The sequence below is a fragment of the Oryzias latipes genome, chromosome 13, assembly GCF_053564925.1.
Source record: "Oryzias latipes strain Hd-rR chromosome 13, Olatipes_Hd-rR_3.1".
NCBI lineage: Eukaryota > Metazoa > Chordata > Actinopteri > Beloniformes > Adrianichthyidae > Oryzias > Oryzias latipes.
In genome coordinates this window covers 29,413,748-29,533,638 of record NC_136249.1, presented here as the reverse complement: position 1 = coordinate 29,533,638, position 119,891 = coordinate 29,413,748, and the positions used below count along the sequence as shown (strand labels likewise).

The window sequence follows — 119,891 nt, the reverse complement described above, 5'->3', positions numbered from 1 at the left end:
CCGCGGTTTCGGCCCTCGCAGGGTCAGCGTGAGCGACTCCTTAGTGCCGCTGTTTACTCATCTCAAAGAAACGCAACAGGAAAAGCTTCTTTGGGTTTATTTTAGGGTTTTTTAAATCTGACTCTAAACAAGAGCCACTGTTCACACGCAGTGACCAAGATAAGTGAAACTGCTGCCCTCGTTAATCCCGCCGGCCGGCTGCTGCATCAAACTGAGATGTTGTGATGGAGTTCACACATTTTTCCAGAAAGCCGTGACATCATTAGGAAAACCTGAAAAAGAAATTTACAAAAAAGAAAAAAAAGGCAAAATTCATCATTTCTTTCTAAATAAAATGTGGATTTGAGATACTGACAAATGACAAATCTTTGCTTGTTTCTGTCTGACAAAAATGAGAATGAAAGCCACAAGCAGCATTGTAAGGTCCACAGTCCCCTCATCATCCCCTTTTACCCCCCCACTGGTTGAGCTGCTGCTTCAGGCCCTTCACTCTCCCCATCTGCCCTTTGCCAGCCTGAGATCAGAGCTACATGACTCAAATTCATGGAAAAAAAAACACTTTTTTCAGAATGGCACATTTGCCATTGGTTCATCTCCATAGAATCCATTTTATGTTTTGGTTGCCAGGAGGTGATGAACAGGTCTATGTAATTGTCAGATGAATCAGCAAAAATAAACTTTTAGACGAGGCAGATGTCCCTCGGCGGGGACACAGCAGCTGATTGGTGCGGACCGGGAGAATCCGACTGTTCGATTAGAACAAAGCAAGGTGAGGACCCGCGACGGGTGCTGACCATGGTGCTGACCACGGTGCTGACGCCTAGTGCTCTATATGTCACAGTGAAGACATTCAATGAAGCTCAGGTTGTGTTCTTTCTGTGGTTTTAACGTAGTTCCTTCATGATACATCTGTGAAACTTTTCTCACTTTATCCACGTATATTCACGTATGACCATATGTGCAATATGCTCAAATTGTATTGACACAGCCTTTAGTGAGATTTAGAAAGGAAGGTTAACGAAATTACGGTTAATTGCAAAGCTTTGAAGGCTGAACGGGAAAGTGATTCACAGGTGACTGAAGTGTTGATCCTCCTGGAGTAAACGCTCCAGCAGTGCATGGATCCCGTTTGAGGGTATGTGATGGATTTCTTTGGTCTTATTCGTCAGTGCTGTGTGCTTTCCTTGTCGACAGGTGAGGTGTAGTGGATTTATGAGAAGTGGTTAATCCAGGTGCAACCACAGTCGTCGTAATCTGCTTTGCAAGTGATTTAAATGTGTGCCTAAAGGTCTTTTTGGTTCAAATGTTCAGGGCTTTTTTAGAGCACAAATTTGAATGACATGCATTTTTAAACCAGCCAGAGAATTATTATCAATAAGAAAAGATCTCAGGAATGTGAGTGAAGATGGATCAACCCCAGAGCCTAGATGCTGCATTGGGTGGAGAAAGCCATTCATGAATGTTTAGCCGAAGATATGATTGTGATTGGCTGAGAAGAAAAGGTGGTAATTTGGTTTAAACTGATGACAGCTTGATCGATTGCATCGATGTTCCTAATTGTAATTACGCCAAAGCTTCTCTTCGTTCTCATGAGCTTGAAAGATATTCAGCGGGCTCTGAAGATGGGTGGATGGACTTTACTTGGTTCGGGCTGATGACGGCGTACAGCAATGGACAGAGGATGGGGTCACATGTCGCCCAGTAGATGGGCTTATTTGAAGCTAGCTTTTTGGTCAGCGATAGTCACCTTCTTGGCCACATATTTCAGTTTCGTTGAGTCTTTCCCAAAAAGTCGTCTTGTTGTTGGGACACTCCCACTCAGGTAGTTGCAGAGCTGATGATTCATTGATCACCTATCAATCAAAGGCAGCACTAAGTATTGAGTACTAAGACCTACACCAATAAAAAGGGTTTTTTGTGTTTTTAACACGTTCTTGTATCAGTGTGACATAAATAAAGAAAAAATTCTTTATTCAAATCTTTGTGAACCAGGAGTAGATTAAAAAAATGCTGTTTAAGAAAGATTGCATTTATCACTGAAAGGGCCATAAGCTCTACACTACACTCTGCTCCAACTTTTTTCCTCGTCTGAGCTGGCATCTGGCTCTCAACTGCTCAGCTGGATAGCTCCGATATTACTCGCCAATTTTGTTTTACCAGGTAACGTTAGGTTGGTTACGCAGGTGACACCAGCCAAAGGGGAGAGAGTGAGTAAACAGAGAGCTCTCAGAAACCAGTCGCACAAGGTGGCCGGGTTTCTCCACGCCAACAGTCCCGCCCACAACTCAGAGGTGGATTTCTGATGAGCTCCTGTCACTCTGCAGAAGCGATTAGATGTTGGCTAAAAATATGCATGATTCTAATCAAAAGAACAATGGGACCACTTTTGCAATAAATCCAAAGATGTTCTAAATTCTGTTTTGACTTAAAATTAAATGAAATTAGTAAAAAAAATAAAATAAAATCCCCAGACTGAAATGACCCAAGTGCTGAAAATCCAACGACGTAGAAAAAAAACTAATTTGTTAAAAATTTGCATTGAAAATAACCCAAAAACCTAATTTTAGTAATTTTCTAATAATGCCATAAAATAAAAAATGTGAAAGTTGGGTAAATTATGATAAATTTGTAAAAAAACTTCATTTCAAAATTATTATTTAGGGTAGATTGGAAAATGGAAACTGAAGAAATTCAAATGTTAATTTTTAAATGAATAAATGGTTACAGTGTCTCTAAATAAAAAAAAAAAAACATTTTTAAACATTGCATTTAAACTAAATTACCTAGATTTGTGTAGAATATTAAAGATTTGTCAATTTCTGATGTAAAACCACAACATGAGTCATGAAAAAAGCACATTTACACAGAACACTGCTGTCAGAACCACAGACAAAAGTCAAATAAATAAAAAAAAGGCTTGAGAGTCCAACGTGAGGAATTATAAATCTTTTATTGTGCATGGATCCTTTGTAGATATCATGGCTATACAGATACACTTTAGATACATATCTATGATTATACATTTTCCCCATAACGAACATTGTAAAGTGATATGTCTGGAAGTATGTATAACAAATTTTTCTTTTTGGAATGTACGGTGTATGAGGTAACTGCAAACATTAAAATTACATAAAAATGGTCTTAATTTTTTGTGCATGTTTTTTGTAGCATTTCTGATAATCTCTGCAGCCTAAAGACTTTGGGTAAAGCCCGCGGTGAAGAGGCGTTAAAATGGCACACGTTTCGATCGCTATCAAAAATAGGAATTCGATTTTCTTTCAATGACCAGGGGACATTTGCAGAATGTCTGAGGGACCAAATCCATGTAATTCTTGCCGACGTTTTGCAGGGTACCGGCGCCTGGTTTGGACAGCTGGGAACCAAAAACAACACCAGACCTTACAGGCAGATCACCACCGAATGACTCGGTGTTTGCAATCTTTTACAAATACATAAACACACAGAAAAAGGCAAATTTCTTTTTGTTTCACAGGAAGTACTTGATAATACATTTTTGTATCTGCCATTTGCGTTCCACGATTACTCAGGATTTATTGTCTTCTCTGGAGAGTATTAACTTATATTACTTCAATATCATAAAAAAATATACTTCACACATGTATGACTTGACAGCGGAAACCAAAATAAATCTTAATATTTAGAACTACTTTCCATTTCTCTCATGATTACATAACACCAAATAAATGCTGCAAAAGAGGAAATAAAACACATTTTAGCGTTTTCTAAGCCTAAAAGAAAATACATCGGAACATAAATGGAAATAAAAAATAAAAAAAAGAAAATACTCCCAAGATTTTTTTTCGCTCTCCAATTAAGGCCTCTGAAACAACTGGAACTTATTTTTTTCTCCTCTTTTTTTTTTTTTTTTTTTTCTCGCTGTTTCAGTGACGTGTAATGTGATACTACAACTTTTAAAACACCCAAAACACAAGTAGGGCTTGCACAATCTCAAAGTGTGTTCTATAAAATGCATCACAAGACCAAAATGCAGTCAGTCAAAGTTTTCTTCCACTAAGGTGCAAAAAAAACCCCAACAAAATCAATTACTGGGGGAGGACAAAATTGAACAGAACGTACGAGAAAGGATACATTTTTTTGTGCTGAACAACAATATTTCAGAGTTAAGCAGCGGTATGATTGTAAAAACAAGCTACAGTAGAACTATGATAGTAAAAATAAGTAGAACTTGCTGTTTCTTTTGTTTTCTAACTTTATACTGAGCTTTTTTTTTTTTTTTTTCCCTCCTCAAACCCACAGATCCTCGTCTCCTCGCTGTACAAAAATATACTAACATTTCTCCAGTCATTTTTGCATCCTTAAACATTCTGAGCATCAAAAGAGGTCGGAAAGTGCGAAATGAACATTTGAAACCGTGAACGACTTCTCTCTCTCTCTCTCTCTGGACTCTGAAACTCTTCTTTGTTTTGTGGTGGTGGTGGGGGTGGGGGGTGGACAGGAAATATAGCCCCTTCAACTGGCCCTGACGCTTTCTGGCTGTGTGCCGCCATGGCAACAACAACAACATGCAGGTTTTTACAGATCTGGCCTCACCGTGGAAAAACACACTGGCCCGACAGGTCCCACGATCAAATACAGGCAAAACGACGCACCCACAGACGCTTTTTTTCTGGAACATCGATCAAAACGGTTCAGAACGAGACATGGAAATATAAATAACAATTTCTATACATTTGATATATGCACCGGTCTCCCCCCTCTGCCCCCTCGCCAGGGCCCTTTTATCATGATTATGCTATTTTTTTTTCCCTTTGCCAATATGTAGGAATTTGAACTGAACGGACGCCGCAGACGTGGGTGACGAAGGCCAGGAAGGTATACCAGGTGCAAACAGAGGTTGATGAGCGCTGTTCAGCGCTCACTCCACCCCCACGCCGCCACGTTCCTCCTGCTGCACCCCATAACAGCTAATGCAATTACTCTGTTGGAACCGGGAAACAGTCACAGTACGAAACAAAGAATACAAAACAACAGAGAGATGGGGGGAAGAATAAAGCTATAACCCTGCAGCTGGGCGGCGCGGCGCTGCTCATTTGATGACAAAGTACTGGATGACGAAAGCGATGAGGATGGCGATGACGGCGAAGACCATGAGGAGGAGGAAAGCACACTGCTCGTCTGTCAGACTCTGTCTGGTCCGGGCGGACTCCGCGCTGGTTCTGAGCCCTGAGCCCGCGGAGCTGCCGCCCGTGGCGGCGGCGTCGCTCCGCTGAAGGGAGAGGGTCACCGTGGGGCTGTAGGGGCCGCTCAGTTCCGTGGCGTCCTGGCACTGCCGGATCGCGCACACACGGAAACGGTGGTCGCTGCTGGTCTGCAGGTTCTGAGCATGGAAGGACGTGGCGGAGCCTTTGTAGATCTGTGGAGGGAAGACAAAGACCGACGGGTTAAAGCAGCTTGTTTAAAAAAAAAGAGATAAATAAAAGGGCCTTTCACTGAAAATTCAAGAGCCACTCCAAAAAATAAACTATGCGTTTTTGTCATTTTTACATGTTATTGGGGCCTTTTTCTAATGATGACAGACATACATAAAGAAAGCTCAAAATTGCATTTCTGAGTATTTCTTTATTAAAATCTTTGTGAATTAAGAGCAGATGAAAAAAGAGCCAATAAAAGATGATCAGAGTGGGGCTTTAAGATGTGAGGAATATATATGGGGAAAAAATAAATAAAATTGATATTGGCAGCATCTTCTTAACATTAGACAGTCGGCTACTGGATATTATTTTCTTTAAAGACCCACTCTGATGAAAAAGGTGTTTTTAGCATGTTCTTGTGGTATTTCTCTCATTATGGAAGACAGAAAATTCAGACTAAAAGTGGATTTCTGAGTATTGCTCTATTAAAATCCTGGTGAATCAGGACTTGTTGGATGCTCATCGTTCAGCAAATCAACCTTCACCGATTCATGGTTCGGCAGTGGTTTTTGCGTCCCTTTCCTGACACAACCCTGCATTTTATTCGGGCTAGGCAGGGAGACTCAGACTGGCGCCCCCTTGTGGCTTAATAGTTATGGTGAATTCACACCGGACGGCATTTGCGAGTGAAATTCACGTCCACCTCTCTTTTTTGACGCACACTGCTCGATACCCCGGTGGCGGAGAAAACGCCAATGTTTTTCTGGACTTCACTGGTTGCCACATCATGGAAAACATGGCTGATGTTGAGCGAGGAGCTTGGCTTCATACGTTCTGGAGAGTTCTACAGAGTTCACCAGATCATTCAGAGTCTCTCCTGGTGCTCTTCCTTCCATTGGCAGGAGTTGCGCCTTGGTTACGGCCGTTTTAAACGTTACTTCCGTCTGTCTGTGAGCCAGTTTGAGCATTAACCGGCTGGGGGAAACAAAAATAAAACTCGGGGGGTCTTTTTATTTTGATGAACATAAGATAAACATCATAACCCAATGGAGCTGAAGTCGGGCAGCCGACCGCCTACGAGCCAATATCGCTCGCTCGATCCCCCGGCCCCAGTGGGTAAAGAAAATAGATGAAAGTTCAGGACAAAAACCCTAGAACGGCCATATTGGATTTTATTTTCTAACCTTTGATCGAGTCACTTGCCAAAGCCGAGTCCTTGATTGGCTGGCACGTGTGTGAATGTGTGTGTGTGACTGGGTGAATGTGTGTGTGACTGTTAAGCCTTTTGGACCTTGTAGGTAGAAAAGCGCTATATAAGTATACGCCATTTCCGTGCCGCGCCCAATGCCCAAATCGTGCAGCAAGACCTATGATCGCATCTGTACATTGACTCGAAATTCCAACTTGGCATCCCTGATGCGCGATCGTGTCCGGTGTGAATTCGGCTTTAGGCAGACGCATTAAGGTCCCACAATGGGGAAAGAAAACAATTCCTGGTTTCCTGTGTAGCAGTCCTACACGCAGCCGACTGAGCCATCCAGCTCTGACCTAAGTTCTAACATAAATGTCTCTAATGCAAAATGGCTTTCACTTTTGATGTCAACTAACATCCTTTGCCTACAATAAACCCAGACGTTTGAATCGACTGAATCCGACAGGGGAGGACTGTCATGTGTTTCAGCGGCTTGATCCAATTGTCACATACGTGTTAGATTAGCATCAGCCTGCAGAGCTCATTATTCCATGTTAGCGTGGCTGCAGGCCATTACGCTGAGCGAATGTGCCGGCAGGGCTGTGACAGCGGCCATACCTTACTGATGGGGCGCTTTTGCATAAAGGCGAGCTTTTAAAGCCGCCGTGACTCAACTAAAGAACAAACAAACACCTCTGTGAAAACAATGAGGCCTTGAATCCACCTGTATCCTGGGTCGGCAGAACGAGGCTGCAGTGATGGATGATGGGTCGGCTGAAGGTCACCGGGCAGGACTTGAGTGCATGAGTAAAGATTGACCCCCAAGTGCAAGTACCTGTTTGAACTCGGAGTTTCCTATCATGCTCTGCAAGGTGTAGATAACAGGATCTCCCTTCATGGGGGGCAGAGCTTCCCATGTGACTTCACAGGAGTTGTCATCGAGACGCTCCACTTTAGGAGCTGTGGGGTAAAGACAGGAGAGATTCCTAATTAAAAAATGACGTTTTTGTCATGAAAAATCTCCAAATTTTAGCATTTTGTGTGTTTTCTGTTAAAAAAATGAGAATAAACATCTGCAAAAGCTGGTATTGTCTTTAACACTAAAGCTTTAGCTCCGGTGTCGACACTTTTTTAAATTACCGTAACTCTTCAACCATTCATGCAACAGATTTTAAAGAGGGGGAAAGGTGAGGGGACTTATTTACAGTTTAAGTGACAAAGTAGGACAACACTTATATGATTTCTGTTAGGAGGATTTACAGCCTTCCCCTGCTTATTCGCATTTCAATATGCGCGGTTTGCGGTCACGTGACTCCTCCAGTTCATCACAAAAACTCAGCTCAAGACGCTCGTATGAGGCTTTTGTGGCCAAAGGAGGAGGGGGAGTGGAGATGAAGAGCACGCCGGGCTGTCGGCTTCCATGCCGGCTGCTAAGGATTATTTCATAACGGTTTCAAACTTGACACGTGTCGAGAAAAGTTTGGATGTGGTGGGGAGAATCCAGCAGTTTTACAAAATAAAACTTCCTCCAGATTCTAAAAAAATAAATAAAAATAAATTATAGTTTGTATTTTTTCTTTGTGGTGCATTACCAACTGCCGGACAGTTAAAGGACTCCTGGATTTAAGGAGCTGCAGGACTGATAAAAGTCCTTATTACTGGCTTTAAAAAAAAAAGCTTTTCAAAGGCTGCAGCAGAGCAGACCTGCACATATGAACTAGTGAACAAGTGAAAAGGGCCGTTTCAAAGATAAAAGCTAAAATGTCGAGGCGAGAACGTACCTTTCACAGGAGCTGGAGGAGAGCGTGGGGTGGTGAATGTGTAAACATTGGAGAAGGGCCCTTCGCCCGCCTCATTAAAGGCCTGGATGCGGAACGTGTAAGAGGTAGACTCATTAAGCCTCTGGACTTTGTGTGTGTGGCATGGTCCTTTATACAGGGGTATAAATCTGCAATGACGGGAACATAGAGGCCCAGAGAGAAGCGGTTTAATGAGCGGCAAGTAAACATGACAAATGTTAGACCGTTTTTTTTTTTTTGTCCAGCCTGAACGCCGGGGCCACCGACCTGCCGTTTTTGTCCCCCATCTGCAGCTGATACTGGAGCGCCTCCGAGGAAGCGGCCTTGGTCGGGCCGTCGCCCCATTTGAGCCTGAGGGTCTGATGACTGAAGGCGGTGCACTCCAGCCGCGGCGGCTGCGGAGGCAGCGGCTTGGTCTTCAGCTTAAAGGTGTGACTGAAGGGCCCGGTTCCCAGGCTATTCTGGGCTTGAATTCGGATCCTGAGACAGAACCAGGAGAAGTGTCACCATCAAAGAGATACAGAGACGGTGCTTACCTGACAGGTGCAAAGACACATCAAAGAGGGATTAAAGACGTGTTTCTTCCACTGCTAAAAGGATTTTTTCCTTCACTGACTGCACAGTTGAAGATGGAGTACACAGCTCTACATCCTTTAACTTTTACCAAAAGTTCATTTTCATTTGGAGTTTTTTAATAATCTCAGTGAATATAAGTTGAAAATCATTTTTGTCCATAAATAATGGACTTTTAAATGAAATTGTATGTTTAATATTTCATTTTTGGCACATTTAAAGCACAAAAACAATTTACTTTAAAAGTTTTATCAATCTGGTTGATTTTCCTTCAGAGCCAATTGGTGCAGACATGTGAAATCAAGCCGTGATGTTTTATCAGGGACCTGTAGCTGGTGTCCGGCTGCAGATGCTGGATGACGTGTTTGTTGACGCGACCGACCACGACTGGCTGCTTCTCTCCGAGGTCGATCAGGTAAGAGGTGATCTCCGAACCGTGATCGCACGGAGAATCCCAGCCGATGCCGAGGCAGGTGGAGGGAGAGAAGACCGGCGAGGGGCGTGAGACGACGCCCTCTTCATCTTCCTCGTCTTTGTCGGCTGTGGTTTCATACTTCTGCAGTTCGGACTCTTTCAGCTGGTAGATGTTGCTGACGGCGGCGGGCACGGAGCAGGGCGTCTGACACAGCACCGCCTCGCTGAAGGGTCCCACGCCGGCCAGGTTTGCCGCCTGTACAACAGCAACAAGACAGCTCTGACCCGTGCGTGGACACATGTAATTCTCAGGTATGACCAGTAGGGGGAGATGTGAGGTAATCATTACAGACCAGCTCAACAGGTGTGCTGTTAGTATGAATCTTAGTAATAATGGAAGAGTTTAGTCAATATTAAGGTTCATTGGATCAAACATCATAATGAAGGAAACTGAACCAGTTCAAACTAACTTCCTGCTTTGTGTCATTTTAAAAGTCAAGAAAACAAGTGGTTACAGCTGGATGTGCAGCATTTTAGCTCCATGTTTGGAATCACGACTCACTAAACTGACTTGCTTTTAAAATAAAATTTCATTAAGCCGACATAATTTCTGCTGAGGCCTTATCAGAAAATGTCAGTAGTTCAGTTTCATGTTTCTTAAAGATAGAAAGAAAATCTGTTTCTGATTGCAATTATTCCTAATTAAAAACATCTCCCTTTTGAGTAGAAGCAAAAAAAACAAAAAACATGACAGCATCACAGAAAATGACTAAACGCAACAGTGTAGATTGATGAGAGAAATCTGTCTTTGATTTAAGAAATGTTAAGAACCAACAAGCAAAATCAACCGCTTATCTGAAATGTAAAATATAATAACAAAGGACATTTTTCAATGATTGTTTACTCTAAAAGAAGCATTGAGATCAATCCATGTTCTGTCCACTTTTTAACAGACAGAAATTAACGTAAAGAGTTTATTTCTCACGAGTGAATTCTTTGCATACATTTTTTCAAAATAAAGCAAACAGACACAACATTAGGCCAAATTAATCCAGAATATATTTTTACTTTACTTCTACAGCAGGTATTTCCATACTGGCTGGAGTAGTATTACAGGAATCTTCACCTTTATCTTTAATCCAAAATATGTTTTACCCAAAATATACGAGAATCCCATCAGTTTGGAACAACCTTGACCACACTGAAATTGAGTTAGAAGATTAGTCCTTGAAGGACGTTCCAGATTTTTTATTTGAAGTATTTATACACACTAGAATAAACGCAGAGGACCTTTGTGAATCAACACTAGAACTACAGAGGCGGCCATTTTGACTACTTTCAAAATTTGCAACACCGTAACTTTGTACAAATAACCTATGGACCAATAAGAGTCTGACTCTTCCTAAACATGTGTATATTTTATTCTATCATTGTGTTATAATTAAAATGTTGAAAAGCATGCTTTTCATGGAAGGGGGTCATATTTTACTATTTGCTACATTTTCCTGATCTTTCTATAGCTTTATTGCCTTTTTTTATGTAAAGCTAGAACTTAGTTATAGCTACATTCTAAACCAGAGAGAGAAAAAAAAGACCAGTAGTAAAAAAAAAAAGGCCTGATAAGATCAATAGTCCATTCAAATAAAGCTAATCAAGCTACAATGTTTTGATCACTGCGGAACACATAATTATAGTTTTCATTCAGTGTCCTAATGTGTTAATACCTATTCTCCCATATACTCTAAAACAGGCATGTTCAAAGTCCGGCCCGTGGGCCAACGTTCAAATTTCCCCCGTCATAAAGTCAATAATGTTCGTCCATTGGCTGTTTTATAATCAGTGTGTATAATTTCTTTATTGTGATAGGCTGAATCACATTTTACCTTCAAAGTTTTAAGGGCCAGATTGATTTGTCTCTGTGCTCAAAATGCCAATGATTTGTACTTCTGAATAAGACAAATAAATATAAATGTAAGTTTTACAGTGAGCATTTAATTGTTCATCTGTTAATCGAACATTTTTTATGAACCCAGATTCAATGTTGACAAAAGCTTTATTCCAGTCTAACACTCGATGTCTCAAAATAAAATGTCAAACAGGCGTCTCACCTGCACTCGGCAGAAGTAGTTGGTTGCAGGGAGCAGACCCCTCATTTCGTGGCTGAGCGCTGACCCGCTGTAGCACACTTGCATGGTGCCTTCAGCTGCACCCCACTCCAAACGAAACTCTGTCACTGGAGCTCCGTTACAGGGAGGGGCCTGCAAGTCAGGGACAAAGAGCAGCTCCCACAACAATGCAGTTTTAGGGAATTTTCAGGTATATCTGTAATAACGCACGGTGTCTTACCTCCCAGCTTACAACCACACAGGTAGGAGATTTGGATGTGGTTGAAGGAGCCTTACACTGTTCTGGGGCTCCAGGGGCAGTTGTGATTTCACATCGCTCCGATAGCGGTCCGAACTGTTTCCACAGAAGACAAACGCACGCAAATGTTTTTAAAGTAGATTGTTGAAGTTGAAGCAGCACAAAACACGCCCCATGCTCCTGTAACTGAAAGATGAGCTTCAGGAGTCGGCCTCACCCCAGCCTTGTTTGCCGCCTTGACCCGGAAGCTGTAGGTTTTGCCAGGCATTAAGGCCCCCACAGAGCAGTCCAGCTCTGGACCCTGGTAAACCTCCCGGCTCACCTCAGCCTGCTGCCCGCTCACTTCCACGCTGTAGCAGGACACTGGACTTCCTCCGTCTACCTGAGGTGGGACTGAAACGTTTCCAGAAGCCGGATTGTTAATCAGAAAAGGGTTACAGGGATGCGCATGCAAAAGTCAAATATGATGCTTAGTTAAAGTAAACAGATTTGATATAGGGCTGGGCGATTAGTTGTTCTAACCGATTCATTTGAATTAATCGGTTAATCGTTGTTTGGAGTAAAGTCAGTGGGCCAGTCTTTCGCAAAGTGCAGATGTAAAAATTGGCAACAAGCAAGGAGGAGCTACTTCCGTGAGGCTGGAAAAAAAAAAAAACTAGCGCAGCTGCCGGGAGAATGCCCACCCATCCACCTAACTTCTGCTAGTTGGCTCTGTGTAGCTTCAGTTTAAGGATCCAGTAAGAACTGGGGGATAAACCTGTTGGATTTACAGCAGCAAAAGAAAATTTTAATTTCAAATTTAAGTGTTGATTTGGAGACAGCTGTGTCATTACACACCGATGCTACGATGCCATATGCTTCGATGCGATCATGCTATGCTATCGAGCTGTTCCGTGTGTCGCTTACATGCGATCACCGACCACTTTTAAGTCAGACTATAATTTCATGGAGCGGACATTAAGATGTGGCGGATAAATACAACAAATTTTATGCATATAACATTTACGAAACTGTATTTTGTAAATATAATAAGAGAGCATTACAAAGCCGGCGTGGAGTAGAAGAAAACAAAATCAAAAGTCGAATTTGGACTGAAAAAATCTGCGATTTAACGCCCAGCTCTACTTTGATATGAAATGCTTGGAAAGCCATGCATCAGCCGTAGCAACAGATGCATCCCACGCAGACCTAACTTTCCGCAGAATGACTCACCCCAGCGCAGTTGGACCTCCCTGGATTTAGGTTTGCCCACCAATCGAGGGGGCTGGCAAGGCCCCGGGGGCACCGCTAGCGTCTGGACTTGCAGAGTCTCCGACATCTTTCAAAGAGGAAAAACAACACAGCAATTAAGCCCCAAAAGAAAATGACTTCACAATCGCACACCATCATCTCATTCTGCCTCGAAATCTGCTGGATGCAATTGTCATTTCCCTTCAGCTTATCAGGCTTGATCCAGGCTACGACAGAGCAGAGAGGAGGGCACTGTGAACGTACTGGGTAATTGTATTTAGGCAGACGGACAAATGTGCCATTTCCTACGCTGGAGTTAGATTAGCCCACGGGAGGAAAAACAGAGCGAAGTTCTGTGACGAAGTCAAACATGTGAGCCGTATGTCACATTGTTCTGCACCAAAAAAGCACAAACTCATCACTGTGACTCATGTGAGCCTCATCAGGAATAAATGCATGCACAAACAGCTGATATAGAAATGAATGAGCAGCGTCTGCAAACCGAGCTAATTGAGGAAAGCATCCTCTGACACATGCAGGGACGGTTAATTGATTAGAAAGTTTTGTTTCGTGTAGAAACAGCGGAAAGCAAACTCCATAACCATAAAAAACGACAATTTCCGACTCGTGTTTGTAAATCTATAATTGCAATTAAAGCCACAAGTGGTGTTGTATGTGAACTGCAGGCTAAACCTGCCCCCTTTTGACATGCCCTAATGACTGAGCGGCTGCTTCACAACCCTCGCTCTCTCCTAATGCTCCTCTGGTCATTTCTGGTCAAAGCTGCACACGACAAATTCATTCCAAAATGTATTATTTTTTTCCAACATAGTGGCATTTCTGTTGATTTGATCTCCATAGCAACCATTTTATGTTTTGGTCACCTGGGGGTGGCACGCAGGTCTATGTAACTTTTAGAAGAATCAGCAATAGCAAATTTTTTGATTTCCATAGCAGATAACAGAGGTTTTTTTTGTTAACCACCCCCACGTTCCAAATACAGTATGTCATTTCATGTTGTATCGTTAGGAATCATGTATTACATATTTTACAATATTTCTGTTAAAAAAATATGCAAGTAACACAGAAACCTCCCTTTTGCCAGCTTTACTTGCTGCAGCTTTTCAAAATCTACAATTTTTAAAACCAACATTTTTCCAAAATAGCTTCCCAACTTTGCTCGAGAAGGCGACGGACTGAAATCCCTGAAAGAGTTTAAATTTGTAGCTGGTACTAAAAGGGATTTCTTTTAGGAAGATTCAAGATGGCGACGTCTTGTTGAGGCCAAAGGTCAAGGAAACTTCAGTTGTAGATTTAACCTGGAGCTGTGTGTGAAATTTTGTGAAGATCGAACGATGAGCGAAAAGGTGAAACTCGACAAGTTTCACCACAAGCCTCTGGTCCTGTGGCCATCCCATAATAATTTTAATACTTCTTTTCGACATGCCCATTATTTGCTTTATGTTTGTTGCTCAACTTTAAACCTTTTCTCTTTTAAGCTCCATTAGAGATTTTTGCCCCACTCACTTTTTTGATGGTTTCCCCCGCTGTGATGTCATCACCCCCCCCCCCCCCCCACACACACACACATTTATTTTCATTTTCTAGGTGTGTGCTAATTTGGGTACATTTTAGAGTATGTGGCGGGGGCAAAAATGTTGCAGTAGGAAAAAAGAATAGCAAAAACTATTTGGTCCTTGCAGTCCAGGACTACCACAGACCATAATAATAACAAAAAAGGATCCGATCAGGGAGGAGCCAAGAAATGTTTCCATAATCTCAAATAGAAGGATAAAGACTCACAATATAAAGACGATACAGCGAAAAAATGAATGAATGTCAGAAGATGATTCAGTTTTCTAAAAATAAGACAACTTTTAACTTTTCTAAAAAGAAAAAGGTTTGGGTAAATAAATGTGAGTTATGGTCTAAAAATAATTAGCTTGGCATTTGGTGCTGCATTAATTACAGGTGATCAAACTTTCTGTCCTTTTGTTCAAAGAGCAAAGCTGGGTGCACATCCATATATGCATGTGTTCGGATGCTGCATGACTCACCGGGCTCTGCCCCCCCTCACTCATGCAGTAAACTCTTGTTTGGTAGGAGCAGCCAGGCTTCAGACCGTCACATACATGTTCCAGGGCTGGCCCGGAGTACACCAGCCCCCAAAATGAACCTAGAAAACCAAAACAACAAACATTTTTAATCAATCTATTACAATAAAGTGTTTTTCACAATTTCAAATGTTATTATTTATTTTTTAAACCTACCACTTAAACCCTCAGACAGCTCCACGACATATTTTGTGACTTCTGACCCACCGTCCTCTTTTGGTGGCTCTAATTCCACCCCCCAAAAAAATAAAAAAATTTAAGTTATTACAATAAAATGTGTGAATAAGCAATTATGGAAAAACTGTTTTTACAGTGATTGTTAGAAATGAATCCAGCTGTGATTCAACAGCATCTTCACTTTGCTGCAGTGAGAAAGCAGACAGCTTCACAGCAGAAACACAAAATAAAATAATCTGCTATCCATTGCTCAGACTACCTTGGACCTTAGACGTCACTGGTTTCATTTAGCGTCAAGGACAGCTCCATGACTAAACAAAATCGGCAAACTGGATTTCACAGGCTGTGAAATATGAGCAAGACTGAGCCGCTTTAGGATCCGGAAACTGGGAAGGGAGGCTCACCCCAGGCCATTTTGAAGCTGTTAGGCAAGACTCTTCCTTTGATGACAGGCCTGCAGGGACTGCTGGGTCTGTCTGGCTTCGTGATGAACTCAACCACCTGACTGGGATTACTCTTTCCTTCTGAATTGTATGCTGCCACCTGTTAAAAGTGGAAAGACAAAAGCAGTGTGCATTAAAATAACAGAAAATAGTAGATGTTGAAGGAGTACAAGAATATTAGATTTGGATGATTATATTTTAGAATTTATTTTCAAACTCAGTTGCTGTTTTGTTTTTTGTTTTTTTAAACTGGTCCCTTCTGACACTTTGGAGGTGAGATTCTATATTTCCTCTCTAAATCACTTGAATATATTTTGATGATGGATCTCCTCACTCAAAGACCCACTCCGATCATCTTTTGATCTATTGTAAAAGCATTTCTAGTGGTCTTTTAACTATGATTTTGCCGTATGTAGCAAAGAAAAAAAACCCTGTCATTTTCAGTTGTGGGCAGGACCGTAGGCGCACACCTTCCTCGTCGCTGAAAGATCTCAGTTTATAAGATCTATCGATAGTTTACCTGGAATAATCCAGCCGTACAGTTTTGAGCCAGATTCCAGCTTAGACGAGGAAAACAAAGACGTACGTGGATGTATTTGTCTGCAAGTAGATGCATCAGAATGGAGCTGAGGTTGTGTCCCGCCCTTTGCATACCCTACGACACATTTAAGCTCTTTTTTAAAACTCGATTTTTCATCTGCTTCTTATTTCCAACGATTTGAATAAATAATAAGTCGGAAATGCAATTTTGAGCTTAATATTTTTCATAAATGAAAAAAGACACAAGAACATGTTAAAAAAACAAACAATTTTCAGAGTGGGGCTTTAAAGTCGAGACGGATTTAAAGCTGTAGCAGAGCCGTACACAGAGACTTAAATGCGTTTTCCTGAATGTTACTAAAGCCAAACCCCTTTTTAAATATATACTCAATTCAATTAATGTTGATTTGCTTCAGTGCTCCAAACATTTTTTTTATCAGAGGTGAAACGCAGCATAAATATGTCAACACCAAAATGGAAATGTTTCTCCCTTTTTGGCAACTAAAAAGAGAACAAATATTATGAGTGCAAGCTCCCCAATTATCAGGCAATGAAGAAAATCACTTATGACTGTGGTTTATTTGGTTTTAATGGATTAGTAGGTGTAATTTCACTAAATAAAAGCGTAGCACATAAAGATGATTGCTCTGACAATAGAACAATGATAGAAGTAGCATTATGAGGTTTTGGGGAATTAAAAAAAATATGGTTTAAAATAAAGGAACATTGAATTTAATCCCACAAACAAGAGCTGAAAGACTGATGTTTAAGTCAAATGCAAAGTCTGATCACCTACAGGATTTTGCTTTAGGGCTTCTTATACTTTTGTTCAAAGGAATGTTTTCATTTTATTTGCAAATAAAAACAATATAATTATATGCAAACCAAAGTTTGACGTCTGTGACAAACAAAATGAATCAGAATCACAAACATGCAACATGTTTTTCTGAGTGTTTGTCTAATCACTTGACTTCCTAGCTTAAAACTTCTCAAAATAAAAGGAACTGAAGTCAAAGCAATTCATTATGCAGCCATTAGGGGGCTTGTTCTGCAAGAGAGCCACATTTTATTCTCTGTGAAATATATAGACACATTACAGAATGAAACCTTTTGACATTTGTGGCTATATGTAATAAACATGACGATAATGTTAAGATTGTTAAGGTTTCTGAGGGGTGTGTTCTTTTGATTGACGGGTACAGTAAAAACAGCTGTCCTTTCTTTTTGTGCTAACTCAGACATTGATTAACATTTTCATAACTATTCAAAATATCACGACGCTAAAGCTTAAAAAAAGGCTTTTAAAATGGATAGAGAAAAAAAGGGGTTTGCTGAAGTTATGATTCATTGACGGAAAACAATTTTTGGACTTTAAAAATGAAAAAACTTTCCTAGAATACAAAATAGAAAGAAATACTTTGAAATAACTGCATTTTTTTCCGTCTTCTAAACAGCTGTCTTCTCTTTCCTTTGCCAAAGGAAGTAAATCAGGGCAGGTGTAGAAGAGCGATAACATGCTTTAGTTAATATTTAAAACCTTTTTTACCAAAATCATGGGATTCCAGGAAAACTGCAATTATTTCACAAACCACCTCATCTCCAGTAGCATTTCAACGAGAAACATCTGCAACAACACAACATCCTTAAAAAGCCTGTGGAGCAGAGCTCATTCGTATACGCAACCAAGACAAAACGAACAGTCCTCTGCCTCCGCTCAGGCCATGCAGCTGGATAATTAGAATAAAAGAGAACGGAGGAGGGGGTTGGTGAAAGTGGGATTGCTTGATAAAGCATTTATCCATCAGGAACATTTTTTTTTTTGTAGTGATAAACCACAGGAACTTGTGGATAACTCAGCTTCTAGTCGATTCGAGAAAAGAAAAAGAAAAATCTCCCATTTCATGCAGACATTGGGAACAGGAAACCAGGAAACAACAGCTATTAGGCAGATAACCAATGCAAACACCTGTGATCCAGCTGCCAGCTCCGACTTATGTAATGGAGTGCCACTGCAAAAGCTGAACACATCCGTCTGTTTGAGGGCGGATCGGTTGGACGACAACAGTCATAAGGCAGGTCTTGTGCAATGAAATCAAACAAGTAGGTGTCAATTCATACCAACAATCGTCCAGACACTATGATTGTAAACTTATCCTTTCCATGGTTAACAATAAGTCAGAATGAAGACGAATCTTTGGTGATTTTTACCAATACAGACATAAAAACTACATCCAAACATTGAGATGTTAACAGCATAGCTTTTACTGCAGTGTTTTGATTCTTTAGACAACTAAAACCCTTGAACTGCTTACACAACTAACATATACTTTCAGCAGATTCTGTCGTTAGGCAACACTTGACTAGTTTAAAGTAATGTAAAGCGGTGCGTATTGGTCAAAAGCGGATATTAAAAAGCTGCTTTCCTCCACTACAAAATCTGCTGATTTGTGTTGATTGTGTAAACCACATGTGTCAAACTCAAGGCTCGGCGGCCAAATGTGGCCGCCGGGCCACCGAGGGACCAGTGTATATCCCTTTCAGGTCTTGATCTACAGTTTGCCATTTGATTCAGAAATGTGAGCCAATTGTTTCTGACTGCACAAAAAAGTCTAGACTTTCACTAAAAGAGAAGAGGAAAAAACAGGAAACATGAAAGGTTGAAAATAGCAAAGTGACTTGGGGGGCAGTCTGTCCCAACACCCTGTTAACATCAGTGCCAGCCAAAAGGCCACATACTGGCCAAACACTTTGCTCCCCGAGCTTCTGACTGAAGATCAAAACCAGAGTCCTGTTCATACTATCAGCTGCCCACCGCTCTGTTGGCAAAATCCTGTAAACCGATGAGTCACAAGGCCGGCGTTATCACAGCAGCCCTCCCCGACGTCGGCCCCCTCCACACGTAGACAATACTTTCTAAATTAAACCGCCAGATATCCCGTTTTGACCTCACTTACCCTAAACTTGTACTTGGTGCTCCTGTGGAGATTCCTGATGGTGTGGGAAAGCTCTTCACCGTCGTAGCTCCGCTGGAAGCCGTATCCCTGAGACAAAGATGGAAAAACTCAGGATGAACCATAACCAAGAATCCCTAAGGTCACCATGCAACAAAAACACACGAACCACATAAACTATTCAACACCGGTTATGTTTAGTTTACTACACCGTGAAAAGAAACAGATAAATATTTTAACTGGACATAATCCAACTTTGGCGTACCGAGCCTTCCTCCTCCATCTCCAAAATGTAGGAAATGTCATCCTCCTTTGGAGAACTGCTGGGCCTCTGCCACTTCACACACAACCAGGTCACTCCCGCCGTCTCCAGTTCTGGAGGGAAGGGTGGCAATGGCACACTGCATGAGGTGAACAGGTCCACCACTTCACTGAACTCACTGGGGAAGGGCAGAGAGAGACAGAGGATGGGAGAGAATGGGAGGAAGAGACAGCAAAGTGTGTCAGACGCACATGGACAGATGGGGACAGTGAGTGGAAGAGACAGTAACATAAAAATGGAGACCGGTGAGGGCACCACCCATGGAATAACTGCACTCATTAGAGCTCTTACCTTACACCCATGTCATTTTCTGCTGCGAGGCGAAACGAGTATCTTGTAGCTGGAGTAAGCTTGGTCACTCTGTACTGCTTCTGAGGTCCACTATAGCACTTTTCAAAAATGCCTGTGCCTTTCCCCTTTCCAAACAAAGAAAACATGTTTAGTTAAAGAAATACACCAATAAGATCGTCTTTACATATACAGTGGTCCCTCGTTGATCACAGCAGTTATGTTCTAAAAGTAACTTGCCAGAGGTGAAATCTGTAAGGTGGTTAACTTTATTTTTTTTCAGCTATTCTAGATTACTTAAAGACCCACTGTGATTTAAAAAATTAGTGTTTTTGATGTTTTTAACACGTTCTTGTGGCATTTTTTGATGATGGAGGACATCTATATACATATATACATGAACAAAAAATTAAGATCAAATTGCACTTCTTAATATTTCCTTATTCAAAGCGTTGTACATTAGGAGCAGATGAAAAAAATGCTGTTTAAAAAAAATTGTATTTTTATGTAGAAAATACGCTAGGAGTGCCACAAGCTCCGCTCCATTCTGATGCATCCACTTGTGGACGACTAGATCCACAGCTGGATAGCTCCAATACTGCTCGCCATTTTTGTTGCACCGGTAATGTTAGGTTGGGGGTGTGAGAGGCTGTGAGCTAGCGGGAGAGATTGTAAACAGACAGCTCTCAGGTAAGAACAAGGGAAGGGAGGCGGGGTTGCTCCATGCCAACAACTCAGTTGCTCTGCAGAAACTATGTCCAAGAAAAATAGATCAGAGGATGATCGGAGTGGGTCTTAAAGGCTGTAAACTTCTACCTACTCACTTTATAAAACAACAAAATGAACACATTGAAAATTAATTTAAATTATTAGGATGCAGAACACAAAAAATGACTCAAAATTTTTTACTAAAAGACTCGCAGAATAGCAAGACCCCAAAAGGATGAACCGTGATATAGCGAGGGACCACTGTAAAACAAAGAAATGTAAACTGTACAATCTGTTAAATAAAATGTTACCTCATCCCATTGAAGAATGTAGTTCAGAATTTTGGAGCCATTGTCACACGAAGCCTGATATGAAGCAGACCGATTAGTCAACGGTAACGAGAAAACTTGAATGTCTTTGCCTTTCATGATCAAATATGAATGCAGGATATGTTTGGTTCACAGATCCAGTACTAAACATTTTATCCAACTGACATGTTGCTTTTAGCTTCAAGTACCATCAGGTGGATACCTCTGAGCAACGGCCGCATAAAAGAGTTTGTTACTCAGGGTAGAAAAGTTGTGCTGCTGACTGTTTAGAAGATTTAAGCTCAAACAGGGATAACAAACAATCCAGGCAACAGTGAAACAGCTGAAGATGATGGATGCTTATTGTTCAACAGTCCACAGAGAGTGTGCTTCCTGCTGCCAGGAAAGAGCAATGTTTAAATTCTGAATCTCATTTGGACATGGCAGAAGTATGTTCATCCAAGCATGCCCTCAGAACAGGATTACCAATATGCTTAATGCAGTTAAAGCAAAAAATAAAATTGATTCTGGGTGTTGTGCTTAAATACTGCTGCGCCTAATGCCTTTTACAATGAGGTTGTATGTTTAACGGCTTCATTTCTGACACATAATTGTTGAACTGCTTGGAAAACAATGGTAGGAAATCCATTTTTATTGACCAAATGAAAGAATCATACAAGACAAAACTAAGCAGGATTACTTAAAAATACTGCCAACTTTTAAATGTAAATTTGTTCAAATGATTTATTGTTCCAGCTTTATCTAACAGCCATTTTTGATCTTTTATGTTTTGATTTAAGGTTGAATAAAAAATGCCTGCACAGCAGTGCCGCTTATGTTTGCGACCAAACCGCTCGGCATTAATGCTTGAAGCTCTTTTGAAGTATTTTCATTAAAATGCCCAAAGTCAGGAGCATTAAGATAAACAACAGGTGGTGCTGCTCTGCAGTCAGCAGTCATTAAGCAAATGCAGGAAAATGATGACATTTAAAGAGCGCAGCTGGAGTCGGTTACAGAAATTCAACATTGCCGTTTAATTCTGTGGATGAAAAAGACTGGGATTATTCTGCATTAATGGCATTAATGTCAAAGGACTGTGATAAGATGCTCATGTAAAATCATAAATGGGTTCACTGTCACTAACTTTTAGCTTTGTAAAGGGGTGGATCTGAACACGGAAGTGAGACTCATTGAGTTTTACTGACATTTGGTGAGCAGCATGGATGGTTGATCCTGAGGTATGCTGTGAAACTGGAAGGAAAGCTGCGCGGCTGGCGTCACGCTTTGTAATGAAACAAATCGAAGCCACTGCAGGAAATGTCCAAGACTTGGGGGGTTGAAAACAATGTGTCACGCCCTTAGAAAAAAATGTAATGTTGCTTTACTGAGTGGTCTACGACCTTAAAAAATGTGTGCGTGCCACCTGCGCACAGGTTTGCTAATTTTTTCCAAGCAGACTGCCCTTATCCACTTGTAAAGACAGTTGTTACTAAGGCATTAACTGTCAATCCTCCTGTAGATAGCATATATTCATTTAAAAACTATATTTTCCTTTTACCTTCCACTGGAGAACAAGGGCATTCTTGGTCCCACTGGCCTTCTTTGGAGGATTGGGGGGGTCTGGCTCACAGCTTAGAGTCGTAAAGCTCACAGGTTCTGATGGGCTTCCCACTATAGAGTTGGACATGGCCTGGACCCTAGAAAAAAATAACCGTTACATGGGGTCTGTCTGTGTGGACAGGATGTTAAGCTGGCAGTAGTTTATGCCAACCTGACGTGATGATCGGTCGCCGGTCGTAGACCTTTTAAAGTCGCACTTAGTTCCTCCCCACTGCATCAAAGAAAGTCACGGTTAGTTGGATGTGAGGGCTAAAACTTTGACAGCGGGGGGAAATGAGTCTTCATGTTTGGACTGACCAATACATAGTCTGGTATTTCCCATCTTTCCCCTCAACTGAGACAGAAATGTCATAGCTGAGGGGCTGTGGAGAGCTGGAGTCATCTTCCACGCTGCCATTCTCATTCTCAGGCCTGGCAGGGGCAACCCAGCTGACTTCAGCTCCTCTTGCTTGGATGTCTGACACCTAAAATGCAAAGGTTGGACAAATCACAACTGTAAAAACACAAAACAGTGCTTTTTAACAGTGTCCGCTAAATGTTTAACACACAAATTCAACAATTTGAGCTTTAAAATAAAAAAGTCTTTTCCCTTAGGTTTTAAAACACAGCACTTGACAAAAAGCGAGAGACTTGGATCAAGTCAATGCATCCATGGTACGCTTTTTTTTTTTTTTCCCCCAGCTGCAGGGATGTGCTGTACCATCCTGAGATTTCTCATTCTATTCAGAGGTTTAGAAATACTCCAAACTATACTGCAGGGGGGGAATTATATGTGGAAGAGTCCAATCAGGTCAAGTCCGTAACTCCAACACTCAACCCTGGAGCTTCACCCAAGGCTTTCACTTTCCACTTTTGGTTTCTGGCAGTTGATTCAAACATGAATAGTTTGTTGGAGTGCTAGAAAATAAGCACTTTCTTTTGTAGCTGCTCCTTTCCTGCCTGTATTCATTTTCAACAGCTCTGAACTGAATTACTTTTTGCAGCTTTACAGGAAGTTCCGACTTTCACACACTGTATGAGATAAATCCTCGTTTTCAGTCTGGGAAATTTGAAGGGAGTCTTTGTGGATTTTAAAACACAATTTTCAACAAGGGCCTAAAAATGAACACAGTATTTTAAAACGATAAAAACCAAGAGGAGGTGAATACTCACCACGGGTTTACTGATGGTACTCAGAAATGCGATCAGGGCCTGAGCCTCTTTGTCAAGCACTAAAAAAAACAACAGAACATTTTGTTATTTATTTTTTTCACAAAAACAAGGTTTTTAAGAATAAAGGCAGAAATTTTGTTTGTTTAAATGTTATCAGATTGGTTCGTCGCTACAACGTGCTTCATCTTTCTTTCGTAGAAAGTGTTGATTACAAAAACATGTAAAATTATACCAGGAACATCTTTTCAAATGCATATTTGCATGGTTTTTGCATAGTTTGTCAAATTTACACACATTTTTAATATTTAGTAGGTTTTTGGTTTCATTCCATAAAACTGGACTCTTTTCTACAGAAGTTTGAACTTTATTTTTAAATTGTTTGAAATGTAAGATAGTTGATGTTAAGGAAACTTTAGTTGGTTATTATGAAAAAGAATGGAAAATGAAACTGCTTCAAAAACCAAAATTACAGACTTATTTGCAAATTAAGGACACATTTTCTGCTGAGCCATATGTTATGTACAACTTGAAAAGAGGACAAAGATCCCTATGTGCTCAACCTAGAGCAGGAGTGCTCCCCCTACAGGTGGAAGCAGGGCGCTTTAAAGGTGTTCCTGAGGAGGAAAGACTCTGTGAGGTCTGTGAGCTGGAAGTGGTGGAAGATGAATTTCATTTTTTGTTTTATTGTCCTTTGTACCAAAAACAGAGAATTTGTATGTGTGAGGTAATAGAAAAGAAATTTCCTGATTTGTTTTGGTTATCTGAAAATAACATTTTACGTTGGCTTTTTGAAAATGACATTTTTTGTTTGGCAAATTTTGTGTCAAAGGCATGGACACTTTGTATTCCGTTAGACTCTGACTAGTGGGGGTTATTGGATTTTTGTGATGGGCATGTTTCTATACGTTTTATGTATTTTGTCTTTCAGTGTCATATAAGCCCATGTGGGCTGGGCACATTAGTGCATGACACTTAAATAAATAAAATCATCAAATCATATACTGCGTTTCTTTTATTTCATTTTACTGCAGTAATAGACTACCAAATGATTTCAAGAGCCTTTATGAAGTCACAAGATGTAATTAACTGTTGTGACCATAGGGCAACACGCCATCCCATCATTAAACTGTAAAACCTCTGGACTGCAGCCTTTTGTACCTCTTGACTCCCCGTTTTTTCCCTTGCTGATCTGCTTGTCTGGACAGGTCACCGGATGCCTGTGCTCTGCTTCCAGTCCTTTCCCACCAATGCCGTTGTGAATGTCCACTGCTGGGGGGCTGTTGCAGGACTTTTGCGGGGAGGATGGAGGACTGTCCTTCACCTGGCCTCCTCCTCCTCCTCCTCCACCACCACCACCTCCCTGACGCTCCTTGAGTTTCTTCTGGAGACGTTCGTGTGTTTTGGTAGTTCGGTCGTCTCTGTGGACAAACGTTGGGCGTCCGTGTTGGGGGTGAGAATCTGCAGAGACTGAAGAAACCAACATAGATGAAGTCACAACCTTAAATGCCAGTCGATGTGGTATTAATATGTTAAAAGACTATTTAAGGCTTTTGGCTAAGAGAATGGTCTGTTGTAGGTTTGAACTCACCCTGCTCTGAGAAAATATGGGCAGGATGATATTGGGAGATGTACTGGGAGCTCAAGTCACCCACACCTCCTGCCATGCTTGTGTACAGGTGAGGAGGAGGGGGCATCATGGCGGGGTGTGGGATGAAGGCAGGCATGTGTGCATGGGGAGGAGGTGGAGGATGATGCAGCGGGGAATGTCCCCCTGGGTGGAAATCTGGTTGCTGAGGTAAAACCAGAACCCGCCGCACTCCGTTCTCTTCTATGATCTAGAAAGAGAAAAACAGCCAGGCTTGCTTATAATCCATGAGACTATGATCACCTAACAGCTGAAAAGAATTAGAGTTGAAGAAATACCTGTGAAACGTATCCAGGAGGCACATAGATTGGAGGCACTGAACCATTTGGAGACATCATGGGAACCTGAGCAGGACCTGTGAGGAGACAGGAATCAATGACGCTCCCTTTATTTTAAAGGCGGACAACATTTTCTTTAATTCTTCGTAAAGTGCCTAATACAACACATTTCTCATCATTTTTAATAAAAAAAAGTATATTAAAATGATAAACACTTATTTTCAACCGGATTTCTTTAAAGTACACAATTTAAAAAAACTTTCACTGCTTGACTGTAAAAAAAAAAAATACTATGATTAAACATTCTGCAAAAACAGGCGGGAAGAAAAAGTGCATTTCTCAAATACTGGCAAATGCAAGCAGACCACTTTCCAAAAGTGCTGAGAAACAAAGTTTCTTGCTCTGTTGTTGAGGCCAGTTCAGCGGCTTAGCTCAGCTCAGAGAAGTGACAGCTCAGCAGAAACCCTTGGAGAGGGAAACACAGGCATCTCTCAGCCAAGCTGCACTTTTCTGTTCTTCTGGAACCATGAAACAAACAGTGGGCTAAAACTGCAGAAAACAAGCAGCACAGGACAGGGATTCAGTCTCCTACCAAGAAAATCCACTTTTTTTCTGTAGCTGTGGTTTCAACAGATGATGTCAAAAGCAACAAAACTAAAAAAAAGAAAAAACCTGAACAACTTTTCCTGCTGACATTCAGACAAAGCCAAGTTCATTTTTTCAAACTCTTTGAAGGGGGAGGGATTTTAATTTTTACAATATAGTTTGCTGTTTTGATCTCTACAAGCACCACACAGTCCAATGATGCTGAACATGTATATAAATTTGCAGGATTTAAAATGTTAACAGCACTAAAAACATACATGGAAGCAGAAATTCTTGGGAGGAGCTGCAGTAACTACCGAGTAAACACCTAAAAGAAAAATGACTCAAGTTCAGAGTTCACTGCTGTTCTCCACACAGCAAAGACTGTGAAACACTAAAGCAATAGAATATGACAAGTACTTTTGCAGTGCAAACTAAAGGCTAAACCAACAACAATCTAGGGGATTATAATAGGTGCTGCATATGAGAGTGCTGGTTTGGTGAGCAGCCGTATGTTCTCACTGATTTCATTCAAAGAAACTTTTATAGCTCAAAGCAGACATTTCATTCCATTCTACTGCAGCTCAAAGTCTCACAAAGTACGTCTGTTGATCTGCTAAGGCTAAATAAATAATTGAAATTGCATAGCCATCTATAGTAAAAAGATAAACAATGAAGGGACTTTACGAGACCTGCACAACAAATCTCAAATTTAACGTTATCGCAATATTAAGCTGTGCAATATGCAAATCGCAAAAGATGGCAAAAATTGCAATGAATGTTTACCTTGAATGTGTTAAAATAATCTTAAGGCAGCTTGACGTATTTAACAAATCAAATAAATCCATTTATGCATTTGACCAATCGGTTGGGCCCCGTCACGTTGTTGACCAATCAGACGGAGCTCTTTTATGTTAGGTGTTCGCCTCCTATGCAGACGAAGGTCATTTGGAGTATAATTGATGTTGACTCTTTTTTTAAACTGTTGGAGTGGAAATTATGTTTTTGGTTGTTTTGCTATTTGTTTATGTATCGCAAGTTATATCGTCATCGCAATACTGATCACTAATATCAGGGGTTTTCTAGAGTACACAGAGATTTTACTCAAACTTAACTGACTATGCAAGGTGACAGAGCATTACTCTTCCATTTATTAGGAAGATGTTGGTAAATACAAAAAAAAAAAATCAAGGCAGTAGCTCCTTAATGTGTGGGTCCGAGCTCAGTGTTGAATCATTGACACATCTGCTGTTATGATTTCATGTTGTCAAGCACCCAGGATGGTATACCATGTCATGATCTTATCGCACTGACCTGGTGGACCGTGCTATCTATCAGCCAGGCCATAACAAAACGCATCCACATCACAGAGAGCTATGACGACACTGTGTAGACCAATGATCCTGCAGGGCACATGCTACAGCTAATAAACCCTCTAACATAAAACCGATAACAGATAGGCAGGTCATATTAAAGTGGGACAACAAACACAAACAGAGCCATTTCTTTACCTGGAAGCACAGCATGCGGAACAAGACTAAATCTGAATGCAGTGAGGGGGCAGCTGCATCGGCTCATCCATTATTGATTTCATATTAGAATATAATTCGAGTGGGAGTTCAAAGTGTTTACTGTTAACTCCACTCGCTTTTAAGATAAATTAGGTGGACATTACGCCTCAAAGTACTCGGCTGTGTAGTTGCCTAATGACTGATAAAGGCAATTCTACTTAGTGCTGCTGATGCTGACGAGCAGCAGATGAGACGAATCGCATTAGTATCCTTTGTTGTCCATTTATTTGGTTTATTCCAGCTTTTACACTCTTGGGATAAGAGGGCTTGTAACACATGGAAGCTAGGATGAATGACACTAAAGCAACTGTTGCAGAGGGAGGGGGAAGGGAAAAAAAGGTGGGCGGGGGGAGACGGTTGGGGGCATCGCTTTTACATCAAACTGACGCACGACTACTAACAGCAGTTGGTAAAAAAAGAAAAAAGTAAATAAAAAAAGATAAATAAAACAAAAGGCCACATCGCCCTGCCCCCTCCCGAGTCAACGGGAGCGCCGGTTGTGCTGACGTGGCGGTGGAGTGCCAGCCTTCCAGAAGAAGCAGCCATGAGAAAAAACATCAGCCATCCTCCAGGGGAGGAAAAACAAACGCACACACAAGGGAGAAGGCCAGATACACGCTGAACACATTTATACAAAGATGTGCTAAGGTTGTGAGTCCACACTGAGAAATAATCCATCTCATAAAGTAAAAAAAAAAACAATACAGAAGACAAAAATAAGGGCTAGGAGTTCACACAGGTCTTATGAGGCACACTGCAGACGGAGGAAATTTAGCAGACTTAGTGTTAAAATATTGGCAGGAATCCAAGCACACTGTCAGGTTAATTCTGCTGTACAAATGACTCCTTGACTTTAGGTGGGGGACTGAAATAACAGATCAAAAATATGTTCTTTATAAGCTGCCTGGATTAACAGAAACAGGTAAAAAAATGGAGGAAAACACAGGATAAAACCATAATAATTCCAAAAAAAAAGACATATTTGTCATTTGAGCCCTCAAGTGATGTAAAACGGACCACAAAACTATGTAGGATGTTTGATTACTGATTAAAATTATTTCCCCCCAAAAAATATCAGAAAACGAGTGAAGTAAGGCAGAACATTAAACAATATAAATAAAAACCAAATACTGAACTATTGGTGACAGACAAAAGCAGCAGTTACAATAATTTAAGACCCACCCAGATCATCTTTTGACGTACTGTCAAACATCCCCATTGGTTCTTTAATTATTATTGTGCCCATTTTTAACCAAAATTGGAAAAACCTGTTGTTTTCTAAGACAGTTTCTGCACAACAGCAGTAGTTCATCAGAAATTTGTCTCTGAGTTTTGGGCGGGACTGTTGGCATTGCTGAGAGCTCTGCATTTACAAGCTCTTCCACTCGCTTACAGCCCCTCCCACTCCCAACCTAACATTATCAGTGCAAAAAAATGGCGAGCAATATTGCAGCTATCCAGCCGTAGAGGTTTGAGTATCAGTATCAGACGAGGAAAACAAAGGTGGATGTAGTTGTCAACAAGTGGATGCATCAGAATGGAGTAGAGCAGAGGGTTTGTGGCCCGCCCAGTGTATTTTCTACATCACTAAAACCCTGTTGCTCCTTGATTTACAACCATTGAATGAAGAAATACTCAAAAATGCAATTTTCTTTTTTATTTCCTTTATCATCAGAAAAATACCATAAGAAAATGTTAAAAACACAGTGTTCATCGAAGTGGGTCTTTAATGATGTTTTTTTTTGTTTGCTTTCCCTTTTTCTTTTTTTCTTTCTAGATGAAAATCTGGCGAACAGTTCTCTTTCAGCACGCCACCGTTTTCTTCCAGGGCAGGAAACGTCCATCAATTAGAGGAGCAATAATTTGCAGTAAGCTTAACATTCTATGGACAGATTAGGCAGCCATGCATGAGTACACTTGCCCTCGGCCAGGCTGCTTATCCAAAATATGCCAGTAAGCATCCAACAACTTGCCAATCCTCCCTACACTCAGATGGAGTCAGAAAAATAGGAAACACTTTTCATGTTGATCTGTTTAAACCAGAGCCCACAGGAGGAAGCAGAGCAGAAGCAAACAACGGAAGACTTTAATAAGAACAGCTATTTTTTCCCCAGATGTTAGTAAACTATGATTTCCCCGAGACGTCAAGTCAGTCAGCCGCATGGTTCCTACAATCCCACTGGAGTGACTGATGTTTACAGGAAGGAAGGGAATCAGTAACCTCATGCTTGTGCTTATTACAAAACATCACAGCCTGCTGCGGCTTCGGCTCTGAGCCAGACTCAACCAGAGCAAACAGAGGCCACAACTGCAGGGGCCTGATTTTTTTTTTCTTGTTTTCCCCAGATAATGAATTATTGGAGTCTGTTTAAGAAATAAAGAATGTACTTTAAAACCTCAGCTTCCTCCCAAGTTCCTGTCTGTAAAAAAACAAATCTTCCGAGCTCAGACATGGTAATTTGAATCCAGAAAAGCAAAAACAGTCGACCTGAAATAGAATCATCCTTTATGTGATTCTAAACAGAGAAAGCTTTATTAAAACATCTGTTTTGGTCTTTTCTCACCTTCTTTTAGCACACTTCTCACACTTTCTTACTCTTTAGTCTGGTTAAAAAAAGCAGCGGCACAAAGAGCCTCGAGCGCAGTCATTCTCAAAGCTTCTTACAGCAGAAGCTGTGAGTGAACAGTCTGCAAGCGCATGTTTGTGTGCATATCCTTGGAGTTAGGTGGGGGAGGTGAGTATAAAAGGAGAGTCTTAATGCGGCTGGTGTGTGCGGTCCAATTATGTGAAGCGTATGTAGCGAGCTTGATTTGTGAAAGGATGCTGTGGATGAGTAAATCATTTTCACAGTTGTGCATATGGGTCTTGTTATTGAATAATTTTCTAATGCAGGTGACGAAAAACCCTTTAGAACACAGTTTGGGTTACTATTTTTATGACTTTAGAGCAGATGTGTGCAGGGAAAAAAAGGAAATGTTAATGCCGTTTTAGTTGGGTGAAAATGTCCTTTCAACTTTTGTACCCATAATTGAGCAACGGAAGCACCGGCGTCTGAAACCTGCTGTGTATAGTTTCAGATTCTTGAGATTTTTTAAAAGTTTTATTTCAGTTATTTAGCGATAGGCAAAGATTCGTGCAGAAAATACAGTCTTACCAAAGAAAAGTCTTAAAGTTAGAGCATTTCTTGGTTGTAGCAGATGGACATCGCAAGGTCTGCAGAGCCGGTGGTGACAGAACAGACTTGAATGAGTATGAGTGCTTTTTCTTGTGTTTCGGTAAAATCATGTTATAAAATTAACATGTTTTTATGAACACATTTATCAGGAAAAGTCTCCAAAATGTGTGTTAGCTAGGTCTCAATCCCACGAGCCTGGAAGATATTGATGAGGTTGTGGGCGGGAAAAGGGTGCACTGTCCTTTCCTTTCCTAATGATGCATCATGCTCAGCTGGACCTGTTGACAGCTAAAAAAAATTAAACAACCTTTCATTTTCTATTTTAGAAACATAAGGTGAGTTGGCTGTATTAGGATTTATTGTCACTGAGAAACAAGCTGGATTATTTTTATTTTCCCATATTTTTTATATTAATTCTTAAATAACTGCTTTTTTTTCCCCCTTTCAGTTATTTGCTATTAAGGTGTCAAAAAAAGAGATGTTTATGTTCATTGATTTAGAAGACTTTTTATATTTGTACCAATTTGGAAAAAATGTAGATTTGTCTTTGCATGGCCAAGACAAGGAAAGTCTCACATTAAAACTACAGGAATATCTACTTTGTCCCAGCTTTTCTTGTCAACATGTAGGTCCTCTTAAGGAGAGCCTTCACTAGCTTGATCCTCCAAAATATTTTGGAATGCTAGATATTTGGTCTGAGGTGCCCGCTTGTCTGAGAGGCTCCTGAGTGAGTGTTGCAGTGACAATGGGTAGTAACACTTTGTCTTTATGAGAACCTGTACCATGTACCTCAGATAAGAAATATCTATGTTATGTACTTCAGATAAAAAACAGGCTTGAAATGGGTGTTAATATTTATGAAAAGTGATGTACCTTTTGGGCTAAAAAGATACATGATAGGAGTTTATGAGCCACGAAAACATCAAAAAAAGGTTACCCTAACACAAGGGTCGGCAACCGGCGGCTCCGGAGCCGCAGACAGCGAGCCGAGCCGCAAGCGGCTCCTATGATGTTCTAAGATTGTCTTTGTGCCTTTAACCCTTGTGCTATCTTAGATGACCCCACCCTTACATTGACGTGTTCTCCCTACCATGACAAAGGTGGATAAAGATGGAAAGATTTCATGTAATCCATGGACACCAGTGAAGATCACAAATCATTGAAGAAAAAAGGTTCATAGCACTGTCTAGTGGGTCTAGATGACCCAACTCCCAATGTTAAAGTGCCTAGGATAGCAAAAGGGTTAACACTGTCAGGTAGTTTGAGCGGGCGGAGGAAGAGAGCAGCATGAAACCGCGAAGGGGGCGTTTCTGCAGCTGGGAACGCCGACCAGAGTCTGTTATGGGATGGAAAGTTGTTCTAAAAAGACAGTAAGTGGCAATCTCGCAGGGACACATGAGCGACCAAAAAAAAGCTCTCCCCCCCCCACCCCCCCCCCCCACCCCTAGACTAAAACCACCCATTTCCACATAAAATTAATGAAATTTGTTGCTACGATGACCGTATGTTGCACTGTCTGTGTAGAACACGCTGGAAGGGGGGTGGGGGGGGGGGGGGGGTGTGTCCAGGGTATCTCCTGCCTTTGCCAATAAGTGGCCGGGATAGGCTCCAGCAGCCCCGTGACCCCCGAAAGGGATAGAACGGAAGAAGATGAATGAATGAACAAATAGAAACGAGTCTGCATCAAAGTGTATTTGTTTCCATCTTCTCACTTATCTTAACTCTGGGTGTTTGACAGACGGAAAAGTCTATTCAAGGTTGTGGAAAATGGACAAAAGATCAAAGGAAACATCCTTTTGAATCAATACTAGCATTGCCAAATGAACTATCGCGATATTTCGGCAAAAACATTTTTTTTCGAACACACCTAGTGTTGCGGCTCCCTGTGCTTTCATCTCAGTGGGAAACGGATCCAAATGGCTCTTTGAGAGGTACAGGTTACCGACCCCTGCCCTAACCAAATCAATATTTCAAATATTTTGAAATGTAAATATTTTGGTCAAAATACCACTAATTTACAAAATAAAATTAGAAAAAAACTTTAGGGGGAAAAAATAATTAGTCCAGTGCTTGCTGCAGAAAAATGGTTTCAGCGGCTGCTAGGTGTACCCTTGATGCATAGGAAGCACTACAACGCTTTGGAACAAAGGGTTATTGGCTTCAAGGTAGCAATGCAGCTCAAACAGATTATCACTAAGAGGGAAGGAAGCGCGACAATGGATTATATCACTATATTTAGTTCATAGGAACCCTCAAGTAAAAGAAAAGCAACAAAACAAAACATATGATAAAAATAGTGCAGTATAGAATCTCTCTGGAAGAAAATCTACTTACCACCAAACATACTTGTTTTTTTTTGTTTCTTTTAAGAATATGTGTTTTAAGAGGACATAAAAGAATGCCAAATAAAAAAGAAAAAAATGAAATTTTCAAGTTTTAAAGGTTTCTGAGGATGTAGCAAAGTCAGTTCACTCTGGGCTTGTTTTTTATTATCAACAAATGATACAAATCCCAATCTATCCTGATGTCAGAGGGCAAAGTACCTCACAAGGGTACCCTTTAAGATTTAAACTATGAACATTGGTGTTAGCGAAAACATACCAAAGAGGAAACATGTTCACTCTTCAAATAACTTTTGGTCAAAACGTCTGGCAAAAATGTTGCTACTTTAAGAAGCAAAGTCGAAATAGACAATGGTTTATACTCAGAAAATGAATCAGTCAGTGCGATGCTGAATCACAAAGAGGTTAACACTGGATCTAATCACTTCACTGGTCCTGATGAGGACTTACCTCATCAGTCACCTAACTTATCAGCTGGCATGGGATGCCAGAGATGCAGTCTTCATATCTGAATTCATGTGATAACTACTGAGAGAGACTCAGGCTGAAAACATAAGGGCATGTCCACTCATGTTCAAGTTCCCTGTAAGGCAAGGGCGACAATGACCAGAAGGACACTAAACTAATAATCTTATATCGCAAAAGCGACCAACTTTTAAAATACATATGGCAACGGAAAAAAAAGTAAAACGGTTAAACAAACAAACACTATTCCAATTAAAAACAAAAACATTTACAAGTATTATTTCTTCTAAAATAATAATTTGAAAAAAGTACCAAGTAGAAAAAGCCACATCTCCTTTACATGAAAACTACATCCATCAAGATTTCCATTCTGGTTATTTTGTCAGTGGAGAGTGGAGGAGCAGTCCTACAGATTGGGAACTTTTATGTATGCAAAAACTTGCAAATTAAAAAGGGATATTCTGCTCCTAAAACAAGCTAAAGAAAATAAAATAAAATCAACCAACCGCATACGCACATATGTGCTCACAAACAAACCCACACGCTCTTCTTCCTCCCTCCTTGCAAAGCAAGCGGTGAGTCATCCCTCTATTCACGTCACAGAGAGATGAGTGCAACCTGTGACAGGCCAGTTAGTAGCAGTCACCCTGATCTATGTGGCACCTTTTAGTTCCATGCATCTTCTCTGATGGAAAAACTATGTATTCCTTCTACCTATTAGGAAGTTTAGTTCATATGGAGGGTCGGTGTGAGCTAAGTCACTGTGAGCTGGCTGAAGTGTCCCCACAGTGAGCCAACTGTCAGAATGCTGGCTGTGCAGCATCACCTTCTACTTCTCCTTATACTACTTTGTCATCCAATGTTGGGTGCTGATTTTCCTTTCTGCTATAACTCGTAACAATAGATAATAAAAGCAGAAAAGGTAGGTCAATCTCTTATCAAGGGGATGCTAAAAACTAGTCTTTACAAACTGGCCTTTGATTTCACAGCAAGTTTCAAACTCACCCATAATGTAAGCATCTGTAATATTGACCTTTTATTCTTCTGTTGTATTAAATCGACAGTTTAGGTAGCAAAATGGGACTAAGCACAGAGCCATTTAAACATCGGGAACGGCTGTTTAAAAATGCACTCAGGTCATCTGTCTAGCCATTTTAAAAGCGTTCCCAGTGGTCATTATGCCGTTTTTAGCACAAATTTGAAAAACCTGTCTTTGTGGGACAAAGTTTCTGTTGTTGGTGTGGAGCAACCTCCCCCCATTGTTGAGAGCCCTCTTCCACCAGCTTGGGGCTTTAAGCAAACAACAAAAAACTTTGTGACAAAGTTTTCCCAACCAACGAAAATTCACCGTATTTTATCAAACATTTGCAGCTATGAGCTACAACTCACACAGTCTTCAATTCATGCTGTCAACAGTATAGATAGTTACGACTCATTGAGGCTTTTACAAAAGCCAACACAATGACAGAGAACTGTGGGAAAGAAAATAACCGCCATCGGGATAAATAAGAATGAGGACATCTAACTAAAAGAAAAAGGCTTTCTGGCCTCCTTCCACCACTACACACTGTAATTATGGCAAAGTTCACATTATAGTAGATAATCTGCGGACTCTCCATTTTGGTTGCTGTCAATTTAAGAAAATGAGCAGCCATGTTTGGTGAAGTCCAACTAGGCGGCAGCGATTCATCATCATAATCGATGTTCAAACAACGAAGGTGGAATTAAAGACTAGGGTGGAAGTAAAGTTCAGTATTGGTTCCTCTTTGTGAGTTTTTTTGGTCGCAAAATTAACTACCACTTACTAAATGGTTGATTAAGTGGCTCTTCAGAAATTTTTGGAAACAAGTTCGGTATGCCTGACTGTAAAAAGTTTAAATGTAAATGTCAATTTTCTATAATACCTATATTCTAGTGATTTGCACTCAGGGGAGGCAGTAATTCATAGAACATTTATAAAATTTGTATTTTATAGATATAATAAGAGACATTTTGTATGAACCTTTATTAGAAGTGTCTTTGTGACATTTCAGAGCTGGGGTTTAACTGAAAAAAGCCCCCCCGTCGTGAGTGTGCTGCATCTTTACTGTCAATGGCAAGAATCCAAAACGTCATCCTGTTTTTGTTATGATTTCATGTAAAAATCAATCAACTGGAGGCAGAATTAGGAAAAAAGTGGTTTTTTTTTTCAGTCAATCTACTCCCCTTTAGTAAATCTGTCCTCGTTTTCTCAGCAGGTTTGAATTTGACTTTACATTTGGTTCAGACTACAGGTGACTGACTGAAAGCCCTCTTCTCATGGGGGTGTTTTCCAGCAAGAAAACAGAAACAACTTATGAAAGTAAAATATTTCCTAGACGGCATGAAAACGCTAAAAGCAGAGAGCAAAGATTGATTAAAAATCAATTCAGGAGTTCCTTTAAAAAAACAGTTGTTTTTATCTGATGTTTTTATCATGTTGTGGCTTCTTCTCTGTTTGCATTTAACGTAATATTTTTAAAAAAATAACACCTAGAGTTCTTCTTTGCAAAATAATGGAATAAATTGGTTGGTAGATTTTTTTTATTTATTTACCAACTGGTGAGTCAAAAATGTGATTTTGGTCACTGGGGTTGTGACTTCAAACTCGGAGCATCAAACCAAACGCAGCAAAATCTGTTTCAAGTCTGTTGCTACCAAAATTGCTCTGCTGAGTGCGTTCCAGTATTTTATGTTATAAGATGCTCAAGCTAGCAGTAGCTCACAAAACTGCTTTTTTCTTGTTGTATTTAGTTGAACTTTGTGTTAGAGCCAATTTCAAAGGCGATGTTAAATATATTCAATCATTTGTCATTTTTGTTAAAGAAAGTAAAAGCATGGAGAATGGAATGACAAAAATCGCAGTTTCCATTTTTGACAATATCACCCAGCTCCATATTGTAGATTTCCAAAAAAAAAAAATACATCTCCTAAAATTAACTGCTAACTTGTCATTAAGGAAATTACAGACACAGACACCGTTTAATATTTACATTCATATTTTAAATAAATGCAGAACCCAAACAACAGATGTTGTCATTAGACAGAGATTAACGCCAGGAAAATTTCATGAAATCTAAAACCTTTATTTTGTCTTCCTTGTTCCTTTACCTAATTGCCAAAGCGAGCGCACACTATGTAAACAGCGGAATGTTGTCAGAACAACAGATGCTTCCACTTCCTACACACACACACACACACTCAAATCAGCCTTCTTACCTGTGATACATTGAAACTGACCATCCTCTCGTCGAATAGTGAAGGCCTCACCCGGGTTTACCTGAACCAGGATTACCTGGAATAAAACAAATGAAAAGAGATTTAATTATTTAAGTAAAATTGAACGCAATAAACTACAAACAAGCCACATCCCCCCCTAAAATATAAATACGTGTTAGGGATGACAGTTTTCAATTTAAAACTGACCCGTTCACCATGGAACCGAATCGTGGGGAAAGTGAATCGTTGCATCTCTACTGCATTACCAGTATGTTTACACTGAAAGTGTCAAACATTTGTTGTGCTCGATTTAAGGACTAATCATTTATCGCTTTACTACATTACACCAGGCTTAGTATGAGCTAACTGAAAGTTTTTTAGCAACTTAAAAAACAAAAAGATTATTCTGACAGTTCTGTTTTTTGTTTAGTAGTTCACAAATCATTTATTTAACACAAACTAAACTGTGATTCAAAAATATCTGTGTTTGAACTGAATCGTAGAGAAAGCGAATCACGGAACCCCTAATATATGTAAATAAAAGGAAGTGGTACAATTTGTCAGAGAAAAGATCAGAGAGTAAATGGATTTCTTCGAAAGCAAATGAAATCCGGTGCCTAGAAACAAGGCTGTAAATGCAGATCCATTGGCTATACTGGATTTTACTGCTCTTGACGATAGCTGTCCACGTGTTTTTAGACTGAGCTTATGTACTGTGTGTACATGAACAAATCACAAATCCAAAATAGCTCACCGATTGATCCAAACGTTACTTAAACTTATTTTCACAATGAATTTGAATTACTGATCTTCTAAGGTCCATGTCGTCAGCACACCTTAAGGAGAGAAGCTCCAACACTATTCCAGAGGATAGCCATGTTTAATAACACAACTTTTAATTGAATTACAAAATCAAACAAAGCCTCCTATTAGTTTGAAGACTATTGGAAGCATTTAAGTATTTAAAACAGGTGAACTAAAAAGAGATTTAAGAGAATGACAAAATCCACATTCTAAAAGGTTATTATATGCTGCCAATGCAAACAAATTATGGATGGAGACACACTGATGAAAATGGGAAGGTGTCAAGTAACATTTCCTAGTAAAATATGATAAATAATATTTCAAAGTATTTACAATAATTTCAAATAATTATGTAGTTTCAAAAAAGATCACAACAAATAAACCATATTTTGTTTAGCAAAAACCCTACTATGAACAGCTGGACTGAGGTCAGATTTCCTGTCACCCACAGGCTACAATGGACATAACAATGAGTCATAGCATTTTATAAAAGACTGAATAAATACAGACTAAAAAAAGAAATAAAAGTGCATTTTTGATCAATTTGTCAAAACAAAATATTTACCAAACTTTTTCAACAAATAAAAAAATATCAAATACAACAAAACAGAAATAAAGTTATCTTAAATTAACCAAACAATTAGTCTGACTTTGTCAATTTCAATAGAATCCTACATGATGTAAATCCTATTATGTGCAATCATGCCCTTAAGTCTTTTTTCCATCTTTACAGGCTAAAAAACAAGCTTGAATAGGTTTTTTGTTTCCTGGCACTATGTGTGGGCACTAGATACCTCGCTCTTGTGGAAGTCGCTGTCATAGAATCTACTCTCCTCTGGCAGAGGGCTTTGGCTATGGCTGTCCTCAAACACTGAAATCATCAGCACCTCCATCTCTCACAGTGCTCCCATTCATGTGCTCAGCAAAGACAGGAAGGAGCCCTTTGACTGCCACACACAGTCTCGCATGTTCCTACGAACCCATACAAGCTGCGTCAGCAGTGTGTGTAACGTGATGGCGGTGGTGGGAGGGGCAAAAGAGTCTAATTAAAGTTTGGACACTTTCTACTGTGCTTTTTGTTTTTTTTCTAACATTTTTTTTATCTATTAAGAAGAATTTCTGTCTATGTATATTTGACATTAAAAGGGCATGCAAAATTGAATTTAATATGTGTGGGGGACATTTTTTAGAAAAAGGGAAATTTTGCGGGGGGAAAAAAATAGCTACTTACTGTTGCCCGCATTGCTTTTTATCATTCAAGCGTCACTATTCACACAGTCACAGGCAGGAAAATGATGCTCCAGGGTCAGCCAGACCCTCCACCATTCCATTCAGCTCTCATAAGGAATCACATGACCTGCGATGCCAACACATCTTGGTAAGCTGGTCTGCAACACCTCCTGCTTCCATCAACTCCTGCATTAAAGTCCGAGTAAAGACTGACAACATGGACGGGGAAGAGCAACAAGGGGCTTGGTCTTTCCTGCACTGGATGGAGCCTCACGGAGAGCGTGGCATGAATCTCATGTTTGCTTAGCCTGCATTCAGCCGCATCTGCTCCAATAGCGGCGCACTCTGCAGCAGGCGGCTTGTTCACTCCTGCTTCTGGCTTCAGTGCAGCCTCCCTGCCGTTCGTATCCACAGCAACCCCTTCAACAAATAAGCAACAGCAATGTCCATGCCAAACCTTCACAGAAGGATCTGAAACCTAATCAGCAGTGGCCACTCTTCGGAAAAGGACCAGAGAAAACAGGACCAAAAATGACAAGAATTTTGGACGTTGCCTCAGTTTGCTATTCTGTATCCTTCTTGCCTTTGTTACTGACTTGTGTGCCAGCTCAGTTAACGCCTGCTGTGCTCCTTGATATGGCTCATTTCAATAGCATTCCATCAGGGTGTGATCATGGCTTTGCTGAGCCGACAAAGATGTAAGGGGTCCACAGCGTGGGGAATCCTTTGTCTGTCTTATTCACATTAACAACAATGGCGTGAGCAAGCTGAACGACCCACGCAGCTTCTGAGGCGCACATCTACGACTATGCTCGAGTCCCTCTGCCTCCCTCTCTCGCTGCTCACCCACCCCCTCATACTCTGCGTGGCTCTCTCTTCCATTCACAGAGCAACATGCCATACATCCTCCTAATACTCCGATCAATGAAAAGATGAGGTAGTGGGATTCCACTTGCTGAGCTCCAGTACTAATGGGCAACTGCAGCTTTGAGTTTTTGTAGGTCGCTTTTTTTTTTTTTTTTTAAGATAACAGAGCTGTAAACTCTCAATCACAACAAATACTTTATTTTTATAGTGACACCATAAACCTCCTGCTTGCAAGTGCATCACGCCAGCAACGTCTTTCCTCATTTTCTCTAAATGGGTCGCTCCTTAAAGTGACAGTGCTGTTTACCAGATCAGCCAGTGTCAAGTTAATGAATCCCCAGCATCATGCAAACTGCTGAGTCGATAGTACATCAGTATCCTCTATAAAAGATTGTTTTTGTTTTACACTGTAGAAAGTTCCCGAAAGAATAAAACAAGACCAAGTACAAAGCTGATAAACATTTGATTTGCACAGCACGGACACTTCTACGTCCATAAATATTGATGACTTTCCTAGGAGTGTAACAATATATTTTAACGATGCAATGAATATCATAGTCTGTTGTTAGGAAATTTTCCGATATTGATTCTAAACGATTTTAAATTCCATCCATTTTATATATACACATCTACATTACATCTGTTTATTAAGTCAAACTAAGTATCTTAAAAAATGTTAAACATAATATAATTTCTGTTTTTTATTCCTTTTTTGAATTCGCACGCACGCACACACACACACACACACACACCCCCGCACAACATTACAGATAAAAAATTTTTATGTCTCAAATTGTCTATTAAAAAGATGGACGTGTACAGCACTCAATAGTTGCTTGGGGCACCCTTTACATGAGTTCCTGAAAACATACAGGCGATAAGTCTGACTCTGTGGAGGTGTTATATATGCCTAAATTGAGCCTTTGCATCATCTGCAAACAGTGGAGATGTGATTTTAAAGTTTCTGTTACATGGCTGCACCAAGTATTTCTGTAAATGAAAGTCATGAACCAAAAAGGAGGGCAACACTGGCCAAATCCAACTCTTACTGAATGAGTCTCACTGTCAATGCTTGTTTTCAAGCATTATTCATGGATTTAGGCAAGTGGAAGAAGCTGAACTACCTTCCATCTTAGCTTTTCCCTGACTATTTCATCCTTATGAATGTAGATTGTTTTGTAGACGGTGTTTTGTAAGGTGGTTGTGATAAAAAGGGAAGAGGAGTCAACCTCTGATCAAAATTTTGGCTCTTGCTCTGCGCAACAATGTGTTTAAGTGTCACCAAACCCCACATTGCGCCTGTTGGTTAAAGGTTGGAGCCAGTATTGGACAGTGGAACCGCCATTAGTTTGAGAATGTGTATGTGCGTGGGTGAGTGGAACTGTGACTGCAAAGTGCTTTGGGCCTTCTGAGAAGATAGTAAAAGCTATGTAAGTATACACCACTTACCATTTACTAACACTTGGCTTAAAAATGTGTTTTTGTATCAGCTACTGTACCACTGAGTACTCTAAAAAGGAGGTTTAAGGAACATTTGCGTGGTAAAAGCTATACTGTTTTTAGCATAATTTGTTTTCCTTTTTATAGAAGATGTCATATGGCAAATATACATTGTGTACCGCAACAACGTAAAGAAAATAAGAAAAAAAAGATGGGGGATATTTGAATACTACCATTTTGCACAGCTTAGTTCAAAAAGAAATAAAACAAACCTTCACAAGTGTGTTGGAAAATTCCAGATTTGATAGTGGAGCCAAACAAAGTTATGTCAACTCTGTTGGGTACACAGACTGATGAGCGGAGCAGAAATAAGGACGTTGTGAAAGACTAATAACACAAAAAGAAATGACAAGTTCCTCCTTTGATAACTACATAGCAAAGCTGTCACTTTATACAGATTTATACCAAACTTAAAAGTCCATATAGCAAGATAGACGAGGCTAAGTTAACATAATAAATGTCTGTTTTGCCATTTAAGGACTTCTTTTACAAGGATGACTAATACTGACAAACCTGTCAAGATACAAAAAAAAGAGTACTCTTTCACACAGATGAATATTCACTGGAGTGTTCAGTGATTGCCAACTCACATTTAAAATGAATTTTTTTTATGGGATGAGGGTGGGGGGTGGGGGTCAGAGATGTAACAGAATATCTTGAAGTTATAAATGGTGCGCAAGGACAGTGACCATCAGCACACACAGGTGGCAACTTCCATGTTTTATTACCCAGTGAATGAGCCTGCTATGTGCTCCTGACGGTTAGTTCTGACGTATCTCTGCTACTGGTGACTCAGGGTTCGGGTTTTATTATTTTTTTCCTCTTAATTGTTTACTATTCGCTGATGCGACTGAGCAGCTGGGTGGACAGGAAGCAGGAGCCAAATGACACACGAAATCCTGCCAGGGTCAAAAACTAGCCAGGAACTATCGCAGTCTCCCTGCAGCTGACGAAACACACTTACGTGTGTAATGATGACTCAAAGTAATTTGATGATCCTTTTCACTTTGCAAGATCTCTTGGAAATATTATATTAGAGCAAAGTTGAAAGAGGAAAAAAATTGGAAAATATTGTAGAAATGTATAAAAGCAAAATAAACCTAGTATTAGTGTCTGTGTGGGGGGGGGGGGGGTCAAAATAAAAAATGCACATCCGAGACATCAAAAATATTGCAAACAGAGGAAATTTTATTCAAGTATTGTAATAAATGAAATGCTATTGGCATAACCCACTGAATTAAATTTCTAATATGCATCTTGAATATTTTTTACAGTGTTGCAAAGTAACTTTAAAATGCATCAATTGCAGTTTTTTTATTCCAATTTTAGATTTTTGTAACTGTCCAACTTGTCAATTCCAATCCTGCCCATCACTGGCAAGGATTCAGGGTACGTTATGGAGGTTCTTGAACAGGTATTGCTCAAGGTAAACGAAGGAAAAGCATTTTTTTTATGATTAGACGGTGAAAAAAAAATATTTTCATAGAAAATTAGATTTACTTTTTCTTAAAATGATAAACTGTTCAAATGCAATGCCTTATGGTCTATATTCATCAATCTAGCGAGCATCAATGCACACTAGTTTTTCACAGAGACTTTGGGGAAATTTCCAGGGCACTATAGATTTGGTCATCCAGACAAAATAGTGAACGCCCTACATAGTGTATTAGGTCATGAGTAGTGAGGGCATTCAAACATAACCTTTGTTTTTTTATGATAAACATAAAGAAAGCAAAATTATTCACACAAAAAATTTAAATTAATAGATAAATTGGACGCCAGAATTTCTTCCCAGCTATGAAAAAACATACACTTATATTAGTTTTTGCTTTCAAGTAGACGGTAAATTAAGGTAAGTTTGCAGCTGAAGTGGTTTGATGTGTATTTCCATCCATAGGCGTCAAGGGGTTAATCATTTTTCCTTTCAATGCTCATTTTATGCTTTCACCGGTCTCAGTAAAGATTGTAGCCACCCCCCAACTGTCATTAGGTGGGAAGTAAAGCTTGAACTGGCAACCGGTTTTGTTAAATCAATCATTGTCATGTTTAATCAGTGTAAATGAACATGAACTCTTTATACTGAAAACAATACAACAGTGGATGGGGTTAATTTAGTCTCCAGTCCTATTATGAGAAAGCTTCAATCTAATTTTGATAAGGAATTTACTTTAGATTTGCATAAATCTAGCTTTTAGAAAGTCTTTCTGCAACATTTTGAAAATTACCAGTATCCAGTTTCAGAGTAATGCAAAGAAATTACTTCATGCATTTGTTGCCTTACGATTAAACAAGTGTAATTCGTACGTTGCTGAAGGTTTAGACTACTTGGGTTGTTTTAGGACACACCAGGCTTTTTTCTAAACCCTCCTTACTCAACACTTTTACTCTGTCTGGTCTTCTAATAACCATTGCAATCATCACTCATCTTCCTCTGTTTTGCTATTAACCTGTCACCTTCCTGTTCCCTCATTTTTGCAGTTTCAAAAATATTTCTTTTGTCTTTTCACAGACAAGACAATGATTTTAGGTTTGTCCACCATCAACAGGTTTCCTTGTGGTAACCAAACTCGTTTTTCTGTCCTGCTACAGATGTTACAGTGATTTTGTGTTTGTCTGTCTGATTCCTGCTTTCATAGGTACTAACCAATGCAGTTTGTCCTTAAAGAGATATTTTAGGGGGTTTTGTGCATTTTCACTAAGACTCCAGCTGGTAACAGCCAACCCTCATTCTTATACAGTCTGGTTCTGCTGGAGGTTTCTTCCCATCTTCACGCTTAGGTGGATTTTTATCTCCTTACTGATGTTGACCGCTTTCAAAAAACCTTTTGAAGTAATTTGCTGGTCACTTATATGGGCCATAATTAATAAATTAAAACAATCCAATTTTATTCCCTCACATTGTTATGGTATGGAACATTTTGAATGAATTTGGTTAAAATAAAAGTAATAATTGAAGCCTACGGTATTTTGATGTTGATTTCCTTTTTATCTGGCACTTTCAGATAACTTCAGTTGCAAACTGGCACTTTATAGGTAAATGGATTTAAATGTGGTAAACTTTTGAGCACAAACATTTTAAAAGTGTTTGCAGCATAAAAATAAGTTATCCAAAATGCTGGGTAAGTCCTTGAAAATATTACATGAAGAATAAACACTTTTGAAGCCTTTAAGTTAATACAGGAATTTGGGTTTTGGGTTGAACAGTATTAAAACCGTTCTTGTTAGACCTGAACTGCATAGCTGCCCTAAATCTATTTTTAAAGCTTGCTCTAGTGTCTCTACAAGTTAAAAGTGAGACTTTTGAAACTTTTTAAGAACACTCCAAAAATTCTATAAATTTTTTACAAGCCATTTCATGGTCACACTGGCAAAATGTGCAGTGAGGCTCAGAAATGTTCTTTGACTTTCACCAACCTTAATTCCAACAAGGCCACATTAAATTTGTTCGTCCTCAATTTTAGCCTACCTTGAAGAGTTCTGTGATCACATCTCATCATAGGCTTCAAAATTTGCGATCCTTAGTTCTTACTTACAATACAAATTGTGAGGTTGAGCAGGACGACATTACTTTCTTTGCGCCTTAAAATTTTCAGAAATACAACAAATTTTAGGATGTAAATACCATAGTCTGTAAATTGTGTTTTATTTCTGCCTTTTGTCTGTAAGCACAACTATTTTTTGCAGTTTCTTTTTCTTGTTTTGGTCTTTCTTGTACTTAAATCCCAACGTCTAAGGCTTTTTTAAGTTTAAGACTATTTAAGGCTCCTGCAAAAAACTTGTGGTCCACATTCAAAAACGTTCTCAAATCCAGGGCTGCAATATCAGTTAGATATCACAGCCAACATTTTAAAGTTCTTGCAGCTTGTTCACAACACTTTATTCTAACTGAACTTTGTACTAGTTCATACAAATCCTATCTTGTGGTTGGTCAAACATTTGAAGAGGGCGTAAAAACAAATGAAAGAGGATTTTGTGGAGTGCACGCCAATCTAGATCCAGGAAACGTCTACATTAATGAATTATGAAGTCGAGGTAAACAAAAGTTTAAAGCTCATTAAAAAGCTAATTTGCTGTAAAAAAAAAAAGCTAAATCCTACTTGTGAGTAAAGAAGTGTCAGCTGTGATCCCATCATCATGCCTGGGGTGTAATCTCTGTGGACAATATTTTCATCCAAGGGTGCTTCAGTTGGTCAGGTTTAGGTTAACTAACATCAAGTATAATGGCCACAATGGAGTCCAAAAGAAACATTTGAAGTTAAAAGAATCTTTGAGATGCTTTTGGATACAGCGTCACACCCAACCCACCCAACTCCCATTTCTGCTGACACCATCATTGCCTGTCCTGTTAATCTGAATATGTGTTTACCTGAGAATATTGCCAAACGCAATACCAGTAGGTGTTGAATTTCACCACCAAAGAATTAGCTATTATATCAAAGTGTTTTTCCAAAGGATCTGAGCTGAAATGGTTTGTTTTACTGGCTTAGAATAAAGTGCCCTAAACCCTGCTGAGTCACAGACTATCCGCCTCCTCACAGCAGTTGACAAATAGTGGGCTCACCTTCATCTTTACAGATTATTCAGTGAACCAACAGAAAAGAAAAAAAAATAAAATAAAAGAGTATGTTACATTTTTGTCACAACATTTTAAGCCCCCTGGCAATTGTGGTGGGAATGTGTCCATGGATCTGTCTCTAAGATTTGGCGATAGGATACAAGGCCAATGCCTCAGACAGTCAAAATAAAAGTCAGGTCTCTGTAGCTCACAGTACTATTAGCCCACATACAAAATATAGCTACAAGCAGAACACAAAATTGTATTTTTTCTATTTTCAGTTTTTAAAGTCACAATAAGATTCCTGAAGAGAAGACCAACTAGACTATCAAAAAAAATGTTTTTGTAAAGAATGTATTCCCTAATATGCTGATTGTCAAACATTTGACTACCAACCTACCACAATCTAGGTAAATGCAAAACAACTTTATTTTTTTCAAAAACATTTCCCATGATGTATATAAAAGAACTAAAAGTCTATTTTTTTCTTAACAGGTTAGATTTTATGTCATTGATTAACATGGAATTTACACCAATGTGTAATGCTGTCTGAAAGGTGCAAAATAAGTATATAAATTTGTCAAAATGAAAGAACAAAAAACCAAAAAATAAAGGCACAAACTCTATGAAAAACATTAAATGGTAGGTCTAATGAAACTGAGTGATGAAGAAACTGGGCAAAAACATACATATCCATCTGCTCAGCCAATAGCTAAGTGCATAAGCTATTAGCTAAGCTTAAACATTGACAGAAACGGACCAATTCATCTGCTACCAATTTAACTGCAAACCAAACTGCAAGAGCAGGGAAAAAAGGCACAGGGGGAGGGAAGCTTAAGTGGCAGGAAACAGTGAATCATACTGAAGCTAAAGTCATCTCTTAAAAGGAATCATCTTAGGTAATGACCCCAAGACAACAGCTTCCTCTCTGACTCAGAATAATTGGTCCAACAGAGCATTAATTTCAAGTCAGAACTTAAAAAAGGGGGAAAAAACAAGAACAAAGAATGAAGTATCCATGCTGCTTCTCCAACTAAAGGTCAGAAACAGTGGGGTCAGCCATCGCTGTAAATCCTCTTCACTGTCACCACAGTCCTGACTCGTTCTGTCAGGGCCTGGACCCCTGCAGCCGTCTCTGCTACTCACTCTGCATTTGTCATGATTTTTAGGCACCTTCACAACACAAATAAGACGCATTCGATTCACAGCAACAGTCAGACAACAATCAGTTGAAAAGCCCAACATCAAGCCACGGAGATGCTGAGCAGTCAAATACTTACACCACACAACTGGTACTTGATTTTCTTTGTCAAGTCTCATAAGTTTAAGGAATCTGAAACCCTCTACAATCTAAATTATACATTATATATCCATAATGTTCCATTTTTCACTGAGCACACCTCAGAGTTAAATTAAAAACCAAATGGAATTAAAAAAAAAATTTTTTCCACAGCCAATCTCAATCTCCTTCATAAAGTTCACCAAAAATCGTACAACTGATGCAATAGCCAAAGATGACAGGATTGACTGAAAACCAAAGATCAGTCAACACTCTAGTGAGAAATTAAGCTGCATCTTACCGCTATTCTCTGTAAACAGCATAGTGGTGCCTGTCGCTACACGACCTGTAATGGCTACCTCATCGGTCCTCGCATGCGCAAATCTTATGCTACACTTTCATATCACATGATTTGCGAGTCAGAGGCGTCGAGTTTCAATGTCAAATCAATGTATAGATGTGATCTGATGTCCCGCGGCGCGATTCAAGTGTTGGGCTCGGTGCATCAGCAGCGCATTTTGAGTGTTGCAGCACTATTTGGATGTCAGACACAGTGCATCAAAAATCTCTGGCAAAGTTGACAATAAGTCAACAAATCGGGACTCAGCTTTAGGCATGTGACGTTTTCAATGTCTCGATCAGCAGGTCGAATGTAAATCCAATATGGCTGATCGATGCCAGGGTTGTCATCCTAAACTTGCATGCATTTTCTTAACCTGCTGGGGTCGCGGGGTTGCCAGAGACTCTCCCGTCTACTGTTGGGCGAAGGCGGGATGAACCCTGGACAGACCGCAGGGTCTATGGGGCTGGAGCAATCGCACCTGTAATCGGTGGTGGCTCAACGACTGCCACAAAGGCTGGGCTTGCCAACTCGCCGGGCCTAGGTAACGAAGCTGGCTCGCTACGCAGGCTGCCTAGGCGGCAGGGTGGCCAGCAGACAAAGAGCCGGTGCGGGATGGGGAGGTTGCTTCCTGAACCTTATATTGATAGTCTCTTTGATTTTTTATTTGTTGGCAACAGAAAACAGAGGAACGAAGGGTATCTTTCTATGAGGAGATGCCCCGGGCTACTGCAGCCACTTTTGTAACCAAATTAACCATTAATAACGTGAGTGTATTAACTGAGTTAATAAAGTGGCGGTAAGTGTCGTATACTGGGGAGTAAACTGCCATCAAACGAGACAGAAGAAGAAAACATTTGCACATGCGGGGTACGGATCGGGTAGACCCAGCTGCGCAGCCTGATTTTCCATCCAGATTTTTGTTTTTCGTCAACATCAAAACAAACGTTTCATTATAAGCATTTTAAAAGATTATTATTATTATTAACAACATATTCTGACGATAAAATACTTTAGCTAAAGTAGACGCATTTTCGTGCATGCGGGGATCGATCGGGGAGCCGTTACAGATCAACCGAAGAACCAAATAAGAAAAGGCATGTTTTCCTGTGGATCAATTCCCAGAAATCTCTTGCAGGAAAACTCCACCTGATCCACCTGCTGCCACTGTATAGCTATAAAAGTAATTTGTGCAAGTGACTTTGAAGTGAAAGCCTTTCTGTATCGACAGAAATGATGCATTATATGTAATATAGCAAGCAACCTTCTGAAACCAAATACAGATCACATCCCTTGACACCAGAGTCTAGAAACTGTGGACATCATTAAAATAAAAAACATAAAAATACACAAGAAATCGTTATTATCATTTTGTAAATTACGACCTGGAGTGGTTGTGTTTTAAAGAGGGATGGCAACAATTACATTTTTTGTCCCCAGGAAACCGTACAAAAAGACACAGAAGGCATTTATTTATTCTGGAAACATTTAAAAGTAGCAAGGCACGTCAATTCTAAGACACCCTTGCCACTTCTGAAAAAAACCTGATCTCCATGGGAACACAGCATGATTAAAGTGGAGAATAAAAAAAAAAATCAAAAACATTTAGATAGAAAGAAGAGTCTCCACACAAAAGCAAGCCTCTTCAAGAAAAATAAGACAAAACATTTCACTGCATGACTGATCTTATCCCCAGGATAAAAAAGTAAGCCAACCAAGTGAAACTAGTCACCATCAAAATGACAAGAAAATCACACAGCCTTGTCAGGGTTGATCAGTGTCACATGGATACTGAAGAGGCATGGCAAAGAATCAACCCCCAATCAAGACCGAAAGACATAACTAACCCGCACCTGCTCAATATGAAGCAGATTCAACAAGAAACTGATACAAGAACAGGAAAACCCTTTGTGTTGTTTCGGTATTTGGTTGAGGAGGAACTTATCTGCATAGCTTAGTTAGCAACTAGAAAAAAGCTAATAGAAGCCCAAACTTCACATTGGTCTAAATGTGACAGTTTGAACACAGTATCACAGTAAGAAGTACATTTAGAAAAAAATGATAAAAAAATTTAAATCATTGTCTATGTTAAGTTAAAATAGATATTACTGTACTAAAAATCAGTAATGACCCGTTGTCATGGTAACAAAATAACTTTAAAAAATAGGCTCCAGGTGGTTTTCAGTTCTAAAATGTGTCAAAATTGCAAAATTATGGAAAGCAGCAGTTATCTGCTGGAACCTTTGAACTTTCGCTTAAGCATTAATACTTGAAACAATCTCAAGTATGGATCAATCAGCCTTACTTTGATGAACCACTGTGGTCAAAAGTTTTGACTTTGACACATTTTAGAACCGAAAACCATCTGGAGTTTTAAAAGTTTGCTCTGTTACCATGACAATGAGTGATTACTGGTTCTTGATACATTCAGTCATTTGTGTTTTTACTTCAGACAATGATTTTGAGCAGGTGTGTTAGAATTATTGCATTAATCACATTTAATTATAAAAAGACAAATTAGTGTTTTGGTTTTTTTATCTTCTCAATCTAATTTTTAATCTGTAACTATTGCCATGTTGTCAAATACCAAAAAAGAGTCCAACTGTTAACTTGCATGAAATTTTTTTGTTTTAACTCTGGGGAAAACGCCTCTTACGTTGCTCCCAGTGCACGTCTCTTGTCAGCCTTTGTACAGCCGTGTACGTGGTAATGCCGCATTGCTGCTGTGACACCGTCAATGTGGGACTTTGTAGTTCTGCACAGAGCTGACGCAAACAAAGGCCACAATGTAACAGCTTTTATCCATTATCTATCTATTATCTATCTAGGTAAGGGAAGAAGCCCAGCGAGGTGTTTGTTATCATAAATTACTGGGGAACCTAAAGGGCTGATAGCATGGGCTGGTAAACTGCGGAATAAGGTAGGTCAACATATACTATATATTATTGTATTAAGAGTAATGTGGTCAATATTTTTTAGATTTCTCAGAAAAGTGTTCCTACTGTTTCTATGTGTCAAATTTGAGAACTCTGGACCTGATGTTTTGTTCTTGTGTTGTCTCAAAATGTGGCTTTTTACAGATTAAAAATAAATGCAATTAAAAATAGATTCATTAGATCAATTAATTACAGGTCAGGATTAATTAATCATGACAGCACTAATTTTGAATTTTTTTTCTTCCCATTTAGTTTTAACTACAGTGGTGCATCCATGTAACAGTAAAACACAACTTCGGGGCGCTCAAACACAAAACTGCCTTGCTGAGCACACATACCAGCGAAGAAGACAGACGCCAAGTAGCGTCTACACTGCCGCGAAGAAATAATGACGGACATTCTAAAATATCCCCGAACCAAGCACCAGTTGGAGCAACTGGTGCTTGAAATATTCATGTTTTCTTTGTATTATTCTGACAAGCGTGTAAATACTTGCTCTTTTCTTCTGAGTAAAAAAGCGACTTTAAGAAGCGTAAAGTTGCGCAGCGCCACCTTGTGTACAGGAGTATTTCTGTTTACATTAAGCGCCATCTAATGTCAGGGAATGAAATTGCATGTTCGCTCGGCTCATCGTCAGCGAAAATCGCCTGGGTGTGAACACAAAAAACGTGGCGAAAAACGCTGGCGAATAACGCCTGGCGAATATTCGTCCCGGTGTGTACGGGCCTTTAGTCACGTGAACCTGTTTGGAGGGTGATGCAGGTTTTTGGGTTGTCTGGGCACGTGGAGGGTCATAAAGAGGAGTAGCTATATCTCAAGGGGAGCCCAGGTATATCTTGCAGTTCCCTTGAGGCTTGTAAAGCCTCTTGAAGGGACATCATAAAAATGGAACATACCATGGTTGTGTATGTAGTTACTGTAGCGTGAGGTTTTAGTAAGGCTGATGCAAGTTGCACACTCCTGTGATGTGCGGGTGATGTTGTTGTATGTTGTCTATGCACGATATGCAAGTGCCCGAAAAACGCCCACTTAAACTAAGATCTGATTGAATAATTTTCTAATTTCTAACAATCAGGCTCCATGCAAGAAGCCTGGAGGGAGCGCGCCCTTATCAGGTGAACAGCAATTTAAAAATTCTGTATGACATGCCTGCATCGACCCTGCTTCACCCTTATTTTTACGCTTGCGTTTTTCGTAAGTTTCGACTGCCCCCCGCCTGTGCATGAACATTTTTGCTCTACGAGCTCACCGAGTGGTCTACGACCTTTGGTGTGGGCCACCCGAGAGTCCCGTTTTTTTTTTTGCCTGCAGACAGTTCGTATCCACCCACAAGGGCAGTTGTGACTAGGGCTTAAGCAACACTGTGTAGCAAATTCCCTTAAGTGTTATTAAAATGCATGGATGGGACTGTCAACAAATGAAAAATGTGCCAACAGAGGCATAATAATGATGGTGAACAGGGGCCGTGTGCCTACCTGCTGGGGGCCCTCGCCATTGACCATAGATGGTGGGGGTGGTGAGGCCAGGATTGGGAGTTCAGGGCTGAGAAGCTGGCCAGACTCCAGAGGTGGCGTGCGGTCTGCCATGTCTCCCTCATTCACACCACTGAAGAGGGACTGCTGCAACAATAAAACAAAGCTCAGTCAGAAAATCAACAACATTGAAGTCCAGAAGGTGTATGATTGGAATTGTTAGAGTGTAGAGGCTATTCGGTCATCTTTATAGTGATTATTTATAACTTTATTAATTAATTGCAAAATGTAACCCAAAATGTCTGTCGTATTGATCATGTTATGACAGGATTTGGTTCCTTGGAGCAACAGGATTTTAAAGGTTTATCTAGAAGACGTTTCCATGCTCACCAGTACAAACGTTCAGCATCTAAAATACATCTGAAAATGTGAATCTTAGTTTTACCTTTGAAAAGAAAAGTAAGACTTTTTTATCTTGCCATTTCTTTCTCTGATGCAGCACAAATGCAGCACATTTGTGAGAAAAAAAAATCATATTTTTTTAGCTTGTTTTATTGTTAGAGGCCACCATGACTCAATAAATACTGTGAACGTTGAACAGCAGACGAGTGGCTTAATACATGCGGCTTTGCCTATTATTACTAATCTTTGACAACATCTGTGTCTCAATTTCAAGCTTATTTTTATACATGTACGATAAACAAATGCAGCATAGCTCACAATCAACCATCTGCAGAACTGTTAGAAACACCACACAAAGGAGGAAATGGTTCACCAAAGAAATTTGCCCTCCAACATAATTACATGTGTAAAATTTGGTAATTTTATTTAGACAAAGAAAAGTTGTGTGTTTGTTTCAAACTTGACATCACAGAGTGAAACTAAATGGATCTGCAGCCTAATTAGATGCTGACAAAGACAAAGATGGGGGGGGGGGGGGGGCATCCCACGACTTTAAAAAATAATCCTAAACACCAATGATGTTTTTAAAACACATTTGGGAAACCATTAGCGAAATTTAGGTTGATCTAGTGCCCAGCCTTTTTATAGTTTTAGATATTACTTAGTGTGCTTTTATATTGATGAAAATAATTAAGAATGTCGTCAGCGTGCAGGTTCTCTTCCTGTTTATTTATTATACTTTGTTAGGATGGAATCTAATTTAGAGTTTGTGTTTAAAATAAAAGGATAACTTGTTCATTTTAATTCTATAATAATTTTTCCAACAGTTTTTTTTTCATATACTCCAAATTCACAACAATTTCAAAAAAGTACTCAGAAATACAATTTTAAGCTTATTTTTCTCTATATCTCGTTGTCCATCATCAGCAAAATGCCACAAGAACACATTAAAAACACAAAAACACAACTTTTCTCTGAGTGGATCTTTAGGCACTCCAGTAAGGCTCCAAAACTCCAACAAATACTGGTAAAGGACAGCTTTATAGTTGATTTTTTATATATTTGATCCCATCAGATAATGTTTAAAAGTGTATTCAGAGTTCTTTGGAGAAATTAAAAAAATTATGTTCTCAAAAAGAAAACGGCTTTTGGATTTTTTGATGTGAAAACAAACATCTAACTGCATTAGTCTAGATTACTCAAAATGGTTAGAACCATGAGTTGAAACTAAAACAGGGGGAAGCTGTATTTAGCTGCTTTGCTACACACAGATGGAACATGCTTCCTCAAGCGCTCAGCTGTTATAATGGTTTGGATTTATCTGCGCTTTTCCCAGACGCTCAAAGCTCTTCCATTGCGTCCATTACTCATTCATACTTGGTGATGGTAGATGCATGGCTGCCAGTTAGCGCCTACGGTCCCTCTGACCATCACCGGGATCATTCACGCACATTCATGCTGGTTAAGGGTCTTGCCCAAAGGCCCTCACTGGGTGATGTTAATTGCTCACCATTAATATGGTAACTGGCCCCAGTACCATTGTTGATTCTCCTCCGGGAATCGAACCCTGGATTCCTGCGTGGTACCAACCGAGCTACCCAGCCTATTGACCAACTATATTTATATTTTAAGTCCATATTTAAAAAGTCACTGTTTTTGCTGCATTTGTTTAAAGTACTGAACTATCCCAGTATTTTTTTCAAATTTACTTTGTGTGTTGGCTGCAAAGCTTCTGCTCCTCTGCAAAGCACTTTGAATTGCCTCTGTGTATGAAAGGTGCTAATCAAAATAAACCTGCTTTGCCTTGGCTTGCACCTCCTCAAAGTTTAAACCCTATTTTTCCACCAATAGAGGAAGAAAATCAGATGATCGGTAAAAGCCAGATAAATGATAGAATTAATGTTTTTTGTCTTTACTTACATATAACATTTGTCTTACCACTGCAGTGAAACAAACCTCATATTACAATTTTAGATGAAAGGGACAATGCATATGTCTTTTTAAAAACTCCTTCTGGGCTAATAAGTCCAGTGTCTTTTCACACCTTTTAGATCCCAAATACAAAGTGAAAAAATTAACAGAAGAGACGTATTTTGACTACAGATTTCTAGCAACTGTTGAGTGCAAGTAGGATTACAAACAACTTGTTAAATGGAAGGTGGAAAAAAAGTTTACACACAAAAGGTAACACAATCTTACAAACTTGCTGTCATGCCAGGTTGAGGAAATTGGATTAAAAAATGTCAAGGCTGGCAAACAATTTGGCAAAAGTGCAACATATGTCCTTGAACCTAATAACATCAGCGCACGCGTCTCTAAACCTCACAGTGATCTGGCTTATCTGTTGGCTTTAGCCCCTCCCCTCCTTATGCTTAAACAACAAGTCAGTTTACAGTCTGATGGTCAATGAACTGCATTTGAGGGAACTGTTGCTATAGTGCAGGGTTGACATTAGATTAGCCTGGTATTACTTGCAGGCTTAAGATGAATAGCAGACTCCCTGTGCTTCCCCCCTTTAGGCCTTCACTGCAGTCATCAGACACATTCTACAAATATTCTATGATTTGAGTTTTATAACATTCACAATTATTTTGAGTTAAAAACGTTTTACTATCTCTCTGACTGTGCTTCTTTTCCAAAATAAAATATTTTCCCACCTTCAAAAACTATCATTTTGAAAAGTTTGTCTTTGACAGTTTGCAGCAGTTTTTTTTATGTTTTCTGTACCTTTATTCCTTTTGGTTTTAGAGTGAATTCAGCTGATACTACATAAGCAACCAACAGATTCGGATTTTGTATTCTTGCATTAATTTAAAACAAAAGTGTGCTATTCTTCCAGCAGAGTGAGCATTCCAACTGTGGGGACATCTGTTGTTTTTCTTGTTGTGCCTGCACTTTGTATTTGCTTGTGGCTGAGAGTAGTCCTCGAGAGCTCGGCAGATGTTTTTCGGTTGCACAGCAGAGTTGCCTTAAACTTGCAGAACAGTTGAGCAGTTTGCATAAACAACTCTCAGAACCGTTCTAATTTTTATGGATTTGACCAAAAATCAAGTAAATGCAATAAAGCACAGCCTTAAAGTACCACTGTCATCATCTTTTGATTTGTTTTTAAAGTTTTCCCAGCTATGTTTTAATTACGATTATGCCATTTTAGGGGGGGAAAAAAAAGGTTATATGTCTTTCTAAGGCATAGTTTCTGCAGAGCGGTGGTTCATTAGAAATTCACCTCAGAGTTGTTGGCGGGGAGTAAGCCTGCGCTCATTTCCCATCATCCATTTATTTGCACTCTCTCCTGTTAGCTTACAGCCCCTCACACCCAAAACCTAACATTAGCTGTGCAACAAAAATGGGGAGCAATATCGGAGCTATCCAGCCGTGCAGTTTGGACCCAGATGCCAACTTGGACGAGGAAAACAAAGGCGCTAATGGATCCATTTGTATGTAAATATATTATACAATATATTTTTATATATTGTATTATATACTTTTAAACTGCATTTTTTTAAATCTGCTCCTAATTCACCATAATTTGCCTAAAGAAACACTCAGAAACCGAGTTTTAACACGAATTTACTTTAAATATGTCTCACCCTATAAGAAACAATGCAACAAGAATGTGTTAAAACACACACACACACACAATTTTCACTGAAGTGGGTCTTTAAACTGATCAATTGAACGATATATTTGCCGTCCATATATAAAAAAAGCTAACTTTAGTTGACATTTAATCTCAAAATTATAGCAGGTACAACACCTGGAGAAATCCTCCTGCATGCTTGACAGATGAAACAGCTGTTCGGTTTAAGTAAATAATTGTAGGCGAGTCCTTTTCATTAAGCACTTCAGTGTCACAGTATATACACATAGATAAAACAAATGACTCATGCTGGCTAAGTTTATAACGTTAGCTACTTTGCAGCCCCTAGAACTGTTTAGTCTGGCTACAGGTGTGAGCTTAGTTAGCGTTATGTCATAACTGTCTGTAGTCTAATTTCAGCATACCCTTAACGTTAGCCCACTGCAATATAAAAACCTTTCATGGTGTATGTTTCGGTTCCGTTCTGGGTCACGACATAAACATCACAGAATTAGGAGAATTGCACAACAAACGTTTACTCACTCAAGTCAGTCAGTGAGTCAGTTGGCACAGCAGCAGCAACAGTCTTCTTCACTGACACGCCGATGCACAGTGCTGATTCCACTGCAGCTCTTCCCGGAATGTTTTAATGTCGGCAAGCTACGATCGCCAGCTACTTTCTGCAGCACCTGAGACTAATAACTCGCTAGCTGCCTGGATAAACACATGAAAAGGCAAAATGTGACATGCTAGCGTTAGCTAATGCTACGTACTACTAGCTAATAGTTAGCAAGGTGATGTGTTTTCTCGTTGTATAAACAGCGGTGTCACGGACTAAAGACTAAATAAACTGATTAAGGAAACCGGCGAGCAACACAGACGATTAAAATAACAATAACGCCAGCCTAGCAGTTAGTTTAATCGAGGTAACTTTCCATCCAACCCTGTTCCTCGCATTATAAAAGGCAGGAATTTCGCCATCGCTCTGGGAGCTTAGTACGCATGCGTATTCATGCAACTCGCTCGCGACGAATCTCGAATTCCAAGATTGTAATATATATATAGAAATTCCAGACAGTTTTTTATGTGTTCATATATTGAATGATGACAAAATGTAACGACGTTGCCAGCTTAATTTACTTACCTACACTCTCATGGTTAAGGAAAGACTTTATGGTTGACGTGTCTGTGGTCGGTTCGTCCAACCAAGTCAGACAAAAACAAACGAGTTTGCGAAAACGGCTTATTTTCAGGGACCAGTCAGGATCTAATGGAGCTGCAAGTTTCATCATATCAAAATCTAAAATGTTTTTCAAATAAGGTCTTAAGCTGACACACGTTTTGTAAAAAAAAAACAAAAAACAAATACACGCTTGAAATTTGAACTTAATTTGTTATTGTCTAACAATTTATTGAAGGAACTGATTGAAACTCTAAAAATCACAAGATATCACAACAAAGAGTGCAGTACCAAAATAAAAGTTCATTTTCTGTGTATGGTCTTTCCTGTTTGTTTACAAAACAAAAACACTGTGAAAAAATTGTTGAGTTTAAAACTTAAATTTAAATGCACCCTTTGTATTTTTGTTTTTTTACAAAAATAAAATATGCTAATCGGTTAACAGCCAGACACTAGACTTCAAACTGAAATAGCCTAATTACAAAAAACACACACACACACACACACAAAAACCCTAATAGTTATTTCAAATATTAAATTGAAACACTTTAAACTTAACCTTAGAAATGTAACATTACTTTTCTAAGTAAGTCAAGACTGTTTTCCTTTACAGAAAATATTCATGGAAACTGTGCCACATCATGGGTCTTGTAAAGACAGACATTTCTCAGAATTCACTGTCCAGGGCTCCACCTAATGGAACTTATTCATGACTGCGTTTTAGGGGAAACCAACAAACAAATAAACTACCTTTAAAACAGTAGCCTATAGATAAAATTCCACAATATAACAAGTGTCAGCCTATTGGATATCAAGAATAAGATAAATATTCTCTTTTACTTATATTTAAATTGATATTTTTTTTAAATAAGGCCAAAAATATAAAAATAATCAGGTTGTTTTTGCACTCATTTGTCTGATTGACTCTTGTACACCACAGGACGCATCATTATTGAGATAAAAATGAAAACAAATGAATGTTTTACTGCAGGTCTGACACTACAAATCAAAATAGGGATTTAAAACTTAAAAATGAAGAGAGTTAAGTTGGTCTGAAAATAATCCCAATTTAATAACCTTTGTACAGTCTGGAACAGGCACAGTGGAAGGCTCTGGCTCAAATCCTGGCTGGGACCTTTCTGTGTGAAGTTTGAGTGTTCTCCCCGTGCATGCAGGGGTTCTCTCTGGGCACTTCCTCAAAGTGTCCCTTAGTGTGCATGTATGAGTGTGTGTTGGAGTGATTGTGGCCCTGTGACAGACAAGCGACCTGTCTGGGGCGTACCCCACCTTCGCCCTGGGACAGACTGCGGCGACCCCATGACCCCGAAAGCAATAGAGTGGGTTGAGAAAATGAAAACTGGAATAAACTGAATGATTGTGTTAGTACAAATTAGATATTCCCACACACTTTTGATCACATCTATAAAAAACTAAATGTAAAGTATTGATTACATTTTGATGACTTGTACAGCAAATGGTCAGCTTTAATGAGGGTAGTTCTGCTGAACTTTACACCCAAGTTTTATTCCCCACTGTCACCCCTTTACGTAGCCCTGGACATTACGTTAAAAATAAGTAAATAAATAGTTTCCTCAAATTAGCAATTTGTGCACACAGTTTGCCAATTTGTAGCCACAAATTAAAATTTTAGTAGCATTTGTGTGCATTGCTTTTTCACAGATATTCCCCCTTTTGAGATAATCTGTTAGGCAATTACATAAAATGGTATTAAAACACAGGTATATTATTTTTGGCCTTTTTGAAATAGTCTGGACCAAACTGAGCAACTGCAGACAATTAATTTGTCTTTTTTATATTGTTTCTGAAGACAAACCATTTTTATGAATAAAATGAAGATCGTAATTTTTTAAGCACAAACTATTACTGGATTTCGTTAAATATGTCCGACTCGTTATTTCAAAACTTCAAATGTGCTTGCAGTTCACCACATTAGCCCTGAATTTCTAAAAATTCCTACTTTCGTAAACGCACCATCCGGCAATGGGAAGTGAACTGACGTTTGTGTGTGTTTTTTTTTCCCAAGCCGTGATGTAGCCTTCAAAGCTAGCTCCTGCAAGGTACAAGCAAAGCTACCCGACCAATGTCCCGCTGCAGATGTCCTTTTTGTAAAAAAAAAAAAAAAAAATGTTTTATTGATTACTATTAAATAGTAAAAAGACCATTACAGACGGAGCTCCAGCTTGGACAACAACAACAAGGTAACGTCAACAGTTTGAGCTATTAGCTGTCCTGTCTTACGCTAATCACCTGTACATTGTTTTTCGTTTGTTTTAAGTAGACTTCAGATTTTTTAATACATATTTGTTTAGGTTGTAGGCGGTGTGAGTTAGATTTATAAAACTAAAAATAACTGAATTGTTTGGACTGGAAGCGATAGTTTAGGAAGGAGTTCATCATGCTAACTAACTACTGCAACTTCCTATCATCGTCGCCCAGCCAGGTGACAGCAGGAGTTAGTTTCATTTACAACATTAGATTTTGCATACCTCTGGAGTTTAATAAAACATAGGCAAACGCTAGTTCGACCTATATTTGCATGTCTCTTATATCCAGTCTAAGGTAGTAGAAAACGGTGCAGAATTTATATTATTATTTCAATCTGAAGTGGGTGAGGTTAAAGCAAGGGGGCATACAGTGTTTTTTTTGTTTGTTTTTTACTATAATGTATTAAAAGTTGCATGAAAACACACTAAATTGCAGACTGAATAGATTGGTACGTGTTGATTTTTTTATTCTTTAATGTGAGCTTGTAGATTTTATTATATATACACATAAGCTTGGATTTGGTCAAAGTTTTATTACAAAAACAAAAATTGAGTTAAAAAAAACAATACATGTGACTTTTTCTTAAATCAAAAGGAACATTTAAAAGTTTTTCTTTCAGATTTTAGTGTAAGAACTTTAAAATTCAGCATAATGTAATGAAAGTTTGTCATTTGTTTCTGTTTGGTCACAATTATGTGAAAAATGTTGCCAAACAGCCCAAAAAAAAAGTTTTAAAAGGGAAACGTGAACAATTCAGCAATAGTTCTTGGGGTTTTGTGGCATTTTGAATCAAATTATACACTTGTGAGCTTAAATTTAAATATTTTAGTATTTTGGTTGTGAGACCTTGCCTTTAAAAGTAAGTATTAAAATGAGATATGCTAATGTGTCGAGCTGTTTTTTTGTTTAATCAACAAAATAAATGTTATGAATTTTAAAAACAAAAATACCAGGGACTTGTTTGTGTGCATAGAACAGTTTTCTTGTTTTGTTTTTTTTAACCAAATTAGAGCAGAAATGAAGTGTAAACATTGTGAAATCAAAATATTCTAATAAAATAGAAATTCCTCAAAGCTTCTTAGATGTAAAATGTTAAAAAATATTGCTGGACGTGCACTCCAACACATTTGAATCCGCTTTTTGGTTCTGATTGATCAAAAACGGTCTGTTTTTGTCTGCTACAGACATAACACAATGGATAGTTTGGGACTGACTGCAACAAAATAAACAAAATATTGACATATTACATTCGTTTTTCAGATCTAAGTGAACCTCTTACGTTTTTATATCATGATGGAAGTTTGTTAAGAGTCAAAAAATGAAAAGTTGTGACTTTTCTGTTATTGGCCTTCCCTGATCCAAGTTTTGTGTCAAATTTTCAAGTTAATACCTAATATGTGGATTTATGTGATAGAAATAAACCACAATACACATTTGGAAGCTCCGCACACTGTTGTCATGTGCTATTCTTCAACACTTTCCCCAGCTTACTGTGGTTTTGGTTTAATTGTGTTTTCTTCTCTCTTCTTAGCTGAGTATTATGCTGGACGTGGGGAAGTGGCCTGTGTTTGCACTCCTTCCTCCAGAGGAGCTACGGCTTATCCGGCAAGCTTGTGTCTTTGGCAGTGCTGCTAACGAAGCTCTTTATGTCACCGTTAACGATGAGGTAACCTTTGGGCTTTAAGCAGGACAGCCTTAATCAGCTGGTTTGAATGGAGGTGTGCGACCAGCCTTCAAAGTGTTGATACTCTTTTATTTGATCAGTTCGTGTTGAGACTTTAATAAAACGAATGCTTCAGGCTTCCCAGTCTCAGGTGATATAATGAGAGTTCACAGCACAGAGATAAGCAGATAGAATGAGGCTATCTTTAGCCATATCGGCCTAATACCCGAGCAACTTCTATTTTTATTCAGTGCAAAGGGGCCGAACTACTTGATGTGTTCATGCCATCTTAGTTATCCATCTGATTGTGCTTTTGTGCAATTGTGTGGGGAATATGAAAGCCATTTTTAGCAAATCTTTAAGCAACTGCAACATTTATTTGTTATATTTCAGTAGAATGTTGTTTTGGGAAGATTTCTTTTTACCATTTAATACATTGTTCCTATCCAGAATGTCATAAATGTGTTGAAATAAGAGATTATAAATAAAGTCATTAAAGAAATTTGACGAAAGGCTTGAATTTTAAGGGGGAAAAAAGTCTAAGTTGATCAACACTTTGAGGATAAAAAGGTCAAATTGAAGTGTTTTTTAAAGATCCATCAAATGAAAGTTATGTTTTTGGTCGTTGGTTTCCGATGATGGTAGTGATAAAAAAAAAATTGAGCTTAAAAATCCAATTCAGAGTATTTCTTGATTCAAATTGTCGTGAATCAGGAGCAGACAAAAGAGCCTATTTGTGATGTAGAAAATACCCAAGGTCCTCTGCTCTGAGCTCTCAGCAATGGGGAGAGGAAGTGGGGCGGGGTTGCTTTGCGCCAACAGTTCCCTCCCACAAATCAGAGGGGAATTTGTAATGAACTACTGCACAAAATATTTCCTATAAAAATAACACAAATGTTTACATTTTTGGCTATAAAAGGCATAATCATGGGAACATAGGAACACTTGACTTTAAAGGAGGTTCCAGGGATTTTATCCACGTACAGTTGATGTTTCATTCAGTAGCATCAGTTGTACTTGAGCTGTGTTGATCTGTGTTCACAGGTCTTTGCTTTAGGCACCAACTGCAGTGGCTGTTTGGGTCTGGGAGACCTTCAAAGCACCATCGAGCCACGCAGGATTGATGTTTTGTGTGGGAAGAAGATTGTGTCCCTAAGCTATGGGACAGGACCACATGTGGTTATCGCAACTGCAGGTACTCAATCTGAATATATTGGTTGTAAAAAAAGCCACAGGGGGGGTTTTCTCAAGAGGCAGAGAAATAAAAATCCATTAAGCATATTACATATTCGGTGTAAATGAAACGTCAACTATTTATTTTTGAAAGCCACATAAAAGCACAACTGAGTGTGGATCTGCTCCTCTATAGATGGAGAGGTGTTTGCCTGGGGCCATAATGGATACAGCCAACTGGGCAACGGGACCACTAACCATGGGCTAACTCCTGCTTTGGTGTCCACCAACCTCCTTGGCAAAAGAGTGACAGAGGTAGCCTGCGGTTCCCATCACACCATCGCCCTCACCGCCGACGGGGAGGTTGGTCAGGCCTCTCAACAAGTCATTTTTTCTAGTTTTTGCTTAACCTGTGCATTTCATAGAACCTATTGGTGCTCAGGTGTTCGCATGGGGCTACAACAACTCGGGCCAAGTGGGTTCTGGGTCCACTGCCAATCAGCCAACACCGCGCCGGGTCAGCAGCTGCCTGCAGAGCAAAGTGGTGGTCAATGTAGGCTGTGGTCAGCTCTGCTCTATGGCTGTACTAGACAATGGGGAGGTACTGTATGAAAACCAACCATCCTGAAAATGTTCTACAATAGTTTAACAATCTTTTACTCTTTAGTTCAGGACCTCTCTGTACAAATTTACGTTAGGCTGCAACAGTTTATACCTTAAATAGTTGACACGTATTATCAAAGGCTACTGTTAAAATAAGCATTTTTCTGACATTTTTACCATTATTGTACTACTAGCATGCTTGCTAGTTTTGTACAGACAAACAGACGGTGACACAGAAACAGCATTAATGATGAGGAGATGAAGCCTCTTGAAGCTCTGAAGCATTCCTTAATATTTAGCTGAGGAAGTTTCAAAGCTTGAAGGGTTCAGTTAAAGAGAATCCACCATGCAGTAGTAGAGTTCTCCTAAAGCACTCATACTCAGCCTCCTTCGAGAAAACAGGTACATGATAACACTGTTTATTGGCACCTGATTATATTTTATTTGTTGTATGCAAAAATTGGTAAAGATTTAAAAGAAACATTTAAAAAAAAGCCTAGACATTTAGTTCCTAGCGCCACAAAACATAAATTAATAAATTCCATGCTGACACGCTTGCCCACAATCTAAAGGCACTTAAGGTTAAGACTAAATGTTGGTTTAGGTCTACCAATAGAGCTTGAATGAATAATTAATCCTATTTTTTTAAAGCCCCCAAAAGTAAAGGGGATATAATTGCTGCTTAAATAAATATATAGCTGTTTATTTAAAAAGTGCTTTAACACAAACTAAATGTCAAACAAATTGCTGGTTATTTAAAGCTTACAGCATTAAAACTGTTCAAAAGAATCACTAAACATAATTGGTAGAATTGTCATCAACTTGAATAGTTGTCGCCAAAATGTATATGAACAAAAAAATGTTTTTTTTGTTTGTTTTTAGATCTATGGTTGGGGCTACAACTGCAATGGCCAATTGGGTTTAGGCAACAATGGAAACCAGCAGACCCCGTGCAGAATTGCCGCTCTCCAGGGTGTCAATGTAGTTCAGGTAAAAACTCTTAAGAGACCTCCGAATCTCTTCTCATGTATTTTCCTGTTCCCCCCCTTAGAGGTGTTGTTCTTTTCTGCTGTAGGTAGCGTGTGGATACGCACACACACTGGCGCTTACCGACGAAGGCTTCGTTTACGCCTGGGGAGCCAACTCGTACGGACAGTTGGGGACCGGCAATAAAAGCAACCAAGCTCTTCCGACGCTTATAAACACGGACAAGGAGAGGTTAGAGTTTTGCTTCAACTTTTTTGGAGGGAGGGGTATGCAGTGTTGGAAAATGAAGTACGCCCATTTAAGGCTTGAAGGATTTCTATATTATGATGAATCAAAAACAGCAACGATGATATCAAGTATTTAGTGGGAGGGGTTTGTTAGACAGCCTAGTTTGAGGGGGTCTGTCAGTAGAAAGATGCCTTTCAGTCAAAACTGCCCTTACGGACGGATACGGGCTGTCTGGCAGTGAAAAATAGGCAAACCTGTACGCAGATAACCTGTACCAAATATCAAGGAGGAGCCCATAGACTGAAAATGATCATGCACTTTTTTTTCTTTATGCTGCGGGTCATAGCGAACATTTAAACAACACGCAAGGGTAAGTCAGTGTGAGGGGCAGCCGGGTCGCAGGGATACGTAATTTTCATTTTGTAACTCTCCCAAACCCTGCCCACTGTCCACGGAGCCTGTTTGTGCTGTTCACGCGATACATGCGTGCTCCTTGCGGTGCAGCCTGACAGTTGGAATTTAGGAAATTAGACAATCGGAGGGTAGTTTGTGAGAGCGTCCTACGGGCACTTTCGTATCACGTACACACCCAGTGCATGCGCCATTTGGGCGGAGTCGGTAAGGGCCCAGCCCATTCACTATTGACTAGTGTGGCGTGAGGACGGTGTGCGACAGCGTAGGACGGTGTGCGACAGCGTAACCTGTACATCATAAGTGTGTGCAACTTGGATTACAAATACTTAACGGTACACGTACCACATGCACGTCCATTTTTATGACATCACCTGAGGCAGTCACGAGCTTCAAGGCACACCTGTGCTCCCCTTAGGAGGCAGCTGCTCCTCTCTACGACCCACCACAAGCCTGGAAAACCCCAAAATCCGCCTTATGTTTAATTCTGTGCTCTTTGTACAAAAAGTAACACAAAAGCAGAGCAAATCTGCTTCTAGTTAGTTAACCTCAACCTGTATGCTTCTGAATAATAGCTTGTAGTTCATCTCAGTCACTGTCTCTCAATTGTCCCTAATTTATTGTTTTTTTTTTAGTGAAATATGTTTGTTCTGGTGAACATTTATCTGCAAATCCATCCATAATCCTCCATATCTGATCAGTAGTTTGAGATGTTTTGTTTAAAGCCCTCCTGTGTGAGTGGGCAGCTGCCGTCACAGCCAACTGTTTGGTGGTTTAACCCCCCTTCCGGTAGGTTTTTAGGCTGGGATGTACCAACCAACCGTGGGTTCAAATTCACAACTTCTCAACTTTTAGGAGAACTCTCTACCACGAGTCCAATAAACTAAAAGCTTAAACTGAGAGGATGCATTTTCTATTTTTAAAATAAAGAAAGTTTTATGAACTCCAAAGTAAACGTAATTAGGTGGTTGTCTTTTATTTTTCTTGTTAGCAGTTTTAAATGTCTGTGACGACTGTTATGTGTTCTTGAACTGTGTGTTTCTGCTCCAGGATGGTGGAGGTGGCTGCGTGTCACACCAGCCACACGTCAGCCGCTAAGACGCAGAGCGGACAGGTCCTGATGTGGGGGCAGTGTCGCGGTCAGGCGGTGTCCAGCCCACACCTCACCCACTTCAGCAGCACAGATGACGTGTTTGCCTGCTTTGCCACTCCAGCGGTGACGTGGCACCTCCTGTCAGTCGGTAAGAGAGCTGTAGGAAGAAAAGGGGTCTCTCAGGTCAGCTCTTCTCCATAATTAAAGGTTATTAAACTCTTCAAATTGTGGCCATTGTTCTATTTACACTTTGACCTGTTAGAGACACAGTAGTTATACAGTAGCAACATGTGCTAGTCTTGGACGCAAATTCCTGGAAGTGGTTGTGAAAGACAAACAGGAAATAGGGTTTTCCTTTCTGTCAAACAAGTTTGTTTGAACTCGGGTCAGCTCTGCTTGTTCTTTACCCCTGATTGATTAAGCTAATGACGTTAAAATAAAAAAAGTTTCTTAAATAACTCCCACTCCGACCATCTTTTGAACTAATTTCAAAGCATTTCCAGTTTTGATTACGATTATGCCGCTTTTAGCCAAAATAAAAAAAAACTGTGTCGTTTTCTAGGACATAGTTTCTGCAGAGCAGCAGGAGTTCTTTAGAAAATCCCCTCTGGGTTGTGAGAGGGACAGTTGACGCGGAACAACCCTGTCTTCCTCCCATCATCCGTCTGTTCAGACGCTCTCCCGCTTGCTTACAGCCCCTCACAACCCCGAACCGTACACCGGCCCACCCAGCGTATTTTCGGCTGCCTGCTCCTGATTCAAAAATGATTTGAATAAAAAAAAAAAAATACTCACAAAGGCAATTTTAAGCTTAATTTTCCTTACGGTATATATGTAATCCATCATGAAAAAAATGGAACAAGAAAATGTTACAAACTTTATATATTTGGCAAAAAAGTTGATTTCAGTTATAAATAAAAACACAACTTTAACCACAAACAATTTTATAGATTTTTCTTTTTATTCATTCATTTTACAGACATGCTATTTAAAAAAAATGCTCTCCTCTTTAACTAAACTTATAACATCTACTGTAGGAGAATGTGACTCAAATAATTTAAATAATTTCCATATTTCTGGGGAAGTGGGTCGGCTATATTTAATTTTTTTAGTAGTTAATTTAAGACATAAATTAGCACTGTGTTATTTTTTGCTGTTTCTGAAATTAAACTTTGGTTTTTGTGTTCTTTTACAAGACGGTGACGACTATTTGACAGTTGCCCAGTCTTTGAAGAAGGAGTTTGACAGTCCGGAGATCTCCGATCTGAAGTTTTTAGTGGATGGAAAATGCATCCACGTTCACAAAGCCCTGCTGAAGATCAGGTGAGGAAAGGTCAACGTATGTAAATGGCCCTAGTTATAAAGCTACAAATAAGGACATTTTCATGTAAGCTACAGCTTTTTGTGTCAGAAAAACTCAGACTGGTGAGAGGTTCTTGGGTGTAAACAGACATACTGGGTTTTTTTTGGTCATGTATTTGTAAACGCACCGCTCCTTAGGCCAGAATGAAATGAATGGTTTCTTGATGTTCTACTTGTCATGCAGCATCTCTTCACATTTTACTCCTCCAGTCTTTTGCTTTGGTCACATGATTCTCATTGTTTTCTCCCACATTCAGAGATTTTCTGGATCAGTGATAATTACATCTAAACCACACTGGGGCTTTTAGGGGAAGAGGAACCCTCGTTGCCCTTTCTCAATTCCGCATTTTTAGATATAGAAACTTTGAAAAGCGATACCATCATTTCATCCATCAATAGTCCTCTATTTGAGAGTTAATCCCCAGGGTTTTTTCTTCGGTTAAACTTAACCTGCTCCGCAGCGTTTCCTGTTGGGCGTCGCATAGCAGAGAGCCGTCTATTGTTTCCCGTGCTGCTTTTTATAACCACGCTCAAGCGCCGATCATCTGCATTCCAGTTCCTTGCTCTTTTGCACCGTCAGGAGGAAGGAGCCAGGCTGTCTGCACGGTCAACCTCAGTGCAAACCTTCACACAAACGCGCAGCGCTGAAGAACTTCTGCTTCGTTACTTACATAACTGAAATATCAGTAATTTAAGAGAAAAAGAAATAATAGTAAAGAACAGCAGTGCTGTATTTACATATATTGAACTCTATGAAGTAGCTTTTGGCATCTATAAACAAAGAAAATCTCCAATAGATTTTTTTTAATAAAATAAAAATGAAGCCTAAAAATGGATGAAGTTGAAATTATTTTGAAGGATAAAATGAAAATGAGTAAAAAAATTAAAAAAACTTTAGAGATCCACTCAATCATATTTAGATTTAATTACGACTATGCCGTTTTTAACTCAACTAAAAAAAAAACAATATGTGTCGTTTTCTAGGACACAGAGCAGCAGGAGTTCATTAGAAAACCACCTGTGAGTTGAATGTTGGTGCAGATCAACCATGTCCCTTTTTCACCTTCCTGTCACCCATCTGTTATCACGCTCTCCTGCTACCTTACAGCCCCTTAAACCAAAACAAAAGTGGCAAGCCATATGGCAAATACACAATTTTCATCAGAGTGGGTCTTTAAGCACTAGGAAGAAAAAAAAATACAGTATTTATTTTAGTATTACTGCAGTGTGTAAATTATGTAAAATGTTCTAATTAGCCTTTTAACACAAAAAATGTTTTAAATTTGCTGCCAGAGGCATAATATATTGATATTTAGAACTGCAATGATCGATTTGATACTCCGATTCTTTGCACTGAGGGGGTGAGCGTGTTTGTTAGGAGAGATTTCTGGAGTGTTAAACTGAGAATGAGCGTCAAACTGCAGATTTTCATAAAGGAGGGATGTTGGAACACATATTTGACTTTTTTAGTGGTTAAAATCTTTGATCTTTTTTGTGTGTGTCTGGTTGAAGGAAAAGGATTTAAATCTAAATTGGAAAAAAGTCTACTACTGCTTTCTAATTGTCTGTCTGCAGGCTTAACACAGGCTTTGAGAAGCAGACTTTCTGTTTTTTTGCGGTTTGTCGTAAATGCAGATTTTCAGCTCCTACCTTGTGTTTTTTTTAACCCCCTCTCTCCAGGTGCGAGCACTTCCGAACGCTGTTGAATGAAACGGACGAAGACGCCATTGAAATTCAGCAATTCTCATACCTGGTGTACAGAGCCTTTCTGGAGTATCTTTACACAGACACCATCAACCTGCCACCAGAGGACGCTATTGGTAAAGTGTACTCAATAGAGAAGCAGAGGGTGTAAACGAATCAACAGAGGGGTGTTAACGTGTCTGGGTTTTTTTCTTTCCAGGACTGCTGGATCTGGCCACGTTCTACAGGGAGAGCAGGCTGAAGAGGCTCTGCCAGGAGACCATAAAGAGGGGAATCTCCGAGGAGAACGCCATCACTCTCCTTTCCGCTGCCGTCAAGTATGAGGCCAGGGTAAGCTCCTAACCTCTGACACACAGTCGAGCTCCTCGATGGCGGGGGGGCCTGCACTGCACGGTGGCTAGCCAGTTGTACCCCTCAGCACTCAACAGACAGCCCTCTTCATTTTTAGGACCTGGAGGAGTTCTGCTTCAAGTTTTGTGTCAACCACCTAACAGCTGTCACGCAGACCCAGGCCTTTGCAGACATGGATCATGACCTGCTCAAGAACTTCATTAGTAAAGCCAGTCGCTATGGGGCCTTCAAAAACTGACTAGAGGACTGAAGAGGTTTGATCCCGTCACGTAGGACCACTGACCAAAGCCAGACAGGTCTGTGGAGACACTAAAGAGGCTGACTGTTACTCCCATGCGTCTGCTGGAGACGTTGTTCAAGCTCAAGCGGAGAGGGTGAAGCCCCACCTGACGGGGGCCCAAAGACGTGGACGGCATACTCGGTTTTGTTTTGGTCACCTTCAGAAGACGCACAAAAGGGTGTGGGGATGCCGGACGGAGCTTCATCTAAAACTGTGGCAACCGTGGATTCTAGTGTGATTAAAAGAAAAAAGAAAAAGCCCTGAACATCCGCCTGTCACTCATGCAAACTCAGCAATGAACCCCTCACATTGTGCTTCTTTTATATCCTAAATGTTTGCTGATACCGCCTTATCAAAGGTATCTTTGAGCGTGTATACTGATTTGCACATTGGCTTTTTTTTTTTTTTTTTTTTTTTACATTAACGTGAAGAAAATGTTTAACAAGAAAGATATGATTACCGGTTTACAGTCCGTTTGGCACACGTAGCACATCACAGCTTAGCTGGCAGTCAGGTGGTGTCTTCTGCTGAAACATGAATGCGTAATGATCAGGCCATTTGTTTCCTCGCTGCAGAACAGCTGCATAAACATCTGGCACCTCTGTTTTGCATGTCAAGTCATTTATATCTGATTCTTATGCCGTCTTATCTTTTTACACAGCTGTGATCATGTGGTTGTCCAAACACTTGGTTGGTGTTTAAAATTCATCTTGACTAATGCTCGTACTGTTAGGAAAAAAAAACCAAGGACATGATATTGAAAGATAAATTTGACTGTCTTGAAAGCACTGGCCGTGTGAAAACAGCCTGACTCCCACAGATGTGTCAACTCCTTTGGGGATTTTTTTCTTATTTGGTTTTGCAATAAAGTTACTTCCTTTGGTATGTTTACACCTTTTTTTTGTAACTCAATGGCTGCTTTCAGGTCTTTTTTTTGTCAAAACCTGTTCCTGATGGCACCTTCTGGTAATAAAGTGGTGTTTGCTTAACGTCATTTTCAACAAACTGCATTCATTCTGTTGCATAGTTAGTCTGAGCCGAGAGGAACATCAATCTATAGAACCTTCCAATAAATCATCGAAAAATGTCTATTTTATTTTGTTTGCTGACAATGCCTGGAGTGTTTGACATTTCATTTGCATAAACTTAAATAAATCCTTGACAATTTAACTTTTTTTCTTTTCTTTTAAAGCCCACTCTGATCATGTTTTGATCTATTTATTCTTCCCAGTCATCTTTTAATTATGATGATGCCCTTTTTAGACAAAATCTAAAAATCTGTATCATTTTCTAGGACATAGTTTCTGCAGAGCGACAGTAGTTCATTAGAAATTCACCTCTGTGTTGTGGGCGGGACTGTTGGCACTGGGCAACCCCACCCCCCCTTCTCCTCTTCGTTGCCGAGAGCTCTCTGTTTACACTCTCTCCTGCTAGAACCCCTCACAATCCCCCAACCCAAATTACCGGCGCAGCAAAAGTTGGCGAGCAATACTGGAGAGATCCAGCCGTACAGTTTTGAGTCGGGTGTCATCTCAGACGAGAGAGAAGTGTAGTCGTCTACGATGGGGCGCTCATTGTATTTTCTGTGTCACAAATTTGCCGCTCCTTTCGAACTTTTATGTCTGCTCCTGATTCACAATGGTTTTAATAATGAAATACTCAGAGATTTTGAGCATAATTTTCTTTATGTCACATTGCCACAAAAACATGTTAAAAAATGCTGTTTTCACTGGAGTGGTTGAACACTGGTAGTGTAATACAAAATGTAGCCACCAGGGGGCAGTAAACTTGACTGAATTTTTTCACAGATTTGATCAACAATTTTTTGAAAGAGAATTTATGCATTTATGTTTGATTTGCTCCAAAAAGCCATGCATTTCTTTCAAATATGTAAGAAAAACTTGATATTTTCTGAGTTGAATGCAGACTTTTCTAGAGCATGTCATCATTGTAGTGATACATGTAGGAAGTGGCCAGATTGAGCTTCTGTAGTGCAACAGTGCTTCGAGCTTTGCGTGTGACAAGCTGTCCTTGCTTCCTGCAAACAAGGCCTGTAGTTTCACATGCGTGCCTGTGCGCTTCCCCGAGTGAGCTTTCAGAGGCTTCTGCTCTCACCTCTATGTTGTTAGCACCTGTTTACGTCCTAAAACATCAGATAACACAAAACAAACATTTACAAGTACAAAAAAAAACATGCAAGTTCATAAAAGCAGAAGCTTCTGTTAGAATATGCATAAATAATCAAGTGTGAGTTGCACCATCCTGCAACTCTATAGATGCAAAAAATTATTGACACATGCAAGTCCATTTTCTCAGTATCTTCTGCAAAGCATAAATGTCATTGCACCTCAGAGCTGAAGTTGTCATTGCTTCAGACTGGCAGGCCAAAGCAGAGCTGATCAAAGTAACGAAATTGCTGCGCATATCAGATCCAAGTGGAATGGCCGTGCGTGACGAAGAAGTCCTTGCAGCCGCCAACAACACCTGGCCCCCCACCACATCATCCTGCTGTCAGTGAGTTTTAAATCCTGAATTATTTGCACGGTCAGGCCCCATTCATGGGATGAACAGGCTCTGTAGCAGAAAGTGCTGTGCAGAAAAAAAAAAGTCCAGCATTTCCCTTTGGAGTGCTGCGGAGTGGCTAAGATGTGAAGTGCCGGAAAATGGAAATGCTCAAGTGGAGTGGGCTTAAGTGCAGGTAGAGGGAGTGGATTTATTTAATTTAGTGCTCTCAGCCCCCTACTGTATTCACAATGTAAAAAGATGCCTGTTTTATAGGAAGTTTTTTGGTCAAATTACGCTTTAAAATAAAGCATAAGCCTCTGTGTTGTTGGTTTAAGATTAAAGACTAGTTAAGTAAAGCTGATAAAGTGCAGTTACCTCAAGACTGTCAATATTCCCCGCCAACCAGGTCTTCTGAGGTTGATAGATGATTTGCTGCTTCAATTCCACCTGCTGTTGGAGAACTCAGGTCAATTATGTGATGACTTTTCCACACCTGTGACAAAAACAGTTCAACTGTATTTTTGGTGTTTTTAACATGTTCTTGTAGCAAATTTCTGATGAGAAAGGACATAGATAAAGAAAATGAAGCTCAAAACTGCATTTCTGAATATTTCTTCATTTAAATCGTTGTGAATTCAATTCAATTCAGTGTTCTTTATTCATTCATTCATTCATTCATTTTCTACCATGTTATCCCTTTCGGGGTCACAGTGTTCATTATTTCAAACATAAATGAAAATAAACACAAGAGTTTTAAAATAGACAGTTTCATTACTGCACCAGCTTTATCCTCTTAGAACTTTAAAGTACTTCTAAAACCATAAACCCCATTTGTTGTTGTGTCTGTCAATCTCGTAGGAAGATATTAGCTGACCATTCTTGTCAAAATATTACATTTAAGAATAATACATTTTTTTTTAAATCAGAATTTCATTTACTGCTCTCAAAATTTTGATCTGCACTGATCTGGATCATAATAATCTAGAATGTTAAATGTTAAAATGTGGGAGAAAAAAAATCAGATTTTTCTTAATTTTTTGTTTCTTTCTTTTAGTTCAGTGCTTTTAAACCAACAAATGAAACAATCAGTATATTGGTTTTTGTTTTTAAATGTACGTGAAAGTCAAAAACATGCTAAATGGCATATACTTATTTAGCACTTCTAAGAAGGCTACTTCACAGTCGCAGTCCCATTCACACACTGATAGCGGCTCCGCAGGCGGGAACCAAACCTGCGATGTTCCAATCAAAGGTTGACCGCTCCACCTCTGCACTATGGCAGCCCAATTTTGAGAAATGTTGGTTAATTCTTAAAGAAAAAACAAAAAAAAAAGGTACCAAACCTTTTTCATTATGAACATGGGTCATTAGAACGTTTTTGATGTGCTCTCGTGTGTTTCCATCTTCATACTGCTTTTAATTAATACTACCTTAGAACATGTGTGTGCTTGCATGTGTACATTTACTGCATGGAACAACAGTTTCATAGAACTTGTCGGACTTTATCCTCTGCAGAGGAAAACATCTGTTTGCATTAATTAATGAGATCCTATTTTAAACTTTCATTCATTCATTCATTTTCTATTCCGTTTAATCCCTTTCGGGGTCACGGGGCTGCCGGAGCCTATCCCGGCCACTTGTTGGTGAAGGCTGGGGACATCCTGGACAGGTTGCTTGTCTGTCGAAGGGTAGACTGTCCACAATCACACACAATTTAGAGTTGCCAATTAACCTATGAAGCATGTTTTTGGATGGTGGGAGGAAGCCAGAGACCCCGGAGAAAACCCACGCATGCACAGGGAGAACATGCAAACTCCACACAGAAAGGTCCCCCATTGATGTTCTGGTTCACTAGAACCGGGGGCCTTCTTGCTGTGAGGCGAGAGCGCTAACCACTGCGCCACCGTGCAGCCCAAACTTAAGTGTATGATATTTTCGGTTTGAAGAATTGTGTATTCTCCTGACTACCAGCATTGCAAATGTATCCTCTGTGGAGGACATTTCTAAACCCGAAAACAAAAAAACAAACTATTATTGGACTACTTTTTTTTTACTGTTTTACTGTTTCTCTTTCGGTAAAATGTTGCCAAATCAAAAGTGCGAAAGTCCAACCTACTTTTGGTTTTATTTCCGTTTTAGGTCATGTTGTAAGTCGTAAAGTTTAAAACATTATTGAGCCTCTGAGGGTGAGAATGTTTTTTTTTGTAGCCTGAAAAACCAACAACAGATTTCACTTATGGTTTTATTTTTTCCAACTTTGCTTCATATATATACATTTTTAATATATGTAATTTAACTAAATGAAATAGTTTATGAGTTTTACTCACAGCAAGCTCACTTGAAATAGAATAGAAGCTTTTATAACCCTGAAGAAATTCAAAAGCAGCCTGAAAGCCTGCTTGCATTCACAACCACACATCAGAAAAAACAAAACACAAAAAGAATGAAAACAACAAAATATTAAAATCTGTTAATTGAAAATAATTCCAAATATAACAAATCCATAAAATATTCACAAAGTCAAATCTAATACGACAAAACCATAAAACTTTCAGAAAACGCACGTTTGAATAAACTGAATCATGACGGACAAAAATTAAAAATTGAAACCTAAAAAAAATCCTTCCTCTTTTGATGTACGTGCTCAGACAGCCCTGTTGAGACCTGGAGAGTTTCAGTTCATGTTGAGTGTGTTATAAAAAGCAACATTTCTTAATTTCTAATTTGTACCCACGCTTTGGAGACAAACAGTTCTGTTAAACTCATTCTGTTAGCTAAAACCTTACATTTGCATCCTTAGTGTCTGTAAATGTTGGTAATTTAAAAAACCGTGGAATATTAAGCACAAATATTAAAGTGGTAGTTTTTTTGCATAGGCGCATGTCGGCCTTTTCCAAGTTTTAGTCACACTTTTGTCATGTCTTTAGAGTATGAGATTGCCTCTAGGGAAGTTGGAAAATATTTATGAAAAAGCAGGAATCTTTTTAATGTGTAAAATAACGTATAAAGTCAATAAAAACATTTATATTATATGAACTTTAAACTGTTTGTGTAATGTTTTGTGTAAAAAAAACAAGTTTTGTTCAATAAAAGGTCAAATCAAATCACTTTTGGGTTTCAAAGTGGACTTTTAAAAAATAATAATAAAGGACCTTAACTGTACCAAATCATGTATAATTTTACTCATTTTGCATTAATTTAAATTGGTCATTTACAGACTTGCAGCTTACACAACAGTGTTGTTTCTGCTGTCTTGGCCTTGAGGGTGCCAGACAGTTTCCTTCCATTGTGAGAAATTTAACAGTCCAGGGATTTCTGCCACATGCTTTTGTTTAGTGGCTGCATTCTTGGACATGAAAATCTTCTTTTTATGTGCTGCATGGAACCTTTTTTTTTTTACCAGAAAAAGACAATAGTGAAAAGGTTTTTCAGCTCTTTTTTTGTCTGAAAACATCTGGCTCCAGCCTCCTTGATGTTTATTTTGCAGAAAACGTACAAACGGTCTCAGTGACCATAAAACACTCTGTGTCTCTTTGATTCCCAGTGAGATTTTCCTCCATTTGTTTGGCTCTTCTTGGTACTTTTTGAATTTATGTTTGTCCTATGATCCCAATCTCTAAAGTCAGGGAAGTATTGTTGTATCCAATATCAAACATCTGAGGCCATCCTAAAATTCAATTGTGTGTTGTTGTTTTTTTTATAAAAATAGGAAGGAAATTATTTAATCTTCAAACTTAAAGCCGAGCAGCACACGAGGAATTTACTCACTGAACAAGAATGCATTCCCCTACAAGAGGTTTTGGAGGGTTCAACTTTCAAAAAAAAGCTGCTGATTTTACAAAGGACACGTGCATGACTGAAGCCTCTTTCATAAAAAGTTACAGCTTTTTCTGCAAAAAACATCAATTCTGTCTGAAACAAAGTGATCGACTAACTTATTGTTTTACATTGGTTTCGATGACATTTTTTTCGGTTTTATTTTTGTGTCTTGACAAATTTACCGCTTATTTATGTATTTATTTATTTTACAAACTTTCTTACTGTACTTAATTTGTGTTCAAAAAAGGTGTGTTTGCTTTTGATTGGCAGCTGACTGTCAAAGCCCAAGCAGCCTCCTACGGAGACCCTGAAGTGCCAGTCACATCAACAAATCACTCAAATGCAGAAATGTATTTAAAATCACAAAAATATGGTAAAATAAATAATTGACAAAAAAAACCATTGGATTTTAGAAAAAGCAAAACAAAATTCTGGAAACCAAAACGTTAAAAATATATATATTCTGAAAAACAAAAAAAAATTCTACAAATCTAAATAAAATGTTAAGAAATAAAGCAAAATAAGAAACAGGAATCACTGGACTTTTGCAGTGACTGTGGTCAGAAGCTTAAAGAAAGATATCACCATGACAATCAGTGATGTCCCATAATCCTTTCATTTTGATTTTTGGAAATTACTTTTGTTTTCAAAAACATTTAACAATTTTTGTTTTGTTTTCCTTTTTTTAAAATTATGTTTTTTTTTTTTATTGCATTTATGTTGCTTGACTTTCTTTCTGATTTTTAATTTGTTTTGCTTTGAAATTGTCATTGTGATCTTCAATAAGTTTTTGCGTTGAGTGATTTGTTTGATGTGATTCGCCCTTCAGGGCCACCGTAGCATTCTCCTGTTTGACTATTTTTAGAAAAGGTCAACATAAATATTGTTTTAGACAATATAGAGATAATAAAGCAGAGCCCATTAAAATGTGACCTAAAAACCAGTTCAGCCGTTGGTCATGTGACTTCTGCTTTATAGACAGATAGTGTGTGTCAATCGTTGTGGTTTATTGATCAGATTAAACCGCCAGATTGTTTGTGCCAAAATGCAGTCTGGGCGACAGGTGACTTTCCTGACAAGATTACATCACTGTGTAAACAGGTGGGGCAAAAGAACCTGACGGTTTTGTTTCGCTTTTCCGGAGCCTATCAGTGAAAAGGCCACGCCCTCATTTGAGTCCAATCTCTCAAACAGAATAAGTAATGAAATCCATGGCAAATAATCTCAGATTATATTTCAAAAATCCAACTAAGATGTCAATTTTTGTTATCTGAAATTTTTTTTAATGTCCCGCTTGAGTACCGGTTTGAAGGGACCATTTTATTTTAGTAATTCTTCTTTCTTTCTGCGCCTTCTTTTTGTTGACCTTTGACCTCAGGAGTCCGGCCTCTTAATAAAAAATAAAAAATAAAAAAAACCTTTAGTATCAGCTACAAATTTAAACTCCTCCTAGGGATTTCGATCTATCGCCTCCCAACTCCTTGAGCCTCATAAGAAAGCTACTTGGAAAGAAATGTTTGAGTTACAAGTTGTAGATTCTGAACGGCTTTAGCGTGGCGAGCTCGCAGAGGTGGGGTTTCCATGTTGTTCACACATTATTTAGCGGAATGTAATGAAAATGGGGTGCTTGAATCTCGGTTTCAAGATGAGCAAAATTGTATAGCAGACGATATGACTATATTAAGAATGTGGGCGTGGTTACCAAAAAAAAACCTCTATTGCTTAGTAAATCTAAAGGTTTAATTTCGCTGATTATTCTGAAAATTCCCGAGACCGTGTCGCCACCCCCAGGAGACCAAAACATAAAATGGTTGCTATGGAGATAAAACCAACAGAAACCCCGCCTTTTTAAAAAAGTTTTTTTTTTTTCCGTACATTTCTCTTGAGGAACGGGGGAGCAGGCCAATGGCACCTCATTTTAGGGAGTAATGGAGCTGTAGAGAGTGTCTTGTCATCTTTTTTTAAATTATATTTCTGTTGAGCTGACATGTGTTTCACACGCCTGACTGACAGTTTCCTCTCTCTGACATTTAGCAAACATAATGAAAGTTCCCTCACCACATTTTGTTTGTCATGTTGTTCTTTTTTTTTCCTGATGCCCGCAGGAAACTATAGACACCAGCTGGCGTAGGCACAAGTCATCAAATCAAAACTGAAGTGTTCCTCTGCCCCCATCAGACCCACGTGGGTGGTCACCTCAGTGGTTCTGGAGTTTCCCTTCTACCTTTCTCCAGCACCTTTGTCCTGCCTTTATCAGCAGTGTGGCAAACCCTCTTTTGATTTGTCATGTTGCACAACATCAAAGGAAGAATTGAAATAGGCATAAACATATGAAGAAACAAAAAAAAACATTGAAGCTTCTTGTTTAAAAAAGAAACACCACTTACAGAGTGAAACTATTTTTTGGGAGGATTATTCAAAACAATCTAACAGTCATGGTGGTTAATTCTATTTGAGAGGTAGTATAAATAATTTCCACACAAAAAATGTGTCATTTCCAAGCAGATTCAGAGGGAAACACCCACTGTGGAAGCATGTGACGATTGAATGGATTCCTTCACATTTGTTTTTATTTTATTTTTTATTGAAACAACGATTCTGGTTTAATTGCATTGAAAAGTCATAAAGAATGATTATTCCCTTCGTCTGGAGATGGAGTGCTCCAGTCCATGAGCAGCGTTGGCAGGAGTTTTTGTGTTCAGGAGCAAACAAAGGAGGAGGAGGAAGAGGAGTTGCCTCGGAGGAGGAGTGGGAGGGTTTTTTTTTTTTGCTCTGCCTTGCACTCAAAGTACAAAAACTGTGTGATACCGGCACAAAGGAGAAGCAGAGATTCAGAGTGTGATGAGTGCTGTGCAGGAGCCTGCTGGAAGGAGAGCCAGACGGACCCATTTGGACGGTTAAACGTAAAAGAAGAGGAGCAGATTCTGGGGTAAAACCTGTTAAAGACTCTCCTATTGTCACATGGAGACAGGAACCGGGAGGTCAACTGCAAGCTTTACCGCTGCTTTTGGGAGGAGGCATGGTGGTGGGTGGTCAGGACTTTTGGTGACAACTGCGCCGGTTTGGATCTGAAGCGGACTAAAACAAAAGACTGCAGTTTGACAAAGAGGAGGAATCTGGCCATGTGGGCGCTTTTTCAGCCGTCCTGAAAGGAAGGTATACTCCTCATTCGAACTGTGGAGCCAGCAGCTTTCTCCAAACATGGACCATGTGAGTTGAAAAGTGGCGCCTCTGAGTGAGCGAGTGAGTACCTAAAAGTAAGTCAATATCACTCGGGGTGAAGTCTGTTTAAGAGAGGCTGTGCAGGGGGAGGGGAGGAAGCCTCAGCCTGGATCTCTGTCCTCTGGGAGGGCTGCAACCCCCCAAACCAACCACATCAGGAGAGTCAGCCACCATGTGCAGCCCCCGTCTGAGATGGACATCCAAAAGAAACACTTGAGTTCATGACATAAGACTCTCTCTTTGTTTTGTTTTCTTCTCGTTTGTGAGGGTATTGTCCGAGGAGGCCATTCATTAAATAGCCATTACATAAGCCACCCCCCACCCCCTCTCCCCATTGCCTCTTTGTCTCATGATGTACAACACTACTCCTCAGATGGACAATGTCTCACTGGAAAACAGCCCCAACTGCACCAAGAACGATGCCTTCAAATACCCGCTGTACAGCACGATCTTCAGCATCGTCTTCGTCATCGGACTCATCACCAACGTCGTGGCTATCTACATATTCACCTGCTCCCTCAAGCTGAGGAACGAGACCACCACCTACATGATTAACCTGGTGGTGTCCGACCTGCTGTTCGTCTTCACGCTCCCGTTGAGGGTCTTCTACTTCATCAACCAGAACTGGCCCTTCGGAGGTCTGCTCTGCAAGGTGTCCGTCTCCCTCTTCTACACCAACATGTACGGCAGCATACTCTTTCTCACCTGCATCAGCGTGGATCGCTTCCTGGCCATCGTGTATCCTTTTCGCTCGAGGACAATCAGGACCAAGCGCAACGCCAAAATAGTGTGCGTCGCCGTGTGGCTGCTGGTGCTCTCAGGAAGCCTCCCATCTGGATTCTTGCTGAACAGCACCACGAATGACAGCAATGGAAACGCCACTTTCTGTTTTGAGAACTTCTCGTCCAAGCAGTGGAAGTCCCACCTGTCTAAAGTAGTGATATTTATAGAGACGGTGGGCTTCCTCATCCCTCTGCTACTCAACGTATGTTGCTCCATCATGGTTCTACAGACGCTGCGTCGCCCCCAGGCCATAAGTCGTGGAGGGGAGATGAACAAAAAGAAGATCCTGCGCATGATAGTTGTGCACCTTTTCATTTTTTGCTTCTGCTTCATCCCCTACAATGTCAACTTGGTGTTTTACTCCCTGGTTCGCACCAACACGTTAAAGGGCTGCTTCGCAGAGTCCGTGGTCCGAACCATCTATCCAGTCGCTCTCTGCCTCGCTGTGTCCAACTGCTGCTTTGACCCAATTGTGTATTACTTCACCTCGGAGACCATTCAGAACTCCATAAAGAGACCTTCTCAGATGGGCCGGTCGTATGACGCCAAGTTCTCGGAGGCCTTGCAGTCAGAAACCCACTCCCCCATTCAGTGGAGCCTGAGGAGCATAAAAGCTAAAGTCTTCCACAATGAGTCTTCAGTGTGACCCTCTGCCCATCCGTCCAGACCTTCACGGGGCAGAGCCCCCCCCCCCCCTTCCCTGTGGAACACACAATAATATTGGGAGTTACTCAAAATGGACAACAATCAGTGAACTACTGAGAGTTGAAGATATTGCCTTTTTTCTGTATAGATGTGGTAAGTTTTGGTGCTAACTTTAGATATATCTATTGTATCTGTTTATTAACTTAAGAAACAGAGGCATGAATGTACAGAGCTTTTGAAGGTCAGGCGGCATTTGAACTTTGACTCATTGAATATTAAATGCACTGACAGTCATCCTGCAGTCGTGTGATGAATAAAACCACATGCTGACTCTAACACACTCTTCTGCTGTGATGTGTCATAGAACGGCTCGTCCCTTTTGGTTTGCACAGGGCAGGTGAGGCCGGCTGAGGAGCACAGGTGTGCCTTTGCACAGTTTAAGAGCTTAACTGCCATGAAAGTCTGTCATCAGTGCAGAAAAAGAGGTACAAGAAGTGAAAGTGAACAGCTAGATAGTCTGACGTACTCCGTCGGTGTGCTCCTAGCTTCCTGTTTGGCAAGCAGCAGTTAAAGAGAGGAAGTCTTAATCAATGGGAACGAAAAAACACAAGACGCTTGCAAGAAAACGCTTCCAAAAACAAGTCTTTCATAGGTGGGGAGAGTGGCTGGCTGACTGCAGCAGGATGATAAAGGAGTGATATCAAGAGTTTAAGCTGCATAGTGTTTGTTTTCATTAACCTAGACTGGAATTTCTTTTTATCATGTAGTCTTTCCTCCCTCACAAGGACAGGGTGTTTTTTAATTTAATCCAACAAGGCTGCGCCCCTTCACCAGGTTAATGCCAGCAGCTGCACAGTAAAATCGGGATGTCTCTCATTAGCCAAGGATCCCAGAAAAACAAAACAGGTCTCTTTGAAATAAGTCAAACATTCTGGCAGGTTTTCTTTAAATAAGCAAAAAAAAAAAAACTGCCACTGGAGTAAGATAAACAGTTAAACCAGTAATTTCTGAGTCATGTTTTCTTAAACTCTAATGAAAATTGTTTTTTTTTTCTAATGATGAAGGACATATACTAACAAAATTAAGATTAAAACTGGGTTTCTGAGTATTTCTTTATTCAAATCATGGTAACTCAGAAGCAGCAAAATAAATGCAGCTTTAAAAAGCTTGAAGGTGCTACACGTGCAAAACTAAAATGGGCACGCCACAAGCTCCCTGCTCCTCTCCGTTCTGATGCATCCACGTGCAGACAAATAGATCCGTGTACGTCTTTTTTTTCCTCGCCCGAGCTGGTATCTGGCTCAAAACTGTACGGCTGGTTATTTCCAACATTGTTCGCCCATTTTGATGCACCGGTAATGTTAGGTTGGGGATTTCAGGGGCTGTAAGCTAGCAAGGCTCACTCCCTGTTAACAGTCCCGCCAAAAACAAAAAAAAAACGGCACAATCATAATTAAAAGACCACAGGGAACACTTGGATTAAAAGAAGATCAGAGTGGGACTTTAAAGTTATTTTTTAATTGAAAAACTCTCTTGATAAGATTAATTTTATTGCAGGGCAGAAAATAAGACATTTTTAAGTGTTGCAAGAAAATACGGAAGCAAAAGTTCCCTGTGAGTGTGCGTCATGCACACACACAAAAAAAGGTTTTTGGTTTGTGTCGTGGCTTACTTTTTAGTTTTTTTCCCACTAAAATCCTCACACTTTGGTAAACATCCTGTAAACATGAAAACACAGAATAACATTTTTATTAGTTTCTTGTGTGCTTTCCCCTTCAGCCTGCAAAACTTCCCCTCTAGGTTGGAGCATGTATACATAACATGGTTAGCCTGTGTTTAAAGGACTAACGCCATTGTTTTGCCTGTTGATGAACGTAATGCTTACCAAACACACACTTGATCTTCATGGATTTTCTTGCCCTCGACTCATATATTACCAGATTTTCAGGCTCAGGCTTCCAAAAGGAAGATTTCAGATGCTGTTGTTTCAAATCAAGAAAAGGGAAACTCCTTTCCTTCTGACAATAACAGTCATTTTTCTGTTCAGAAACTCACATCAGCAGCTTAAATACAAGCTCCCGAAAGAGTCGCAGAGCGTTCCTTTGAAATGTGAGTCTGGATGAAGCTGTTGCTGCTGGAAATGTGCAAAACTTTTCCCCTTCAAAACATAAAATGAAGCGTTAAGCACTCGTCGTGCTGCTGGGAACTTCAAAGCAGCGAGGAAACATCGCAGCGTGAGAGGGAATAACAGAACGCACATGGTGCTCTGACTTTATTGATGTAGCCATGAGGGGTCAGTCGTCTGCACGCTGCAAAATCCACAACTAAAGCTGTGGATTCGAGGCTCGCCGTGTGAGTCAAGGTCAAAGATTTGAGCTGTGGTGAAAACAAACACGTCTATGAGGAGGAAGGTGACCACTGTCTTAAGGGGGATACTTCTGTGAAAACCAAAGAAGGCGTCACCGCCTCTTCCCGCCATCAAATATTCTTTTTTTCTGACTTTACATGATAAACAAAATCTTGTATTCTGAGAAGATTTTCCACATCTGTTTGAGCTTCCCACATGAACGGTTATTGTTGTAGCCTCTCAAAGCCACTTCCATTTTATTGATGTGCCATGTGAGCGTAACATCTCTGCAGAAGGATGGGGGGCCGCATATTACCCCAGCAGGCTCCTCAGCATACACAGCCCTTATCTAATCAGGTTGACCTGTCTTTCCTAGCAGGCTGCAGGATGAGAAAACACAGATGCAGCCCTGCTTGTCATTGCTTACATTCTGTCCTGGGTTCCATCGGAAGAACGTCTTTCCTCGTTAAAGAATACTGTTTTGGCTTATTTGTTGCTGAGGTGATTTCAGCCTGAGGCAGAAAAGAAAAAAAAAACATGTCTGGATGTGGATCCTTTCAGCTCTGGGTTTGCATCACCCTGGGATTTCTGCTGTCAGTGCTTTCCCCAGGAGTGATGTCAGTCTGTGTCATGTGGGGCCCGAACACTGTCTGCGCACTTTCATGGGAACAGCAGTTTGGGTGGAGTCACCCGTGACATGGGGGCGAGGTCGTCATCCTTGCAGTCACTCCACAGCTCCGGATCACATGACAAGGACAAGGCCTAATAGATCTGGGGGGGAAGGGGGTCTGCAGTGGAAAATCACCCAATTTTCCCCCAGCATACCTTATAAATTAAAGAGGAAATGAATGCAATTACTCTGATATGCTGGAGCCAATTTAGATATTGACGCTATTTTCTCACGTTTACCATGAATATTTTTGAAACTACTTCCCTTCTGTCCCAGTTTGATGGTTTTATTTTCAAACTTGCTGGCAGAGGGCAGGAAGGGAAGACCCCCCGGGGAAGACAGTTTTCCTGGCAGGATAGGCTGTGAACACACAGGAAATAATCCCACCAATACCTGGAGGCACAACAGCTTGACTCACAAAAACTGAGTCTTAAAAACAGCTTCCTTCTAGAAAACAACTTTTTATGTATTACTTTAAAAAAATACCACTAGGAAAGTTTTACTAAAGTTTACTTAAGGAAAAATGTTTTCATAAAAAAATTAAAAAGAAGAAAGAAGAACAAAAAGGAAAAATTGCTTCTGGACTTTTAAAGTTAATTTGCAATTATTAATTGCCAAAAAAATAAATACAAATAAAAATAAAAATATTACTACTACTACTACTACCACCCACACCACTAATACTACTCCTACTACCATTACTTCTACTACTAATAAAATAACATTAATAAGAGTAATACAAAAATAAAATGCAAATACAAAATAAAAGAGAAAAGAAACATTTAAAAAATATTGTGAGATAAAAATAATTTAAAAAATGAATACTACTACAACAACTACTAACAATAAAACATTAAATATAAAAAAATATCATAACAATTAGCAATATAATACACAAATAACAGAAAAATATATAAAAAAATATAAAGTGACAACATTATAATAATACAATTAAAACAAGAAAGAAATTAAACCAAATCAAATTAAATTAAATTTTGTGGTTTCTTCAGGGTTAAATTGTAACCCACAGAAAATACTTTCTATTAAGCAGGACAACACCAAATTTTTAAATGTAAGAAAAAAGAGAAAAAAAGGAAGAAATTGATCATTTGTTCTGGTTTTGGGCTACATGTGGTGTAGTGGTCAGTGCTATCGCCTCCCAGTGAGAAGCCTCTGGTTCAAACCCCAGCTGGGACCTTTCTGAGTGGAGTTTTTGCATGTTCTCCAGTGCATGTGTGGGTTTTCTCTGAGCATTCTAGTTTCCTCCCACATTCCAAAAACATTCATAGTTTAACGGGTGAATCTAAATTGCCCCTGGGTGTGAGTCTGGCCCTGAAACAGACTGGCAACCTGTTCAGGGTCGCTTTTGCCCAACAGTTATTGGCTCCAGCAACCCCAAAAAGGATGCAGCAGGTTTTGAAAATAAATGGATGGATGGATTTTCTGGAATGAGAGCAACGTCAAATAGTTATGATGACACCCCTTTTAACAGCAGACTGCTGGACTTTTTTGTATTGAAAACCACTTGATTCATGTCTTCATTCCAAAGCTATTGTAATGACTCACAACAGGCCGTAGTTGAAAACGTTTCACAGGAAGATTTTTAGGCTCCTGTTTGGTCAGATCACAAACATTCCTCATCAATCTTTTTGTAGAGTTATGTGACCAGATTGGCCTTTGGTTGTGCAGCATCTTAGGAATGAAACCGGGAACACGAGTAGCTTGTTGATAAAACCCTCCCTAAATGGCAAGACTATGGTGAAGATGATGAAAAACTGAGCATAGTGCAAAGTGTCAGACGTTTTCTAAAAAAAAACGACTTTATTTTGCAATGCCACTACTCATCCAAAGGAAGACAAACCATACTTTCTAGTAGGCGTAGCGTGATAACTAAGCTGTAGGCAAAGTCTCAGCATGTTGCGGCCTGTCTGTGCGGTGTCTAAGCGGGAGCCAAGAACTCCCAGCTTCAATGGGAGTTGAAATGTTTTATTTGTGACATCTGCTCTGCTGTCTGAGTTTTGATAAGAAATGATTCATAAGAAGAAAAAAGGAACCAGCCAAGAGGAAAACCTTTGCAAAAACCCTTAGAAATACACTAAAAGTCTCACTCCACTGACAGAGTTTGTTTTAAATAAGCAAGAAAATCATTCAATGGGGTAGGAAAAAACAATTCTAGTCACTAAGAGAGGTTTTCTCAAACTAAGATTTGAAAAATATAATCATGATATGTTTATTTTTCTTCCAAGTCATAAAGATAAGACACTTTTTCTCGAAACAAGTGTCTTTTTGCTTTCTTAAGATTCCATTTTTACAGTGTAGGAGGGAGGATGCTGTATCGTAAGCAGCCACAGTTTTGCACAGAAGCCACAAGCCGCAGCTTGAAAAAGGGTGGCAAACAGGAGATAAATGTTCTGACTAAGTCCATTCTGAGAAACTAGCTAGAAACTCCCTTGTGTATTCACCTATACTGACACATTCTGTGATAATTCTGCAAAACATTCAGGCGTCTTCCTCCCAACCAACTGAGAGAAGTTGTGGACAAAAGATGAAACTTGTTCTCTTTCCTTTAAAGAGGCTTTAAACAATGGCAGACCAGCAAATGGCAAGAAATGAATCCTTTTGTGAACACTGCAAAAACACAAAATGTCGCTGAGTATTATTCATACTTAATATCAGGGATGCACCAAATATATTCAGCTGAAGATTGCTAAAATTCAGCTTTTGGTGGTTGCGAGTTTAAGTAAGGCCAAACGGTGAGATGTGATGGCGCAAGTTTGGTTGATCAACGGGCATCGCTGATCTAGCGCCTTCTTCAAAATGTCGGCCGTGTGGAGGCATTTTAAAGGGACAGAGAGTGACAAAAGAACTGGAATTTCGGATCTAGATGTGTGCTAACTTTTTTTAGCACCACTGCATTCAGATTTCATTAAAAAGCAGAACACCCGAAACAGCACAGCTAATTTGGAAAAGTTGAAGATAATGAAAACTTAATAGTGCCAAAGCGAACAGAATTACAAATAAGGTGACAGAGTTTATGGCTTTGGATGACCAGTCGATTAGTGACGTGGTAGACATCGGCTTTTGGAGGCCTGTTGGAGTACGTCGAACCCCGTTACACGCTATTACTCAGATGTGTCCTTGCCTGAGATGTACGAGTGTGTTGTATCTCCATCCTTCCTTTTTATTGTAATGTAAAGTATTGTTATTGACAAATTTGTCAACATGTTGTGTAACTGGATAAAAGTTTTCTCTTCTTTGTTTCATGAGCCCATCAACTGATCAAATGGATGTTTTGATGTGAAAGAAACATTTACCATCTTTGAAAAACATGTTTAAAATATTTTCTGACCTATTTATGCAATTTTTATCAGTATCCAGCTTCCGCCACAAATGTTCAGTTAGGTGCATCCCTCGATTTAGGACAGAACTACCTTACTAATAACTCAGCTGTAAGATGAACCAACTAGTTTTTGCCAGTTTTATCTAAAAACATGTAAAGAGAGCTTCTATTCTTCTTTTTATTTTGTCTAAAAAAAAGATAGTTGAACTGTTGTATCACTTAAATTATATTTATATATTATTTGGTGGGGGTGGTATAACAACATATGTTTCTATGTAAATGTAGCTACTAAAAATGAAATGTTTTATGAAAGCAATACTTATTTTAAGACATAGTATTTCCAATTATCATCTGATTTCAGGATAAAACTTGGTCTTAAAAGAGCCAGACATCCCAACTCAGAAATCTCTCCAAGACAAATTCTACCAGTTGTATTCCAAGATGAAGGGAAAACCTCTTTTTTAACACATGTTTTTTTTAGTGAAGCTTCTAATCAGAGGGAAGAGCCCAGTGGTGCTGCTGACAGCTCACCAGGAACAGGAAAGGCTCCCATCCTTGATGGGAGCCTTTCCTGTCCTATCTTGCGTGTAGCATCACCTCTTTTTCTTTTTTTTTTTTTAGGATTATTTGAGTTTGAAAATTTAAAGACTTTTTTTTTTTTTTACTTTGCCTGATTGAAAAGGACTTCTCCTGAGCAGAGAAACATTGTGGAACTAAAGAAAATGACACCAACCGCATGGCAGGATCAGGGCATCAGGTCATCCTGAAGGTCGGAATGTTCTCTATTGGGAATTTCCACAGAGATTCTCCAACCACCTAATATCCCGGGGCCTCACGAAATCCTACATTTTCTCAGCCACATTTCATCTGAGAGTCACACTTTTTACCTCTGTTGTCTCCTGTTTTTTGGGGGGATAGATTTATCTCCACCTGGGGCAGCTGTTGTCATGTCAGACTCGGCTCAAAAATCGGCCTGGATGTCCTTTTTGAACCCGAATCCTGGAGAGACAATTTACTGACACTTTGTCCTTGAAGTGGGGAGGATATAGTTCATCGATAGCCCCGAGGTTATCTGCCCTGCTCTGAACATTTCGTATTTTCAGCTCCACATTACAGCCCGGTAAGCTGTGGACGTTTCCACAGAAGATTGTGGAACCAATAAGTTTTCAATCCAAGAGTGTTGTTTGTGTTTGTTTTGATTAAAAATAAAAAAAGTAATGTTTTATGAACCTCAGTGGGTACACAAAATTTAAAAAAAAAATTGAAAAGCAGCAAAGAACAGAGTAGTATATTAGAGAATGCTACTTTAATTTACAAATTGGAACAATTTATATTAATAATTTGGACATTTCCCCAAAATTATTTCATGATTTTGTATTTTCCATTTACAGTGGGCCACAAAAGTATTTACCATTCCCCGTATATTGCACATTATTTTTCTTTCATGTTTACACTATTGTTTAAGAGAACTGGACTGAGTGACCCCGCCCCCCTGACGTTCCAAACAGGAACAGTGTAGAACTCCAGTTTCCTTCCACTGTCCAAAAACATGCTTCATAGGTTCATTGGTTAATGTAGATTGCCCCTATAGGTGTGAATGTGATGTGCATGGGTGTGTGATCGTGGCCCTGCGACGTGCTTACGATGTTCCCTGCCTTCGCCCACGAGTGGACGTGATAGGCTCTGGCAGCCCCGTGACCCCGAAAGAGACAAAGCAGGTTTAGAAGATGCTGAATGTTGTGAAGCCCAGATATGAGTGAGGTGAATGAAATTAAAATGTTTTGTTTGGTTGACATCTTTACCTTGAGGTCAGGAAGATGGAATATTCCTATGTAGGCTCAATTTGGAATCTAAAAATCCAAAGTTTTCAAGATTTGGACCCTTTTTTGCATTCTGTTTCTGACAACTGATGTGCATGTATGATAAACATGAAAGACCACTTTTATCTTTTTAAAGTCCCACTCTGACCATCTGTTGATCTACTTTGAAAGTGTTCCCAGTGGTCTTTTGATTATGATTCTGCTGTTTTTAGCCCCCTAAAAATATGTTCTATTTTCTAAGCCAGTTTTTGCAGAGTGGCAGTAGTTCATTAGAAAATTCACCTCTGAGTTGTTGGCGCTATTTACACTCTCTCCCTCTACAGCCCTTCACAACCCCAAGCTGACATTACAGGTGAAACAGAAATGGCGAGCAATATCAGAGCTATCCAGATGTACAGTTTTGAGCCAGACATCAGCTCAGACGAGGACAACAAAGACGTACATGGATTCTACAATTCTACAAGTGGATGCATCAGAATGGAGCGGAGCAGGGAGCTTGTGGTCCACCCAGCGTATTGTCTACGTCACAAAAGGCATTTTTTCTCCTGCTCCTGATTCGCCATATTAGAATCAAGAAATACTCAGAAATGTAATTCTAAGCTTAAACTATTTACATGAATTTCAATATGTCATGTATCAAGGAGTCTTTGCCTTCACCAGGTAAGTCTCGCATGTCCCAGGAATGGGTGGAGCAAAGACCAAGTTTCTAGTATAATTGGATTATTTTTGAGGAATTTTTTTCTTCTCAAATTCCTAATTTTTTTTGAGCACGTTTTTAGGAACTTCCTATGTTTTTCCTTATCATTTTGTTAAACATATCACAGTTAAAAATAAAAGAAAACCACTCTAATGTATCATGTGTTGTCATGTTTTGATCTATTTTTTATGGCAAGTACTTTTTGTTGGGCATATTACATCAATTACGCAGCACAAGTGATTGAGTAACTTTTTATAGCGAAAGAAAAATGCCACAAGAACATGTTAAAAACACAAAAAAGAACATTTCACCAGAGAGGGCGTTCAAATATTACCACAGCTGAGCTAGATCAGACTGAAGCTCTTACCTCACTGAAGCCCAAACACTGCAAAGAAGTTTCTAAACTTTCCCTTTCAAGTATTTTTCACTATAGTTATATTTCTTGTAATCCTAATTTCCGTTTTGTTTTGTTTTTTACCTTTGGTGCCCAGAAAGACACCATATAGATAAACTGCATTATTAAATATTATTATTTTTGTTTGTCATTCAAACCTTGGTCACCATAATGACACCTTAGTTTCACTTTCTATGAAAAACATGAAGAGAATTAAGCAATAAAACAAACGTCCAAAATTATTGACTGTTCGATTCAAGTGGTTTCAACTTAAGATTGATTTTAAAAGAGAAGGGGGAAAAGTACCGTCAGTGTACTTTTTTTCCTTTACAGCTGCTGCTTTTTTTAAACAAAAATGTCATGGTTTGAGGTTTTGTGGTGTAAGATCTTGACATATATTCTGCTGATATGGAGCTATTTTCTGTGTCTTACTGTTGAAGTCACAGACTGGAAATTCTTTTAGGCAGTATTTTGTCATCTAACCTAAAATTTCTAATTTTAGAAGATTCCTGTGACTGTCTGTGAGTTGGAAAAAAAAACAGTTTTAATTTATCATTTCTTGACCTAAACAATCAGATTGTCTGTTTAATTTTCAAAAAAATAAACAATGACAACAAACATTTTAATGCTTGGATAACTTCGGTGACCCTATTGGTATATTTAGTTCAATTTCATTTATATTCTTGTATTTGTGGGAAAAGCATTCAACCAGTGAAGTAGTTAAATGGCACAGTATTTGCAAAAGTTTAAAATAACAGTACATTTCTGACGTATATTTATGATATCTGTTTATTTATGTTCTGTTTTAATTGGAAGGTTATCAAGCTCTCATCCATTCTTTGTTGAAAATAAAAGAAGTTAAAATGAGTGGAGTTGTCCTGCGTCCTCCGTTGTCTCCTGAGCCATTCGAGTTAGGCACGCATGGAAAATGAAAAGAAATAACTCGACAGTCTCTTTAAATTTTCATTTTTATTTATTTGGCATTTATTTGTTTAATGTCTTATGGTCTTACTTGGTTATTCTTTTTAATATTTTCATCTTTTAAAGTTTAATTGTTTAATGTTTTTAACCCACAATTTTTTTTTTACAAAGATAACATTTCAGAGCTGCAGTACAGTATACTTAGACACAGATTAAATCTGAACATTGAGATTAACAGTGGTATCAGATTTTTATCTGTGAAAACTGTGCAGCACCTCGTGTTCTTGCACAGCGTGTGTTAACAGTACGTATTTATGATAAGAGACTTTGTGGTGAAATGTGTATGAGGTCATTGCTTCTGCTGCTGTCTTTTTGTCCAGTTGAAAATATATCAAATGCATCCAAATTATTATTGCAAACTTTAACTACTGGAAAGGACACAGACTTCTCCGAGTAGCTAATGAGACATTGCAAACTTGTCACTTGTGACCTGATTGTACCTGTAATATAAGGCATTTTAGAGGCGGTTTCTTAACTAAAAAGGAAGCTTCCTGTTCATCTACTGTTGAGAAAAAGGGAGGAGGGCAGAGACACTCGCCTCGAACGAAGGTGAAGGGCACTTAATGCAGACCCACTCTGATGAAAATTGTGTTTTTAACATGTTCTTGCAGCATTTTTCTCATAATAGAGGCCATATATTAAGCTTAAAATTGCATTGCTGAGTATTTCTTTATTCAAATCATTGTGAATTAGGAGCAGATGAAAAAATGCTGTTGGAAAAAGCTTGTAGGTGTGATGAATGTGCCACTTGCATAAAAAAAATGAAAGGTTAATGATGTATAATTACAGTCAAGACCATAAATATTTGGACAGAGACACATTCTATTTTTGTTTCTGTACATTACCACAGTGAATTTTAAATGAAACAACTCAGATGCCATTGAAGTGCAGACTTTCAGCTTTTATTCCACGTGTTGAACAAAAAGATTGCATAAAAATGTGAAAAACTAAAGCATTTTTTAAACACAATCCCTTCATTTCATGGGCTTGTAAGTAATTGGACAAATGCAATAACTGAAAACAAAATGGTCATTACTAATATTTGGTTGATGTTGTTGGCAATGACAGCCTGAAGTCTTGAACTCATGGACATCACCAGATGCTGGGTTTTCTTCTTCTGAATGCTCTGCCAGGCCTTTACTGCAGCGGATTTCAGTTGTTGTTTGTTTGTGGGCCTTTCTGTCTGAAGTTTAGTCTTCAACAAGTGAAATGCATGCTCAGTTGGGTTAAGATCAGATGACTGACTTGGCCATTCAAGAATATTCCACTTCTTTGCTTTAATAAACTCCTGAGTTGTTTTGGCTGTATGTTTTGGTTCATTGTCCATCTGTATTATGGAACGCCGCCCAATCAGTTTGGCTGCATTCACCTGGATCAGCGCAGACAGTATGTCTCTGAACACCTCAGAATTCATTGGGCTGCTTCTGTCCTGTATCACGTCATCAATAAACACTAGTGTCCCAGTGCCACTAGCAGCCATGCACGCCCAGACCATCACACTGCCTCCAGTGTTTTACTGATGATGTAGTGTGCTTTGGATCATGAGCTTCTCCACGCCTTCGCCATACTTTTCTCTTGCCATCATTCTGGTAGAGGTTGATTTTGGTTTCATCTGTCCAAAGAATGTTTTTCCCAGAACTGTGCTGGCTTTTTTAGATGCTTTTTAGCAAAGTCCAATCTAGCCTTCCTATTCTTGAGGCTTCTGAGTGGCTTGCATCTTGCAGCGTACCCTCTGTATCTACTTTCATGCAGTCTTCTTTTTATGGTAGACTTGGACATTGATACACCTACCTCCTGGAGAATGTTGTTCCCTTTGTTGGCTGTTGTGAACGGGTTCCTCTTCACCATAGAAATGATTCTGCGATCATCCACCACTGTTGTCTTCCGTGGACGTCCAGGTCTTTTTGTGTTGCTGAGTTCACCAGTGCTTTCTTTCTTTCTCAGGATGTACCACACTGTTGATTTTGCCACTCCTAATACTGTAGCAATTTCTTGCATGGTTTTTCTCAGCTTAATGATGGCTCCTTTCACCTGCATGGAGAGCTCCTTTGACCACATGTTGTCTGTTCACAGCAAAATCTTCAAAATGCAAGCACGAGTCCTCTTATCAACTCCAGGTCTTTTATCTGCTTCACTCATAATGACATAACAAGGGAATTGCCCACACCTGCCCATGCAATAGCATGGAAGTCATTTGTCCAATTACTTACGAGCCCATGAAATGAAGGGATTGTGTTTAAAAAATGCTTTAGTTTTTCACATTTGTATGCAATCTTTTTGTTCAACCCATGGAATAAAAGCTGAAAATCTGCACTTCAATGGCATCTGAGTTGTTTCATTTAGAATTCACTGGGGTAATGTACAGAAACAAAATTAAAAAGAATGTGTCTCTGTCCAAATATTTATGGTCTGTAGGTGCTTGAGTTGGCGGCTCACAAGCTCCCTGCTCTGCTCCATTCTGATGCATCGATTTGCAGACAAATAGGTCCATGTACATCTTTGTTTTCTTCGTCTGAGCTGAAATCTGTATCAAAACTGTACGGCTGATAGGCATCAATACTGAACAGAATTTTTGTTGGGGTTGTGAGGGGCTGTAAGCTAGCAGGAGAAAGAGTAAAACAATGGAGTGATAGGAAATGGTCCCACCTACAACTCTGAGTCGAATTTCTAATAAGCTACTGCCGCTCTGCAGAAATTACTAGAAGATGACACCGGTTTCATCATAACAAACAGAACAAAAATATAAATGAAAGGCTTGTTTCTTTGCTCGCATTTGTCATGAGATGAACTGAAAATCTTAAGCATAATCCACAAGAACAAAATAACCACTTCTCTCACATATTATTCTCAAATCTGTGATAGTGAACCCTTCTCCTGTGCCGGTCAGTATCCGATGTGACCACCATTTGCTTCGTGCAGCAACACATTTCCTTTGCATAGAGTTAGTCAGGTTGTCACTTGCGGTCTGTGGTGGTGGTCACATCAGATACCGGACAGTTTTCTGAGCTCCCCCCCCATAAGACAAAACGACACGTTTCAGATGTGCCTTTATCGTGGCCAGTCTAAGGCACACCTGTGCATGATCAGCATCTTGATGTATCACGCCTGTGAAGTGGGATGGAGTATCTCAGTACACATTGCAGATTTGTGAACAATATTTAAGACAAACGGTTATTTTGTGTGAAAATGTTTCAGGTCTTTGAGTTCATCTCATGACGAATAAAACAAAAGTGTTGCATTTTTATTTTTGTTCAGAGTAAAAGACCACTGGGAATGCTTTTAAATTAGATCAGAAGATGATTGGAGTGGCTTTTTAAAGGGTCTTTAAATCTGCACAGAAGACACAATATTCCACTCAGCACAAACCAGCATCTTTGTGTTTTTTTTATTTTTTTACTTTGAGGTGCTGATGAATTGCTCCATGGTAAAACTGCTCCGCCACGTCCATTGTGTGCTGCAGACACACTGAACACTGGCAGCAGACAATGGCAGGTCACTGTAGAGCTCTAGAAATAATCATAACAATGACAGCCTTCATATTTATAGCCGTCGAGAGACGTCCAGCTGTGCCAGCAAACCGCTTTGTTGTGAACAGGAAGAGCTGCTCCCCCAGAAGAATAAACAACTTTTGTTTCAGTTGGTGACTCATGATCTTGAGTTTTACTTTCTTCTTCATACCAGTGAGGCAATAAATGTCAACGGAAAGTAAAGTAAAGAGAGGAGTCAAATGCAAAAGACTCCCTCAAACAAAAAAAAAAGGGGCCAAAGAGGGAAAAAAAAAATGTTTTGGATGGAAAACGGCTTTCTAAGCATCAGTAGCCAGACAGAGGCTACTGGGTCATCACGCATCTGTGGGGCTCTTCCTGAGTGAAACTGCCCTAAAAAGCAGGGCAAAAAAAACAGACAAAAGGCAGAATAGAGGCTGCCTCACAGAGCAAAGGTCAATATTTCATCAGGAGCAATGACAGCAGCTGATTTCCAAGGTGTGCAGACGGCTTTCCAGATAGACAAAAAGGAAAGGCCTTCATGTTGTTCGATTGTTTACTTCACTGCAGGAACAGAATGAGTGAATCACTTCAGATGAGCAGCCACGCTTTGACTCAGAGTGTACGCCAAACGACAGGATGTCTCACGCTTTAAAGCAAGTATGCAGAGCGAGAAGAGGAAATGGCACAACACCCTTTTAGAAAGCCACCTTGTTTGTGAGGTGAGACTCAGAGGCGACATTTACTAAAGCATCTTTGGTTTTTATTCAGGTTGCTGTCAACAAGCTGGAAAGATACAGTGACAGCACAGCGTATTTAGGACACACCACATAACCCTCAAAAGATGTCACGTTTAACTTTTGGCTTCCAAAACCACATGAGCAGAGACTCACACGCGTGTTTATTTCTATTCATTTAATAAACTAGATGAAACAAGTTTGACCTTTCCCATAAAATAACCTCTAATATTAATGATGTTTGCACTTTTTAGGATTTACATATTCAAGTCTTTTTTTTTTAAATCAGATTTTTCAGAATAATGGAAATAATTTGATAGAGAATATTCTATCATATTCAAGGGTTTTTGTTTTTCTTTTCTTTTTTCAAGCTTCTTCCAACCTGCAGTTGGAAGAAGCTTGAAGCGAAACTCATACTAACTAATCTTTTAAAGATTTGGGCGCAAAACGGAAACCGTTCACCTCATCACCAGCATGTTGCAATGCAGATATACCATCATGTCAGGTGAGTGGCATTGTTGTAGTTGTGGAGCGCACGTTTTTCGAGGGTGGTGTGAATGTAGCTTCAGAGCTCTTTCCTGACGACAAAAAGATCTAGTCTGGGGTTGCATCAGTAACATCTGATTTCTTGAGAAATCTGTAGCATTTAAGCAAAGAACAAAAGATGTTGCCTCTAAGACAATTTCCAAAACTCATTGTGAAGTTGATAAAGTACCACTTCAAAACTGGCTTCTCTACAAAAAGCAAATGCAAGGCTCCAGGAAGGAGTAAACAGACACTGGACTGGCTTTAGTGCTAGTTTGTCTCCAAACAGGAAAAGGATAATAAAACCCTTTTAGGTGAAAGGTTGGTTTAGTCTAACAAAAGGGCTGCAAAATTAAAAAGTGACACTTTAATGAAGGAAATGAAGCTCAGCCAAAGTTCAGTCCAGAAGACACCCGGTTATCATTACTAATCAGCCTCTATCACAGATCATTCCCGTTTCCTGAAAATAATGCCCTTTAATCTGTAAGTTGTGTATCTTGCACTCCTTTCAGTTGTGATTGGGGAACTACTGCTACTTCACCTGAAATTCAACCCTTCTCACTTCCACTAGATGACTCATCCCAAGTCCTTTTTATCGCTGTGCTGAATTCCAGGGAAATTAGCGCCTTGGCTGAAGCATTCTCTGGATTTGCTTCAGGAAGAAAATCCTTCCTCCCACTGTTAAGGTGCTAAAGAATGTCTTGTACTGATTTTTTTAAGGCTATTGTTAAGTCTTCAGTTTGAAATAAATGAAAAAAAGATCTTCAACTAGAAAAATAAGCATTTCTCAAAAGACAATATAAGGGGGAAAATTGCGTCAATATGTGGATTAAATTAAAATAGTACAACACTTTAGGCCCTGTTTTAACAAAAAGTAGCAAAAACAATCCAAACTTCTGTATTTTTGATCGATTATTTTTCAAAAACCTTGTATTTCGTTGTTGGTATATAAGTTCAAAATTGTTCATAACAAAAGTAAAGTAAAAAAAGTTTAAGAAAAAAATTTAACAAAAGTGTGGAATACTTTAAATTGGTGTCTCTGCCTCACATGTAGTAATAGTAATGATTCCTTTTAACAATTTGAATCATATCATAAACAACTAAGATTCTTTCTTATGGGTTTGAGACTAGGACAAAAACAACACAAATCTTTATCTGCAGTGTGCACTATTCTATTTTTTTGAACCAACAATAGTTTAGCTTGCATGTGTGGACTATTTTCATTACATTTAATTTCCATTTACACTTAACTTCTGGAAAAATCATTAATAGAATGGCGAACCTGTTAAAGGCAAAACCCTGGAGACATAAAGACAAAGTGATACTCAGCATCATTAAATACTGACAAAAATACTTGTATTTTCTTGATGGGAAACTTTATCTGCAGGACACAGAACATGATGATATTTTTACTCAGCAATAGCGTTTCTGTATCTTCACCAAACATTGACTACTGAGGGGATATGAAGGGAAATGAAACATTATTTCAAGAAAGAAGGCAGGAGGGGGATGCACTACAGGCTCTGGATAGGGATTCATTGCTGCCTTAAGATAAGAGCTGAGTTGCAGCTCTGGGCTTCCTCAATGAAACACATCCAGGTCTGATAGATGCTTGTGGTGTGGAGCTCCACTGTCAGCCGCGAGACAACAAGGCTAATCCGTCCCTGATGTGACTGTTGGTGAATCAGCACCATTAGGGCTGGCTCAATGGTCTGGAGGAACCACATAAATCCAAAAAAAAAGTCCTGGGCGAGGCTTGGGATTGCCATCAATGTGCTTTTGTTTAACTCCTTGATGTCAAGCTTTTAATTAGACAATACAAAGGCAGTAACAGGTTCTGCACGAAAACAATGGAGCTGGGGCTGCGAACAGAGAACTCTCTCAAATCCGCATGTGAGCAGGATGAACACCCGTGTTTTTATCGGTCTACATGTCCCATGTTTAGATTGGGTGAGGCTATAAATTATAGCTTTTCCCCCCACTACCTTCCAATCTAAAGGGTTATTAGAGGTTACAACTCCACCTAGTGGTGCACAAACAACACAAATAGGAAAACCACAATTTTTCTCGAGTCTGGAGCGCGGTGACAATAGATTAAAAGTTGTGAATCATCTGGGAAGCTCTCCCGTTGAACAGCTGACACACCCAGGAGTCAGTACTCAAACGTATTTTTTAAAGGTTTTATGACAGTATTGGTCAAGATTCAAGCATTTTGGTACAGATGACACAACAGCACATTTAGCATGAAAGAAAATCCGTATTTTTTTCTTTGCACAAGCAAAATGTCAGTATTTTGCACAAGTTTAGATGTTTATTTTCATGACAGGAGGGCAAAGGAAGGTTTTAGTGTTCTGAAAACATCTTTTCAACTTCTTCCATCCAGTCGGAAGGAGACTCTTCCTCAAAGTCCCTGTAGGGAGAAGACAAAACGGCATGTATCGAGTGCAGAATGTCACCTTTTCATTTGATAGTGATTACATCAATTGTAAAACACAAGAGCTTAGGCAGAGTTTAGGTGTAGAGAATAGATCTTTTCTAACTGATTAAAGGTTAAGCAGAATAAACCAGCATGATAGCAAGGAAATAAGCTGCTTTTCATTGTCACAGGCAGGAGAGGAGCAGCTACTGAGATAAGAAAAAGAAGCATTTCAACTAAATCTGGCAAACAAATTATCCAAAATGTACACCAAGAGTAATTCAGTGCCAGATGGGAAAGTTTTTTAGCAGCAGGCAAGATTTTGTGTTGCGACACAGATGGTTAACTGTGGGAAAATACAGTAAAAAAAACAACAACATTCTAACGCAACAATAACACAGAGTCAAAAATTCCTAAAAAGGCTTCAGTTTGAATTGTTTTCAGTGGGAGAGATTTCAGTTTTCTGCAGGTTACAGCATGTTTTGTCACACACAGTTTGGTTCAGCGACATCTTGATGAGACAGTAATCAGAAGTTTGTCCAAAGCTCAATACAAACACAGGAATATTCTTCAGTGCTTCCTGTTCTGCTTAGTAGTCCCTTTCAAGTAATCTTGAAGCTACTTTTTACCCCACCAGTACTAAATAACACCTTTTGTTGCCAACAAAAAAAAAATGTTGACGTTGATTTGATAACAGCCCTGATGCAGGAGCCTGATTCTTATCACATCTCTAACTGTCAAATCCAAGGTAAATTGACCTTAGAGCGTAAAAACTGTTATAACCACTTTGACATCTATGAAATATTTTATACTTTTCTTCAGTCTTCTCTAGTCGGCATTAAAACTACCGTAAACTTTATTCTTCTATGTTTTACTCAGTATTAAAGAGTGTTAAGAAAACTATTCCCATTAATGATCCACTCCAATGAAAATGGTGTTTCTAACAGGTTCTTTTAGCGTTTTTCTGATGATGGAGGACAAATAAGAAAATAAAACTAAAAATCACATTTCTGAGCATTTCTTTATTCAAATCATTGCAAATCAAAAGAAGAATTTTTTTTAAAAAAATCAGCTTTTAGAATATTGTGTTTGTTATGTAGAAAATACACTGGGTGGCTTCTTTTTTTTAGCTAAAAATGGCATCAGAATTAAAAGACTATTATCGGGAACGCTTTTAAAACAGATCAAACGATGATCGGAGTGGGTGTTTAAGCGCAAATCCATAAATTCTTAAACCTGGTAGGTTTATTTTCTTGGCAAAGACAGGACATTTTAAGAAAATACATTACATCCATTTAAAAGAAAGTAATTGTTTGATTAATTCCTGTTTTACCCACAGTATACTCTGTCTTGCGCAGAGATCACTGTCCTTCTTGGACCATATTAATGGACCATATTAATTTAGCTGCATAGGTTGTTAAGATTGTCCTTAATTAATGATCTTATTAAAATAATAAACTAGTATCACTATCTATGCATTTCTCCTTCAGCAGGCGTGGTTTCCTTTCACTTTACCAGGGCTCTGCAACCTTTAACACTAAAAGAGCCACTTGATCCAGTTTCTTATTGACCAAAACGCGCTGACAGCTGCAAAGTCTCACTTCTTCCTTTGGTGCCATTAAGCTATTCATTTATAAAATGTAGCTTATAAATATTTACAATAAATTAATTGTAAAAGGGTTTCTCCATTTTATTTTTCTATGTATAACAATCCTGCGACAGATTGGCGACCTGTCCAGGGTGTCCCCTGCCTTCGTCCACAGGTCGCCGGGATAGGCTCCGGCAGCCACATGACTCCGAAAGGGAATAAACGGAAGAAGATGAATGAATGTAAAACAATTGGAACTTAATTTACAGCAGTGCGTACAAATTCCTTTCCAAATAAAACATACCCAGTGTTAAATAAGATCCTCCCATTGCAGCAGATTTAGTTGAAGAGAAATGCAAGAAATTCAACGATGAGGTGCCGTCACCCTGTTACTCATTTTATCATTGAACATAAACAGAACTGTAAAAACATTTTTTTATCTACCGGTATACATGTAAATGTAATTGTAAATGTATACTTTAAGAACTTTGCCTCTGAACAGAAACGGCATACTATTGTGCAGGAGAAGATAAAAATATGTGCTAATGAGCAGATTCTAATAGCAAACCACTTTCACTAACCTTTTACAATAATTTTGCTCAATTATTGGACATTAAAAAAATGTAAACATAAATAGCAAAACTTATTTAAGAAAGACAACAAACCTAGTCAATTAGTTTGTGTAATTCTAACAAAGAGCCACAAAAGAGGGTTTAAAAGAAACACATATGGATAGTAAATGAAGATAAAAGGTTTGGTCAACATTTATGTTATTTTGTTTCTATGTTAACATTTAAAGTGTTTAATTAAAGAATAATAAACATAATAATAAAAAAAATAATGGTGATTATGTTTGGTCTACATTATATGTATGTGTATTTATAGTGTTCAATAAAAATAAAACAATAATTATAATGATTTTAAAAAATGGTTTGGTCTGCAAAAAATATACAAAAATACATTAATAAATATATCAAACAGGTGTGGTCTGTAGAAATGTTCTTGTTTGGTGACGTCACAACCCACAACACTCGCCGGCGCAGCTGTGAATACAAAGTCATTGCGAACAAGTTCGGCGTGCACAAGACCACCGTGAAAAAGTTTGTGTACTCCTTCTGCAAGTGGATGGTCTCCTCTGTGATTAACCACCTCATCAAAGTGCCCACGGCGAAGGATGCGCGCGCCATTGCGCGCAGGTTTGAAGAGAAGTTCTGCATCCCTCAGGTGGTGGGATGCATCGATCGGACGCATATCCCAGTTTTGCCACCGAGTGATGGATTCAAACACTTTGTAAATCGCAAAAGGTGGCCGTCTTATGTTCTGCAGGCCGTGGCGGATGACATGTGCCGGTGAGCGATTGTGTGTGTGTGGTACTCAAGTCACGTGAGCTGCAGAGAGCAGGAAGTCCTTCAAAGAAATTTGGATTTAAAAGCCAAAACACATCAAAAATATTGTAGGAGTTCGAGATCAACACAGACTTTTATTTTATGTTGTCTAAAACAACTTAGAGGCTGTATTAACCTGGAGAGAAATTTGATGAATTGCCTTGCCCAAGGACACAAATACTAGAAAACATGGGATTTGAACCCCATTTAACTTGTTTAGATAACTGCTGAATCCACCAGCTCCGTCAGAGATGGGCCCACAAGTCCCAAACCACTCTACAACAAACAAATATAGGGCAGAGACAACATTTTAAAGTCCCACTCTGAAAATACGCTAGGTGAGCCACCTGCTCCCCGATCTTCTCCATTCCTATGCATCCATTTGTAGACGGCTAGATCCATGTATGTCTTTGTTTTCCTCGTTCGAGCTGCCATTTGACCCACAACTGCTTGGCTGGATCGCTCCAACATTGCTCGCCATTTTAGTTGCACCTGTCATGTAAGCTAGCGGGAAAGCACGTAAACGGAGGGGTCTCAGGAACGGAGAGGGGAAAGGGGGCGGGGTTGCCCCATGCCAACAGTGCCGCCCACAACTCAGACGCAAAATTCTCATGAACTCTGTAGAAACGACGTCCTACAAAATGACACAGATTTTCAAAATTTTGGCTAAAAAGAACATAATTATGATATAAAAAGACCACTGGAAACACTTTTAAAATAGATCAAAAGATGATCGCTGTGGGTCTTTAAAAATGTCCAAAACAACGTTTATTTAAACTAAGCGAAATAGGATGCAAAAACTCTTAAAACCTGGGATTTAAACACTGATCAACCAGTGAAGATGACTGCTGAACCCACCAACTTCCCCAAACATGGGCATAAAAAATCCCAAACTGCTCTATAAGAACCAAATATAGCAGTGGAGCACCTTACAGACACATGGGCAGGTATATGGAAATTAGCCTGTGGCTATAATCTGGCATCTTTACATTTCATGTTTATTAATATGCATTGTCCCTTTCTCAATAAAGTAAATTAAAATATAAAGAAAAGTAGGCTTAAAATTGCATTTCTGTGTATTTCATAATTTAACTTGTTGTTAATTAGGAGCAGACAAAAACATGCTGTTGAATAAGATCACTGGGGGGGCCACAAGCTCCCTGCCCAAGGCTTTAGCAACAGGAAGGGGGGACAGCACTGCTGCACGTCAACGATCTGGCCCAAAACTTAGACGAAAATTTCTAATGAACTCCTGCTATTCTGCAGAAAGAATGTCCTAGAAAACGATTGTCTGATTGTGGCTAAAAACAAAAAAATCATAATTTAAATAAAAAATAAAAACACTGGGAATGGTTTTTTAAAATAGTTCAAAAGATGATCAGAGTGGGGCCCCAAAATAAACCGCATGGACCTTTTTCCACAAAGGCCAGTTTGAGGGCATCTAGCCAACACTCCAAACCCCCAGAACATCTGAGAGCCTTTAGCTGGTTTTCTGACCGCATCCTCCTGCACACTCACCACCTCAACATTTTTTCCGACCCTTTTCAGGTTTTGGAACATCAACTGTCAGATGCCCGGAAGTACCGCTGATGCAGACGTCCTCAGACAGTCAGCCTTGTATAACCAAGCACACATGTTACCACAGGTAGGCTCTTCCCTGTCACGGAGGAAAGGGCCTTTCGGCCGCACTAACCTTTTGCTAAACTGCCACCATACCACTCATGAACACACCCTCCCACAGACAGATGTGGATTCATACCCCAGTGATGTGTGATGAGAGTTGTGTCTGGGGAGGTACTGGCTCTGTCAGAGTCAGATTTACAAACAAACAAACCCAATATATTAGACATCTACTGATTGAGTTTCATAACAGCACTCTTTTTATAAACATAGCAGGTTTATACTGGACAAAGGGGTTTGTAGTACAGCATGACTCAAAATAACAACTATAACATAGACACCGCACGATGGAAGATGCACTCACACACAAAATTTGCACTAACTGTTAATTGTAAATGAAGTCCATACGCCTCTGCTTCTGGGCTAAAACTTAGCGCAAGCCTCATCCTTTATCTTTTAGTTTTAGAAGTCCCTCAGTCTCATGGAAGATGTGTTGGTCCAGAGCTGGTCATCCATTATTTATTACTTAATGTTTTGATTCAAAGTTTAACATTGAAACATTTTCTAGATTATACTCAACATTTTTGCAGCCAGTCAGAGCAAAACATAAAATACGAAGTCCTGAACATATGGAGTCCTATACTGTTCATAATTAAATAAATAAATATTTAATTAAATAAATAAATATGACGTCATGCAAATACACAATCAACCAATAAATCTCTCATAAATATATAAAAAGATCATGAAATTGTGAAAAACCTGCACACTGATTTTAAATTAGCCATTATATTATGCAATATATTTCATTTTGCTTTAAAAACCTGTTCATTATTTTAAAACAGCATTTTAAAATATTCATCTTTAATCATGTGGAATATTATTATAATTCTGTCTTTTTTTCAGAAGCTCGTATTTCAAAATCAATATTTTCCAAAGTAGCTTTGTTTTTATTTCATGTTGCTGTTTTTCACAATGGCTTTTTTATTTCATGAAGAGCTTTTTCAGGAGAATGAGTCTATCTGTCAATCAGTGAAAGTGGGCGGGGTCTAAACGATTATTGGCTCATCCATGGAAATCGACTCTTATTCCTCGATACCCGCTTAGCGGTGTACCAGTCAGAGAGATTACATATTTCAGCGATATCCGCGCGGCTTTGCTGACATTATAGATCAAATAGAGACAAACAATCTGTCTGCTGCACCAAACATTGACAACTCTGTTTTTGTAGTTTGAGGGTTTGTGTGGACCAAACCACAGAGGAGCTCCGGTTGTCCACGTCTATAAGTCCCCCGTTGAAACACTCCTCATTCTTACGCCATTCACTCATAGCTCACATCGTGCCTCACACTGTGTGTCGGCTCGCGGGAGGCGAGCTGCGCAAAGCGGAACAAGCCTGCTGAGGCCTCCTGAACCTTATATTTTTCTATTTACATTGAGACAATGATTATAATCAGGTCCTCTGATTTTATTTTTCGCTCCCGGGAATATGTTGAACCTTTCCTGCGATGACGTTTCTGACTGTGGTCGGAAAACGCAGCGGAGATCCAGGATTGATTGAGCAATTCTGCAGCCAGGGCTTACTCCATAATCAGGCTCTGTACTTTGGAGGAAACCTTTTTTTACTATTACTTTTCCGGGGGACTGGGCAACAGACCCTTAACTTGCGCTCACACATACACTCTCGCGCTGCCTGGGCGCTCTGATTTACACGTAATTTAAAGACGTAGTTTGACTGCAGGACCTGAAGCAGAGACTCTCTGGGATGATCTCATGAACTCAAACATGGAAACATTGTTATCGTGTGAAACTATTCAAAATGAATAAACCTGATCTTTTAACACTCCATGTACATTGTGCATCCATGCATTGTTACTGAGATAAGCGCAGGCAACCGCTCCATGTGGCTATCAGGCTAAAAACATTAGGTGGTAGCCCCTCCCACACGCGGCATGTTGCATTCATGGAACTCCAGTTCATAGAAGTTTTGTGGAACTCCAACAACCACTCAGCCTAACTCAGACCACTACTAGATGTTCATGAGAAAATGAAAATTGCCGAACCGACCACAAAATCACCCGAATTATGCACACTCGCCCAAAGCCACTTTTGTCCGCAAATGTAGAACAAAAACTGCCCAATTTCGTGTAACACTGTGGATGTGTTGAGGTGCATACTTCCCCTAGTGTTGAGGAGAGTGCATTGCGCCGTCAGGTTTGGTGAAGCATCTTCGATCGATGTAGTCAGGGTGCTGCTGCTCATGTCTGAGTTAAGGAGTAGCCAATCACAAAAGTGTCTCCGCCTTGTCTAGTTTGATTGACAGACAGACACAGTCTCCTGAAAAAGCTCTTCATGAAATAAATACGCCATTGTGAAAAACAGCAACATGAAATAAAAACAAAGCTACTTTGGAAAATATTGATTTTGAAATCCAAGGTTCTGAAAAAAGGCGTAGAATTATCATAATATTCCACATGATTAAAACGAATATTTTAAAATGCTGTTTTAAAATAATGAACAGGTTTTTAAAGCAAAATGAAATATATTGAATGATATAATGGATAATTTAAAATCTGTGTGCAGGTTTTTCACAATTTCAGGATCTTTTTATATATTTATGAGAGATTTATTGGTTGATTGTGTATTTGCATGAGGTTATATTTATTTATTTAATTAAATATTTATTTATTTAATTATGAACAGTATAGGACTCCATATGAACATGACATTCAAAAAGGTAAAAAAAAAGGAAATTTTGTATTTTGTGTGCACAAATTTGCATTTTGTTATCATTTTGTGCACAGCATATAATATATTGTGGGCACAAATTATTATTACGAATTATTATTTTGTTAATATTTATCCACACCGATTAGTATTATGTACAGAAATGAGCATTTTATTAACATTTGTGCACACCAGTTAGGATTTTGTTGGCACAAATGAGAATTGTATTAACATTTGTGCACACCATATATCAGTTTGTGGTAACATAGTATTTTACTAACATTTTTGCACACTAATCAAAATTTTGTTGGCACAAATCAGCATTTTATTAGCATTTTAAGCACATCAATTGGTATTTTAAAAACACAAATAAGTATTTTGTGGCCACACTTATTAGCAGGAATTGATGAGACTAAAAAATAAATTTCTGCACACAAATGAAAATTTGTGTGCACAAAATACAAATGAACTGATGATTTGTGGCCAGAAAAATGTTAATAAAACTCTGATTTGCAGCAACACAATTCTAATTTGTGTGCACAAAAAAAAGCTAATTTGTGGCCGAAATTAGTAATTTGAGGAAACAAGCTTTTTCTTGGATGTCATGTGGAGGGTTCTGTATTAGAATCGCAACTCCAACTGAACTTTCTTAACAATCACCAAAAAACAAATGTGAGCTCATGAGCGCCCTCTACATTTAGGCAGAGCTACTGTCTGCCTTACCTTATGTCTGTCCTTTATGTCAGATTTGAACACTAATTAAATGGCATAAATGGCAGACAAACGTGAAATACATTTCACATTAAATAGAAACTGAAGAGATGTAATAAAAGTCTACACCATATTAAATAAAATTAATAAAACATTAAACTATTACCATTTGCTGAAGTAGCTAAAGATACGGGCTCAGCCCAGTTTAAATGGGCTTAGTCATTATATTAGTCAAATAAACATTCCCACTCCGCAAACCTTTTTTTTTTTATCAAATTCTTGACAATCCTAATTTTTCCATTATATTATTTCTGTCTTCTTCTTTCTCTTTCGGCTTTTCCCATCAGGGGTCGCCACAGCGAATCATCCTTTTCCACCTCACTCTATCATGAACATCTTCTACCCTAACGTTAGCCAACTTCATGTCCTCTGTTAAGACATCCATATATCTCCTCTTTGGCCGTCCTCTTGCCCTCCGGCCAGGCAGCTCCATCTCCAACGTCCTTCTACCAATATATCCACTATCCCTCCTCTGAACATGTCCAAACCATCTCAGTCTGGCTTCTCTGACTTTGTCGCTAACACAGGCAACATGAGCCGTCCCTCTGATGTACTCGTTCCTTATCCTGTCTAACCTGGTCACTCCTAAGGAGAACCTCAACATCTTCATCTCCGCTACCTCCATCTCAGCCTCTTGTCTCTGTCTCACTGCTACCGTCTCTAACCCATAGAGCAGAGCTGGTCTCACCACTGTCTTGTACACCTTTCCTTTGAGTCTTGTTGACACTCTTCTGTCACACAACACTCCTGACACTTTCCTCCAACCGCTCCAACCTGCCTCCACTCGCCTCTTCACCTCTTTTCCACACTCCCCATCACACTGGACTGTTGACCCCAAGTACTTAAACTCCTGCACCTTCTTCACCTCAGCCCCCTGTAACCTAACGCTTCTACCTTGATCCCTCTCGTTCAGACACATGTATTCTGTCTTACTACGACTGACCTTCATGCCTCTTCTTTCCAGAGCAAACCTCCACCTCTCTAGCTGTTCCTCCACCTGCTCTCTACTCTCACTGCAAATTACGATGTCATCCGCAAACATCATTGTCCAGGGAGATTCCTGTCTTACCTCGTCTGTCAGCCTGTCCATCAGCATAGCAAACAAAAAAGGACTCAAAGCTGATCCTTGGTGTAGTCCCACCTCCACCTTGAACTCCTCTGTCTGACCTACAGGACATCTCACCACCGTCATACTACTCTCATACATGTCCTGAACTACTCTGACATACTTCTCTGCCACTCCAGACGACCTCATACAGTACCACAGCTCCTCCCTCGGCACCCTGTCATACGCCTTCTCTAAATCTACGAACACACAATGCAGCTCCTTCTGACCTTCTCTGTACTTTTCCATCAACATTCTCAAAGCAAAAATGGCATCAGTGGTGCTCTTACGGGGCATGAAACCATACTGCTGCTCACAGATCTCCACCTTCTTCCTAAGCCTGGCTTCCACTACTCTTTCCCACAGCTTCATTGTGTGGCTCATCAACTTTATTCCTCTATAGTTGCTGCAGTTCTGCGTGTCACCCTTGTTCTTAAAGATCGGAACCAGAACGCTTCTCCTCCATTCCTCAGGCATCTTCTCACTCTCTAAAATCCTATTGAACAACCTTGTTAGAAATTCCACTGCTGTCTCTCCTAAGCACTTCCATACCTCCACAGGTAGGTCATCAGGACCAACGGCCTTTCCGCTCTTCATCCTTTTCAGAGCCTTCCTAACCTCATCCTTTCCAATCTCTGCTACTTCCTGCTCCACAACAACCACATCTTCCTCCCTTCTTTCCCTGTCATTTTCCTCGTTCATCAGCTCCTCAAAATACTCCTTCCATCTTTTCTGTACACTCTCTTGGGTTGTTAGCACCTTTCCATCTCTGTCCTTAATCACCCTTATCTGTTGCACGTCCTTCCCATCTCTGTCTCTCTGTCTGGCTAGCCTGTACAAGTCCTTCTCTCCTTCCTTTGTGTCTAACCTGTCATATAGCTCATCGTAAGCTTTCTGTTTGGCCTTTGCCACCTCTCTCTTCACTCTACGCTGCGCTTCCTTGTACTCCTGTCTACCTTCCTCAGTCCTTTCTACATCCCACTTCCTTTTAGCCAACCTCTTCCTCTGGACGCATTCCTGTACTTCCTCATTCCACCACCAAGTCTCTTTACCGTCTTTCCTCTTTCCAGATGACACACCTAGCACCTTCCTACCTGTTTCCCTGATAATCTCTGCTGTAGCTTCCCAGTCCTCTGGAAGCTCATCCTGACCACCCAGGACCTGCCTCAACTTCTGCCTAAATTCCTCACAAGTTTCTTCATTCTGTAGCTTCCACCACTTGGTCTTCTTTTCTGTTTTCCCTCTCTTCTTCTTCCTGACCTCCAGAGTCATCTTACACACCACCATGCGGTGCTGTCTGGCTACACTCTCTCCTACCACCACTTTGCAGTCATTAACCTCTCTCAAATGACCTTGTCTACATAGGATGTAGTCCACCTGAGTACTCCTACCTCCACTTCTGTATGTCACTCTATGTTCCTCTCTCTTCTGGAAGTAAGTGTTGACTACAGCCATTTCCATCCTCTTCGCAAAGTCCACCACCATCTGTCCCTCCAGATTCCTTTCCTTCACACCAAACCTGCCCATCACCTCCTCATCACCTCTGTTGCCCTCACCAACATGCCCATTAAAGTCTGCTCCAATAACAACTCTCTCTCCTCTGGGAAAACTCTCTATGACCTCATCCAACTCACTCCAGAATCTCTCCTTCACTTCCAACTCACAGCCAACCTGTGGCGCATACCCACTGACTACATTCACCATCACCCCTTCAATTTCTAACTTTAGGCTCATCATCCTGTCTGAGACTCTTTTCACCTCTAGAACACTGTTTACAAACTCCCCCTTCAGAATCACTCCTACCCCGTTTCTCTTCCTATCAGCACCATGATAGAACAGTTTGTATCCTCCTCCAATACTACGTGCCTTGCTGCCCTTCCACCTTGTCTCCTGCACACACAGTACATCTACCTTCCTTCTCTCCATCATGTCTGCCAGCTCTCTGCCTTTCCCTGTCATTGTGCCAACGTTAAGAGTCCCTATTCTCAAACCTATGTTCCTGCCTTTTCCCTTCTCTCTCTGGCCACGGACCCTTCTGCCTCCCTTCTTTCTTCGACCAACAGTAGTCAAATTTCCACCGACACCCTGTAGGTTAACAGCATCGGTGGCGGTGGTTGTTAACCCGGGCCTCGACCGATCCGGTATGTCTAAAGTGTTGTTGATGATTCGCATGGTTATTTTGGCAATTTTTACGCCGGATGCCCTTCCTGACGCAACCCTCTCTATTTATCCGGGCTTGGGACCGGCACAGAAGTAACTGGCTTGCAACCCCTGTGGCTAGATTCATTATATTATTTCTGTAGTGCAGGTTATTTAATTAGGAACTGACCAATCAGATTCCCCAATAAGTGTGGTCTCACGTTCGAAATTTCCTGTAGACAACTTTCAAGTGGTAGGGGTGTGGCTTTCCAACAAGCTCACTCCTGATTGGTGGAATGGTTGCCATAGAAATGGTGACTCCCTACAGTGACTGGTGATTGATCTGACACGGTGGCATCTGCATGACATAAAAATAGAGACTGAATTGACATTATTTATTTTAAGCCAGAATTAAGCCAATTTCTATGGGAGACATCACACTCACTCGGTCCACTTCTCTAATAGTGCATCTAACTGAACTGGAAATAGAATTTTAAGCATAGAAATAATTAGAACTATACATGTAAATTGCATTTGTAGTACAGATTAGTGGACGCCTATTTATTTTATCAATATTACGTTTACTAATATGGCAGGTGAAGACGGTGGCAGGTGAGGCACATCCCTGCCACAGCCACTTACATTTTATTTTGGTATTTTAATATTTTTTTTAATGTTTTTTTGTTGTTGAAGGAACCCAAAGAAATCAGTGGAACCTCAGTCAACCTTTTCCTTCTAGGCGACGCGGCATATCCTCTTTTAGACTGGCTCATCTCGGACTACACTCCATCCCCACACTTGACCGCGGAGCAGGAGTCCTTTAACGCCTATCTGAGGTCCGCCAGGACGACGGTGGACATTGCCTTTGGGAAGCTGAAGTCTCGCTGGAGAGTGCTGCTCAGGAAATGCGATTTCCACTACACATTCATACCCTACGTCATCGCCACTTGTTGCGCACTCCATAACTTCTGCGAAGCCGAAGAGGAGGGCTTCAGCCCCGCGTGGACGGAGGAAGCAGCACGAATGGAGCGCCGGATGCCACAGCCAGATGTTTGCTCGTGCAGCGAATCGGAATGCTCCGATGGTCAAAAAGTCAGACTTGCTTTAACAGAATATTTGAGAGCAAATGTTCCTCTGCACAAGTCAGAGTTTTGAAGAATTTTGTAATGAATAGACACAAAAACGTTTTTTTTTGTTTTTTATTCACAGTATTGTAAAAAATAAATAAAAAGTCTTTAAAAATTTTTTTAAATCAATCAATGACCTCCTGCTTAATCTCCTCGGCTAGTGGTTCTCCATGTCGCACGTGGACCTCCTGGTCTGACATCTGTGATGTGTCCAGCGACGGCGATGGCTGCAGGCTGTGAATCGTTTCCACCAGAGCGGACACCACGCCTGCATTGCTTTGGAGGATGCTGTTCACCAGCCGCTCCTCGCGCTCCTGGCTCTGCTGGATGTACTCCATCCAGGTGTTCTGCATCTGCTGCATCCTTTGAAAGAGCTGCTCCAGATCTGATGCTTGGCGCCTCCTCCTTCCAGGTAATGTGATTTTGGGTGTTGCTGCTTAAAAAAAAAAAAAGTTTATAGGGATTTCATTATTTGGATTTGCCGAAGGAAGTAATGTGATATGCAACAATTTTTCTCATTGGATAAAAAAACTTTGCAGGAGAATAAAAGATACAAAAACATTTGTGTGTTTTCTTTTTTTGGTGGAAGCCAAATAGTTTAAATGTCCCACTCCAATCATCTTTATCACTGTAAAAGTGATGTGTTAATTAGGATTATGCCATTTTTCGCCAAAATAAAAAAACAAAAAAACTGTATTTTTCTGGGCGATAGTTTCTGCAGAAGGCAGGGGTCCATAAAAAAATCCAAGGACTCTGGGTGCAGAGTAAGCCTGCTCTCATTTCCCATCATCCCATTGTTAATAGTTTGTCCCGCTAGCTTACAGCCCCTCAAAACCCAAACCTAACATGACTGGTGCAACAAAAATAGTTTTTTTGTTGGGTTTTGAGCCAGACGCCAGCTCAGACTGAGACAAGGAAAACGAGCATCGTCTGTAAGGGGAATGAAACTGAGCAGGGAGCTTGTGGCCCACGAACTGTGGCCACTATGTCACAACTACAGGATTTTCCAACGTTCATTTTTTTCGTCCACTCCTGATTTACACCGATTTGTATAAAGAAATAATCAAAAAAAATCTTCATCTAATTTTTCTTAATAAAAGGTGTCCTCCATCAAGAGACAAATGTTTAAAAATACGATTTTCATTGGAGTGGGTCCTTGACCAAACTGAGGAGCTCACCTGAAACCGGAGGTGTAAACCCGATGTCTACGCCGTCTTCAGTGCCTACAGGCAGCGGTCGACATCCCAGAAGCTCCTCCAGGGTGCTGAAGAAGGGGCAGGCCGCCGGACCGTTGTCGTCTGTGTCGTTTTTTTTCTTAGCGCTGTAGTAGGCCTGCTTCAGGTGCTTCCAGCGGACGCGAATCTGCTCCGGTGTCCTAAAATCCCGCACCTTCCAGCTGGTCGGCCACTTTTCGAAACAAGACGCCATTGCGCGTTTTCCAACCGTCCATGTACTTCAAAATGTTCAGCTCTTTTAACTGACCGAGCATGTATTCCGTCTCTTCGTCGGTCCAGAAATGTAGAGATTTCGCCATAGTTGTTGTCAATATTTTTATACGTCACTTCCGGGTCAGACCGCGCGGACTGTCCCCCCCCTTTTTTTCCTTTTTTCTTGTTTTGGCCCGGGATGCAATTATTATGATACAATAATATTATTTACATTTTCTGTTCTAAATTTTTGAATAACCTCGTCAAATCATATTTATATCATGATTTAATAAATATAATTTATTAAATATATTATAAATGTATATGTATAATTTCTTATACATTTTTTATATTGTCATTTTATTTATATCTTTCTTCCACTTTTGGCTTCTCCCATCAGGGGTCGCCACAGCGAACGAGTCGCATGGTAAATTTGGCAATGTTTTACGCCGGATGCCCTTCCTGACACAACCTTCTCAAACCGGGCTTGGAACCGGCAGAGGTAGAGAAGGGAACAGGGAGCAGCCCGGAGTCGAACCCGGGTTTCACGGATGGAAGGCGCCGCAAACCAGCACGAGCTAAACTGGCTTTTATTTATATAGTATTTATTATTTAATTTATATAATTTATAATTTCTTGTTAATATAATAATTTGATTTAAATTTATTATAAATCAAGCTCAGCATGTCTTTAGTTAATGATCACTTTATTTAACTAAGCAAATGTGATTAAAGTTTTTTTTTTCAATAAAACAATCAATTATAAGTCTGTTTTTTCAAATAAAAAGTCTTTAAAATAAAATGCCACAATTTTTTAAAGACCTACTGAGATGAAAATGGCATTTTGGTGTTTTTAACATTTTTTGTGGCCTTTTTCTGACGATACATGACTGATATTAAGAAGATTAATCTCAAATGGCATTTAGTACTATTTATATTTTGAAATCATTGTGAATCAGGAGCAGTAAAATAAAAATATTTTCATTTTGGCTAAATATATGTATTTTCCTATTATTTAACAATCACTGTGGGTGCTTTTAAAGTAGCTTAAACGATGATTACACTGGGTCTTCAAAATATTTCCATACGTAGAAAAAAAAGTGCATTTTACATCTTTAGCCAATTTGAGCACAAACATACTACATATCAACAGTTGAGCAAACGCCAGCAAAACTATAATCTTCAAACTAATAAAACATGTAGCAGGATATAAAATAAAATAATAAAATAATAATAAAATAAAAATAAAAACTATTCATAAATGTATGTATAACCTTACATATGGTTTAGGAATCTATTGATCATAAATTTCTTTCCTTTTTTAGATTTTTTTAATATAAAATAAGATTTGAGGTGACACTAAGGTGCACCAAGAACAGTTGCTACCTCTCTGGTCTTTCTATAAGGTGAATTAACTGGTATATGTAGTATTGTGTGGGAGTAACTCTTACGTGTCTTCATCATCGGAGCGTGGCTTACGTCTGTCCTCATCTACAGCCACCCCTGGGTCAGGGCCATCACTTTCATCACCCTGTGGTTGGGAGAGGGGTCCCATCAGAGGATTGTTGCCTAAAAATCAAATTATGGAAAATAATTTAGACCTTTAGCCCATGTACAACTGTGGCAGTGTATTTTGGAGAATTTTAAGGGTAAGTTTGCTGTTGGTCAAGATCATAAAATGAGAAAAATCTCCACTATGGTTTATTTTATTAAATGTATTAAGGTAGCAGGATTTAGGATATTAACTGTCATTGTTTTCTCGTTTGAAGGGACTTGGACAACTTGCATTAATTGATGTGATTATTTTAAAAGATATTTTTTAATATAATTGAGCCCTGTACAAGACTACTGAAAATTAAAAATGGAATTGCAAAGACATCAACACGACTAAATTATTGATGCAGGCCAATATTAATAAGCGATGCTTTATAAAGAAACACTGACAACAATTTAACTTATGTTATAACTTTGATTTTTAGGGTCTTAATGAGGTTATTTTTTTATTTTATTATACTCTGACTTCAATTTTAGAACGGGAAGGAAGTGTGTACTTTCTTCTTCATATTGACAGTAGAAAAACATAACAAACCTGTTGTGTTTATTAAATATGTGCTGAAAGCTCTGTTCAGCTGGGCTTTCTCCAGAATACTCAGAAGCTTTTGGGGAGGATCCTTGTCCCACAGTCTCCTCTGCCGTCTGTCGACCGGCTCCTCTGACTTGACTGCAAAAACAGGAAGACGGTATCCTTGTAACCAGCTTCATTCTACAAAGGTTTGCTTTATTATTTTCAGGAAATATAAATGCCACGGCTGTCATACTTCCATGTATTGAACTAGATGACGCCATGCTGTCTGATGAAAGGAGGCTGGCGTTGGCCAACGCCTGCAGCACGCTGTCCGGTGGATCCGTCGTCCACTGCTTTCTTGCGCCAGGCTTTTTGCTTTCACAACAGGTTTTAGGTAACTCCACAGCCGCTGCATTCAGTTAATGAGTAATTCTGCATTAATTTCTATTTATTGCAATTTAGTTTATTGTACTGAGTCAACTCTACCTCCAAATACTGATGTTCTTTGTAAGCTCTTGTCTCCCAGAAACTGAGCCACCTTCTCCCCCTCCTCTCTGTTCCATCTACCAGGACGTCTGCCATCTTTAGCTTTTTCTATGGCCTGGAAAATATTTGAAGCAAAACGTTAAAGACTGAACCAGCAACTGCAAGTTCAGGGTCAGGCTCCGCACAGAGAAGAGGAAGTTATTCATATAGAATTTGAAGAAATCTCTGTGTGTTTGGAGAGAAACCTGAGATTGGTCTATTAATGGTCTTGATTTTCAAATAGCACAGGTTTTAAATGTCTTTTTAGTGACATGAAATTAAGTCAAGACAAACAGGAAGCTGCTGTTTTTCACCTGTGAGGGCAGGTGTGAGCGAAGCAGTTTGGATACCCGGTGAGAAGTCAAGATGGTTTGCACAGACGGCCTATCTTTTGGGTTTGTCTTAAATATTTGCTTCATCAAGTGGAGCAGCTCGTACGGCAAGTGCCTAGGGAGTGGTGGGTATGCCCCCCGACACACCTTCAAAATAAGGCTTTTCCAGCTAGAGGCCTGAAACTGGAACACAGAAAACAAGTGTAAGGATATTGGAGAAAACAAAAACATCAGAGCTTGTCAAAACACACCACAGGTATTTAAACTCAGCTGAAAATACTGGCCCTCCTTTCATTGACGGTTACTGTGCTCTAACATGATTAAACACAACAGCACATGGCTAACTTCTGGAGACAGTCAAGCTTGTGGGACACAAAGTAAGCAAAGCAGGGGAAGTACCGGGTGTTGCAAAGCGCAAAGCTCGTAAAGGACGCAGCCCAGTGACCACACATCACTGAAAAACACAGAAAACACAGAGGAGGTTACTGACTCTCATCAGACTCCATCATCTACTGGAACACAAAACTGCATAGGTTACAGCCACAAGGCCAAGCTGAGGACTCACTCAAACAAACATTGCAATTTTTTTCTGCGTAGAAATTGAAAGAATGAAAATTGATCAAAAAAAGAAACAACATTTATTTGATTGAGTTACACAATGTAGCTCCCCAATTTCCCAATAATATTAGGATCAACTAAGAAGTTAGTGGTTCTTTTTTTTTAACTTTCACATATATATATATATATATATATATATATATGGCCTTTATTCTTTCTAACTTCAAAATTTTTCTTACTTCCTTATTTTGAAATAGCTTTTATTCTCATGATTATTTTTTATCTTCCATATTAATGTTTAGTTAATCACTATATGCACATTACCAACATGTTCTTATTTTGTATTTATTGTTTTTGCATGTGTTTATATTTTGTACACATTATCCTTTTGCACTGATATTGAGACTGCTTTTAGTCGCGATGTACAAGTAGATAGAGACAATAAAGCCATATCTCATTTTATCTTATTTTATAAACGAATCCCACTTTGTGTTTGACTTACTTATTGCATTTAAAATGGACTAATTTACCTTTTTTTGAAACTTACACAAATCAACTGTTGCAAAGGGGAAAAGCTGCAAGAATCAAGGTATTGTTAATATTTTTGTTAACATAGTAAAAGATCCCAATCTGACTGCAAACACAAAAATGTATTATTTTTTGTGCAACGTTTTGAGGCATTTGGTTTCCAGCTGCTCTTTGGCTTTTGGTTAATCCTTTCTGGAGTAAAACTAACATTTTCTGCATTCAGCATCAGTAGTACTCCATTCATGCTCCCATAACCAGTAGCTGAAATACTTCAAGCCATACTAAGATGGTAAATACTTGTATAGCGATTTCTTTCAAGCTGTTCATGCACTAACTACATTTAGATATTTTAATTCCACTTCCCTAAACAAAAATGTAGAAAGTGTTGCAATACATTTCCTCATTTGTAATTTTTAGATTCTTAAAAAACAAAATAAGATAAAAAATATTTTGTGCAACACACCTTTTATTGTTGTATGGCTTGTTGTCCCAGATTTCTGGTGCCACATAATACGGTGTCCCAACATATGCATGAGCGTACGCCTTTGAGCTGCAACAAATCACAGATTCGAGACAGAAAAAACAGTAACTATGTAATTTACGGTCTAAAAATGCAGCAGCCTCATGAGCGGTACGGTCCAGTTTAGAATGGATTAGGTGAGCTTTTGCTTTTAAAGTTGGACCGTCACGATGCATATGGGGTGTGGATGACTGCTTTGTGTCATAATACTGTGACTACAGCAACAGTGATCCAGCCTGACTCTGAATCACGCTATTGCCAAGGATGGCAAGGAGCATTTGTATTTCCAGTGCTGACCAGGCATTGCTGTTTGTTGCAGGCATCTTTTACCGATAAAGATTGACTAAAAGACAAAAAATTGAATGCTGGGAAATGTTGGCTTTGTCTTAATGACCTTCTGCCAATCAGCGGAAGGTAGCTCCGCCCTAACCGTTCCTTTCCATTTTTCTTTGTCATACAACCAAAAGTAGTACGGTTTGATGTACCTGTTTAGAACACAAGCAGAACCAAAGTCCCCGAGCTTGACTGAGCCATCACCTGTCAGAAAAATGTTCTGGGGAAAAAAAAGCGCAAATAGTGAAGTTAAAATCTTTACATATTGTGTAGAAGAGATGTTGATGCCCTCTCTTTTTTACCAAGATAATTACATGAATGAAACTAAAGTGATTGATATGGTCATATATTTAGTCTGTGCTACATCTACAGATAAAACTATAAGTAGTTACTGTCAAACTCACAGTACAGTACCTTGGACTTTAAGTCTCTGTGCAGGACTCTCTTGTCATGGATGTGCTGGGCACCGGCACACATCTGAGCAAACCATCTCAATATCTGGGAAATTCTCCGTGGTTATTATAGGAGCACAAATAGGAACTTTTTTTGTGTGCGTTCAAGACTTACATTTTCAGTGCAGAAGTTGGTCGCTTTCTGTTGCTGAATCCTCTGGAGAAGATCTCCTCCACTGCAGTACTCCATAACAATACACAGGAGGTCAGTCACTGAAGAACAATCACGTTTTTAACTCTGCAACTCAAATCCAAAACACTTTAAAAGAATGAAAGTGAAGATTATTACTCTCAAATGCCTCCCTAAAGGCCACTATGTTGGGATGTTTCATTCTTGACAGGAGGATGGCTTCTTTTCTTGAATCCCTCAACTTGGACTCATTCTATAAAACAGAAAATAAATTATTTACTTTTGGGAGGCAGAATGAGATTTAAAAGTCTCAATTCTTTCATATTTTTCACGGTGATTTTTTTGTACGTACCTTTGGCAGCTGGATTTCCTTGACTACATATTTTTCCTGAGTGCTTATCCATTGAACTAACACGGCCCGACCGAAAGAGCCTTCCCCGACGACCTTAAGCTGCGTGTATTTCTCCATTGAGCCTCTTCAAAAGCTCACATATAGACAAAGAGGGGGCTAGTAAAGACAAACATGAGCAAAAAAGCTAAAAGTTGACCATATTTCTTTTATAATTTTGAGACTTATTTTTAGGTTTTAGTCATAAAAATGGAACATTTATCATCCATACACCGGGAGAATGTAGCAAATCCTCCGGCGGCGTGGTTGTCTTCTACTTCCTGTTATTGTATGACGTCAGACATGTCAGTACTGCGCATGACTGCCACTAGATGGAAGCATATCACAACTTCTGAACTCAAAAAAGGTTTAAGTTCGATTTTATAATTAGATATTAGCTATTTAAGCTTCATATGAAGTTATGACATAAGTATATTTTTTATGAAGTTGTTTTATTTTTAGCTGTAGCTTGTTCGTTTCATTCTGTTCCAAAATACACAATAATTAATGACGATGTATGACAGTTTTATATAATATCAATACAATTTATGCAATTAAAGTGAGCAAAATAAAAGAGATATAAAAACACCCTTTTCATCATCATTCTATATAATAAAATAATCAAGAGTATAATAAATTATCCTAATATGACCAAAATGCTATCTAAATTTTAAATTGATTTTTTAAACATACTATTATATGTATGTGTTGCTCACTGGTACATTCAAATAAATAATGAAATACTTCATGTGTTATGATTAAATTTCCTAACAATGTGGTTTAAACCTTGATTCTGGGTTACAGTTTGATTTTGGTTTGAAATGATTTGTGTATTACAATTCATCAATCAAATCAAATCAAAATTACTTTATTTTTCCAATAGAAACTTCCTTTGCTGGTGTTACTCAGAGCAGAGACAAACAATCATCAGTAATATTAACTCATTAAAACACACAATACATGCTCAGTCCTGCTAAAGCAACCAAATGAAAAGTGTATTAAAAAAACTACAAATAATCTTTTTTTTTTGCTGCTAAGCAAGCAGCAATGACGAAAAACCTTTTAGTTAGTTTTTACTGAGGCGCAGTGTAATGTAATAAAACAATAACTTTTATATTCTTTTTAAATTGAGCACAACACATGTTTGATTCTTTCAATGTAAACACACTGGTATGCAGGACGTATGCAACTATTCACTGTACCAACGATTTGGTTCAATGCATGGTGTAACACACGGTTTGGTTTTAAACCAAAAGAATTGTGACATCCCTGATGCTTAGATAAAATGCCTTGTGGATAAGAGGTGAAACATCTTCAACTGTGAAAACCAAGTCCAGATGACAACCTTTAAACCTACTACTGTGATGGAATCTACCTAGATGAATGAGAGTCTTCATAGAAACAGTATAGATGTTTGCATTCATCAATAAGCACTTGATTTTGTTACTTGTAAAGAATCTATCTGATCAGAACCGGATGACGAAAACTATAAAATGAAATAACTCAGTTGGGGTGGGATTATATAAACTTGCTTCTTACCACTCCTTTTCAAGCAATGAATCAAGCTCTACTTAACTTCAGATAATGATCACTATATTTAATTAAGCAAATGTGACTTAAGTGTGTCTTCATTTTTGTTTGTCTGTTTTTTTCTATGCATTTCATCATTTCTGTTATAAGTTTGATAAATCTGTTTAGTTGTTTTATTGTATTGACTACAATTAATGATTGAAATAAAAAGCAATCAAATCAAATCAAATGTGCATGGTAATTTTAAAAAGCTTTGTTGTTGTTATTTGTTCTTGCAACAAACACTTCTTCTTTTAGCATACATTAAAATAGTTTAGCCCAAAAATCGCACTGACATTGAAAATAAGTACAGGCCACATCTTTTGCTAAGATAACAGGTAAAACAAAAACAAAAAAGAAAGAAAAAATACTTCTGTAGTGGTTTTAGTCAGCATTGTTTATGGTTCTTATATAGAACTTAACCTTGACGTGAGGAAAGAGATGTGTTTCTTTTTAATGGGGGGGGGGGGGGGGGGGGGAAGACACATAGGAAATGAAAAGAATTTTTCCAGCCTCAGGGTCAAAGCTTGGGTGTGGAGGTACAAAAAACTGACTGCAAAGGAATGCAGTGAGGTTATATGAAATGTTTTACAATAGATGCACACTTCTGCTAAACACGAGTGGGTTTACAGACCAACTCCATGTATTCTACATTGAAATAAGGCTCTGGAGAATTTTATGTTACCCTGAACAGTCTGAAATTGGATACAAAAATGAATTTATAAATGAAACATTAGAAGAACTAAAAAATAAAAACACCAAGCCATCATTTTCCAAAGTGCAATTTTTTTACCACACAGTTGAAGAATGCTCTTCACAGTATGAGGAGCTTTAAATTCACATCACGTAACACTTTTTTTCCAGACACAGTTAGTATGTTTACTGGTAAACTCTAGACTATTTGTTGAAAATGACCTCAACTTGAGTCCTTAGGTTCAGTCAAATTATTACCCCTCGTGCTTTAATGTTGTTTTTGCTATAATATTATGACCAGATATTTGTGTATTTACCTCATCAGTACCTGTTGTGACATGTTCAAACAGA

At 39.3% G+C, this 119,891-nt stretch overlaps 4 protein-coding genes across 10 annotated transcripts; 2 read left to right on the top strand and 2 right to left on the bottom strand.

Moving 5' to 3' along the window:
- Positions 1-2,931: 2,931 nt before the first annotated feature.
- Positions 2,932-57,272, bottom strand: fndc3a (fibronectin type III domain containing 3A). 6 transcript variants are annotated; one of them, XM_078956611.1, is made up of 27 exons: positions 56,997-57,272; positions 56,396-56,566; positions 51,874-52,014; positions 36,888-36,963; positions 25,512-25,588; positions 25,177-25,423; positions 24,747-25,055; positions 23,589-23,647; positions 22,734-22,900; positions 22,588-22,647; positions 22,375-22,513; positions 20,820-20,873; positions 19,804-19,928; positions 19,456-19,630; positions 19,194-19,280; positions 15,661-15,799; positions 15,236-15,304; positions 15,023-15,141; positions 12,948-13,053; positions 11,953-12,128; positions 11,718-11,831; positions 11,480-11,629; positions 9,284-9,627; positions 8,652-8,864; positions 8,367-8,533; positions 7,421-7,545; positions 2,932-5,395 (listed from the first exon to the last, which is right to left on the bottom strand). In XM_078956611.1, the coding sequence occupies exons 3-27, from the start codon at positions 51,982-51,984 to the stop codon at positions 5,069-5,071; spliced, it is 3,735 nt and encodes a 1,244-aa protein (XP_078812737.1). In that variant the 5' UTR covers positions 51,985-52,014; positions 56,396-56,566; positions 56,997-57,272; the 3' UTR covers positions 2,932-5,068. The 6 variants fall into 6 exon arrangements, with proteins under 6 accessions (XP_078812737.1, XP_011480616.1, XP_011480617.1 ...); XM_011482314.4 differs by having other exon boundaries at positions 51,874-52,017; positions 56,997-57,136; XM_011482315.4 differs by lacking the exon at positions 56,997-57,272 and having other exon boundaries at positions 56,396-56,996.
- A 1,718-nt stretch (positions 57,273-58,990) lies between these two features.
- Positions 58,991-70,343, top strand: rcbtb2 (regulator of chromosome condensation (RCC1) and BTB (POZ) domain containing protein 2). The gene is made up of 12 exons (XM_004075287.5): positions 58,991-59,251; positions 60,850-60,984; positions 62,026-62,176; positions 62,351-62,517; positions 62,597-62,755; positions 63,640-63,747; positions 63,833-63,975; positions 65,434-65,624; positions 66,673-66,799; positions 68,519-68,658; positions 68,742-68,872; positions 68,991-70,343. The coding sequence occupies exons 2-12, from the start codon at positions 60,859-60,861 to the stop codon at positions 69,129-69,131; spliced, it is 1,584 nt and encodes a 527-aa protein (XP_004075335.1). The 5' UTR covers positions 58,991-59,251; positions 60,850-60,858; the 3' UTR covers positions 69,132-70,343.
- An 8,389-nt stretch (positions 70,344-78,732) lies between these two features.
- lpar6a (lysophosphatidic acid receptor 6a) lies at positions 78,733-80,483 on the top strand. The gene has a single exon (NM_001309006.1). It carries the CDS (start codon positions 79,069-79,071, stop codon positions 80,146-80,148), a length of 1,080 nt encoding a protein of 359 aa, NP_001295935.1. The 5' UTR covers positions 78,733-79,068; the 3' UTR covers positions 80,149-80,483.
- Positions 80,484-97,309: 16,826 nt separating this feature from the next.
- nek3 (NIMA related kinase 3) lies at positions 97,310-117,595 on the bottom strand. 2 transcript variants are annotated; one of them, XR_013659642.1, is made up of 15 exons: positions 117,511-117,595; positions 117,243-117,398; positions 117,050-117,143; positions 116,876-116,973; positions 116,723-116,806; positions 116,461-116,528; positions 115,919-116,005; positions 114,769-114,823; positions 114,352-114,552; positions 113,999-114,113; positions 113,766-113,921; positions 113,537-113,668; positions 112,899-113,016; positions 111,200-111,428; positions 110,319-110,457 (listed from the first exon to the last, which is right to left on the bottom strand). XR_013659642.1 is itself a non-coding variant. In XM_023961811.2 (14 exons), exons 2-14 carry the CDS (start codon positions 117,357-117,359, stop codon positions 97,487-97,489), a joined length of 1,392 nt encoding a protein of 463 aa, XP_023817579.1. In that variant the 5' UTR covers positions 117,360-117,398; positions 117,511-117,595; the 3' UTR covers positions 97,310-97,486. The 2 variants fall into 2 exon arrangements, 1 of the variants encoding a protein (XP_023817579.1); XM_023961811.2 differs by lacking the exons at positions 110,319-110,457; positions 111,200-111,428 and adding an exon at positions 97,310-97,553.
- Positions 117,596-119,891: the final 2,296 nt, after the last annotated feature.

Excerpts from the sequence above, each read along its gene's own strand:
- lpar6a (NM_001309006.1), top strand. The coding sequence starts at position 79,069 with ATGATGTACAACACTACTCCTCAGATGGACAATGTCTCACTGGAAAAC.
- rcbtb2 (XM_004075287.5), top strand. The coding sequence starts at position 60,859 with ATGCTGGACGTGGGGAAGTGGCCTGTGTTTGCACTCCTTCCTCCAGAG. Across the intron at positions 60,985-62,025 it reads ATGTCACCGTTAACGATGAG|GTCTTTGCTTTAGGCACCAA; the intron begins GTAACCTTTGGG and ends CTGTGTTCACAG. Across the intron at positions 62,756-63,639 it reads CTGTACTAGACAATGGGGAG|ATCTATGGTTGGGGCTACAA; the intron begins GTACTGTATGAA and ends GTTTGTTTTTAG.
- fndc3a (XM_078956611.1), bottom strand. The coding sequence starts at position 51,984 with ATGGCAGACCGCACGCCACCTCTGGAGTCTGGCCAGCTTCTCAGCCCT. Across the intron at positions 22,648-22,733 it reads AAATACCAGACTATGTATTG|TGGGGAGGAACTAAGTGCGA; the intron begins GTCAGTCCAAAC and ends TCTTTGATGCAG. Across the intron at positions 12,129-12,947 it reads GGAGGTCCAACTGCGCTGGG|TCCCACCTCAGGTAGACGGA; the intron begins GTGAGTCATTCT and ends GAAACGTTTCAG.
- nek3 (XM_023961811.2), bottom strand. The coding sequence starts at position 117,359 with ATGGAGAAATACACGCAGCTTAAGGTCGTCGGGGAAGGCTCTTTCGGT. Across the intron at positions 114,824-115,918 it reads AAGCCATACAACAATAAAAG|TGATGTGTGGTCACTGGGCT; the intron begins GTGTGTTGCACA and ends TGTGTTTTTCAG. Across the intron at positions 114,114-114,351 it reads GCTCACACCTGCCCTCACAG|GCCATAGAAAAAGCTAAAGA; the intron begins GTGAAAAACAGC and ends AATATTTTCCAG.